Below are 136,658 nucleotides of genomic sequence, written 5' to 3' on the forward strand. Positions count from 1 at the left end.
ATGTGGGATAGGGGACCTTAAATACCTTAAAGACTCCCCACTGAGTGGGGCGGGGTGGCGGGGGGGACACTCTGAGGCTGGGCACCCTTTCCCCTCCAGGGCCCTTCCGGTGCTGGCGTCCGTGTGCTCCTCTGGTGTGGCAGGTGAGTTGGGTCAGGGTTCAAGTTGGGAAGCAGCTGCACATGGGCCTCAGCAAGGACACCCTGGGTGCCATGTACCTCTCTAAGGGGCTGGGGCATGGGGAAAGGGTGGGGCCTCAGACAGAGGTGCCCTGGGTGGACACACCCTGCCATATCTGCTCTGCCTCACTTGAGAGCCTTCAGGACAGCTTCTTGGCCAGGGCCCTCACTCGGAGTCACAGGCTGAATCCCCCCAAAACTCCCATGGCCTTCCTCCATGTCCTCCCCCCACCACCCTGTGGTCCCCGGTCATCAGCCCCTGCTGCCCTCACCTAGGCTGTTATTTATTTACATCCTGCTGGTCTTTGTGCCTCTGTCTGATCGTGCTCCGTGGGCCCCTCCCCCGGCCCTGTACCCCCCCAACCCAGATTCCACGCCCCCCCGTACTCATCCCCCTCCAGGTGCTCCCCACACCCCTCAGAGTCACCTCTCAGGCCCCTACATGCTCAGGATCCCTCCACTGTGGCCACCCCATGTATTTGTTTCCCCCACACCTGAGCTGGGGGGCAGGGACCAGGTGTGTCCGTTTCAGGGTGGGGCGACTGGTGTGAACCCCGGTTTCCCAGCTCCAAGCTGTGCGCCCTGAAGCTGGGCACTCGGGGTGCTTATGCACCCACCTCCCAGAACACAGCAGACATCATGAGGCGCAGGACTGAAGCACTCTGTCCCACGGGCCTGGCAGAGACCCCCGCTCCGGGGCCTGAGGAGTTTGGGACCTTGTCTAGGAGGGTTGCCTGGATCACAGGGGTTGGAGGTGGGGGGGTTAGGAGCTGGGGGGGTTAGGATGTGGGCTCAGGATCCCTTGGCCACTCTGCCTACAGAACCTCCTAGCCCCTCATCCTAAGGCTCTGAGGCATCTATGCCTGTGGCCCACAGAGGACCACTGTGGGAGGTGCCAGGGGCATCCAGCGCCACCTGACCAGCTCCCCTTCTGGAGGACGACTCTGGAAGATGCTCCCACTGGTCTGCAGGAGTTTCTGAAGGACCTGCTGTCCTGCACCTGGCCACTAGGGGGCAACACCAAGCTGGAGCAACTGCCAGCCATTGGCTGAGGTGCATGTGAGAAAGTTCCACCTGCCCAGCAAGATGGGTGGTGGGTGCGCCCCACTGGGCAGGCTCAGGCCCCACGCCCAAGGCATACCCCCTCCCAGCTCAGCCCCCTGGGGCTCCTGCGTGGTGGGACAGGGGCACCCCGGGCTTCAGGGCCCACCTTCTTCCCGTCTCCTCCTCAGAGAAGCCTCAAGATGGGGGGTGCAAACACTTGTAGCACTGCCTGTGCCCCCACCCCAGCAAGGTGGCCCCAGGGCTGTGGGATAGGTCAGGAGGACTCAGGCTTGGGTGGGTCAGGCTCTGGGCTCACTTTGATGGCCCCTTCCCCAGAGGCCCCCCAACTCCATTCTCCCAGGACCTGTGACCCTGCACGGCAGGTGGGAACCCCAGGAGTCAGGGGAGACCCTCCAGCCCCTGCCTCCCCCCAGGCCCAGGCGGCGTACACCTCAGCCAGGAGGCCTGAGAAGGTGCCGGTGCTGCAGCCAGCCCACTTATGCCCCAACCTGGCCACAGGGAAGCCCCACTCCTGGGCACCCTGCTGAGCACCCTGCTGAGCACCGAGGACCGTCTGGACTAGACCTGCGTTCACATCATGCCCAGGAGTCAGGGAACACAGTGTCAACACCACCAGTGCGAGGAAGACACAGGAGCCAGTGGGACCTGACCCTCAAGGTGGGCCAGGTGGAGAAGCTAACGGTGTCTGCCATCCTTTAACCTGAGGAAATCCCCAGGACGTCACCAGGCCTGGAGAGTGTATCCTGGAACCCAGAGTGCCCCCAGGGGCCTGCGCCCAGGCTGCCCTCTCCCCCACAAGGACCAGCTGACCTTGCCTGGTCCACACACCCAGGACCAGGGGCCTACAGGGGCAGCTGCAACCCCCAGGCACAGGGATCCTGTCCTTCAAACCCCCAACTGAACCAAAGCTAAGGAGTGTCAGCGTGGGGCTCTCCGCAGAGTCCACCCCCACACGGGAGGTTGGGAGGCCGGGCCTGGCCAGCTCTCAGGATGTACCACGGCCGCTGAGACAGAAGTCTCTCCTGGCCTTAGGGTGCACCGCGAGGCCACCACCAGCCACTCCCCAACACCAGGGGTTCTGACCCAGAACACAGGGCACTCCCTCCCTTCATCAGCTCTGGCCATCCCAGGGCCTCACAGCAGACCTGCCCCTGTGCCCTGGCTCCAAGTCTGCCCACGCCCATGCCCACTCAGGACAGAGGCAGGGCCCAGTACATCCCTGCACTGCGGCTCCTGCAACAGACCCCTCAAAGGGCAGAGACACACAGCCTCACATACCCTGCCACCTCTGTCCACGGGGAAGCTGGACACACGGGAACCACTGGAAGGGAGGGCAGGCACAGGGCTCCCACAGCCCACTGGCAGCAGGACGCCCTGCCCCTCACGCTGGCCCCTCACACAAACCCCTGACCCACAGGGTCCCTGTGCACTGGGAGGGGAGAAGTACCTTGGGCCCCAGAGCCAGGATGAGGACAAAAAGGACGGAGCCTCAGTGGCCCTGGCCAGTTCCAGAGTTTGGCCCAAGACAAGCTGACCCTGTCAGAGCAAAGCGTGGCTACCCCTGTCTGCCAGTGCCCAGAAAACCAGGTCCGTGACCTGAGGCAGGTGTCAGGGTGACAGGCTACCGTACCGAGCACGAACGGCTGGAGCAGGTGGCCTGGCCAGTCAAACTACAGACACAGGGCAGGGATGGCTGGTGCCGGGCATCTAATCCACAACTGCGTCTGGGCCTGGTGGCCAGAGCGCACACTAATGATGGGGTGCTGGGTACCCTGTCTCCAAGCGGTGTTGTTCCACGATCAGGGGATGGAAAATGGCTGGGTAGGCGTGGGGCTGTGGGGGCCGGGTCCCCAGCTCAGCTGTCCTCAGCAACTTCCTTTCACAGTCTGAAAACTCAGAAACAGGGCCCCACCCTGAGCAACAGACCCTCATGTCCACCCTGATTTGGTTCCAGTGTTCCCCAGTAAGGCCCCTGCTGGGGTGGGAAGGGCCATAAAGCATCCACGCTCCCTCAGCTGGTCCTTGCAGCTCCTGCAGCTCTGTAGAAGGCTCCAGATGCCCCATGCTGGCAGAGGGCCCCTGGGCCACCTGGCCGGGCCTCCCAGCTGCCCCCACCATGCAGGGGCCACAGCAGCAGCAGGCAGGTGCCTGGGCAGAGCCCAAGGCTCCCAAGGTGCCTCATGTGAGGCCAACACACCCTCAGCCTCCCGACCCCAAGGCCAACTCCAGATCAACACCATCCAATAATTTACTGCGATTCCACCTGCACCCAGGGGCAGGGGAGAGGTGGAGGGCGCGGAGCCGACGGCATCTGGGACAGTTCGTGACAGTCTGTGCAAAGCGTCCGTGGGAGGTCTGAGGTCACCTCTGTCCACTGTTCTGGGCTGGCCGGGCCCCGGTGGCACTTCCTTCCTTCCTTCCGTGTGCCCTTCCAGCTGCGCCACCTCCCGCATCCTGCACCTCCACGCCTGCGCCTGTGCTGGGCAGTCGACAAAGGAAGCTGCTGAGGACCGACACAGGGCTAGCACCTGCACGGCACCCACACGGCCTAGAGCCTCACCTTAGCTCGCTGCCATGGTGTCAGGAAAGCACACACTTGCAGTTCATGCAGCCAGCGCCGCCCTCGTCCGGGGGGTTCAGCTTCCGCAGCTTGTGCTGCCGGATCTCGCGGACCAGTGTGTAGAAGGCGTCCTCCACGCCCTAGGGAAGGGCCCGGCTCAGCGGGGCGGCCTCAGGCCTGCCGCCCGGGGCTGCAGGGGGTGGGCTCCCCACCTCAGGCTCCAGCAGATCTGTCTGGAGCCTGAGGCTCTGGCCAGCCCCCTAAACACCCCCACACTCACGCCCTCCAGGGGCCAAGCTACCGCCCTCCCCCTGCACAGGCTCCCCCCTCCTCAGCTGTTCCGCCATGGGTCAGGGTACCCGGGAACCCCAGGCCCTGGTCTGGCTCGAGGCCTGACCATCTTGCGCCCAGCTCCTGTCCGAGCTACGGCCTGAGTCTGTGGCAGCCCCGCTATGGGCTCAGACTGCCAGGGGCCCTTGGGGCGCCCTGCAGGGCAGGGGATTGGGCCCCCAGGGCCACCGCTCTGGCCTGGCTCAGGGCAGCTCTCTCCAGGGACCCCCACCTCCCCAAGGGCTGTGTCAGCCAGGCTGCAGGGCTGGGAGCCCCGCCTTGGCCCTTGCCACCCCCTGCCCTGCCGCCTGGGGGACTTACAGCTCGAGGGGCCGCTGGGGCCGCTGGGTCACACGGGTCCCAGGGGGTCCCGGGGGGTCCCGGAGCTGGAGCCAGAGCCAGAGCGGCTGCCCTGCATGGAGGGAAAGGTGGCGGTGAGCATGTCCCCGGGGCGTGTCCCTGCACTAGCTCTAGGTAGCGGAGAGGCTCACCTGGCGGGTCTTGGCTGAGGTCTCAATGTAGGGAAGGCCGTAGCTGTGGGCGAGGTCCTGGGCCTGCCGTGACTCCACGGTGCGAGCAGGCAGGTCACACTTGTTCCCCACCAGTACCATGGGCACATCATCTGAGTCCTTCACCCGCTTGATCTGCTCCCTATAGGGAGAGGAGGAGTGAGCCACAGCGTACCTCAGGCAAGGCTGGATCTGGGTGCATGGCGGCAGCAGACAGCAGCAGGCGGCACTCACCTGTACTGGTGAACGTCCTCAAAGGACTTGGTGTTGTTGATGGCGAACACGCAAAGGAAGCCCTCGCCCGTGCGCATGTACTGGTCCCGCATGGCGCTGTACTCCTCCTGCCCTGCTGTGTCCAGGATGTCCAGCAGGCATGTCTCCCCATCGATGACCACCTGCTTCCGGTACGAGTCCTGCAGGGGCACACAGCTCAGGGACTTGGCTGGCCCGCTCCCCTCTGGGATGGAGCCTTTGTACCCTCAACCCCTTCCTTGCACCTCTTGGGTCACCCCCCATGACCCCCTCCCTCCCCCCCGCCAGGTCCTAAACTATGGATTTCCTCCTGAGGAGCAGATAGGAGGCAACCCAGGCTACAGCGCAGAGCTTTGGAAAGGAGTGGGCTGGGCCCAATTTGTGGATGATTGGGGCTGAGAGGACCCATCCTCGGTCTGCTGGCCATGTCTGCCCAGGGGCCTGTGTGCACACTTCCCAGCCAGGTGCACCTCCCAGGTGTGCGCGCCTCCCAGCCAGGTGCACCTCCCAGGTGGGTGCACATCTCAGGTGTGCATGCCTTCCAAGTCAGTATGCGGCAGCAGCAGCGGGCAGCCCAGCTCACCTCAATGGTGGGGTCGTACTCATCCACAAAGTGGTTCTGGATGAGCTGAATGGTCAGGGCACTTTTCCCCACGCCACCTGCGCCCACTACCACCAGCTTGTATTCCGTCATCGCTCCTCAAGGGGCTGCCGCACAGGCCACGGTTATGGTAGTTCCTGCCCCACCTGCCAAAGAAGGCTGAGCTTAGCCCCAAATGCAGGTGGGGCAGCCTGAAGGGGACACTCTGGCTGAGCTCCTGGGCCAGTCCGCCCAGGCTGGGCCTGACTCCTAAGCCCTGACATTTCGGTGGCAGGGGACCCAGGACAGTGGTCAGCTGCTCACCTGTGGCACCTCTGGCCCAGGAGGTGGCAGAGGGGCCCCACCTCCACCTGCACTTACTGAGTGAGGAAGCCAAGAGGCTGTCCCCCAAAGGCAAGGGAAACAGCTGAAAGCATCTACCAACCACGCACCCAAATTAGAAGCTGTTGGGTAGGCAGAAACCCTAAGCTGGCAGCGCCCGCGGGATGAGGTTACCCCCCCACCCAGAACAGGTCTTGCCATGGCTGGGTGCTCCAAAGCGAGTCCGGGCAGGCAGACACAAGTCAGGTGTGTCCACAGGCTTTGACGCATTTACTGAGTGCCTACTTTGTGCCAGGCACCATTCAGACAGAGAGTGACCCTGTGAGCTCCACCTGTGCTCTAAGGATCAGCCTGGCAGTCGTTAAAGTCGAAGACACCTAGGGTGTCCTCTAAGAACTTTGGGGAAAACAAGGCAGGTGCGGCAGCCAGGGTGGAAGGCAGGAGCCGCAGGGAAGTTCCCACTGTTGCAAAGACCCAAAGGAAGAAGGAAGGACCAGGGGAAAAAGGAAACAGCCCTGGGACTGGAGGCCCCAGCTTGGGTACCCGGGATTTGTCACATCCAATAAGCGGTGGCCCTTGTGGGGGGGGGTGGACAGCCACTTCCTTCGCCCCAGGCCGGCTTGAAGTGTGTAACGTCCACTGCGGGAGGGGGAGGGGCGCAGCTTCGGAAGGTCCCGGGGCCCCCGCGAGTGGGGAGACCTGCCCAGCGCCAGGGACACAGGCGGGGGTCCGGCGCAGGGGCCACACAGCCTGAGGACATTTGGAGGGCCCCACAACAGGGACAGGCTGGCTCGACGGGGGCACTCGCAGCCCCCGTCCCCACCCGCGCGGTGCAGCCCAGAGCGCGCAGCGCAGCGCCCCGCCCGGCCCGCGGGCTCACCTGCACCCCCTTCCGGCCGCCGCAGCCTCCAGGCCGATGACAAGCAAGTCGGCCCTCCAAGGCGGGGCGCGGCGGTCCCCGCCAGCCCCCCACCCACAGGCGCGCGCCCGACGCCCAGCCACCGCCCCCAGCGCCGCAGCCCGAGCAGGGTCGCCTCGGCTCGGGGGTCGGGGAGGGACCCCGGCCCGCCGCGCCCGGACCCTCGGGCCCCGCCCGCACTCACCGCTCACTGGCGCGACTGCCCCCCAGGCCGGGGCCGGGCGGGGGCCGGGGCGGGGGCTGGGGCCGGGGTGCGGCCGGGCCGGCGCATGGGGTGCGCGGGTGCGGCTGGCCTGCGGTGTGGGGCGCGGGCGGCGGCGAAGGCTCGGCCGGGCCCGCGCACGCCCCGCCCCGCCGCCCGTCCGTCAGCCCGGCGCGGCCCGCCATTGGCCGCGGCCCGTCGGCCCCGCCCCGCCCCGCCCGCGCTCCGGTTGGCCGAGCGGCCCGCCAGTCAGGGGCCGCGGCCGGGCGGGGCTTCCGGGAGGGGCGCGGAGGGTGGTGCCGGCCCCGCGGCCCCGGGGCGCCGAGTGCGGAGCCGGGTTCCGGCCCGGGTGGAGCGCGGGGAGCCGGGGCCGAGGGCCGGGCCCTGCCGGTAGCGGGAGGACCCCGCGGGGTCGCCCGAGCCCGCCCGGCGCCCCGCCCCGCCCCGTGCCCTCGGGGCAAAAGGTCACGCCGACCCTGGGGGCGGGGCCGAGCCTCGGGGCGGAGCCAGCGCCGCGGGCCCCGGCGGTTCAGGGCCAAGGTTCGGCCCCCGGAGCAGGACGGGCCGGGGCCCTGCCCGCAGCCCGGAGACCCCGGTCCCTCGGCGGCGCGCGGTCCCTCCCTTCCAGGTGGCCGGGGGGCCGGGCCGACCTGCCGCCGGAGGAGCAGGGGCGCACCCCCGGCCCGACCCCGCAGGGACCCCGGGCGGCGCACACGGCCGTGCGCCCCGGGTCGGGGCTGCAGGGGGCGCCTCCTGGGCTCTCGCCGAGCGCCCCGCCCCGCCCAGGCCCACGCGGAGACCGCCCTGACACCCGACCCCGCCGGCACCCTGCTCCCCGGCCACCCAACGCGCCCCAACCCGGAGGCTGCGGCGCTGCGAGGCTGACACGCGGCGTGGCCGATTAGCTCTGCGTGTCTGAGCCTCAGAGCCGACGAGGCCCCCCCGCCCCCCAAGACGCTGCATGTTTTTAAATTATTGGAATTTCAAGTAATGCATGAATGAAACAAAAAATACACCCTCCTTATTTCAAAACAAAAATTGACTCAAGACGGATAAGGCTGTTTTCCCACTGTGGGCAGCACCCCCTCCCCTCCCTGCGCCTCGCCCACTTGCCAGTGTGACCCCGGGGCCACAGCGCGTGCACGGCACCCCTTCCTTCCTTCGGGCCGAACGCTCCCACGCCGGCCCCCGGCTGTTCGCGCAGGGCGAGCTCACCCCTCCGGGACTTTGACCCCTGCGGGCCTCTCCCGGGGCCTCCCCACCCTGCCGTTTTCTCCACGACCGCGCTCGACCCCAAGCCCCGTCGTGGTGGCTGGTTTGCTGGAGGGGCTGGCGGCGGGGTCTGGGGGACAGAGAAAAGGTCGGGTCGAGTGAGAACAGGGGCAGCGGTCGTCTGGAGGCGCGGGCACCTCGGATCCTCTCCAGGCGTCCGGTCTGGATCTTCGTTCTGAGACCCTTTCTCACTGCTCCTCCCTGTGTCCCTGCGCGGGTCAGATTTCCCGGTAGAGGCAAGTCCCGCAAGGCCGGGGCTCAGGGGCAACCCTCACACGTGGGAAAAGCGGGCGTGCGCGTCTCCAGCCACAGGAGGCCTTGGATAGGCCCCGTGCCAGCGATGGGGCGCGCCCCACGACCCTACAGCACGCAGGCCGCAAGAGGGGGGCTGACACCTGGCCAGTCTCCCCTCTGCCCAGCTCCCCAGCGGCATCCCCCTGTCAGAGCAGCGAAGTGCGCCCACGCGCCTGGGCCATCGCATCACGGAGCCCCCACCCCGCGAGGCCTCGCCGCGCGCCGGGTCTCCCCCCGCCCAGTTCCTAGCAACCATTGCTGGGGGGTGGGTAGCTCGACCCCGCGGGACTGCCCGGACCTGAGAGATTCCCGCGGGTCATGAATATTTGAGTATTCAAATAAGGCCCCGCCCCCGTTGCCATGGCGCTCGGTGCCCACAACCCGCGGCCGGAAGAACAGCCTAGAGTCTGGGCGAGCGCCGGCGGCGGAGTGCGCCCAGGGCCGAGCCCCCTGGGCTGGGGCACCTGGGCCTAGCCCCCAGGTGAGAGCCAATATGTCCACGGCCGGCGCCGCAGGCCTGGCTACCCCTGTTACCCCACCGTGCCAGCGGGAGAAACTGAGGCCAACAGGCAGGCGCAAATAGGAAGCGGTGGAACCAGTGGGAAACTCAGAGACAGCCCCAGGTGTCAGTTCTAGGATCCCAGGGATCCTGCCCACAGCTCCTCACGGCACTCTTGGCGGGGTGGGTGGGGGGTGGGGGCGGGGGGTGGGGGGTGGGGGTGGGGGGTGGGGGGTGGGGGGTGGGAGTGGGAGGGTGGGGGGTGGGGGGTGGGGGGTGGGAGTGGGAGGGTGGGGGGGCGGAAGGGGCCCCAGCCCTGTCCCTGGGTGGAGAGAGAAGCAAGGAACACAGACTCTGCTCTGGGGGAGTTTCCATGGTGGGGACTCTGAAAAGAGGAACCAGGCCTTGCCCAGCCCCCTCCCCACTGGGAGACACAGGAGGGGAGCAGGCCCTGCCCTCAGAGCCCCGAAGGTGAAGGGGCTAGTGGAAGGGCTTTGCAGTGGCCAGGTGACTGCATGGGAGATGGGGTACAGAGATGAGAGCTGCCCAGACTTAGGGAAAGGGTAAAGGAGGATCCCCTGGGTTCCACCCTGAGGGGTGGGGGATCGCAGAGTGACAGGGGAAGGAGCTTGTGGAGTGGGAAGCTCACGGAGTGCAGAGTGTCTGGGATGGGAGTCATAATGGGGGCTTCAGAGGCGATGGCCTCAAGCCCAGTCCTGACCTCTGGCCCAAGGCCTTTGCGTTCAGACAGGGCCTCAGGTCAGCTGCTCTTTGGGCAGGAAGGAGGGGAGAGGGCAGCAGCTTGGCCCTCAGGGCCACCCATGCTGGGCCTCTCCTTGTCCAGGTGCTCTCCTCCCAGGGGAGCCTGGGGGCTGGCAGGCCTGTGGCGGGCGGTCGGGGGGGGGAGAATGACAGCATCTCCCCAGTGGGATGTACCAGTGGGGGTCATAGTACGGCCTTGCACGAGCTGGAGAAAGTCAGACAGCAGGCAGAACTCTGGAAGGAGTTCCTGGCCAGAACCTACATGGCTCTCCTTGGGCTTCCCTAGAATGATGGAAGTTTCCTTTCTCCCTGGGGGTACTAGGCTGGTCTGTCCATCCTCCCTCCCCTGTCCTTGCAAAGCCGTGCCAACCACTCATGTGGCCTGAGGCCTGCCCTCCCCAGAAGCTCTGAGGATGTGAGGTGGAGAACGCATCTTGAATGTCCACAGAGGTTTAATCAAGGTGTGGCTAGAATTCTCTAAGCAGCTAACATTCGTATTTGCCCCTGATATCACTCACCCCTTTGGTGACCATTTTGGCGCCCCTTTTCTGAGCACTGTGGACACAGCAGGAAGCCTCCCCCTGCCCACAAGGAGCCAGCATTCTAGGGGGGAGGTCCCAGTCAATCCAATAAAGAGTAAAACACACCAGCTTGAGGAAGGGGTCTGTGGTATCCAGGAAAATACAGCCAGAAAGGGCAGAAGGGAGTGCAGCATTTGGGGTCAGCGGTCGCCCCGTGGGGAGGTGTCAAGACAGGGCGAGGTGAGTTGGGAAGATATGGAACATTCTTGCAGACTTCTGGCTCTACCCACAGAGGTCCTGAGTACAGGGTCTGAGGCTAGGCCCAGGCACCTGTATCTTTAAGGAGCAACAGACTAGGTGAGCCTGGCGCAGGTGGCTGGTTTAACCTCCCCCCACCCCCAGGCCTCCAGGCTCAGAGCCCTTCACCATGGGAGCGGTGGGGACTGAACAGGTAAACACCCAGAGGGCCAGAGCAGACCCCTGGGGCCAAGCTGCATCATGGACCTTGCAGTGGACATGGCTTCTCCCAGGCCACATCAGACTCTGGCCTGTTTGCTGTGGAGGATTAAGTACCAGGGGCATTTGGCCACACTGAGACTTGAGGTCCCTAGGCCTCTGTTGCTCTGGGGCCAGCCTTGCCTCCGTCCAGGGCTGGGGGAGCCATGCACTCCCTGCCCGCTCCAGCCACCTGCCTCCCTCCCTCCGGACCTGCTGTCATCTGCCAGCTTCATGCCAGCCTGCTTCTTTAGAGACACTGCCCCGTGTCCTCCGATGGGGCTGGGGCTGCTCTGGCTTTCTTTGCTGGCTGCCAGGCCTCGGACACCTTCCTTCCTGAGGCTTCTGACAGGACCAAGGAACAGCGGGCGGGTGCTGTCTGGGGCTTTCTTCAGCAGGTGGGTTGGCAGGTTCTACAGCTGGGAGGCCAGGAGATTCCATAATACCTGACAAAGCTTCAAAGGTACGAACACCTCATCGGCCACCAGTTCAGCTCTCAGACTTGATTTTAAGGAAATAACAGGCTGTTGTAGCTACAGAGATGTTCATCACAGTGTCATTATGGGACGTATCCCTGAAGTTCTATCAGTAGGGAAACAGGTAAATGTATTCGGAGACACCCATTCTCTGGGATACTGTGCGGCTGTAAAAAGGGGGATTTTGTTCATTCATAAACATTTGTGGCGCGCCTGCAGCATTCTACATAAGGGCTGGAACCTACAAATGAGCAAGGCAAACATTCTTTTCCCCATCCAGTTTGGTGGGGGCAGGGGTGGGGATGGTACCTCACTGCTAAGTAGAAACCCTGTGTGTGACTTGACTAGTGACAGCGACACTCTCTCACAAACATGTTTCAAAAGCTGGACAGAAAGCCCCAGGTGGCAGCCTGGCCGGGTATCAAGAGTCCTTCTGTGCTGTATGTGGTGGCTCTCATGCAAGTTCAAGTCGGCAGCCTGGCCGGGTGAGGCCTGAAGCACTCAGAGAAGGGTGGCCAGGCAGTGTTGCCGAAGGGGGCTCCAGCTATGACCCAGCACCCCCTCAGTCCTCACCCCCACCCTCAGCTGACCTGGCCCTGACGGGGGTGGACATGCTCTGTTCACAGTGCTGACCCCAAGCCCTAGGGATCCCAGCTTCTCTGTGGGTTCTCCTAGCCCATGCTTCCTTCCTTCATCCCTTAATCATTCATTCATCCACCCAATAAGCATGTGGGCATTGAGGACCAGGAGCGCGGTGTTGGAACAAGGCCCACGTGGCAGCTGGCTGCCTTCACCGGCTCACAGTTGTTCAATTCCACCAACAATAGACCAGGAGCAGATCATGAGTGTGTCATTAAGACAAGTCTCTGAGGGAAAGAAGCAGTGTGCAAGGAGGGTCACCCTAGGGTGGCCCACGTGGTCCAGGCATGCGCGAGACCTCCTTGGGTTCTTAGGAGGAGTCAGAGTGGGGGGGGGATGCTGGGAGGTCCAGGGTCTGGAGCACAGGGACCCAGTGGCCGAGGGTGGAGCAGGCTGGGGCTGGCAATGAGCTGGGCCTCCAGGCCTCAGGGAAGTCTGGAAAGTGGCCCATAGGCAGCCTCACCCCCAGGAGTCAGTACAAATCGGGTAGACACAGGGCTCCTTTTGTGGAGAGGGCAAGGGGAGGGGACATTCACTTTGGGGAGCCCAGAGGGACCCCAGCATTGGCCACCTGCCTCTCTGCCCCAGCCGCTTATATCTGTCCAGATGAGTGAAGGTAGGTGAGGGGTGGGGGCTTGTCCAGCTGGCCTAGCCCTCAGGTGCAGTGAGCATGGCCAGGAGGCTGATCTGACTTTCTTGCAGGTGCCACCTGGGGCCACATGCCACCCACATGCCCAGATGTGTGACTACAGCTGGAGACAGTGGCTGCCTGCTGGTGAGGGGCCCGGCCGGGCTGGGGGCCTGCTCCAAGACCCTGGTCCTGGCTCCAGGCCCAGAGACCATTGAGTGGGAAGCAGAGCCCGAGCTGGCCTGGGAGCCCATTGGCAGTGGCTTGCTGCTAGTCACCTGGCAGCTGAGCAAACTGAGGCCTGCCTCCAGCCCCAGACTCAGGGCCCCACATGGGACTTGAAAGGGTTGAGGACCCTGGAGCCAACACCCCTCACGTGGGCCCTGAAAGATGGGCAGAGACTCAGGGGGTGCATCCCAGGCAGGGGCTGTGGGAGCTAAGGCTGGGGGGATGTGAGGCCCCCCAGGCAGCAGAGGGTATGGCCAGCCCATGGTACAGGTGGTGGGAGCTGCAGGGGGCAGACTGAGCGGGCGAGGGTGTGGCAGGGCCAGGCCAGGATGGCTTGCTTTGTTGTGTGAGGGGACATGGCAAGGGCTGGGCCAGGGTCTGAGTGGGCTGCAAGACAAGTGGGTGAGATTCCAAGGGCCCTGAGAGGCCAGTGCGTCCATAGGAGGCTGACAGCCCTTGGCTGGGGATTTCAGCTGGGTTGGATGACGTGACAATGGTACCGTCAGAAGAAGGGGAAGGGGGTAATGTGGGCTTCAGGCACAGCTGGATCTAGGCGCTCTAGGATGCCATCGGCTCTGCCCTCCAGCTCTCTGCTCCCCACATCTGGCTGGCTTCCTTCTCATCTACCCTTCCAGGAGCAGCCCAACCACAGGCCCTTCCCTGAATGTTCCTGGTCTCTGAGTGCCCAGGCCTGGGTCTTGTACCACCCTCAGCAGCAGAGGGGGGTGGCTAGCCCACCTTAATGATCACTGGCACTGAGGAGTGTGACTTTCCAGACAAGAGTTGAGCCATCATGGCGAGAGGCAGCAGGAAGCAGAGAGACCCATCCTGTGTCATGTGCGGGTCCAGCCTGGGCAGGGTCAGGGTCCCCAGTCCTATCACATTCAGGAGCAAGAGGTCCCAGTGATGTCATTTGGCTTCTAGAGCAAGTGAAGCCTGGTTTAGGGGCGGTGCGAGAAGTCTTCCCCAACCCAGGCCTGCCACCCCCAAGAAACTCACCCTCTAGCACCTGCAGCCCACACACCTGGGGGAGAGTTTGCAATGCCCACTGAGGTGTGTGGGCTGCAGGTGCCTCACCCTTGCTGCCTGGGCTCGTGGCTTGGCTTGCCCAGGGCACTCAGCAGATGTCTGCCACAAAAAGGGCAGAATGTGCCAGGCAGGTCAGGAGACCCCTATCAGGGACCCCAGTTAGGACCTCAGTTGGGGGACTTCAGTCAGGGACCCCAGTCAGGGGACCCTAATCAGGATACCCTAGTCAGGAGACCCCAGTTGAGAGATGGGGCTTCAACTGTGGGGCCTTGACCTGAGCCCTGAGAGAATGGGGGTTGTGGCTGTGCCCACCCCAGGGCCCTGTAAAGACCAATGGGGGTGTAGGCACCCAGCACCTAGCCCACAGTGGGTACTCCACAATGCACGGCAGGACAGTTTCTGAGACCGAGTGCTGGCTGGTCAGTGAAGAGCCAGCTCTGTGGGCCCAGAAAGTAGTGGGCAGAGCCAGGGTCTAAACCTCTGTCCAGCTGAACAGTGGGTCAGTCCTGGGCAGGAGGTGAAGGACGGCCTGGGCCCAAACCGGCAGGAGGCTGGGCAGTGCAGGGTTGGTGTGGGGGGCCAGTGCAGCCTCTGAGCCTGGGCACTTCTGTGGGTGGGATCCTGGCTGGACCCCTGTGGCCAGGGCTCCATGGTCAGGCGCCATGGCTGGGCTGTGGGATAGGGTTCATGGATCACTCCACTTCGCTCCCTGTCTTTCCCCACAGGTTGGACGTCAATGGATCCAGCCAGGGTTGGAGCCCAGGTGCCTCGGCCCAGCATAGCCAGTGTCCAGGTGCAGGAGCTGAGCTGGCCCGGCCTGCACAACCCCTGCCCACAGGGCAAGGGCACAGGCAGCCATGGGGGCGGTGTCCGTGAGCGGCTGATGGAGGAGTACCTGTCCCCCGCCCGACTGGTAAGTGGAGGGCATTTGGGGCATAAGGGGCAGCGCCTGGCCAGATTCCGGTGTTTGTGTGCCAGGCTCCAGGGACCCTCTGGAACTAGAGAGAGACCCCTCCACCCATGCCACTGACGTGGGAGACAGGGTGACAGCCCACCAGTGCATGGCTGTGGGGTAAGGGATGGGTGGGGGTACAGTTTTAAACACGGTGACTGGGGAGTCCTCATTCAGAAGGCCAGAGCGCAAGGAAGTGGCGGCAGTTTGTCCCGTCGATACCTGGGAAGAGTGTCTGCGCATAGTGAGCACCATGCAAAGGCCCTGGGGCAGAAGACACTGCACAGCCAGAAAGTCTCAGGAAGGAGGGCAGCAGGTGAGACATGGATGGCGGGTACCCCAGGAAGGCACTGGCTTCGCTCTGGGACGTGGCTCCAATGGGGCAGCGAGGGGAGGCCTCATGCTCCAGTGTGTCACCAGGACGTTGGACAAATGCAACAAGGAATGTGACAGGTCCGGCTGCCCCAAGTCGCCAGCCTGAGCGTCACTGTCACCTAGTGGTGGGCAGCACTTCTGTCCTCCGTCCCAGCTACCACCTCCGTCCAGTGAAGCCCCTTCTAACAGGCCTATGGGGCTGTCCTCAGGACAGGTCTCCTCACACTGCTGGAGTCCATCTCATCAATTCCACGGCAATCTCTGCACCCTTGGGGGTTTTCTCAGATGCCAGGGGCTCAGAGTGTCTTGGTTTCAGTCAGCTGTGGCCACCTAGGGCCAAGGAAGAGGCCGCCCAAGCTCAATGGCCTCCCAGGATGAGCACCATTCTCAGGACATGGCTCTGCAGGCTGCTCTGCTCCGGGACCCAGGCCTGCCCTGCACTGGTGGACATCTGGACATGAGGAGAAAGGCACACCCTCACTCACTTTCTCCCGCTAACACTCCAGGCCAAGCAAGGCTGGTGGGCAATCCCAACATCTATGGCACCCCTTGCGCCCCTGAAGGTGCAGCGCATGACCCTCACTGGCAAGAGAGCCGACACATAGTCCTGGCTCCAGGAGGGAGGAGAGTCGAGAGGAACGACCAGCCCCCCTGTAAACACAGCTCAGACGTAGCCCAGGGTTCCGTGAGACGACGTTTGCAAACCACAAGTCTGGCCACATGAAGGACATTTCCAGGAGAACCAGGGAAATAAAAAGACCAGTTATCTCGTGCACCCAGCTACAGCAGCAGGCAGGACCTCAGCATGAAATGGGAGGGGGGGGTGCCAGGCAGCCACTGCCCCACGGGCTGACACTCCTGGGCAGCATTCCTTGATGAGACCCTCTCTCAGTCTCCTGGGGTGGCCATAACAAACTACCACACACTGGGGGGCTTGTAAGAGTACAAATTCATTCTGCCAGTTCTGGAGGCCAGGAGTCCGAGATAAGGGTGTTGGCCATGTTGATTCCTCTGAGGCTCTGAGGGAGAATCTGGTCATGCCTCTCTCCTGGCTTCTGGTGACCCCGGCGTTCCCTGGCTGCAGCTGCAGGGTCACATGGTGCCCTTCCTCTGTCTTCCCATCTCTGTGTCCCTTCTTCTCTTTTATAAGGACACCACTCAGGTGAGACTAGGACCCACCCTACTCGTGTATGACCTCACGCTAACCTAACTGATCACATCTGCAAAGACCCTATTTCCAAAAAGGTCACGTTCACGGTCATGTTTCGCAGGTACCAAATGCTTCACCCTCGCGTAACTGGTCTCCATCTTTCCAGCTCTGATGATGGTCACATCACACCCCACCACCCAGTTTCAAATGCACACACACACACACACACACACACACAGAGCACATATGCACATACACACATGTACATATATGTGCATCCACATGCATGCATGTACCCACACATATACACACATCTACATACATGCACGTGTACACAGATGTGCACAATACTGATATGTACGTACACATGTACATACACACATATGCATGTAGTTTAGGTTTTGTCATGGTAGCTATTGGCAGCACACCGGGGTCCTGCCTTTTATATGAGTCAGCTGTTGCTGCAATGATGCTGAATAACAAACGCCCCCAGCACATGGGGGCTTACGGCACAAGTATGTTCTCATCGTGGGGCGGAAGGTAGCTGTGACCCGGCAGAGGGCAGCAGCACTGGGCTTTGGGCTAAGGCTGTGCTGGGCTGCTCTGTGTGTCTCCTTTGGACCATGGCAGCTCTCAAGTCATGGTCTTCTCTGGTGACAGCCCCACCAGCCGAGCACATTCACAACCTCTACTCACGCCACGTCCATTCCTATTCCACTGGCCAATGTACCCCTACAGCTGAGCTCAGCAGGGGAGGAAGGGAGATGTACCCTGTGTGCACCAAGGGCGCCCACCGAGCACACAGCCCAGGCCTGGGTGTAGCTGGAAGGGGCGGATGGCCGGGACCCCAGCCAGTGCCCCAGCTGACTGCCCATTGGTTTCTGCAGCAGGCCCTGGCCCAGGTGGATGACCTCCGCATGGTCAGCGTGCTGGAGATGTGTGTGGACACCCGAAAGAACAGCCTGGGGAACTTTGGTAAGAGGCTCCCCATCACCCCTGCCTGTCACGACCACCCTCCTCTGTGAGAAAAGGCACTGTTCTGGTTACAGGCAGAGCTGCTGTGCGTCATGGACATACTTGTCCACGCTCTTAGCATCGAGCTCAGAGCCAAGGTCTCTGTGCAAGGCTCAGACCTCTGCAGCCCAGAGCTCCAAACCACTCCCCTGCAAGGACACAGTGTTCGGTACCCACCGGCACTGCACAGTACAGTGCCAAGTAAAAGCGACACCTCGTTGTCACATGCTTTTGAAACTTCTTTAGCAATAGGTTTGAACTTACAGAGAAGTTGCAAGGTAGTATAAAGCCCTCTTGTATAACCTTTATCAGGTCACCATTGTTCACATTATGACTCATCTGCTTTGTCATTCTCTCCCACTCTCGTGTATGCACACACTCACACACACACACATGCACACATGTACACATATGCTTACACATACGCAGGTGCACCTGTGTCCACACAATGCCCACGTGTGCACTCTCACACACATGCACACACATGCTTACACACATGCACACATCCACACACATGCCCACAGGTGTGCATTCTCACAGAGCAAACATATGCTTAGACCCGTGTCCACACAATGCACACATGCACACTTTCATACAATGCTTACACATACACGTGCACACATGTCCACACATGCACACATGTGTACTCTTACACATATGAACACATGCTTACACATGCACGTGTCCACACAGTGCACACATGTGTACTCTCACAGATATGCACACGTGCTTACACATACACACTCACAGGTGTTCACATTCATGCACACACATGTGTGCTCTCACACACACGCACTCATACACACACACTCACAATGAGGCAATTGTTACTTCCCCAGAACTTGTTCATTGCACACACAGCGCTCTCATTCCTGCTCAGAGTCTGTTTCCTGAGAATGAGGACCCTCTGCCCACACTCACAGCAAGGGCCCATCAGGACCTTTCTGAAGGACCACGGGCTGTTCGGGTCCCGTCAGGACCTTTCTGAAGGACCACGGGCTGTTCGGGTCCCGTCAGGACCTTTCTGAAGGACCACGGGCTGTTCGGGTCCCGTCAGGACCTTTCTGAAGGACCACGGGCTGTTCGGGTCCCGTCAGGACCTTTCTGAAGGACCACGGGCTGTTCGGGTCCCGTCAGGACCTTTCTGAAGGACCACGGGCTGTTCGGGTCCCGTCAGGACCTTTCTGAAGGACCACGGGCTGTTCGGGTCCCGTCAGGACCTTTCTGAAGGACCACGGGCTGTTCGGGTCCCGTCAGGACCTTTCTGAAGGACCATGGGCTGTTCGGCTCACAGTGGCATTCGCATTCCTGATGGAGGCGGTAGTCTGGGCACTCAGGGTGCCCAGGGACAGGCATGGAGGGGGCTCAGGCGTGGTGGCCATGTGGCCTTGTCGGCCAGGGTGTGCCTTCATTCTGGCTAGACTGCGGAGGTGGGAGTGTGGCCCTGAGGGCACCAGGACCCAAGGCAGCCAGAGGAGCCCACAGCCCTGGGAGCAGCTCCAAAGTGCCTCCCAGTCCCCTGCAGTGGTTTACCGGACCCCTCCTCAGCCAGCCCAGGTGGTGTCCCCGGGGAACAGGGCATGAACAAGAGTGCAGAGGGGCCAGGGAGATGGGGCCCATGAGTCCCGCCACCAACCCCTTCTTCCTGTGGCTCCCAGGGGTGCACCTGCCCAACCTGAGCCAACTGAAGTTGAACGGCAGCCGCCTGGCCTCCGTGAGGTGAGTGTCCTGCCTAGGGGTCTCTGGGTAGGGGGTCCTGCAGGGGTAGTAAGGTGAGTGCTCAGTGGGGGGCAGGGGAGGGGCTGGGATGAGAGGCCCCCTGCTGGCCTCCCCAAGAGTCCTCTGCACTTGTCTCCCATCTTGCTGCCTTCCCTGATCCTGAGTGATGACCACTTCCTGGGCAGCGTGTGGAGGCAGGATCTGTCCTGGGTGGTCCTTACTGCAGGGACGAGGACTGAAACTTGGGCTGACCTGCCGCCTCTGGCTCCTGGGCTGATGTTCAGGGGGGGCTCTGGGGCCCTAATGCTACTTGTCATTCCTCTTGAGGAATTTTTCGAGTCTGACTGGCACACAGAGCCCTCGTCTTGTCCCCCAGATCAGTCAGAGCCACCCCTGTCACCCCAGAGCTAAAGGTCAGGGCCACCCCTGTCACCCCAGATCCAGAGGTCAGGGTCACCCGTGTCACCCCAGAGCTCAAGGTCAGGGAAGCCACAGGAGGTCTCCAAAGACCCACCCTGGAGGCCCAAAAGGCTCTTCTTGACCTCCAGGCAAAGGTGGCCACCTCAGCAAGGAGCCCTTAGGGGTCTGTCTGGTTCATCTCTAGACTAACCAAGGCTTCAGTAGGTTACCTGGGTCCCCATGGCCACAGGGTAACCTGGGCTGGGAGCTGGAGAAGAGGGGCAGCACAGTACACCCCACCCTCTGTGCCCAGCAAGAAGAGCAGAAGAACAAAGGAGGACACTGCCTGCCGGGGCTCTTGCCTGCTGAGCCCGGACCCAGAGCCGGAACCTTCCTGCTGAACAGAGGCCAGACCTCAGACTCCAGGGAAAGCATGTGTCTCCTGGAAGAGGAAAATGATGCTTGACAAGGCCCCAGAGCCTTTGCACTAGAACATTTTAATTAGTAACTTAAAATACAAAATTCAAAGCTAAAGACAGTTTAATTGTTCATGCCATCTCATCAGGCTGGAAAGAACACCCAGACTTTCCTGTCAGTGTTTGAGCAAAGCAGGCATCCTAGAAACACTACGGGGCTACACAGCCATGCCGGGGCAGGGAGATTCCAGTCAAAATTCTAGAAAGTTCTCCCAATGTTTTAACTGGGCTCTAAGTCAAACTATGTTCAGTTATTTCCAAGTGAGACGATAAAGATATCTATTGCATAATCTCTCTTTAAATATTATATTAATTTATGTTTATCAAATAAACATCAGAAAGAATTTAATAGAACCTAGGAAGATCTGGAAATGGGAATAAAGAAAATTGGGCCTCACTGGGCAGCCTCAGAGCTAGAGACAAAGAGCAGTTTGGAAATCCCACCAAACCTCCAACAGGCTCTCAAGTGGAAACTGAACTGCAGATATATCAAGATTTGGAAAACGAACTTTCTGGGGAAACACACCTTTAATAGATGGTCACATGCTACTTTAACAGAGGCGTTCATACTGTCTTTAACCTAAAGAAGGAACGTTTCCTTTGTTGAGGCTGACAATATAGCTCAAAGAACAATAAAAGCATTTGTGATTACAAAATTAAATAAAGGATGAAAACTATGACAGAGAAATGCAAGGCATTATAAAATTAAGAAATTTGACATACCATTTGAAGCAAAAGTATACAACTCATTAATTCCAAGAGAAATTATTAGGCCATAAATTACATCTTTGTTCTTCGACATCAACAGTGAGAAATGCAGTGAAATCTACAAGTCCTTTCCAACACGGGACCCTGAAACTTGGCCAGATGGTGTCTGCAAACCTACACAGACTGAAGGAGAACAAAATGAGTAAACAGAAACTATCTCATGAAGTATGACAGACCAATAAGCTTGTATGGTAATTTAGCTGATTATAATAGAGATATTTAATGTATTATGATTTCAGACAGTATTGTAAGAGCTGGAAAATAATTTTTTTCTTTTTCTTAAATTGCTCTTTAAGTGAAAGTTTACAGCTCAAGTTAGTTTCTCATACAAAAATTTATGCACACATTGTTATGTGACCCTAGTTGCTATCCCTATAATATGTTAGCACACTCCTCCTTTCCACCCTGGATTTCCCATCTCCATTCAACCAGCTTCTGTCCCTTTCTGCATTCTCATCTCCCCTCTGGACAGGAGCTGACCATTTGATTTCACGCATCTACTTCTAAGAGGCACACTCTTCACGAGTATTATTTTATATCTTATAGTCCAGTCTAATCTTTGTCTGAAGGGTTGGCTTCAGGAATGGTTTTGGTTCTAGGTTAACAGAGAGTCCAGAGGCCATATCTTCTGGGGTTCCTCCAGTCTCAGTCAGGCCATTAAGTCTGATCTTTTTACTAGAATTTGAGTTCTGCACCCCACTTTTCTTCTGTTCCTTCAGAGACTTTCTGTTGTGTTCCCTGTCAGGGCAGTCATTAGTGGTAGCTGGGCACCATCTAGTTCTTCTGGGCTCCATCTAGTTCTCCTGGGCTCAGGCCCATGGAGTCTCTGGTTTAAGTGGCCCTTCCTGCCTCCTGGGCTAAGACTTTCCTTTTGACTTTGGTGTTCTTCTCCTTTGCTCCAGGGGCGTTGGGACTAATTGATGCATCTTAGACGGCTGCTCACTAGCTTTTAAGACTCCAGATGCCACCCACCAAAGTGGGATGGAGACCATTATCTTAATAAACTTTGTCTTGCCAGTTGACCTAGATGTTCCCTGAAACTGTGATCCCCAGACCCCCGCCCCTGCTGCTCTGTCCGTCAAAGTGTTTGGTTGTATTCAGGAAACTTCTTAGCTTTTGGTTTAGTCTGGTGGTGCTGATTTCCCCTGTATTGTGTTCTCCTTCCCTTCACCTAAATTAATTCTTGTCTACTATCTAGTTAGTGAATACCCGTCTCCCTCCTTCCCCACCCTCATAACCATCAAAGAATGTTTTCTTCTGTGTTTAAGCCTTTACTTGAGTTCTTATACTAGGGTCTCACACAATATTGGTCCTTTTGCGACTAATTTCCTGAGCATAATGCCTTCCAGATTCATCCATGTTGTGAGATGTTTCACGGATTCATCATTGTTCTTTATCATTGCCTAGTATTCCACTGTGTGAATATACCATGATTTGTTTATCCATTCCTTCACTCATTGATGGGCACCTAGGTTGTTTCCATCTTTTTGCTATTGTAAACAGTGCTGCAATGAACATGGGTGTGCATATATCTGTTCGTGTAAAGGCTCTTATTTCTCTAGGATATATTCCAAGGAGTGGGATTGCTGGATCATATGGCAGTTCTATTTCTAGCTTTTTAAGGAAGTGCCAAATCAATTTCCAAAGTGGTTGTACCATTTTACATTCCCACCAGCAGTGTATAAGTGTTCCAGTCTCTCTACAACCTTTCCAAGGTTTATAATTTTGTGTTTTGTGGGCTAATGCTATGAGGTGGAATCAACTCAATGGCAACAGGTTTGGGCTTTTTTTTTTTTTTGGTTGTTGGGTGAGATGGAATCTCATTGTAGTTTTGATTTGCATTTCTCTAATGGCTAATGATCATGAGCATTTCCTCATGTATCCATTAGCCACCTGAATGTCTTCTTTGGTGAAGTGCCTGTTCATATCCTTTGCCCATTTTTTAATTGGATTATTTGTCTTTTTGTTGTTAAAGTTTTGCAGTATCTTGTAGATTTTAGAGATTAGACCTTGATCAGATATGTCATAGCCAAAAATTTTTTTCCCAGTTTGTAGGTTGCCTTTTCACTCTTTTGGTGAAATCTGTTGAAGAGCATAAGTGTCTGATTTTTAGGAGCTCCCAGTTACCTAAAAAAACACCCTTGCCGTCGAGTCGATTCCGACTCACAGTGACCCTACTGGACAGAGTAGAACTGCCACTTAGAGTTTCCAAGGAGCACCTGGTGGATTTGAACTGCTGACCTTTTGTTTAGCAGCCACAGCTCTTAATCACTAGAACACCAGGAGCTGGACTATATGAAGAAGAATAGGGCATCAGGATTGGAGGAAGACTCATTAACCTTGCTTGCTGAAAGTGAAGAGGACTTGAAGCACTTACTAACGAAGATCAAAGACCACAGCCTTCAGTATGGATTACACCTCAACATAAAGAAAACAAAAATCCTCACAACTGGACCAATGAGCAACATCATGATAAACGGAGAAAAGACTGAAGTTGTCAAAGATTTCATTTTACTTGGATCCACAATCAGCAGCCGTAGAAGCAGCAGTCAAGACATCAAAAGACGCATTGCGTTGGGTAAATCTGCTGCAAAGGACCTCTTTAAAGTGTTGAAGAGCAAAGATGTCACCTTGAACACTAAGGTGCGCCTGACCCAAGCCATGGTATTTTCAATCGCATCATATGTATGTGAAAGCTGGACAATGAATAAGGAAGACAGAAGAAGAATTGATGCCTTTGAATTGTGGTGTTGGCAAAGAATATTGAATATACCATGGCCTGCCAAAAGAACGAACAAATCTGTCTTAAGAAGTACTACCAGAATACTCCTCAGAAGCAAGGATGGTGAGACTGCATCTTACATACTTTGGACGTGTTGTCAGGAGGGATCAGTCCCTGGAGAAGGACATCATGCTTGGCAGAGTACAGGGTCAGCGGAAAAGAGGAAGACCCTCAACGAGGTGGATTGACACAGTGGCTGCAACAATGAGCTCAAGCATAACAACGATTGTAAGGATGGCGCAGGACCGGGCAGTGTTTCTTTCTGTTGTGCATAGGGTCGCTATGAGTCGGAACCAACTCTACGGCACCTAACAACAACAACCCAGTTATCTAGTTTCTCTTCTGGTGTTTGCGCATTGTTAATTATGTTTTGTATTCTGTTTATGCCGTGTATTAGGGCTCCTAGCTTGTCCCTACTTTTTCTTCCATGATCTTCATCATTTTAGATTTTATATTTAGGCCTTTGATCCATTTTGAGTTGTGTTTTTGTGCATGGTGTGAGGTATGGGTCTTGTTTCATTTCTTTTTGCAGCTGGAGATCCAGTTGTGCCAGCACCATTTATTAAAGAGACTGCCTTTTCCCCAATTAACAGACTTCGGGCCTTTGTCAAATGTCACCTGCTCATATGTGGATGGATTTATGTCTGGATTCTCAATTCTGTTCCATTGGCCTATGTATCTGTTGTACCAGTACCAGGCTGTTTTGACTACCGTGGTGGTATAATAGGTTCTAAAATTAGGTAGAGTGAGGCCTCTCATTTTGTTCTTCTTCAGTAACACTTTACTTATCCAGGGCCTCTTCCCTTTCCATGTGAAGCTGGTGATTTGTTTCATCCATCTCATTAAAAAATGTCGTTGGAATTTGGATCGGGAGTGCATTGTATCTATAGATTGCTTTGAGCAGAACAGACATTTTCACAATGTTGAGTCTTCCTATCCATGAGCAAGTCGTTGTCCCACTCTTGCAGGTCTCTTTTGGTTTCTTGCAGTAGTGTCTTGTAGTTTTCTTTGTATAGGTCTTTTACATCTCTGGTTAGATTTATTCCTAAGTATTTTATCTTCTTGGAGGCTACTGTAAATGGTATTGATTTGGTGATTTCCTCTTCAAAGTTCTCTTTTTTGGTGTAGACAAATCCAACTGATTTTTTTATGTTTATCTTATATCCTGATGCCTTGCTGAAATCTTTTATTAGTTCCAGTAGTTTTCTTGAGGATTCCTTGGGGTTTTCTGTGTATAAGATCATGTCAATTGCAAACAGGAATGCTTTTACTTCTTCCTTACCAACCTGGATGTCCTTTAGTTCTTTATCTTCCCTAAATGCTCTGGCTAGGACCTCCAGCACAATGTTGAATAAGAGTGGTGATAAAGGGCATCCTTGTCTGTTTCCTGTTCTCAAAGGGAAATGCTTTCAGACTCTCCATTTTGGATGATGCTGGCTGTTGGCTTTGTATAAATGCCCTGTATAATGTTTAGGAAAATTCCTTCTATTCCCATTTTGCTGAGAGTTTTTATCATGAATGTGTGTTGAACTTTGTCAGATGCCTTTTCTGCATCAATTGATAATATCATGTGGTTCTTGTCTTTTGTTTTATTTATATGATGGATTACATTGATTGTTTTTCTAATGTTGAACCATCCCTGCATACCTGGTATGAATACCACTGGGTCATGGTGAATTGTTTTTTTCGATATGTTGTTGAATTCTATTGGCTAGAATTTTGTTGAGGATTTTTGCGTCTATGTTCATGAGAGATATTGGTCTGTAACGGAAAATAATTTTCATGTAATGGCTGTAAGTTCATCAGAAGCTGAGAGAGAATTCATGAAAATAGCATTGTGTGAAGACAAATGTTCTATATTAACAGGATGAGTGACTGGCCACTGACTTATGGAAAATCTCACTGGACAAGCCGGCAGTGGATCTTCACCTCAGTCAGGGGTCTGGCAAGGGCAGTGCTTACTTAGTACTAGTATGGGGGGAAAGAAATCACACTGACAATTTCTAAAACTCAACCAATAATTTGGGATTCATGAGAATAATCTGATGGGCAAGTTTCACTACAGCTTAATCGCTTGCGTTCTCTCATTACCAGGGAGGTTGAGCCTCTCTTTATAGGTCTGTCCACTATTTGTGTTTTCTCTGTACTCATTTTTCAGGTCCTTCAGTATTCTCAGTGCATTTTAGATGGCAAGATTCTCCATCCAGTCTCTTCCTGTTAACTTTGTCCTCAGTGTCTTTCACTTGAACAGAAATCTTTTGTTTTGATTTGATCAAATCCATGGATTCTGTTTGTCCTTTGGGTGTTGTTAAAGAAGTCCATCCACACCCCCAAGGTCAAAGAGATATCCTACTTTTTTTTCTATTCACTTATGGTCTCATGTGTCACTTTCATGTTTTTAATCCAACTCATCTTCAAGGTCACTTTCGATGGTGGTACAAAGTTGAGACCCAGTTTTACTTTTTGCCACATAATGAGTCAGTTTTCCCAACATCACCTACCAAATAATCTGTCACTTCCATACCGATTATAGTACCATCTTCATCCTTGACCAGGTTCACATTCCTATGTTAATAAGCTTATGAGCTCTGTTTCATCTGTTGTCTATTCTTTTTTATTTGTATGGCTTTGTAATATCTATTGATATCTGATAGAACAATATCCTCATCTTTGCTTTCCTTTTTCCAAGTTGACTTAGCTATTTATGAACATTTATTCTTGCATTTGGATTTTATAAGAAATTTGTTGCGTTGCACACACACACACATCTTCCTGGAATTTTTATTGGCAGTAAAAAATAGTTACATACTAATTTGGGTTTACCTGTTAAATTGTATACATCCATGAATCTGGCATATCTCTTCATTCATACGTCCTTTCATGTAATAGAGTTCTTAAATTTCCTCTGTAAAGTTTGTATCAATTAGAATGCTTTCAGTTTCAAGTAACAGAAACGCATATCAAAATGACCTAAAGAATGAAAAATTACTTATTCCTTCAATGCGGGTGATGGGCCGAAACCTGTTCTAAGCATAGGGAATACAACAGTGAAGATAACAGACAAGGATTCCTGACAAGAAGCTCAACATTGGCTCTTGCAGGATGAGTTAGATCAGCAGTAAAGTCTTGTAACCATAGGCCCAAGTTCTTGCCCACAGTATCTGATCATTTGTCCTCATGCTTGTTCCCTTGTGGTGCATCCTTAACACTGGATGGCTGGGAGAGGGAATGTGCCCTCCTGTCCCATTAGAACAAGTAAAACATTTCCAACATTCTTCCCCTCGTGTTTCCTGGCTAGAACTGAATCATGTATACACCCTCCACACCAGTCACTGGCAAGAGGATAGAATTATGATGGGCTTAGACTATCCAGGATGCCCTCCACCTCATCGCCACTTGGGACAGGGTAGGACACCAGCCTCTTCTGAAGCACATGGCTCCCTGATACCAGAACTAAGTTAATTCCCAAATATCATATAGTATTTTCACAGTCATGAATGAAGTCTTATTTCTGTTGCTTTTTCCAGTTGATTACTGCAAATAGAGAAATGCTGTTGATTTATATAAAGTGGTTTATTGTATCTACCAATACTGCTGAACTGTCATACTAGTTCAAATAATTAATTTTAGTTGGGGTTTCTATATTGATGATCCCATCGTCAGCAAATAATGACAGTGTTGTCTCTTCACTTCCCATCCTTACACTTCTCATTTCTTTTTCTTGTCTTATAGCATTGGCCAGGACCTCTAGTGCCATGTTAAATAGTACCAGTGATAGCATCAGGCATCCTTGTTTTGTTCCTGATCTCAATGGGTATGTGTCTAAGCTTCTCCACCAAGAAAGAAGTGTGCTGTGAGATGATATTTCTCCTTTAGTCTACTAATGTATTCAACTCCATTGATAATTTTATGTTGGTAATTCATTCTTGCATTCCTGCACTAAATGTTACTTGATCGTGATGCGTTACTTTAAAATCACCGTAACATTAAAATAATATTTACCCAGCAGTTTTCACATCTGTTTAATCAGTGAAATGGTCTTTTAATTTTCTGGTACTCTCCTTATCTAATTCTGGAATCAAACATCTACTCTTAAGATGTCTCCCTTTTAAGTTTTTTCATTTTTTCAATTCCCTTCTTTAAATTTCTGAAACTTCTTGTATAGTGTCAGAAATTATTATAGAAAATATCTACTCCATGATAAAAAAACAAAAAACCCAAACCCATTGCCATTGAGTTGATTTCGACTCATAGAGACCCTATAGGACAGAGAAGAACTGCCCCATACGGTTGACAAGGAGTGCCTGGTGGATTTGAACTGCCAACCCTTTGGTTAGCAGCCTTAGCTCTTAACCACTACACCACCAGGGTTTCTACTCCAGGATAATTAATTAAAACTCAGTTGTAAAACAGGTTCGGATCTTTGAATTTGGAGAGTAGAGAGAGTCTTCGATCACCGTTTTAATTTCTCTAGTGATTATTAGTCTGATCAAGTGTTCTGTTTCTTTTGTTGCCGTATAGTTTGTTCGTGCGTTTTTTATTGTTTTCACATCTCTGCCATGCCTATGATTTTTTGTCTGAACTCGGCACATTTGCATTGTCTCTCAGCTAGAACAGTCTTGTTAGAGGGTTGTCTGTTCATCTTTTTAAAGAATCAGCTCTGGGCTCTGTTAATCGTCTCTATTATTTTTCTGGTTGTTACTGGTTTTGTCCTTATCTTTATTATGTCCTTCACCCTTATATCTTTTGTTATTTGTTTTTCTTTTTCTAGCTTCTTGGACTGAACGCTTCATTCAATCATTCTGATCTTTCTAGTTTTTTGATAAATATAAAGATTTAGAGTTCTCTTTATGTATAACTTTAAGGAGGATCCTATAAACGTTTATATGCTTTTTTTTTTGTCATTAGTTCTAAGTATTCTGTAATTTTCCTATTAATTTCCTCTTTAATCCAAGATGTGGCAAGATCTACTCGTGGTTCTTCTTAATTTTTCTAAGTAATAGGATTCCCCATTTTTAGCTGGGCATGTGACCACCCAAAATAAACACAAGATTTCCCAGCCTCCCTTGCAGCTAGGTGGCCATGTGACTCAGTTCTGAATCAGTGGAAGAATGTGTGCTAACTCAGAAAAAAAGTGGAATAAAATAATAATATCATCACAGAAATGATGACAAAATTTGAAACAATACTGCAGGAAACCCAATAGGGATTATGGAGATGGGAATGATAAAAATGAGAAAAAAAATTACCAATGAATAGAGTTTTAAAACGACAAATACAGAAGGCAGATAGAGGTATAACACGTGCACTGCTAGAATCTTCACAGAAGTTACTGAAGTAATAGAACAAGACAGACATTTAAAGATTAAAGAAAATTTGTCAGAAATAAAATTTTATCTATAGATTGAAAGCATATGCCATACCTCAGAAAAAAAATTGACACCAAATTGCCAACACTGAAACATATCCTGAAACAGTTACTGGGCTTGAACATAAAGATATAATTTTTTGGGCAACCAGGGAAAGAGAGATCAAGTCAGCTTTTAAGGAGAAAAAGAAGTGGGCCTTTCTTTAGACTTCTGCACAGAAACACCCAAAGCCAAAAGACAGTAGAATAATGCCTACCAAAACCCAATGAAAAGAAAGTACGAACCAAGAATTTTATACCCTCCCAGATGGTTGTACAGCACTTATTTGTGAATGAGTTGGAGATTAAAGAAAATAGTTTCCATTAGCCCTCTTAAAACGCAAATTTCAGCCAATCAAGACATGGTTGGGAAAGCCATGTAAGGCAATAAGCAGTGAATCCATGTAACTAAATAACAAAGACTAAAGCAAATGTGGAGATTAGGGTGACAATAAAGCCTAAAAACTCAATGGATAGGTTAAACAGTGGATGAGACATAACTAAAAAAGGGGGAATTAGTGAACTGGAAGAGAGATCTGAAGAAATTACCCAGCCATGCAGAAATCTGAGGTTAGTCAAGGAAAGCCTAAATGGTAAGGGGACATTTTGACGTGGATGAAGTGAGGAAACAAGCCTTGCAGCATCTGGAGAAACAGTGCTCCGAGGAGGGAGAAGAGCAAGAACAAGAGCAAGTCTTTAAGAGTGAAAATGCACGGTGTATTTCCGGAACACAAGGAAGCCAGTGCAGCTAGAGCAGGGGGATGGATAGGCATAGATGGCAGTGGGCCCAGTGGAAAACAGTATGTGTACACAGGGAGTGATGCTGCCCAGGTCCATGGCCACCTCCAGTGACTGGTCTCCACCCAACAAGCTGGCTCACCACTTTACTGCCCTACAGAGAAGCCTCCTCTCCTATCAGTTCCCCCAATGGCTCAGGGCTTCCAGGCGCATTTCAGAGCCTCACTTCCAAATCTGAATGCCCAAGAAGCTATAACCAGAAACACGATGCTTGCATCATGAAAGGAAAAGGACCCCAGAAAAGACAGACGGTGCAGGGGGAGAGGGCTTCCAAGGAACCTTCACTTAGTATTCTCAGAGACGTGGAAGAAGATACTGTTTCCATAAAACAAGAACGGCATTCTATGAAAAATGATCAGAGAACAATGATGAGCTCTTGGAAATTAAAACTATGATAGCCAATATAGAAGTATTAATAGTAAGGCTGGAAGACACAGGTGAGGAAATATCCCAAAAAGCCAAAGAAAAGGCACAGAGATGGAAAAAGAGAGGAGGTAAGACGATGTGGATCAGCCTCAGAGGACCAACATCTGAGTAGCAGGACCTCTCTGAGAACAGAAAAAATGAAGGAGAAAGACTACAAAAGAAATAAGATACAAAAATACCCCCAAAATGAGGACCATTGGTGGGCTGATTGGAAGGACATGCAACAGTGGCCCATGCCCAGATCAGGAGATGTGGGATAGCCAGGTCGAGAGGATCCTGATGGGCAGAGGTGGAGACCCCCAGCCCTCCATCTTCAGGAAGGAGCTGGCAGAGGGAGGGGCAGAGATGAGTTCCCAGAGAGGGAGAATGGAGGGAGGACGGGCTCACCTCCCTGAGCAAACCCCACTGGGGAAGTAACCTACTCACCCGACCCCAGTGCAGTGGGCAGCACTAGGGCTGGGCCAACCCACCCAGCACAAGTGCAGCTCCCCACGGACAGGCCCAGGTCCTCCAGGGGTCAGAGAGAGTGGAGGGCACCCTACTGCTTCAGTCTTTAGAACCCTGCCCAGGCCCACACCAGGAGGCTGCAGCACAGATGGAAAGGCAGGGTCCCCGGGGCTCTAGAATCCCTTCCTTGGTCTGAAGGCCTCTACAGCCACAGTCACAACTGCCCCTGCACCTGGAGATAGCCAGGTGTGGGTAGTGGCTGGGTGCAGGGCATGGCGCAGGGCCTCCCCTGCACCCGAGAACTGCACTGACCACCCTACCCTGCCTTCTGCAGAGACCTGGGCACGTCTCTGGGCCACCTGCAGGTGCTCTGGCTGGCTCGCTGCGGCCTGCCTGACCTGGACGGCATTGGCTCCTTCCCAGCCCTGAAGGTGGGTGTGTGATGCCCAGGGCTGGGGGAGGGGCGCAGGGCCAGCCCTGACTGAGTCCCCCTACCTCCCCTGGCTGCCCAGGAGCTCTATGTGTCCTACAACAATGTCTCAGACTTGAGCCCGCTGTGCCTGCTCGAGCAGCTGGAGGTGCTGGACCTGGAAGGCAACAGTGTAGAGGATCTGGGGCAGGTGCGCTACTTGCAGCTGTGCCCACGGCTGGCCACACTCACCCTGGAGGGCAACCTGGTGTGCCTGCGGCCGGGCCCTGGCCCATCCAACAAGGTGTGTGGGACAGGGAGTCATCCATGGCTCTAGCTCCTCAGCCTTCTCACAGTCTGGGGACCTCTCCACCCACCTGAACTCTACCAAGCCTCTTCCAGCTCAAGGACCTGCCAGGAGGCAGGGAGCCTCCCCAGGGCACAGCCCACCTGCTGCCCTGTGGGTTGTTTACCTCTCAGTTCTTCTCTTCTGTCTCAGCAGCACCAATGCATCTTCTAGCCCCAGCCCAATGACCCGACACTGCCACGTGCACACACCACCCCCCAGGTGTGCAGGCACCCCCTTGAGGCCCATGCACACACCACACGGGACCCTGCATCTCTGCCCAAGCCCTGCACGCAATAGTGTACACACAGACACAAAACCACCCATGCCCTGGGAAGCCCCTGCTCACAGCACATGGGGACACGAAGGCCCCTTGTAACCAGACCTCACATCCTTCATCCCCCGACCCCAGGTGGCTGATGCTCAATGAAACTGTCCACTGGGAGCTCTGGCTGGGGTCCACCCAGGGCACGTGGCCACCCAGCAAGGCTAGAACCCTGAGCTCGGGGCAGCTCCATGGGCCAGAGGGCACCACTGTCCCTTGGCTGGGTAAGGCCACATATACCTAGTGGCTGAGAGCCTAGAGCCTAGGGTCCTCGCAGTCCCCAGTATCTGAGAGTGACCGCAGGCCAGCCTGGCAAGGGGACAGCATCCCAAAACTGGCTCCCCTGCCTGCCCTGCCCCATCTGGGTCTGGGGGAGGGAACCAGTACCCAGGCCTGCCTCCCACCCCTGCAGGTGCCCCAGGACTACAACTACCGGGCAGAGGTGCAGCGTCTCATCCCTCAGCTGCAGGTCCTGGATGAGGCCCCGGCCGCACAGACGGGCCTGCCAGCCGCCCAGACACTAATCCAGGACTGGCTCATGGTGAAGGAGGCCATCAGGAAGGGCAGCATCCTAGATGGCCTACTGCCCAGCCTGGGTATGGAGCCACACATCCCCCTCCTTGCCTGAGGCCTAGCCACCCTGCCTCCAAGGAGAGGTCTCCACACCCGGCCCTCCCAGGAGGAGAGGTCTCACACCCAGCCCCCCCAGGAGGAGAGGTCTCACACCCAGCCCCCCACAGAGGTCTCCACACCCCCCCAGGATGAGAGGTTTGCACACTCAGCTCCCCCCAGGAGGAGAGGTCTCCATACCCAGCCCCCCAGGAGGAGAGGCCTCCATACCCAGCCCCCCAGGAGGAGAGGTCTCCACACCCTACCCCCCCAGGAGGAGAGGTCTCCACACCCAGCCCCCCAGGAGGAGAGATCTCCACACCCAGCCCCCACAGGAAGAGAGGTCTCCACACCCAGCCCCCCAGGAGGAGAGATCTCCACACCCAGCCCCTACAGGAAGAGAGGTCTCCACACCCAGCCCCCCAGGAGGAGAGGTCTCCACACCCAGCCCCCCTCACCAGGATGAGCGGTCTCCACACCCTGGTCCTCCCCCAGAAGAGGTCTCCACACCCAGCCCCCCAATAAGAGGAGGTCTCCATACACTTCCAGGCCTCTCAGGGGCCACATGTTACCCTCACTCCCCTGCTCTGGCCCCAGACCCCTGCACACCTGCCCTGGGCCACACCCTCCCTCTCAGGCAGCACCCATGGGGGTCTGGTCTTATCTGGGCCTCCCACCCCTTGGCCGAAGGAGAGGGGTCTGAGACTGAGAATGTCTGGAAGCATACAGAACCTCAGAGGCCAAAGCGACCCTGTGGTGGGGGGGCCTCAGGACACACAGCTTCAGGGGGTGCCTAGTCTGCAGTCTGTAATGGGCTCTTGGGCGGTCTGGCTGTCTGGCCTTGGTGACCTCCGACTCTGACCTCGACAGATCAACCCCAGAGAGCCTCCGTGAGGCGACTGGGCCCCACACTGTCCCTGCCTGAGGTTCAGCCCCGGACTTCCAGCCCCTGGTCTCTCTCCTCACTGGTTCCTGGGGACCCCCTGCCAGAAGGCCTGCTCCCTGAGGACCCAGCCTCAGACGACGATGCCAGCAACCTCACCCATGGTAACTGACTTGTCTTGGCCCAAAGCTGACCCTGCAGCCCTTGGGCCCTGTACTGGGCCCAGCCACACCTTCTTCTGCAGGCGCTGGCCACGTCCTCTGTGGGAATCCCACCAAAGGCCTAAGGGAGCGGAGACACCAGTGCCAGGTACAACCCACTTCCCATGGCAGGGTCCAGGGCCCCAGTCCCACTGTGGATTAGGGCCCAGGGTTTTGCCCCCCTCCCCCACCATGGACCAGTTTTCAGGGCCACAGCCAAGGTTGTGGACCCAGGTTGAGGTCCAGGGCATCTGTCCTGACAGTACCACGCCCTATAGCTGTTCTGGGGCTGGGGCCTCAGCTCTCCAATCCCCATCCCAGCTGAGCGAGTCCTTCTATTTCCAGGCTACATTCCCACCCCACCCTCCCAACCCCACCTCCTCCCCAGTCACAGGTGGTTGACCCTCAAACCAGCCCTATCCCTCCCCAGGCCTGGGTGCCCCTGGAGCAGCTGCCCCACCACAGGCCAGCTGATTTCTCTGCCAGCACCTCTGCCCCAGGGCTGGACCCTGCAGACAGTCCTGACCTCCTTCCCTTGGCCAAGCTCGGGACCTGGAGAAGGCTATGCCTACGGTGGGTGCCCCTTCCCTGCCAAGCCCTGATGATAACTGAAGGAGCCAGTCTTGGGAGCCAGAGGAGACAGAGAACAGGGCTACAGTCTCTTTCCCTCCCTCCACTCCAGCCCCCTCCCCTGTAGGCACCTGGAGTCCCCGAAGGAAGGGACAGCAGCCCCCCGGGGTCCATGGAGGTGCCCTGAACAGCAAGAGGATGAGGCTGGGCCGGAGGCTGCCCCGGGGCCCCCCAGCTCAGCCCCAGGTACTGAGCCTTCCCCTCTCCAGGGCCCAAAAGTGACCCCAACACCCTCCTGGGGATAGGGCCCCTCCTTCCTCAGCTGGGCCGAGAAGGGCTATGACAGGGAGGTCTTATACTGGGGGTAGGGGCCCAGCACTAAGGAAGGGGCTGCATTGAGAAGTGTAATCAATCCCAAGTCCTCCCTCCCACAGCCTCCTTTTCTTCCACACTCCCACCCCCCCGACCCCCCGCCCCGCAAAACAGTCCACACGACCTGGAGGCCACAAAGGCTGGTGGATCCCAGAAAAGGAATTCCAGAAAAGGGTGGTATGAGCAGAGCCAGGGCCAGACTCGGGGATGTAGGATCAAGGCAGGTAGCACCTCCCTGAGGGCCAGGGGCTTCTGAGTGACCTCAGGGGTGGAGTAAAGGCAGGGGCAGCAAGGCAGAGGCCCCTCACCCAGCGGGGTCCACTCCCCAGAGAAAGCTTTCCTGGACCACAGGCAGCAGAGACTCAAGCTCTCAGGGTTGGACAAATGTCCCTTGTCTGTGGGTCAGGGAGCAGGGCAGGCTGACTACCCTCCTGGGGTCTGCAGCCCATGCTGGCTGGTGACTGGGCGGGGTGGGGGGCGGGGGACGTTGGAGAGAGAGTTGGGCCCTGAGGCCAGGAGGACAAGAGAAGTGGACAGGGATCATAGGAGTGGATGGAGGGCAGGCAGGGCCAGGAGGAGGAGGCAGCTAGAGATGGGAAGAGGCAGGGGTGGAGGGGGCTCAGGGAAAAATGGTTCAGGGCCTCTAGCTCCAGGGGCACTTGGTAACGTAACCACGACCACACGGCCCAGCCGGCTGAGAGTGGCTGCAGCGGCCTTGCTCTGTGGAAGTGCCTTAGGAGCTGGCCCCAGACCAGCAGCCTGGAACTGGCCCTGTGGGGGCAAGGCCCAGGCATTAAGGGCTCCCTGCCTGCCCCCAGAAGCTGGTCTGACCCAAGAGCCGGTCAAAGGTGGATGAACACTGATGCGGACAGGGGGGTCACAGCTTCCGTGTGGTACACAGGAGGTGGGAAGGAGGCCCTGGGGCTGCCCGGGAAGCTGCCTATCTGGCCACACTGGACACTCCTACCCCTCGCCCCCCCATTCTTTCAGCCACCTCCTGGCACCTATGACCCCTTTCACCAGCCTCAGGGCTAACTGCTTCAGGTGCAGGGCTCTGGGTGGGCCTGGGTCTGGGCCTGGGCTGAAAGTCGCCTGCTTCCTTGTTTTTCAGAGCTCGTGGTGGCCTCAGTCTGTAAACTGATCCCTTCCCCCCCCAAGTATCCCACACCACCCGACTCCGGAACCAGCTCCTGGGGTTCCACAAAGCAGCCCTTCAGGGGGCGTCGGCTCAGGAGCCTGGGGCAGGGACTGGCAGCTGTGACTGCCCTGAGAACCCTGGAGATGGTCTCCACCCCACAGCCAGCCTCGGATGCCACAACCAGACCTCCAGGCTTCCAGTGCACGCGTGCCCTGGAGCCCATCACCCCAGCCCAATCCCGCCCGTAGTGTAAGCCCCCATCCACTGCTGAGCTTGCCTGGATGGTCACAAGGGGTGCCTGTATGGCCATGTGGCCTGGACTCTAGTGTGTGTAGGGGTGGGGGTGCGCCTGGCTTCTGGAGAGGCCCCTTGATGGTGGGAGGCAGGGGGTGGGAATGAGCCAGTGGGTGGCAGAGCAAGGGCCAAGGCTGGCCTCGGTAGGCACAGCCCAGCTCCTTGCCACTACCCAGCTGCCTGCCCCTTGCACAGGCTTGGCCTTCAGGAGAGGAATGGTCAGAGGCACAGTTGGCTGCAGCTGGGGCGGGTGTAGGGTGAGTCTTGCCAGGAGGGCTTCAAGCCTCCCCCCAACAGCTGACCTAGCTGCCCGCCCCAGTCTGCCCCACCCTCATTGGCCACTCTGATCAGCCCCTCTGACTAACCTCGGGCTCTGCGCCCTGAGTCACCCCACTACTGCTGTGTCCAGTCCCAGGTGCTCAACCCAGGTGGCCACAGCGTGGCCGGACCTCCCGTCCCAGTCGGTTTCTCCGTGCGTGGAGGGGGGCAGTCACATCCCTCCTCTTAGGTCTTGGGGCGGGACGCCCTGAAGACCAAAGGAATCATTTCCAACTCTCAGGTGTACAGAAATAGGGTTTGCCTTGTGGACAACGTTGGTTCAATAAATTATGCAGCGGGCACCGCCTGCCTCCTATGCCTTCCTCCCTACTGCGGGGCTGCCCGAACAACCCCGTCACCCCGGGCCCCCACCTCCCCTCTCTCCGCCGTGGCGCGCACCGTTGCACTCCCCCATTCCCACCCCCACAATCACCGAGACTGCGGGGTGAACGCAGGCGAATGTATTGCCCGCCAGCCCGTCGATCCATCGATCCCCGCGCGCGGGCGCTCACACCCGCCCACACGCGTCCACGGTGATGGGCGGGCAGCTCAGGAAGCGGAAACCGTATCTGCTCTCCGCGGTGGTCTGCACCGACAAGGCCACCATGGGGCAATTCCGGTCCACGCCTTTCCGGCACACCTGGGGAGGGGTTGGACCCCGTGAGGCGGGGCGCGGATGGTGCGGGCGCGCAGCGGGCAGCGGCCCCGACACCCCGCACGCACTCGGCGCATTCTCACCTGGACTGTGTGCTTCTTCTTGGCCTGGTTGTCGAAGCCCGGCCTGGTCTCTGTGCGGGACAAGAATGGAAGGGGTCAGGCCGGCCGCGTCCTCCCTGCCCTGCCCCGCCTCTGGGCCCGCGCGCACTCACCGGGGATTGCGGGCAGGGGCTCCAGGGCCTCGGCCTCGGCCCCCTCCAGCCGCCCCGGCCCCTCCCGCCGGTGGAAGAGCTTGTTGGAGCTCAGAAGCGGCAAGAAGACCCGCGTCCTGGTGGGGCAAGTGGGTCCTGAGAGCCGGAGCCGGCACGGCGGGGGCGGGGCCTGGAGAGGTGTGGGCTTGTGGGGAGCACTAGGGAAGAGAGACCTGGGGCGGGGTCTAGGGAGGTGGAGGGGCGGTCCTTGAAGAGAGTCTGGATCCTGAGGGTGTTACTAGCGAGAGCAGGGGAGAAAGGAGTTCCTGGCAGGTGCCCGGCCTGGACTGCATGGGGCAGGGCCTAGGGGAGGCGCGGGGTCTCTGGGAGGCCGGAGAGGAGGCGCAGACCAGCAGAACTCACCGTCCCCACCTCTGCCTCCCGCGGTCTGCCCTGGACCCTCGCGCCCGGCCCTTGCAGGGGGACCGAGACCCGCGCTGCAGCTCGCCGGTGTCGGAGCCCGGCGGGGCCTCCGAGAGCGGGAAGCGGTCGATGGATAAATCGCTGTTGTCGGAGAAGTTCCTCGAGACTGGAGTCACACAGTGTGGCGCCTGGTACTCGCTGAGGACCTGCGGCGCGGGGTGGGGATGGGCGGGACGGTCACTCCAGCCTTGAGGCCTGTCCCCCAGGCCCGGGCCCACACTGACCTCGCCCTTGGGGTTCAGGAGGAGGGTCACGTAGCCAAGGCTGGAGTGGAAGTTAACAGACTCCCGGCCTAAAGACGCGGGCGGGTGCTTCTTGGTGCGGCTGGTCCCTTCGCCCCACACCTGCGGGAACAGAGGAGCCGGGTGAGGACCCGAGTGGGCGGCGGCAGGGTGGGGCATGGCGGCGGTCAGGGCAGGGGGGCGACAAGGGCCGGGTGAGAGGGCAGCCGGGAGGTGGCGCACCGTGATATGGTGGCGCGGCTCCAGCAGCGTGCCGGACGGGAAGCGGTACATGCACACCGGGAAGCCGCGCACAAACTGCTGCAGCACGAAGCCGCCCAAGTAGGCCGTCTCCTCCAACGACTGATTAAGAACGCGGACGAACTTCTCGCGGCGGCTCACGGCCACGATCTTCAGGCAGGAGCCTGTCAGTCTGCGGGAGGGGGCACTGTGACGAGACGCAAGCCCAGCCCGGCCCAACAGCCGCCCAGGACTGCCCAGCCCGCTCCTGCGGGGCTGCGTAGCCCCTCACCTCGAGCGGTACCTGTGAGGCTGGTGACTGGAGTCTTCGCTGGCCTTGGGCAGCAGGACGGTCTGCTCGGGTTCCTCTGCAAGGGTTTTCCGGAGATCTAGGGAGAGGAGGCCTGTCTGCCAGGGGAACCCTATATGAAGCGGCCACTGAGAATGTGCCTGGGAGCCAGCACCTGGTTTGCAGCACCCTGAGGGGCCGCAGGAGAGGGGGTGGCACCAGGAATGGCACTGGGAGGTGAGGAGGCTTAAGAGGCACCCTCTAGTATTTGTGGGCAGGGGGCAGTGCTAGGCCAAACATGGAAAAGGAGTTTCTTCGTAGACCACAGCTTCTGGTTCACAATGCTGAGCCCTACGGGCAGAGCTTGGAGAGGAAGTGGGGCCTTGCCCTGCGCTGCCACCTCGGTCAGTCTTGGGTTCTGGTCAGGGCCCACAGCTGCCTGCGCAGGAGGGCAACGCCGGGTGGTGGTAGCCAGGGAAACCTGCCTGCTGCACCTACAAGTACCGCCTGTCTATCTGCGCTGAGGGTCTTCTCCTGTCCCTTGGTCGGTTGGAAGGAGAAGCAGCTTGACTCCCCAGGCGGGTGCCCTGTCACCTTCTGCACACGGGAGGGAATGGACAGCTGGGAGCTTCTGGTGTCAGAGTCTGTGGCCCCTGAGCTGCTGGAGCCAAAGGGCAAGATGCTCCATTCGACGCTCTTGGTGTGACCGTCCGTGCGCTCTGGGCGGGATTCAGAGTCCCATTCGTTCAGCGGTGGCTGTGGTGGGGGCCGTGGCTGCCTGCAGGCCATGCTCTGCTCACTGGACGCCAGCTTTGGCGCTGGACACCCAGCCCTGTCCCACCCACCTCCTCAGGCAGGCAGGGGCATACCAGTTTGTGTCTGGGTACCTGGGACCCAGCTTCAAAGGAAGGATGCAGGGCAAGAGCCCTTTGGATGGTCGGTCCAGAGACCCCCACCTTGCCCCATTTTACAGATCAGAGAACTGAGACTGGGAGGGTTTAAATGACACATTATCAACATAGGGTAGAGCAGGGACTCTGAGGCCCTCCCAGCCCCTAGGGACCTGTGGCCCAGCTCGTTACTTGTGCTCCAACAGGACGGCTTCCGTGAACAGGTTGGGGTACCGCTGGGCAACACTGTTCCAGTCCACATCCTTCAACTGGAAACCCTGGCCAGGAAGCAACAGGCACGTGGCTTTCGCCTCCCAGTCCCACTGGTCTCAGAGCCCTGGCTGCAGGCAGGGGACTCACTCACCTCCCCAGCGGGGACCAGCTCATTCTCGGAGGAGTCACTAGGATCCATCAGCGTCTCTGCTGTCACCACCTACAAGTGGGGCCCAGAGTCCAGGGTACGGAGAGGTGCACCCCTCCACCACACAGCACCTCTTGCCCTTGACTTCACCAAGGCCCTCAGCACACACTTGCTGAACAGCAGGTGGGCCCGACCACAAGGCACATGGTCCCTGCCCGAGGCCACAGACTAGGACGCCCAGCAGAGGCGCTGGTCTAGAGGAGGCATGCTGGCTGTCCGAGGGAAGTCTAAGGGCAGGAGAGGGGGACCTGGTGGCATGGGCTCACCTCCACACTGCCAGTCTGAGACCGCAGTATGCGGCCCACCCAGGAGGAGCGGGCTAGCTGCAGGAGGCAGGACTTCTGGAAGGTCTGCAGCTCCACCTCCAGCTGCCGCACCGTTTCCAAGGTCTGCAGCAGCTGCTGCTCCAGTTGCTCTTTCTCCTGCTCGTGGGGCAGGGTGGGTGGCCGGGGCCACCACCCAGCCTGCCCTTCTCCAGACCCTGCCCATGTGGGCCAGCCCCTGTCTGGCCTCTGAAACCAGCTCTGCGCACCTTCATCCAGACCGGGTGCTGGCCCTGATCCCAGCCTGGTCCCTGCCCCCCCTGCCCAGTCCCTCATTGTGACTGCCCCTCACCAGCCGGGCTTGTTTCTTCTGCTCCTTCAGCTCCAGGGTCAGCTTCTGCACCTGGTTCTGCAGGAACTTTTCCTGACTTTGGTAGCTTTTGGGAGAAAGGCCTGATCTTAGCAGCCCCCGCCTCTGCACAGCAGCCAAGAGGGGAGCAGGAAGAGCCCTCTCTTCGCTGCCACCAGAGCCCAAGAACTAGGGTGCAGCTGGGCTCCTTGGCTGAAGGGCTGGGGCCAGGCCAGGTCTGGCTCTGACAGGTCAAGTCTGGGTAGGTTCCAGGTGGGGGGCAGGGATTGGGCTAGCTCTGGGCTGGGGCCCAGGTTGGGTTCAGCCCCTACTGACATGCCCAGCGTTAGGGTCTGGATCAGGTTCTTAGCTTACTAACTTGTCCGAGATTAGGGTGGGGATCAGGGCCAAGCAATGACTAGGACTAAGGACAAAGATCAGAGTCAGGGTTGGAGCTCCTGTTGGAGTCCTGATTGAGGTCAGACAGAAACCAGGAATTGGGGCCAGAACAAGGACCAGGTTAGGGCTGGAACAGAGAACCAGTTCAGGCTGAGGGGCTGGTGCTTCACTCCTGACCTCTCTGGGGGGAGCCCAGCCACCTCCTGCAGGATGCGGTAGTACCGACCATCCCGGCTGCCCTGGACAGCCCACCGCAGGGCCTGGATCTCCAGCTCCCTCTGTCCCCACAGCAGCCGCAGGGTGCGGGGATCCAAGGACTCAGGGGCTGCCCTGTAAGGCCAGCACCCCCTGTCTTCATCAGGCCCTGCCCTCTGGCTGGCCTGCCCAAAGGCTGACCACCCTTTCCCACACCCCCCGCTTCCTTACCTCAAGTTGACGGGGAAGATTTGTGAGGACTGGGGCTTGGTGCCCTGCTGGCCTGTGGGAGCCACGGGATTTACCACTGCTCCGGCTGGAGACCCCAGGCCACCATGGACTTGCTCTCTGTCCACCAGAGATGACAGCATCTCTTCCTCAGCCTCCTCAGCGTCCTGATGGAACTTGGGAGCCATTCTGGATTTTCTTGGGGAGCTAGGAGGAGTGGTGAGGCCAAATCTGCCCTGAGCTTTCCAGGGTGTCACTCTCTGATGAGGCCATGTGTGTGTCTACCCAACAGGACACCAGACGGCTCGTCATGTGGGTTTCCACACCTGTGTCAGCATATTCCCTGCTGTCTCTGTTCCCCGTCATACTCACCCCAAGGACCTGAGGTCCTGGCCCTCAGCCTACAGCAAGGGTTCTCAGAGAGCGTGCTGGCCCTTTGCTGTGACTCCTCTATCCCCCTCCAGACCCAGGCCCCCACCCCCAACACTCACCTAAGGCCTGAGCTCCAAGCAAGCCTGGGGAGGGAGGGGCTCTATCTGTTGTCATGGATACTAGCACCCATAAAGGGAGGGGCTGTTTGTTACCAGGAGCTTCCAGGGAGATCCCAGCCCAACCTAAGAAGAAACTGTGAGAGGCTAAGCTGCTGCCCAGCTAACCTGAGCAGGCTAAGGGGACCAGAGTGACCAGCAGGGCCTGCCATGGCCTCCCACTCAGCCCTACTCTGGGAGAGCCTCCCACAGCCCCTTCCCAGCCTGACTTGGGGATCAATGGATATTGGGGGCATTGCTGCCCTGCGAGGGTGCACTGAGTGTGGGGTGTGTCCACAGGTCGGCAGCACAGCACTTCTGGGAATGTGGACCTAGCATGGTGGACTGGGGGGGGCAGGGGGAAGCTGGGGTAGGGACTGTGCTGAACCCTAACCAGCAGAGGTACCCTTCTGAGCCTTCCTACAGGCTCTTTACCCTCAGTGGCTGATGTTCACCTCTGGGAAGCCTCACCTTCCCCCCAGCCCATCTCCACACCTTCTTGCCCACCACCTGGGCCACCTTGTGGAGCCACGAAGACATTCCCCTAACAACGACGATTGTTCCCAAAGCCCCCAGGATAAAAATGAGGCCCTAGACCTAACCCACAAGACCTGGCCCTCCAGCCTTTGCTCCCCACCCCATCTGTATTTTTTCCATCATTCATTCAGACCTTCAACTCTTGTTCAGGTAGGGCCTTCTTGCTCCCAGCGAGTGGAGGGGCACCTGCCCCCCAGCCCCATGGCTGTGTGGCTGGGGCAGAACAGGCTCAGAGCACTGCTGACCCACACAGCCCGCCCTGAGCCTTCGATGGGCCATGGCTGCCCGCGTGGCCGGGTTCTACCGGCTGGGACAGCAGGAGGCCAAAAGAGCTGGAGAGTGGAGGGCAAACTGAAGCTTGGAATCCCACTGCACCGCTGGCGGGAGGCGGGGGCCGCCGGGCTCCAGGGCAGACCTGAGGGCGGAGGAAGGGCGGGGGAAGGAGCTCGGACAGAGAGCCCAGGGCTTTGTCCCGGGGAGCCTCGGGCAGGCCAGACCCCTCCCCACCGGGGCAGTCGGCCTGGCTGGAGCCGAGGGGCCACCTCTCCCGCGGGCCCGGGAGCGCCCTGCGGACACTCTCCGACCCCTCTGCGTCCCGGGTTCGCCGCCAAGGGCCCTGATGGAGCAGGGTCGGCAGGGACCTGCCCTCGGGGGTCCACCAGCGACCCCGCGGCCTGGCCGGGCTGACCCTCCTGCCTTCCGTGCACAGGCCAGGGCTGCGGGGTCCCAAGCCGACGCCGCCTCCGCGGCCCGGAGACCCGTCAGACCGGGCCGCCCCACAGAAGCCGAGCCGGGCGCGGGGCCAGACACCTGCGCCGACGCCCCGCCCGCTGGCCGCCGGGCTGCAGCCGCGCTTCCGCGTTGTTCGCGGGCTTTCGGGAGCGTGGAGCCGGCCGCCCCGCCCCCCGGGCCCGAGGCCCCGCCCACACCTGGGCGCCGCTGGGCGGGGCGGGCGGAGGGCCAATGGGGAGGGGCGGAGCGGGGAGGCGGCAGCCAATGGGCGCGGGGCTGGGGCGGGCTGTAGGCGCCGGGAAACGAATGGGGGCCCGACGGGGCGGGGCGTGCGGGCTGCGGGCCAATGGGGTGCCGGCCGGGCGCGCCCGCGGGCTGGAGGCGGCAGGTTGCGGCGGTGCCCGGGGCGCCCCGAGAAGGGCCGGGTCTGTGCCCGGGTCCCTGAGGCCCGCGAGCGCCCAGGTGAGCCGTGCGGGCCCCTGCGCCTTCCAAGTGCGGGGCGCGGCGGCCGGGCGGCGGGAGGCGGCTCGGGCGGCGGAACGTGTTCCGCGGGGCCGGAGGGGAGGGGAGGCCCGGCACCGGTGGGTGGTCGCACCTGCGCCCTACAGGCCGGGACGCCCGCGGTGGGGGCGGGGCGGGGCGGGGGGGCCTGGAGCGGGGTGGGGCCTGGCCGGGGTTCGGGTTGCGGCCGGCGGGCTCGCCTGCCTGCGTGTTGAACTGCCCGAGCGCGGGCTGGCGGAGGGGTGGCTCGGGGCTGGGGCTCGGTCGGCCCTGGGGAGTCGGTCGGCCCTGGGGCTCCGTCGGCCCTGGGGCTCGGTCGGCCCTGGGGGTCGGTCCGCCCTGGGGAGTCGGTCGGCCCTGGAGGGTCGAGGTCTGGGTCGCGACTCTCCAGAGCCCCAAGGGCTGGAGAAGGTCTCGGGGGGCGTTCCCATGGCAGCGGAGGAAGTAATTTTTCGTGCGGGCGCCCTTGGGCACCTGGGGACGGCAGCCCTCGGTGCCGCCTCACGGGAAGGGCAGTGCCCCTGAGCCAGGTGACTAGGGGGAGGTGGGAGCAGGAAATCCTGGATCTGGTTAATGATTTGCCTTGTTCCGGGATTGGGGGCGGGGCAGGAGCAGGCTGGTGAATGGGAAGCCTCAAAGTGCCTCACTGGGAGGGGCAGCCTAGTGCCCCCTCTGGGGCTGCACTTGACTGATCCCCACCCCAGGAATGTGGGCCTGCGGGTCGGGCTGGGCACAGGAGGGCGGGGCTCAAGTGGAGGGCCAGCAGCCCTGAAATGGGGGGGGGCAGGCAGGAGGAGCAGAAGAGAGCCACCTGTGGTGGGACCCTGCAGACCTAACCTGTGTCCTGCGGTCTTTCCCCAGGACCGGGATGCTCTTGGGGCTGGCCACTATGGAGCTGAAGGTGTGGGTAGATGGCATCCAACGTGTAGTCTGTGGGGTCTCGGAGCAGACTACCTGCCAGGAAGTGGTCATTGCACTGGCCCAAGCAATAGGTGAGTCCATGTGAGGGACAGACAGGCCAAACAGGTAGAGCTGGGGATGGAGTCCCAGGTCTGGTTTCCTCTTCCCCCAAGGAGGGTGGGCTAGTCACTGACTGCTCTTACCCTCCCCCAACTCCTTGAGCCCAATAGAGAGTGGAGGTGGCTGGCTGCCCACTCCTGTCCCTCCAGCCGTCAGCAAGACAGACAGTGGGGCACACAGACTGACCCTTCCCCCTTCTCCAGGCCAGACTGGCCGCTTTGTTCTCGTGCAGCGTCTGAGGGAGAAGGAGAGGCAGATGCTGCCCCAGGAGTGTCCAGTGGGTGCCCAGGCCACCTGCGGCCAGTTTGCCAGTGATGTCCAGTTTGTTCTGAGGCGGACAGGGCCCAGCCTGGCTGGGCGGCCCTCCTCTGACAATTGCCCACCTCCTGAGCGCTGCCCAGTTCGTGCCAGCCTTCCGCCGAAGCCACGGCCAGTGCTGGGCCGGGAGCCTGGCAAAACACTGACCTTCAGCCTGGGGCTCCCTGAACTGGCCCCACACCACACACCCCCCAATCTTGCGGCCACTGTAGTAGTGCCCACGCCAGGCTGCTGCACAGACCTGCAGGGCCTGGAGCAGAGGGTGCAGAGGAATGCGGTGGAGCTGGGCCAGGAGGCCTTCTGGGAGCAGGAGCTGCGGCGGGAACAGGCTCGGGAGCGTGAGGGCCAGGCCCGTCTACAGGCACTGAGTGCAGCCACCTCAGAACACGTCGCCCGGCTGCAGGCCCTGGATGCCCAGGCCCGTGCCCTGGAGGCTGAACTTCGGCTGGCAGAAGAGGCCCATGGGCCCCCCTCGCCCACAGCATCGGCAGCTGAGCGGCTGCGCCAGGACCTGGCCTCCCAGGAGCGGCAGAGTATGGAGATGCAGGGCAGCCTGGCCCTGGTGAGCCGGGCTCTAGAGGCTGCGGAGCAGGCCCTGCAGGTGAGTCCACGGGACCTGTCCCCTGCAATGTCTCGGCCTGCCCATGGTCCTATCCCAGGACACAGATGCTGGGTGGTCTCAGGTCTTACTGGGGAGGGCCACGAAGGCCTATCACCATGCCCCCTGAGGGTCTCCTGTGCCCCAGGCCCAGGCCCAGGAGCTCGAAGAGCTGAACCGCGAGCTCCGCCAGTGTAACCTGCAGCAGTTCATCCAGCAGGCGGGGGCTGCACTGCCGCCAGCCCCACGGCCTGAGAGGGCCCCCGCTGGCACACAGGTCAGAGCCACTCTGGAGGAGGGGGGGACGATGGGGTTCCAGCTCAGCTCCAAGCTGACCTGCTTTCCCCACAGGACCTTTCGCCTCCAGCCAGAGAAGTACCACTTCTGGGAGCTCCCCGGAATCCCATCCTAGTGCCCAGCCTGAGCCCCGAGGGTATGTCTGCACCCCCTGCACCGTCTGGGTGGGGTCCTCCCATAGCACCCAGCCTGCTCAGCCATGTCCTCCCCACAGTGGCCCCCACGAGGCAGAACTCCTGGAGGTAGCAGCTCCTGCCCTGAGCAGTGTCCACTGCCAGCCTGCCCAGCTCCAGGCTCTGGTGACAGCGAGACCAGCCTTGCCGGATGACAGAAGGGGACTTAGCAGCCACAGTGGGATTCTTTTGTCACACAGCAAGAAGGCTCGCACCCTGGGACTAAAACAGAACATAATGGAGGGGACTTACCCCAGTCCTTGCCAAGTCTGCCAAGTGTCCCAAAGTAATATGGGGCATGGCCAGCTCAGGACTCTCCAGGCCCCAAGGGCTGTGCTCCTTGTTGGGGACAAGGGACACATGGACGGTGTATGACCTGCGGGGTGTGTGTGTGTGCGTGCATGTGTGTATGTGTGCATACCTGTGTGCGTATGTGTGTATTACCTCCCCTTCCCCAACACTAAGACCTCAATAAACTGCCTGAAGCAGCCTGAGGCTGTGCTGAGTAGGGTCTGTGGGGTCTGGAACTTGAGGCTCCATGCTATGATCACTGGGGAGTACTGGGGAGTACCTGGGCCGCTTGGCGCCTAGCTGTGGCTGGGTCTTTGGCAGGGATATCCTGAGGGACCAGCAGTCAGTAGTGTCCAAGGCTGAGTCTCCTGGGGCCCCACATTCAGGCTCCTCTGCTCTGCCTATCCTGGTGTACTTGGCTCAGCCTGAGTTGCAGCCTCCTCCCCTCTGAGCCTGATGTTGGACATCCTGCGCCTGGGGCCTGGCCTCCAACCTGCCCTGGGTTCCTGTCAGGACCCCTGTGCCTCTGCTCTGCACCCCACCAGCAGGAGAAACTAGGGCCGCTTTGGGGTGGCTCGTGGAGTGAGGATGCCGTGGACAGACCTGCCTGTCTGGTTTATTGAGTCTTCCTGTTAGTCTGTGGGGGCGGATCCTGAATGCTTGTCCCTCATCCCCAGTGGAGCTTCACAGGCTCCTGTAGGTGTGGCCATGGGAGCTGGGGTATGCAGGGACTGCCCTGCCTTCTGTCCCCACCCCTACTCCCCGCCTCAGCTGTTTCCGCAGTGGGCATGAATGCTGCTGCCACCCAAAGTGTGGAATTTAGGGCAGGGCAGCGCAACGCAGGTGGGACCAAGGACAGTGTCCACATCCCAGTCACTGCCTGGCCTCCCTGCCAGCCATCACCTCAGTGCCTCATCTCTAGGGTGGGCTGGACTTCTCAGCTGTAGGAGTTATGGCTGGGACTGCAGAAGAGATCTCAGTTAAGAGAACCTGGGGGACTGTGATGCCAGGGTGCAGCCATGGGTGATACTGGGGACTGGATAGGGCATTCTAGATCACAGGGGTCTTTGTGCTGGGTTTGAGGGGTGGGCAGGTGTGGAAGGACTCTGCCTTCTGGGGTGGCCCCTAAGCCTGGTCTCTCATCCTTTGGGGCAGATGTCTGTACCTCTGCCGTGGGAGGACATAGAGGGCCTGAGCCTGAGTTGGCAGGAAGGGCTTCTGGGGGCAAGACCCAGAGGGGAGTAACCTGTGGCTGGGTACTTCCTGCCTGAGGCGCAGAGCAGGGAACAGGGAGTGGCTACACAGGCCAAGTGGTGGAGGTGGAGGAAGGCTGATCGTGGGGTCAACAGGCCAGAACACAGACTTACTCCCAAGAAGCCCACAGCTCCACTCTGTATGGCCACTGACATCTCGTGGCTGCTCTGCACCCAGAAGCCTGCCCTGGGAGGTCCCTGAGGGCAGGGAACTGGCCTGGCCAGCTGGGGCACCAATGAGGGCAGAATGCAGGTCACATGGGGCACAGTTGGGGTGCAGAGACCTGATCTGGGCTGGACCTTGGGTGGAAGGGCTAACGGGGTGTGCAGTAGCTACAGGGCCAAGGGACTCATCAGGACCCTTTGGCCCTCTGAGGAGCCTGTTCCCTCCAGCAGCAGCGCCACCTCCAAAGCCAAAGAGGGTTGGATGTGCCTCTGGGCGCTAGCTCCAAGCCCTTCCCCAGCATGTTCCCTAGGCCCCCTCCCCAAAGTGAAGCCACCTTGGAGCCAGCAGCACTCACACAGCTGAAGTGTTAGAGAAACACCTGTTCCTTCCGAAGGCCCCTGCCCAGGACCACGTCTCTAGTCTGCTGACTGCAGAAGCTAAAGAGCCTCTTCCCCACTGAGCTGCAGAGGAAGGGTCCCCACACAGCTGCTGCCCTCGTGGGGTGGGACCTTCCATCTCTGTGGCTAGTCCACGCGAACAAAATCCCCCACCTGGAGGAGCTGCCAGAAGGGCTTCAGATCACTGAGCAAACTTTTTAGCTGCAGAGTTTACTTTTGAGTTTTAAACTGTACTTTGAAAACAATGGTGTGAGCTGTGCTGAGGGGAGGGGCTGGGCTCCCCAAAATGCACAGTCCATGGCAGGGTGGGACCAAGCCAAGCCCCCTTTCTAGGCTGGGGGTAGGGGAAGAAGAGGGAGGTGCTTGAGGCAGCGGTGCAGCTGGTGTAAGCATGGGGCAGACAGGCACTGTCCCTTTTACTCCAGCCTGGAGGGTTCCGTAGGGGCCGGGCTGGTGACCCCATGACCTTAGGGTTCCTACCCACCCCCAGCACAGAAGTGCTCTCTAGGGCTGGCTGAGCATACCCGGGTTCCCTGAGGGGTGCCCCATAGTCAGTTGCTTCCCAGGAAGCAATCAGTGCCCCTGGTTCTCTCTCCAAAGGCTGTCCACAGCCACCGCCTCCCCTGCAGACCCTGGACCTTGCCAAGCCTGCTGGGGGTGATGCTTAAGCTCTGTGGTAACATAGTGACCCATTAGGTCTGGGTCCTTCCACCTGCTTCAGCGTCCACTCCCACTGGCCGGCAAGGGGAACAGCTCCTGCCTCCAGGTGTCCGAAGACACCCCCTGGGATCCAGCACATCTTGGCGGAGGAACTGGAGACCTCCCCAGCAGAGAAGGCAGGCTGGGCGGGCAGGCAGGCCTAGGGGTGCGGCTAGAGGCGCTCACGTTAGCAGGCCACCAGGGTCCTGGTCTCGCAGAACGTCCTTTGAAGAAGGGATTCAAATGGACAGAAGAGCGAATCAAATGTCAAGTTTTCCTGTGGAAAGCCTCCAGAGGTGGCCTTGGGAGGCTGCTCCTGGAAGCTCCAGTCCGGCTGATGAGGCCCTGACAGCGTTACCCAGCGCTGCCCTCAGCGTGGTGGCGTCGGACGGCCGTCCCAGAGCCTCTGCACAGCCCCCTGGGGTACACAAGGAAGAGAAAGTTCCCTCCACGAGGGCGTCTGCCCAGCCTGAGCGCCACACGCGGACGGCGGCGAAGCCCCCCGAGCTGCCCCTTTCCCAGCCTGTGTCCTCCCACCCCACCCCGCTCTGAAGTGGCGACAGGCGGGTCCTGTCCATCGGGGCGCCCCCCGGCCGCCCACTGTCCTTGCCTCTCCTGGCCCCGCGCGTGCCCTCCTCCCCGTGTGGCCGCCCGCCCGCCCGCCGCCGGGTCACAGGGAGGCCAGGGCGGTCGCGCAGCCCAGGGGCAGATCAGCCGCTGTCACACGCACAGTGGGTCCGGAGCAGCGCAGTGTGCGGTGGGCAGGGGCTGCCCTGCGCCCGGAGGGGCTGCCCTGCGCCCGGAGCGGCTGCCCTGCGCCCGGAGCGGCTGCCCGGCGCCCGGAGGGGCTGCCCTGCGCCCGGAGGGGCCTCCCGGGCCGAGGGGCCGCCCGCACCCTCCCCGGTCCCGGACCTGCGCCCGAGCCACGCCGACCCTGCCGGCCCGACCCCGGGGCTCCCCGGGGAGGCGGCCTCGGGGCGCACCGCGCGTCACCTGCGACCCGGCGCTCAGCCCAACTTCGGCGGCCACGGCCCCCCTCCCGCCCGGGCCGCCCCGGCCCCAGCCCCGCAGCCACGCCCGCGCCCGGCCCGCATGCAAATAGCCCTGGCGCCGCAGCCAATGGCCGGCCGGGCCGGGCCCGCCCCGTAGCGCCGCAGCCAGTGGGCGGCGGGGGTGGGCGGGGCCTGGAGGGCCGTCCCCCCGGCCGCGGCACCGCCCTCCGCAGGCGAGCCCGGCGCGTTCCTTTCCGCACGTCGGCCCCGGGGAGGCGGCCGCCACCTGCCGGGAGGGGTCGGGCGCCGGCTGGGGCGCGGCTGGGCGCGGGCTCCCCGTCCCGGGCGCGTGGTGCGGGCCTCGCCAGGTCGCGTCCTCGCCAGCCGCGGCCCGAGGCGGCTCGCCCCGCCTGCGCTCCTCGGGTTGGGGTCGGGGCGGGGTCCCCCCAGCGCGCGGCGGGTCCTGGCGCGAGGCGCCCCCCGGCGCCGTGGTATGACCCGGCCGACCCTGCCTCCCGGCCCCGCGAGCGGCCCGCCCCTTCCTGACGGCTCTCGGCGCACGTAGCCCGGGCCGGACCCGGGAGGGGCCTGGACGCGCCTGGACGCTGCGCCCTGGGGACGCACGTACCGCCAGCACCGCCCTGCGCGCCCCGGCTGACCTGGGGGTCCCCAGGGACGTCCGAGTCAGCGGACGGGCGGGCGGGGTGGCCTTGAAGGGGGACTGCTGGAGGACTAGTGCGTCCCGCGTGGGCCCCACGCGCGCCTCGAACTTGTACGGCACTGCCTGGGCGAGGCGGGAGCAAGGCGCAGGACTCCAGGTGTCCAGCTGGCGTGCCCACGTCCTTTGCGGAGCCAGGGGGAGACCACCAGGTCCGGGCACTTAAGACTCTTCCACCCTCACAGGGACTCACAGGACCAGATTCTTTTGTAGAATTATGGGACTCCTGGGCCGTCCAAGTCCAAGGTGCCAGCTGGGGGAGATTTGGCCCAGGGTCCCCCTTCTGTGCACAACCCTCTCCCCACCTCCATGGCCAGGGCAGAATCATGAGGCATCCTGGCCCCTAGTCGGACAGGAAGATGCCTGCTCCCTTTTGTTCCTGAGAGGGGGCCCCCATAAGCCCTCTGTCCCCCTTCCTCCGCCCCACCCCCCCACCCCCAGGGTTAACAGGAGCCTCCCCTTTCTCCCCACTCCTCAACCAGAGTCAAGGACACCTTCCTCAGAGCCTGGCCGTCCCTGGATGACCCCAGTCTCCCACCCACACAACTGATCTGTGTCATTCCCTACCCCCCCCAACCCATGTAAGCCTTGGCCAGAGGCCACCCTTAGCCACAAACCCAACCTTCCTGCCTCCACCCTTCCCACCATCGTTGGTTGTGTCTTCATTTGGAACTATTGCCTGGGTGGCTCAGTGCTGGGGCTCAGGGAGGCACCGACTTTTCTCGGAACTTCAGGAACTTGAAGCCTGGAGACAGAAAGAGAGTCCAGGGTGTTACCGGGGCATAGCTACGTGTGGGTGAGGAAAAGGCAGAGAAGCACAAAGCCCCCCTGGTCTCCTAGGGTGTCAGAAGTTGAGGGTCAGCAAGGCCTGTAGGGAGCCCCAGGAATCTGCAGGACTCTGAGGAGGCCCACGCTGTTGGGGCAGGGCATGACCAGAGACTATGGAGAGGCAGGACAACGTGACTCCAAGTTCCTAACATGGCCCCCTACCTGCATGACCCCCAATTGTGCCCCCCAGGCCTGCCAGTTCCAAATGCACCCCCATTGTCACCCTTTGTAGTGGGCTGAATGGTGGGCCCCCTAAAAAGATATGTCATGTTCTAATATCCAGACCCTGGGAATGTGACCTTACTTGGAAAACATTTGCAGATGTAATTAAGGATAAGATCCGTAGAAGAGACAGAAAAGGAGACACAGACACACAGAGAGTAGGCCATGTAACCATGGAGGCAGAGGTTGGAGTGATGCTGCCACAGCTCACCAGAAGCTGGAAGAAGGAAAAAAATGAGTCTCCCCTAGAGCTTCCAGGGGGGAGCGCAGCCATGCTGACACCTCGATTTCAGACGGCTGGACTCCAGAACTGAGAATTAGTGTCTGCTGTTTTAAGCCCCCAACGTGTGGTACTTTGTTATGGCAGCCACAGGACACTTATACACCCTCTTTCCCTCATCCAAGAACATAGCCTGCCTGTCCCCTCCCTTGTTCTCACATGGTCACCCCTCTACCTGCCCCATCCCAGCATCCCTTAGGCATCCACAAGGCTTGGGAGCTGGGTGCTCCCCCAGCCCTGTGAGTGTGTGTCAGGCCTGATGGTAGAGGAGGGGGTAGGGAGCCTCCAGCCTAGCTCCACCCTCGAGTGCACACCATGTCTGTGTGTCTGCGCCTTCGAAGGGCAGGGCAGCATTGTGCCAAGGACCCAGCAGGGCTCAGGGTGCAGGTCTGTGTGGGGAGTTAAATGAATATTTTATAAGGATCAGCACAAAGCTGGTTCCTATGAAGTGGAGGTTAAAGATGTCCCAAATGCCCAACTTTTCCAAACTGCTGTCCCACTCCAGCATCTCCCCATCCCCTCAGGACTCTCCCTCCCATCATTGGGTTCAGGAACTTGCTGCGTTAAGTGGTTCATTAGGTAAGTGTCTTAGTCATCTAATTCTATAACAGAACTACCACAAGCGGATTGCTTTAACAAAGAGAAATTTATACTCTTACAGAATAGTAGGCTACAAGTCCAAATTCAGGGCGTCGGCTCCAGGGGAAGGCTTTCTCTCTCTGTTGGCTCTGGAGGAAAGTCCTTGTCGTCAGTCTTCCCTTGGTCTGGGAGCGTCTCAGTTCAAAGGACAAGCTCTGCTCCTGGCGCTGCTTTCTTGGTAGTGTGAAGGCCCCCATGTTTCTCAGCTCACTTCTCTCTTTTACGTCTCAAAAGAGATTGGCTTAAGACACTACCTAATCTAATCTTGTGGTGTTGTTGTCAGGTGCTCTAGAGTCGGTTAGACTCGTAGCGACCCTGTGCACAACAGAATGAAACACTGCCCGGTCCTGCGCCATCCTTACAATCGTTGTTATCCTTGAGCTCATTGTTGCAGCCACTGTGTCAATCCACCTCGCTGAGGGTCTTCCTCTTTTCTGCTAACCCTGTACTTAGCCAAGCATGATGTCCTTCTCCAGGGACTGATCCCTCCTGACAACACGTCCAAAGTATGTAAGATGCAGTCTCACCATCCTTGCTTTTAAGGAGCATCCTGGATGTATTTCTTCCAAGTCAGATTTATTCGTTCTTCTGGCAGTCCATGGTATATTCAATATTCTTCGCAACACCACAATTCAAAGGCATCAATTCTTCTTCAGTCTTCCTTATTCATTGTCCAGCTTTCACATGCATATGATGCGACTGAAAATACCATGGCTTGGGTCAGGTGCACCTTAGTCTTCAAGGTGACATCTTTGCTTTTCAACACTCTAAAAAGGTCCTTTGCAGCAAATTTACCCAATGCAATGCATCTTTCGATTTCTTGACTGCTGCTTCCATGGCTGTTGATTGTGGATCCAAATAAAATAAAATCCTTGACAACTTGAATCTTTTCTCCGTTTATCATGATGTTTATTGCTCCAGTTGTAAGGATTTTTGCTTTCTTTATGCTGAGGTGCAATCCACACTGCAGGCTGTGGTCTTTGATCTTCATCAGTAAGTGCTTCAAGTCCTCCTCACTTTCAGCAAGCAAGGTTGTGTCCTCTGCATAACGCAGGTGGTTAACGAGTCTTCCTCCAGTCCTGATGCCTCGTTCTGTTCCTCTGATCTTGTAGATCTCATCAGTGTAACTGCCACCAATCCATCTTATTACGTCGTAATGATAGGATTTATAACACACAGGGAAGTCACATCAGAAGATAAAATGGCAGACAATCATACAAGGGAATCATGACCTAGCCAGGTTAACATATATTCTGGGGCGACGCAATTCAATCCATGACAGGAAATAATGGGGTACAACTTGAGATCAGGATCAACTTGGAAGTAACAGTTCCTTGATCAAGGCAGCGTCTCACCCTCTGTCGCTGGCCCTGCTGGTCTCCTGGTTCTGCCACCTCTTGCTACTGCTGAACGCTATGCCAAGCACTGTCCCTGCACTCACAATGACCTAAGTAGTGGGTATTATTATCCACTTCCCTGTATTACAGCCACATAAACCAAGGCACAGAGAGGCTAAAGAATGTGACCCGGCCGTTGAAGCCCAGGTGGCCATCCTCAGGCCCCTGCCCAGGTGATCTCCAAGAAGCACTGTGATGCTCCCCCCTCCCCTGTCCAGATGCTGCCCCACTGCCCACCTAAGGAATCCCTCCATCCCCCATCTCCTGGCACCACTCATTTTTCCTTTCTGCAGGGTCGTTCCCAGGAGCCTGTGAGCAAGCAACTATCTCTTCCACTGTAAACAACACAACTGCCTTCTGACACCCTTCCTTCTCCAGCTACTGCCCCGCTTTCTTCCTCCCCTTTGAAGCAGGACTTCGAACTGGAACTGGTTTGGTCTGGTTCAAACACTGCTGAGAATTTGCTTTTTTTTTTTTTCTGTCCATTCGTCCGGTTTTCCTGTCCCTTCCTACCTTCTCGTGTTTGCTTTTAGGCTGGTGCGCCCATTAGTCTCTATACCTAGTTGAACTATGAAGCATGTCCCTCATATGTTATTGTTGTCCCTATAGACTTGTCTAATCTTTGGCTGCTTTCTTCATGTAGGATGTCCTTGATGTCATTCCACAACTTGTCTGGTCATTAGAGTTCAATGCATCAAGTTTATCCTTGAGTTGCGTCTCTAAATTCGAGTGAGATATACTTTTGAAGAAAGCAAGAGGTCACTCAACTGGCATAATATAGTTTATAAAGAAAATGTTCTACATTCTACTTTGGTGAATAGCCTCTGGGGTCTTAAAAACCTGTGAGAGATACTTCACTTGCCTCACCCCTTTGGGAGCAAGGAATAATGAAGAAAACTAAAGATACAAGGGAAAGATTAGTCCAAAGGACTAGTGGACCACAACTACCACGGCCTCCACGAAACGGAGTCCAGTACAACGAGATGGTGCCCGGCTACCACCACTGACTGCTCTGACAGGGATCACAACAGAGGGTTCTGGACAGAGCTGGAGAAAAATGCAGAACGAAATTCTAACTCACAAAAAAAGACTAGACTTACTGGCCTGAAAGAGACTAGAGAAAACCTGAGAGTATGGCTCCCAAACACGTTTTTACCTCAGTAACGAAGTCACTCCGGAGGTTTACCCTTCAGCCAAAGATTAAACAGGCCCACAAAACAAAACAAGACTAAAGGGGCACACCAGCCCAGGGCCAAGGACTAGAAGGAAGGAGGGCACAGGAAAGCTGGTAAGAGGAAACCCAAGGTCAAGAAGAGAGAATGTTGACATGTTGTGGGGTTGTTAAGCAACGTCATAAAAAAGTATGTGTACTAACTGCTTAATGAGAAACTAGTTTGCTCTGTAAATCTTCATCTAAAGTACAGTTAAAAAAAAAAAAAAGAGGTCATTAAAAAGGAAAGAAAGACCAAAATGGATGTCAGAAGAGACTCTGAAACTTGCTCTTGAAGGCTAAGTAGCTAAAACAAATGGAAGAAATGATCCCTTAAAAGAGCTGAACAGAAGATTTCAAAGGGCCGCTTGTTAGGACAAAGCAAAATATTATAGTGACATATGCAAAGACCTGGAGTTAGAAAACCAAAAGGGAAGAACACGGCATTTCTCAAGCTGAAAGAGCTGAAGAAAAAATTCAAGCCTGGAGTTGCAATAGTTAAGGATTCTATGAGTAAAATACTGAATGACACAGGAAACATCAAAAGAAGATGGAAGAAATACACTGAGTCACTGTACCCAAAAGAATTGGTTGACATTCAATCACTTCAGGAGGTAACATATGATCAAGAACCGATGATAATGAAGGAAGAAGTCCAAGCTGCACTGAAGGCATTGGCGAAAAACAAGTCTCCAGGAACTGACCAAATACCAAGTGAGGTGTTTCTACAAAGGAATGCAGCACTGGAGGCGCTCACTTGTCTATGCCAAGAAACGTGGAAGATGGCTGCCTGGTCAACTAACTGGAAGAGATCTGTATTTTTGCCTATTCCAAAGAAAGGTGATCCAACCGAATGCGAAAAGTATTGAACGATATCATTAGTATTCCATGCAAGTAAAATTTTCCTGAAAATCATTCAAAAGTGGTCACAGCAATACATCACAGGGAACAGCCAGAAATTCAAACCGGATTCAGAAGAGGATGTGGAACCACGGATATCACTGTTGATGTCAGTTGGATCCTGACTGAAAGCAGAATACCAGAAAGATGTTTGCCTCTATTTTGTTGACTATGCAAAGGCATTTGACTGTGTGGAGCATAACAAACTATGGATAACATTGTGAAGAATGGGAATTTCAGACCACTTAATTGTGCTCATGAGGAACCTGTACATGGATCAAGAGGCAGTTGTTCGAACAGATCAAGGGGATACTGGGTGGTTTAAAGTCAGGAAAAGTGTGTGTCAGGGTTGTATCCTTTCACCATACCTACTCAATCTGTATGCTGAGCAAATAATCCAAGAAGCTGAACTCTGTGAAGAAGAACAGGGCATCAGGATTGCAGGGAGACTCAATCACAACCTGTGTTATGCAGATGACACACCTGATTGCTGAAAGTGAAAAAGACTTGAAACACTTAGTGATGAAGATCAAAGACCACAGCCTTCAGTATGGATTACACCTCAACATAAAGAAAACAAAAATCCTCCCAGCTGGACCAATGAGCAACATCATGATAAACGGAGAAAAGATTGAGGTTGTCAAGGATTTCATTTTGCTTGGATCCACAACCGACATCCATGGAAACAGCAGAAGAGAAATCAAAAGACGCGTTGCATTGGGCAAATCTGCTGCAAAAGACCTCTTTAAAGTTTTAAAAAGCAAAGATGTCATCTTAAGGACTAAGGCGTGCCTACCAAAGCCATGGTGTTTTCAATTTGCATATGAAAGCTGGACAATGAAAAAGGAAGACTGAAGAAGAATTGATGTCTTTGAGTTGTGGTGTTGGCAAAGAATACTGAATACACCATGGACTGCCAAAAAAAACAAATGAATCTATCTTAGAAGAAGTACAGCCAGAATGCTCCTTAAAAGTGAGAATGAGGAGACTTTGTCTCATATATTTTGGACATGTTATCAGGAGGGACCAGTCCCTGGAGAAGGACATTCTCATGGATTGAATTATGTCCTCCCAAAAATGTGTGGAAACCCTGATGGCGTAGTGGTTAAGGACTAAGGCTGCTAGCCAAAAGGTCGACAGATAAAAAATGTGTATATTAACTTGGTTAGGCCATGATTTCCAGTATTGTGTGGTTGTCCTCCATTTTGTGATTTTAACTTTATGTTGAAAGGATTAGGGTGGGATTGTAACATCACCCTCACTCAGGTCACCTCCCTGATCCAATGTAAAGATAGTTTCCCTGGGGTGTGGCCTGCACCACCTTTTGTCTCTCAAGAGATATAAGGAAAGGGAAGCAGTCAGGGAGTTGGGAACCTCATACCACCAAGAAAGCAGCACCAGGAGCAGAGAATGTCCTTTGGACACCAGGTCCCTGTGCCTGAGAAACTCCTTAACCATGGGAAGATTGAGGACAAGGACCTTCCTCCAGAGCCTACAGAGAAAGAAAGCCTTCCCTTGGAGTCAACACCCTGAATTTGGACTTGTAACGTACTGGATTTTGAGAGAATAAATTTCTCTTTGTTAAAGCCACCCACTTGTGGTATTTCTGTTACAGCAGCACTAGATGACTAACACAGACATCATGCTTGGTAAAATAGAGGCTCAGCGAAAAAGAGGAAGACCCTCAATAACATGGATTGACACAGTGGCTGCAACAGTGGGCTCATGCGTAACAGCGGTTGTGAGGACGGCGCGGGACCCGGCAGTGCTTCGTTCTGTTATACTTAGGGTTGGCACCCAACAACAACAACAATCTTTGGCTGAAGGGTGAACTTCAGGAGTGACTTCAGTACTGAGTTAAAACAGTGCTGGGGGCCGTACATGGGGTTTCCCCCGTCTCTGTCAGACCAGCAAGCCTGGTCTTTTTTTGTGTGTAAGTGAATTTTGTTCCACTTTTTTCTCCCGCTCTGTCCTGGACCCTCTATTGTGATCCCTGCCAGAGCAGTCTGTGATGGTAATCAGGCATCACCTAGTCGTTGTTCTGGGCTCAGTCTGGTGGAGGATGCAGTAGTTGTGGTTCATCAGTCCTTTGGCCTGACCCTTCCCTTGTGTCTTTGGTTTTCATTCTCCTTTGCTCCAGCCAGGATGGGACCAGTAGATGTATCTTACATGGCCACTCACAGGCTTTTAAGACCGCAGATGATACTCACCACGGTTGGATGTAGAATATTTTCTTTGCAGACTATGTTAAGCCATTTGAGCTAGATGTCCCCCCGACCATGGTCCCCAGCCCTCAGCCCAGTAGCTTGGTCTCTCAGGGCATTCGGATGTGTCTGTGAAGCTTCCATGACCTTGGCCTAGTCAAGCTGTGCTGACTTCTCCAGTGTTGTGCTCTGTCTTACCTTTCACCAAAGTTACCACATAATCTAGTTAGTGTTTTTCCCTAGCCATCCTTCCCCCACTTTGTGACTCTCAAAGACTGTTTCTTTCTGCGTGGAAACATTTTCATGTGCTTTTATAATAATGGTCTCATATAGTATTTGTCCTTTTGTGATTGACTTATTTCATTCAGCATAATGCCCTCCAGATTCATCCATGCTATGAAATGTTTTGCAGATTCATCATTGTTCTTTACTATCGGGTAGTATTCCACTGTGTGTATGTACCATAGTTTGTTTATCCATTCATGTGTTGATGGACACTTAGGTTGTTTCCATCTTTTTTCTATTGTGAATAATGCTGCGATCAACATGTGTGTGCATATGTCTATTCGTGTGAGGAATTGATGAAGTAAAAGAACTGAACAGAAGACTTCAAAGGGCAGCTTGAAAAGACAAAGTATTATACTGACATGTGCAAAGAGCTGGAGATGGAAAACCAAAGGGGAAGAACACGCTCGGCATTTCTCAAGCTGAAAGAACTGAAGAAAAAATTCAAGCCTCGAGTTGCAATAGTGAAGGATTGTATGGGGAAAATATTAAACTACACAGGAAGCATCAAAAGAAGATGAAAGGAACATACAGAGTCATTATGCCAAAAAGAACTAGTCGATGTTCAACCATTTCAAGAGGTGGCATATGATCAGGAAGCAATGATACCGAAGGAAGAAGTCCAAGCTGCTCTGAAGGCATTGGTGAAAAACAAGGCTCCAGGAAGTGATGGAATATCAATTGAGATGTTTCAACAAACAGATGCAGCGCTGGAGGTGCTCACTCGTCTATGCCAAGAAATATGGAAGACAGCTTCCTGGCCAACTGACTGGAAGAGATTATTTATGCCTATTCCCAAGAAAGGTGGTCCAACTGAATGTGGAAATTATAGAACAATATCATTAATATCAGACACAAGCAAAATTTTGCTGAAGATCATTCAAAAATGGCTGCAGCAGTATATCAACAGGAAACTGCCAGAAATTCAGGCTGGTTTCAGAAGAGGACATGGAGCCAGAGATATCACTGCTGATGTCAGATGGGTCCTGGCTGAAAGCAGAGAATACCAGAAGGATGTTTACCTGTGTTTTATTGACCATGCAAAGGCTTTCGACTGTGTGAACATAACAAATTATGGATAACATTGCAAAGATTGAGAATTCCAGAACACTTAATTGTGCCCATGAGGAACCTTTATATAGATTAAGAGGCAGTTGTTCAGACAGAACAAGGGGATACTGATTGGTTTAAAGTTAGGAAGGGTGTGCATCAGGGTTGTATCCTTTCACCATACCTATTCAATCTGTATGCTGAGCAAATAATCCGAGAAGCTGGACTATATGAAGATCGGGGCATCAGGATTGGAGGAAGACTCATTAACAACCTGCGTTATGGAGATGACACAACCTTGCTTGCTGAAAGTGAAGAGGACTTGAAGCACTTACTAATGAAGACCAAAGACCACAGCCTTCAGTATGGATTGCACCTCAACATAAAAGAAAAGAAAAATCCTCACAACTGGACCAGTGAGCAACATTATGATAAACGGAGAAAAGACTGAAGTTGTCAAGGATTTCATTTTACTTGGATCCACAATCAATAGCCATGGGAGCAGCAGTCAAGAAATCGAAAGATGCATTGCATTGGGTAAATCTGCTGCAAAGGACCTCTTTAAAGTGTTGAAGAGCAAAGATGTCACCTTGAAGACTAAGGTGCACCTGACCCAAGCCATGGTATTTTCAATCACATCATATGCATGTGAAAGCGGGACAATGAATAAGGAAGACTGAAGAATTGATGCCTTTGAATTGTGGTGTTGGCGAAGAATATTGAATATACCATGGACTGCCAAAAGAACAAACAAATCTGTCTTGGAAGAAGTATAACCAGAAGGTTCCTTAGAAGCAAGGATGGCGAGACTGCGTCTTATATACTTTGGACATGTTGTCAGGAGGGATCAGTCCCTGGAGAAGGACATCATGCTTGGCAGAGTACAGGGTCAGCGGAAAAGAGGAAGACCCTCAGCGAGGTGGATTGACACAGTGGCTGCAACAATGAGTTCAAGCATAACAACGATTGTAACGATGGCGCAGGACCAGGCAGTGTTTTGTTCTGTTGTACATAGGTCACTATGAGTTGGAACCCAATGGTCGGCACCTAACAAGAACAACATATTCTTAGGAGATTGCTGGATTATGTGGTGTTTCTGTTTCTAGCTTTCTAAGGAGGTGCCATATTGTTTTCCAAAATGCGTGTACAGTTTTGCATTCCCACCAGCAGTGCCTAAGGGTTCCAACCTCCCTGCAGCCCCTCAAACCTTTGTTATTTTTTTTTCTTTTTGATTCATGCCAGTAATAACCGGATGAGAGAGTATCTCATTGTAGTTTTGATTTGCATTGCTAGTAATTAAGGGCATTTCCTAATGTGTCTGCTGGTCACCTGAACGTCTTTGGTGAAGTGTGTGTTCATATCCTTTGCCCATTTCTTAACAGGATTATTTGTGTTTTTATTGCAGAGGTGTTAGATTTTCCTACAGATTTTAGAGATTAGACCTTTGTCACATGTCATTTTTTTTTCCCAGTCTGGAGTTTCTTTTTTTACTCTTTTTGTGAAGTCTTTTGATGAGCCTAAGTGTTTAATTTTTATGAGATCCCATTTATCTAGCTTATCTTCTGGTATTTGTGTATTGTTAATTATGGGTTGTATGCTTATACTGTTTATGGGGTATATTAGGGCCCCTAGTGTTGACCCTATTTTTTCTTCTCTGAGTTTATAAGTTTTGGTTTTATATTCAGACCTTTGATCCAGTTTTAATTAGTTTTGTGCACAGTGTGAGGTATGGACCCTGTTTCATTTTTTTACAGATGGGCATCCAGTTTTGCCAGCACTGGAATCTGCCTTTTTTACAAGTTCCCAGGCATGCCGGCGTGGCCGGTTAGAGACCAGTTCTGAGAATCACTAGCGTAGCAGCGGTACTTGAAATTCATTATTTATAAGAATCGCCTGGGGATCTTGCAAAAAGGTAAGTTCTGATTCAGTGTATCTGGACTGGAAATGCAAGTTATCAGCTGGGGTTCAAACCCAAAGGAACCAGTTCGGAGCCCTGCTTTGAAGGAAGACAACTGCAGAGTTATTGGTGGCCGCAGTCTTCATCTCTCCTCCATTCAGGCCTGGTCCTCTAGCCCACGCTTCCCACTCGCGCCCTTCCCGGACTTGCTATCCTCCCCTGGCTTCCCGGAGCCGGGTTCTTGTCTCTCTTCCTGGCCCTCCGCCGCTCCTTCTCCGGCCACTTTCCCTCCTGAGGCCGGGGCCTTCGGGACTCAGGCCTGGGTTCTCCCTTTGCTCTCCCCACTCCCTGGGAGGCCTCATTCAGTCTCGGGGTCCACGTCCGGGGTGCTCGCCTAGGTCTCCCCCAGAGGGGCCCCGCGCCCAGCCTGTCTTCGGGACGCTCCCTCTCTTTAGCTCCCGCAGTCTTCCTGTGCTGCTCTTCCTCTCGCTCCTCACAGGGGCGACCCCTCCGCAGGTTCTCCCAGCTCTCCGCTGTCCCCCACGCCCAGGGGCGTCCTCCCCGCGCAGGGATGGCTGCGGCCGCCTCCTGTCCGCTCCCCGCGGCCTCCGTCCAGCAGCCCCCGGCCCCCGCGACCCCACAGCCGTCCTGACACCGCCCCCGGCAGCAAGCGCCCCGGCCCCGGCCCCGGCCGGCTCTCGAGAGGCCGTCGGTCGCCCCGCTGTCGTCGGCCAGGCCTGGCGGGCTCCCGACTCCCCCGACCCTCAGCTGTCTCTCCTTCCCCACAGCCCGCCCGTCGCTGCCCACGCTGCTCTCCCCGCGCCGAGGGCGACACCGCGAGGGCGGCGGCAGGGTCCGTTCGCTGCGGCGCCCGGGGCCTGAGGAGCCCGCACACATCGGTTAGCGGACGGAGGAGCAAAGCTGCCGGTCGCAAGGGGAGCCCGGAAGCCGTTCCTCCTTCTCCGCTTCTCCAGCTGCCGCCCTGGGGCCTTGAACGCCGCGGCCGGCAAGCAGCGCTCAGGGCAGGGATCCTCGGTGGGGATGGGGCTTTAAACGTGCGAGGGGGGCTTCCGGCGGGAGGCGGGGCTTCCGGTGGGGGAGGCGGGACTCCGACGTGCGAGACGGGGCTTCCGGCGGGGAGGCGGGGCTACCAACTGTGAGGCGGGGCTCCCGGGGTGCCAGGGGGGCTTTCGACTGCGAGGCGGAGCTCCCGGGGCGCGACGGGGGCTCCCGGCGTGCGAGGCGGGGCTTCCGACTCGGAGGCGGGGCTCCCGGAGGGGAGGCGGGGCTCCCGGGGGAGGCGGGACTCCCGGCGTGCGAGTGGGGGCTTCCGGCGGGGGAGGCGGGACTCCCGGGGTGCGAGGCGGGGCTTCCGCCTGCTAGGCGGGGCTCGGGAGTGCTCCCGGCGTGAGAGGCGGGGCTCCCGGGGCGCGAAGGAGGGCTCCTGGCGTGCGAGGCGGGACTTCCGACGTGAGAGGCGGGGCTTCCAGCTTGTGAGGCGGGGCTCCAGGAGGTCTGGGCAGGCTCTCTGCTTTGCTCTGGGCGGCAGGCGGAAAGTTGAGCTGTACCAGCCGCCCGGCGGGGGAAGGCCGGCCCGGACCATCCCACTTGCGGGGGGCTTAGACACCACAAGCTCTTCTAGGACGCGGGTTTCCTCGGTCCGTAGTCTAGCATTCCATTGTTTCCAAGGGAGGAGGGCTGTCCCGACGATTTCGAGACCCCTGACCAAGCGGAGTGGAGCGTTCGCTCGCCGCCTGGTCCCAGTGGAGCCCGCCAACGGGCGGGGCGGGAGGGGCCCCGGAAGCCGGCTCGTGCACTTCCGGGTCGGGGAGCGCGCGGCGGCGGCGGTAGCCGGGCCTAGTGGTGACTCTCGTTCGGGCGGCGACGGCGAGCGCCCGGAGCGGCCGGCGGGGCGCGAGGTTCCGGGTACGTGCGGGGTTGCGTCGGCCTCAGGGCCCCTGCCCCGCCCGGGCCGCCGGGCCGCCTCCGCGCACCGCGCGCTTTGTCTGCGGCCCGCCCGCCGCGGTGAGAGGCCTGCGCCGGGCGGGCGGGCGGTGGAGCGGGCGGGCGGGCGGGCGGTGGAGCGGGCGGGCGGGCGGGCGGTGGAGCGGGCGGGCGGGCGGGCCGGCAGGGCGCCGGGAGGCCTCGCGGGAGGCCGGGCGGGCGCGGGGACGCGGGCGGCCCCCTGGCCGGCGGGCGGGCGGGCTGCCGGGCTGGCGGGGGACGCGGCGATCCCCGTGCCTCGTCCCGTGCCGCCCTCAGCCCCGCTGCGCGCCCCGGCCGTCGCCGGGCAGGGTGTGTCCCCGCTGACTTGTTTCCAGCCTCTGGTCGTCATTGCTTCCGCCGGCCTCGTCAGCGTTTCCGCGGGCCCGCGGCTGACGGGGGGTTTTCGCGTTCCCTGGGTCGTGTGATCTGCACAGCAGCCGCTCGGGAGGAGGTGCTGTAGGGCCGCTGCTGGAGATGAGCGGATTGGCGCCCAGAGAGGTTGCCGGAAGTCAGCAGGGTCACACAGCCCCGAGCGGCGGCGCCGAGCCAGGGCCCCGCGCCCTCGGACGCCTACGCCCTGCCTATTTAGCGGGCCTCTTTCTACAGTATTATTCGTGTGAAGGTTTTGCTCCTTATTTCTACAAGAGCGAAGTGGTAATCTGGTCGGCAAACTACAAATTGGGCGACGCCTGATCTCTGGTCACCTGGACGGATCTTGAGGCTGCAGTGATGTTTCACTTGGGACTCGGTACACCTTTCCTCTGCCCTGGGTCGCTCATTTTTGTTTTTGATAGGAAGCATTTTGAGTAAAATAACAGCAGCTGGCATCTTTTCAGCAGGCACTTTCACCAGGCTCGTGGTAAGGCCCCAACACAGCCCACCTGGTTTTCATCTTCCCGGTAGCCCTCCCCTCCAGTGTGGACTCTTGGTGTCTGCTGCTCAGCCCTCCAAAGACCTTTGTGAACCCCTAGTAGTTGTTTTATTTCCACAGTCATTTACATTGTGGTCGGTTGTGTGCTAGTTGGTGAATAAAGTAACAAAAGGTGACAGCTAAACTGCCTGCAGGCTTGTTCCCAGCCAGGTGAGGGCATGCAGGTTCTGGTCCCAGCACGACCGCTGGTTACCACACATCACAGCTTTCAGGCCCCAGCACAACTGCCAGATACCACACATCACAGCTTTGAGCTCTTTGATGATGGTTGGAATTGCAAGTGCTTTGGGTGTCCTGAATTTGAAAAGAGAAGGGGGATAGGCTTTCTGGTGTTTTCTTTTCCTTTAATTCCCCAAAATCTGGAGACGAAGCAGAGTCTCCATCCATCCCACAGCTGCGTGAATGGCTGTGGCTTTCCTACAGAAATGGCTTGCTGGCCCTTTGGTAGGGGTGGGGGTGGTGAGCCAGAGAGGGCAGGTGTGTGTGAGCTGGGGCTGTGGGTGGGTCCCTGTTCACCTCGTGTTCTGACCGCTGAGTTCCTGGCAGGGGATGGAGGTGGCTGGTCATCCCAAGTTTCAGCCTCTTCCTTGGCGTCTGCGCAGAGGTGTTTGCTCTGGAATGCTCCGACAGAGGCTGCCTGGGTTCTTCCTTCTGCCCTGGCGAGAAGGCCCTTCTTGCTTCTGGCAGCAGCGATTTTCTGACGTTCCGGGAGGGGTGTGCTGCTGGACAGAGGGGCGTCAAGGGAGGCGGAGGCGACATGGGGCTTCCCTGGTGTTTTTGTGGCCTCACCCCTCCTGGCAGCCCTGAGGCAGGCCCTGCCGCTGCCCCCTTTACAGGTGGAGGAACTGGCCAGGTCACAGTGCATCAGGGAGAAGCCAGGAGCTGTGTGTGTGTGTTTTTGAGCTCGTGCATATGAAACGTTATCAGTGAGGATTTGCACTTGCAGTCAGACCCTAAGACTCCTCTCAGCTCCGTGGCCCCTCGGTGGCCTCAGAGGTGATGTTTCCTGTGCCTCGAAGCATTTCCTGAAGGTTCGTGTGCGTGAGAATTTCCCTGTGTTTCTCTAGGGCAGGGAGTGTGTGCTCTTTGCTCTCGGCCTTTGCGCCCAGTGAGGGCAGGGTAGATGCTGGAGCTGGTGACCCTTAGTGGGGTTCCTCGTGGGAGTGGTCACAGCTGTGCCAGAGAGTTAGAACGTTTACTTACCTGAAAGCTGTGGCCACTGCTTGGCCTCTTTGAACGTGCCCTACAGAGAGGTGTAACCAGAGTCAGCGTCTCCAGTGGGCATCACATGGAGATGCCAGGGAGCCATGCACCTGCTTCTTGAACACCTTTGTCACCAGCGTGTTTGATCACCTCTCCATGGGGCCAGCAGGTGGCTGGCAGGGTGTGCAGTATTTCCCTATGGGAGGTGGTGGGGCCGGCTGGGGCCCTGTCTGGGAGTGTGTCTGTGCCCTTCGACCTACTGAGTCCTCTGTGGGATGAGGAAGTCCAGTGTCAGCCATTCAGAACGATGCAGGCCCTGTGCCCTCTGATAAAGAGGTGCTGGCACTCCAGAAATGCATGGTCAGTAGGCCTGACAATGTGCCACCCACCAGCCTGGACCTTATGACCAATGGCTCTTGGGACACACCTGGCCTTCCTGCAGAGTGCACCTGCTGTTTGTGGCAGGGAGGATGGCTGCGCTCCACTTTCCATATTCACCCACCTTCTCAGAGATCCCTGATCCCAAGCTGCGGGGAGCCCTGGGGCTCCGTTGCATCTGGACTCTGGGGAGCAGGTTTGGATTTCTCCGAGTAGAGAACAGATAAGGAGTGTGACATAGGCTGCACGCCTTCGACAGACCAGTGGCCAGTGTTCAGCCGCTGTGCACTCAGCCCCTGGCACGAGGCACAGGTCTTCCTGTCTGCACCCTCCTGGAGGCCGGAGCCAGCTTTGCTGTGACAGCAGGGCACCAGGGTAAGGGAACAGAGCGGCAGCAGCCAGGGGCTCAGTGGCCTTGGCGTGGCCCGAGTTCCTGGCTCTTGTTGTGCCATCCTCTGCCCTGGGGTCCTCCCTGCTGGCCACGGACCTGGTCTTAATGGGGAGCATATGCTGTTGAGGGTCCATGCTATGCCTTGCTGGATCTCTGGTGACGCCTGTGAGCGGTGGTTCCTTTGAGGACTGCTTATGGAACAGAGGGTTGTGTCTGATGAGAGAGGAACCGTGCGTGCTGATTCGTCCTTATTGGGGGACCGAAGCTTGAGGACCTGGCATGGAAAGCGTGGTATTGAGGGATGGGAGGAGGATTGTTTCGAGCTACATCTGTGATGCCATTTGTGTAAGTCTCCACGTTATTCTCCCAGTGGTCTTGCAGAGGGGGCAGGACAGACCCACAGTGGAGTTTCACCGAGAGGGGGGCTGGCGTCCCGCTTCTCAACCCTGGGCGTCACAGGGACTCTGGGTGTCTGGCATGGGCTTGGCAGAGCTTCACTGTGGGCGGTGGCCAGGTGAGCAGAGGCAGGGCCTGGCCCACGTTGGCTGGAAGCGGCATGCTGCGGTTGTGAGGGAGGTTGTGCTTGGCCTCTGGGCCCCTGGTGACCCCTTGTTGGAAAAGTTCTTCTGTGACTCCACTCATGGTGCTTTATCCGTTTCGTTAATGCCTGACACGGGTTCGTGATGCATGTTGAGGTGCCCTAGGTGCCTGCTCAGACACAAAGGCATTTCTAGTCACAGGCCGAGTTAGGTTTGTCATAACTCAGGGGCCTGGCCAAGTTGTTGCCTGCTATGGATATGGCTTTGTAGATAGGAACCAGTGTCTTTGTGTTTATGCACAACTCTGTGGTACGCATCACATCTCATTGGCTTTGCTTCTTTGCTCTACAGGAGGGGACGGAATGCCACCAGGGACCTGATTCGTAGGGAGCCTTGTAGCTCGGGAACAGTTTGGAAATTGCTGTGATCTGGTTTTCTTCCAGAGCTGAGCTCCGATGCCCAGCCATGGACGACGACAGCCTGGACGAGCTCACAGAGCGGAGCACAGGGCCAGGTGGACGCCTGTGGCCCAGCCCTACTGCCCTGGCCAGTGATCCTGGTGAGTATGGGGTGGGGGCCGTGGCATATCTGTCCCAGGATGGCAGTGTCACCTCCTCTTTTCTCTGGGGGTGGGTCTTGGTCTTAGCTTGGGAGAAGCAGAGTTCCTTTGTAGCGGTGTCTGCACATCTAGATTTTCAAGTTTCAGCCTTTTAAAAAATTTACTTTTTGATTTTAACTTTTGGAAGTAGCGCTTCCTTTTATTTTTAACATGAATTATAAAGTGCAAATAGAGTAGAAAGACACATTTCCCGACTCCTTTCCCTGCTCGGTCCAGCATTACTGTGCCCAGGCAGCGCAGGGGCCTTGGCACCTGGCCGTGCTCTTGCAGACAGTCCATGACCTCTGTTGACGCTGCCCTGGGCCTGTGTTCTCACTCCTTTTGGTCTAGGAGACAGCAGTAATGGGAATGATGGGGACTCTGATGATGACACAGGCAGCCAGCAGAGGGACAGCACAGGAGAGGACGAAGAGGGGATGTCCGAAGACGAGGATCTGGAAGACAGTTCTGGTAAGGGAGCAGATGTTCTCGGTGAACTCGAGGCCTGACTGGAGGGGTGAGGAGTAGGGAGACCCTCTGTGTGCCGGCCTCATGCCAGGGGGCCCCCATCCCTACAGGGACATGCGGCAGGGATGGCCGCCCCGCTTTTATTGTAGTCTCTGTTTCAAAGTTGGGTTTGATGACAGGTCAGCAGGTGTCTTCCCGGTGAGGGCTGGACGTCACAGCATCTAGGGCCATTGAACGGCTCGGGCAGCAGCTCTGCCTAGTGTCAGGTGACCTAGCGACCAGGTCTCTGAGCGCTGACCCTAGTGGCCTGTCATGGTGGGCCTCCATGGCAGCACGTCTCCTTGTGCCTTAGCTTTTTGTCTCCTCGCCCGCGGCCCCCATTGTGCCTCGGTGTCAGGGCGGGCTCTTTGATAACGTCTCTGTTTTCTTTTTTTGGAGCTCCTGTTTCTCAGCCACTGTTCTGGGGACGGCCTTAGGGGATGTGGGTCTGATTGTTCAGGGTGGTAGCAGCACCTTTAGTCTGCTGGCAGTCATGATGTTCCTCCCTACTTTTCTGGAGAGAGACCCTGAAGTCTTTTGCTGGGCAGGGAGGGGCAGGTGTCTGGGCCAGGGCTCTGAGGGCCTCACTGCTCTGTCCCACGGCCAGTCCCTCTTTTCAGTTCTTTGCCGCAGTCCTGAGCCTCCCGGAAGTCCACAGAAAGAATCAGGCCGTCTGGTTTCCACCTGCTCCAGCTCCCTTGGCACGGGGCTGAGCAGGCACCCCCATTGACCATCCTCCTGAGTCTTGTGGATGCCTCTTTATTAATTTTTTTTGCGATGAAACAACCGCTGCAAATTTAGTGGCTCAAAACAATGTGCTTATTGTCTTACAGTGTCTGTGGGCCAAGAGTCTGGTGTGGGCCAGCTGGGTCCTCTGCTCAGTTCTCACGAGGCTGTGCCTGAGGTGTCAGCCAGGCTTCATCCCTGTCTGGGGTCGGGGGCTCCAGATGCGTGGTGCTGGGGCTGCTGAACGTGTTCCTCCTCTGGCAGCTGCTGCAGCAAGGGTGTCAGACAGGGTTGCCAGCAGCGGTCATAGCGGTAGGGCTGCAGGGAGGGTCTTTGTTGGGTACTGCTCCTGCTGGTGAGTGGGGCCACTGCTTGACTCTGTCCCTTGATGGTGAGCGTATGTGCTGGCCAGCGTGGGTGTCCTCTGTACGCTGGCCAGGCTGGCGCCCCTCACATGGAAATAGGCCTTCCTGAGAGCACAGCTGGGGTTGGGACACCTGGTCCTCCCCACACTGGGCAGCTTTTCCTCTGTTTATCCACTAAGATGCCAACGTTCTGTCCTTTTCAGGTTCTGAGGACTCTGAGGAAGAGGATGTGGAGGCCTTGGTGGCCGCAGCTGATACTCAGAAGAGGAAGCTGGAAGCAGACGGAACACTCAGCTCTGACAGTGAAGCTGAGAGCTGCCCAATTTGTCTCAATGTGTTTCGAGACCAGGCTGTGGGCACCCCGGAGACCTGCGCCCACTACTTCTGCCTGGACTGCATTGTGGAGTGGTCCAAGGTGAGCAGCCCTGCGGCCTCCTTTGCTGCAGCTTCCAGTGTGTACAGGTGACCAGACTGTGCCACCCACTTGCTGGGCCTGCTTCTCAGCTTGGAGGCCTGGGTCAGAGCCATAGGGTCCTAGAGGGCCCACCCCATTCCCCCGCTGGTTGCGGGGCCACGGGGAAGCCTCTGTGAGGTGCTCTCTGTTTGTCTGCTCTCTGGGCTGTGGGGAGCCCTCTGTGGGGTGCTTTCTCATGCACTGGGTGTGGAGGTATGGGAGGAAGGCAGTTGGCGGGCTCACATTGGGGGCTTGGCTACAGAGATTCTATAGGAGCCACAAGCAGTTTGAGGCAGGTGTGTCTCCTAAGACAGTTACGTGGTGCCCAGGTAGGCCCCCCTGGGGTGCAGGGTATGGTGATACTAGGATTACTTCCTGCCTTAGTTTCTGACCATCTTGGAAGGTGCAGAGAGCACATGAGCTGTCATCTAGCACGTCACGCTGGTGGCTAGCAATGAAGGCCTGTTTTTAAACATAAGGGACTGACAAGAAACGTGTGTGTTTCCCATTTCATGAATACTCCTCAGGAGCAGTCCCCTAGTCTTATTTTTAAAATGTTTATTGTGGAAAATTTCAGAGGAATAGAACAGTACCAGGGTGCGTGGGGCGTGACCCAGGGACTGGTCGCCCAGCTTCACAGCACATCCACCTCTGCCTCCTCGTTTCTTCCCCTCCCATCCCTCGCTTGGAGATGCATGAACTCGGGCAGTACGTGTAGCAGATCAGAGCCCTCTGCTGTCCACCCCCAGCAGCTCTGACAACAGGGTTGTGTCCTCTGGCACATAGGCCCATCCAGGTCCATTTTGCCACATAGTTCAGAAACGATGGTGTGTCTGGCTGCTAGGGTTAGGCCTGGTCTGTTGGCTGACGGTCTATAGTGGCCTCTGAAGTGCTCTTCTGTCTCTCACGTTTCCTGTTCATTTGGGGTAGATCTAGAGCCCAGATTAGATTCAGGTTCAGCTTTTTTTGGCAAGTGAAGCCTTCCCTTTAAAGTGAGAAAACGCAAGGGTGTTCACCGTGTATTTTCTAGTCTGCGTTATTCTGGGTTACCATAAGGAAAAAATAGCAGTGTAAGTATTAGGTGGGAAAAGACAGTATTTGCATATAGTGAGCTTATTCAAGTGAATTACTGGAATGTCAAGTTCAGCAGGATTGCTGGACACAAGGTTAATGAAGGTGAAAAATTATAACGTACCTAGAAATGAACCTAAGAGAGACTTGTAAGAAGTTCGAAGAGCTTGTCCAAAAACCATTGAGAGAGTGAAGGAGGGCAGTGCTCACGGGAGGGAAGTCTCATTGTACAGGCAGCAGTTTGGATGTAGGTTCCATCAGCGTCAGACAGGACCTTCAGAGCACCTGACGGGGGCCGTAGAATTTGCCCAGGAGGGTGAGACAGCACCAGGAATCACCAAGATGATTTTGAAAAAGGAAGACATCACCAAATTGGACATAATATCTATAAAGGAGTAGTGATGGAAAACGTCGTCAGTAGAGGAATGGAAACGTGGGATGTGCCTGAGGGCCTGATGTCAGCTGGACACCCAGTGCAGTGTGAACGTCGTCCAGACTTGGTGCGTAGGGCTCTGGCGCAGTGGCGTCAGTGGATAGATCAGCTGACACTGTGCACATACACACCCACGATGCCAGACGGAGCCGAGGGTAAAGTCAGAAAGGAAGACTCTGAAGGGGGCTCCTTTGTGAGGATGGGAGGGTTTCTTTTTTTTTTTTTTTAACTTTTATTGTGTTTTAAGTGAAAGTTTACAAGTCAGTATCTCGCCCAAAAACTTATATACACCTTGCTACATACTCCCAACTGGTCCCCCCATAATGAGACAGCCCGCTCCCTCCCTCCACTCTCTCTTTTCATGTCCATTTCACCAGTTTCTAACCCCCTCTAACTTCTCATCTCCCCTGGGAGGTGGGGGATGGTTTCTTAAAGATGCTGCCTTCACACAGCATGAGAAGAGAAGACAGAATAGGCAAGGAGTACCTGAGAGTGCTCAGTGTCAGGTAACAGGGAGGGGCAGCCCCCACCTTGCTGCAATGGCCCAGGCACCAACTGACTACGTTGAGAGGGCGGGAGGTACCGACTCACAGGTGGCTGAGGGGTCAGTTACACAGCCACAGAGCTTTGTACGCACCTCATGAAGACTTGTCTGCAAATGAGCCACAGTCCCTTCTAACTTCCAGCCCGGTCAGTGCCGTCGTGACTGGCCACTGTGCCTGTGGCGGGTTGGAGGTTACCCTCGGCACAGCGCTATGCTGTCCTGGGGGAAGGTATTTCTGTGCTCCACTCTGGGCAAAGGAGCCAGACAGCTGGCGCCACGGGCTTCCAGGCGCAGGAAGTGCCAGGAGACGTGCCCAGCTGCAGTGACACCAAGCAGGTTGGAATGGGCCGGGAACTTGGGGTGATGGAGACGCTCTGTAGCGTGGTGGCGGTGGCTGTGTGGGGCGCACGTTTCTCAGGATGCTTTGACATGAATACTTAACTGAGGATTGCGAAGCTAAAAGCTTCGTGTCAACACCTGTCAGTAGAGGCAAGGAGTAAACGTTTGCGATACAGGTATGGTTGGTGTCTATGGTACGAGAAGAAATCCTAAAAATTGACTAGGGAACGTCAAACAATATCATGGAAAAGGTGGCAGAGGCTTAGAACAGAGGCTCACGAGGAAGGGCCTGGCCTAGCCACTTAGTCCAGGTGGTCCTGGCTGAAATGACGGCCCAGCCACCCTCCTCTTTATGTTATTTTTGTCTGCGCTTGTCACTGATGTGCCGTGCGCACACACGTGTATGTAGTATTTCTTTTTTTTCTTCCTTTATCTCCCCCTGGGATGTCAGCTCAGAGAGGGCAGGTTACATCTGCTTTGTTCACTGCCGTCTGCATCTCCGGCAACCTGGCCTGGGCTTGGCACGTGGTGGGGACTCAGTAGATAATTTTCCGTGTAAGAGGGATCTTTGACCTTTAAATGAATTCTTCATTTTGAACGTGGTCTTGATGGGGAGGACTGCTCTATAGGACTGGGATGTCATTCTTGTTTCTTACAGAATGCCAACTCCTGCCCAGTGGACCGGACTGTCTTTAAGTGCGTTTGTGTCCGAGCCCGGTTTGGTGGGAAAATCTTAAGAAAGGTAAGTGCTGGTGCTGTGTTTCAGGTTTGTCACGTTGGTGCCTGTCTCGTGGGGAATAGCATGCTTTAAAACGCTGATTTCAGGAAGTGAGTGTTGATTAAAAGTGCTTTAGGGGTCAGTTAAAATACCCTGGCCGTGAACTTGAAGCCTGAATGATGAGATTGGCACTTGAGCTGCCGTGCTCTCTCCTGGTCCTGTGGCACCCCAGTGGGCTGGGTGGGTGTAGACACCGGCAGCTTCTCGAACCTCCTCTTGACAGAACTCTCATCCCCTTTGTAATTCAGCTTCCCCCTGGCCTGCCCCCTTGAGCTGTGGCAGCTTCAGAGAGAGGGAAGGTCGGAGCCCAGGCTCAGGTGGGGGCAGCCTCCTTTGGATCATGGTCATTTACACTTAGGGCTGGAAATAGGGTGGTGGTATGTCTCCCGTTGTTGATAACTGCATCAGGAAGACCCTTTAGGGTATGCTTTCGGTCTTCTGGATACTGGGGAAGGCCACGGGGTGATTCTGCAGCTAAGCACCTGCTTTTTTTGTTTGCAAAGTCCATGGAGCCTTCTGAGCGCAGATAGTAGGCTCGGGCCATGGCACGCCCAGTTTTTACAGGGCTGCTTCCGTGGGGTTGGACCCTCATGGGCATGGCCGCAGGTTCTGTGGCTCTGGGTTATGCTGGAAGAGGCAGCCATGTTTATGCTTCTGGTTCAGCGCTCACCTCTCTGTAGATCCCAGTGGAGAACACCAGAGCCCCTGAGGCTGAGGAGGAAGACCCCACCTTCTGTGAGGTGTGTGGTCGCAGTGACCGGGAGGACCGCCTCTTGCTCTGTGACGGCTGTGATGCCGGGTAAGTGGGACATCCTCGGGGGCTGCAGCTCACTGGGCAGTGAGAGCGTGTTGGGATCGGGGTCCCCTGTTCTGCACTGTGAAGGGGTGGGCGCTAGTCGTGAATTGGTGAGTCCAGCCCTGGAGAGGATTTTTAGAGGTACCTGTTAGGAGCCTCCACCACGGCTGCCTCTTCTGTTTCATGTTTGTAACCATGGGCTGCCTACTGTACACCCCGAGCATGGTACAGCCTAGCTCGGCACCACTTGGGTAGCTGGGGTGGCGGCAGGCATCTGCAGGTTCCGTCTCTTACCTTGAGGGCATCTCCACTTTTCTCCAGAAAGTAGTTGGAGGCTCTGCAGAGTTGCTGGGGCTGGAGCTTGCCTCCTGGGCCTCACCCTCATCCCTCGATCCTTGCTTGGCCTCTCTGGTTTCTGTCAGACCCTCCTCACTTGTTTAAACCCCCTACCTGTAACTTCCTGTGGGTGTTACTGCTGTACACGTAAGAGTGTTTTTCTGTTGTAAAATTGTGGTAAGAAGATTGTGAAAAACTTCTCCTTTGGGATATGGGTCCCCAAAAGCTATTGAAAGAAATCATTGGGGCTGGTAAATCGGAAACTTTCTCTTGGGCAGAAAACGACAGTTTCAAGAGGGGTGCTGTGCAACAGCCAGAGGCAGGAGGCCTGAGCCATTGTGGGGGGCGGGGGGGCAGCCTGTGCTCCTATTCCCGCCCCCATGGCTGCTGTAGTTGGCAGGTTCTCCTGGTCCCCCATACCACCCACGTGCTCACTGTGGTCTGCGTGGGCAGTGGCCGGGAGCCAGTCATGGCGGGAGACGTTGCTTGGGACCTTAGCAGCAGCCGCTGACAGTCATGAAGCTCCATGAGGGAGCCCTGGGTGAACCGTGTTAGATTTGTGGAATCCTTCCAAAGAGGGGGTGACTTTTTCTTGTTTTTGTTTTTTTGAGTGGAAAGAAAGATTTTGTTAGAATGAAGGTCCCCGGAGTTTTTCAGGACTCTGTCCGCGTGAGCATGAGCACCTATTTCCCTGTGAGGACCCCTCCTCCCTCTCTACCTGCCCATCTTCCGCTTTTCTTGCATGGAGTCCCAGGGCCTGGGTCCTGGCGGGGCCACAGCATACAGCGCCTCGTAGATGGGGATCTGCGGGCACAGGCTTGTCCCTTGCTGGCCTTGCATCCCGCTCCGTGATCTGTGTTTGTTCAGTTGATTGAGTTAAGGCTGTAGTTTTCAGGGACATTTTAGTTTGGCTTTCTTTCCTTGTTGATTTTTGCCTAACGTCAGCAAGGGCTTCGTGGGGTGTCTTCTGGTCCACAGCCTTCTTTGGGGTGAGTTTGGGCACAGCTGGCCTGGACCTTGAGTTGGGCTGCGTGGAAGGGCAGCAAACAGGGTGGCACTGGGAGCTGTTCCTTCCAGTGACTTTCTTTGGAGATTTGATAGGAGCAGTTGAAAAACATGCCATGGTTAGGTAATGCTACAGTTTCCTTTTGGCAGACAAAAACTTAATTTTTTTTTAGTTACTCAAATAGGAGCTGTGGGGGTGTGAGCTGCCACCGGTGGAAACTTCTCGGGGACATATTGTGGGCCACAGTGGGGTGGGAGGTGTGGACGCTGCCAGAGATGAGCACCTCCGGTAGAAGCTGAGGCTGAGGTGGTTCCTGCTATGGTCTGTCCTAAACGCCCAGAGCACAAACTTGCAAAAAGTCTGTTCGCTCGCCTGGCCCTGCTCAGAGGAGTCAGTGCCCCAGGCCTGAGGGGATTTGCGCAGGTGTATCTGTACCTGGTGTGCTCCTGGGTAACGACCCCGTAGGAGGGCAGTGACCCTGCAGGAGGGCCAGGCCAGGCAGCCTAGGCAGAAGAGGGGAAGAAAGGGTGGTGTTCAGCCACCTCGGATGGTGTTTCGAACGTGTGGCACAGGGGCCTTAGGAGAGGACATGGCCTCTGCTGACATGTTCTGGGTAGGGTGCCTTGCAGATTTGGGGAGAACCTGGATACTTTGCAGCTCTCTCAGTTGCAGGTGTTGGGAGTGCAGCTGTTTGTTTGCTTGAGGCACCCCCACGCTCTATGTCCTCTGCCCCTGCAGGTACCACATGGAGTGCCTAGACCCCCCACTCCAGGAGGTGCCGGTGGACGAGTGGTTCTGTCCAGAGTGTGCTGCACTGGGTGCCGGCCATGGTCCTGGTGAGACGAGCGGCAGTCCCCGAGGGGCCTCTGGGCAGATTTGCCACCTGTCGCCCCTGCTGGTGGGGCTGGAGGAGCACGACCATGTACCGCTGAGTATCCCTGCTCCTGATGGTGTCGTGGGGCCGGGCAGGCTTCCTGGCTGGCCTCTCCGTGGAGGCAGAGCCCTGTGAATGTGCGGGAGGATGTGGTGTGCAGGTGCTGTGGCATGTAAGCCCCTGTTCTTCCTTCTTTAGACCCGGGCCATGTGAGTGAGGAGGAGGTCACTCTGCTCTTGGCCGATGTGGTGCCCACCACCAGCAGGCTCCGGCCCAGTACGGGCCGGACGCGGGCCATCGCCAGGACACGGCAGAGCGAGCGAGTGAGGGCCACCGTGAACCGGAACCGCATCACCACCGCCAGGAGAATCCAGGTGGGTGCTCTGGTACTGATTTCCTCGGCACCATGCCCTACCTGGGCCCTGCTCCGAGCCAGGCCTGTACGAGTGCCCCAATATGGGAAGGGGGCAGAGTGGGTGATGGGATATCCCATCCTAACCAGTGTGCAGGGGAAGAAACAGGCCAGGGCAGGGCACCTCTGAGAAAGCGTGGGGCTGGTGGGTTGGGCAGGAACGCAGAACAAACCGAAGCCCAAGGTTGCGTGCCATAGCCTGTAGCTCCATCCCCGGTGCGGCAAGCAGTCACAGGCGCCCTGATCAGGCTGGGGGCTGCACCTTGACTGAGCCGGGGCGATGCTCTGATGGGCCACTTGGCTCTGGACCTGCCTGCCATGTTTGTCTATGGGAAGTGAGAGGAGGGGTGCAGTCCGGGCCTGTTGCTCCACAGTGAACTTCGGAGGGGGTGTGTGCAGGGCTCCAGCAACGGATCTGAGGTGGCGACGTCTCTCCCTGGTGTGGCTCTGCTCTAGAGTCCTCACGTGGGTAAAGGCGTGTGGTACAGCAGCCATTGTTGTGTGTGTCCGGACTGGTCCCCATGTGCCTTTGCCATGGCCCTCGCTGTCAGGGAGTGCTGCTGCCAGTTCTCACTGGTTTTCTCTGACCCAGCCTCGAGCTCTCAGGTGGTTCTGCCCGGGTGGGTCCCGGTTGGAGTGTGGAGGAGGTGGGCTGCCCTGCTGATGGCACCGTCTCCTTTGCCATGTAGCATGTCCCGAGGTACCTGATGTCTTCTCTGCTTGATGAGACAATTGAAGCTGTCGCCTCTGGTCTGAGTACTGCTGTGTATCAGCGACCTATGACTCCGAGAGCCCCTGTGAAACGGAAAAGAAAGTCAGGTAAGACTGGGTCTGGCAACTCCTGGTTGAATCACCTTGTGTGTGTGTCTGGGCTTGACACTGGCGGACTTGCCACCCACCTGCAGCACTGCGTGCTGATTTTCAGTTTCCTCCTTTCTCCAAGTTTTCTCATTCAACCAAGAATATCACACTAGAGGCCCCCCCAGGCCCATAGGGCGGTCTGGTTTATTTCTGTAAATACTCACCTTAGGTAACACACGTCTTGCAGTAAGTACCCCTTCCCAGGGGCACTTGGGCGCCACAGCTTCTGTCAGTAACTGTTCTTGCACGTGTATCCTCACACCCTGGTGCTTCTGTTGCTATCAGATAGAATCTAGAAACGGTGCTGGGGAGGCCAGAAGGTGTGGAGATATGTGTGTGTGTTTAATTTGAATAGCTATTGCTCGGTTGGAAACCTTGGTGGCGTAGTGGTTAAGAGTTATGGCTGCCAACCAAAAGATCAGCAGTTCGAATCCACCAGGTGCTCCTTGGAAACTCTGTGGCGCAGTTCTGCCCTGTCCCATAGGGTCACTGTGAGTCAGAATCGACTTGATGGCAGTGGGTTAATTACTCGGTTATTTTTCAGCAAGGTTGTGACAGTTCACAGTTCCACCAGTCTTTGTGTGCACAAGTGCCTCCTTTGCCACACTGCCCTCAGAAGCAGAGAGTTCACATGACTCTCTGTGCAGCCGGGTGTGTGTCCCGCAGTTGCAAGCGCAGTTCTCTGAGTTTGTGGGTCAAGCTCCCCACGTTCCGTGTCCTCACAGGGTCTCTGTTTGCTCTCTCAGTTCCTCGGAGCTCTGTGGAGACTCCCCTTGCATCTGGGGTGGTTGTCCTTCCTGGCCGTGTGCTCTGGTTGCTCTGGTGTTCCTCTTATGCAGGCGGTTTTCCTGATAGCTTTTACGTGCTAATGTTACTTTATGTCAAGTGCGTCATCATCTCCTTTTAAGTAGATGGGAAGCTGAGACGGAGAAGAGGTAGCATGGCCTTGTCTCCCAGCTGGGGGTGTGGCTGTTCAGTGGCCTTCTGCCTTCCTCAGGTGAGCCGCCCCGCCGTGACCGTCACAGCGCTGCAGACGGGACTCTACAGCCCTCTCTCCCTCACTGAGCCAGTTCAGAAATCACCTCCTGTATCACTCTGGGTGACTTGGGCTTGGGGCTGAGACTGAAATCTTGCTGAGTGAGAAGAACCATCCTCAGCTACCATTATCTAATATCAAATGGCTTTGAAGATTATCTTTTGCTGCAGGCTTGTTAATAAATTCAGTCCAAAGTTAAAAGGCAAAACAGCACTTATACGGGAAACTTATACTGTTGCTGTTAGGTGCCATCAAGTTGGTTCTGACCCTGCATACAACAGAACGAAACGCTGCCTGTTCCCGCACCATCCTCACAATCGTATGCTTAGGCCCATTGTTGCAGCCACTGTCAGTCTGTCTCGCTGAGGGTCTTCCTCTTTGTTGCTGACCCTCTACTTTATCAAGTATGATGCCCTTCTCCAGGGACTGATCCCTCCTGACAACATGTCCAAAGTAAGTGAGACGTGGTCTCGCCATCCTTGCTTCTAAGGAGCATTCTGATTGTACGTCTTCCAAGACAGGTTTGTTCTTTCTTTTGGCAGTCCACGGTATATTCAGTATTCTTCTCCAGCACCACAGTTCAAAGGTGTCAGTTCTTCAGTCTTCATTATTCATCGTCCAGCTTTCGGATGCATAGGAGGCCACTGCGTCAGGGAATCTTAGTCTCCAAGGTGACGTGTTTGCTTTTCAGCTTACACTGTGGTAAGGTCTTTCCAAATGGCCAGTCACAGTGCGGTAAGGTCATTCCAAGTGACCAGTCACACCGTGGTAAGGTCATTCCAAATGATCAGTTACACTGTGGTAAGGTCATTCCAAATGGCCAGTCACACTGTGGTAAGGTCATTCCAAGTGACCAGTCACAGCGCAGTAAGGTCATTCCAAATGACCAGTCACACTGTGGTAAGGTCATTCCAAATGACCAGTCACAGTGCAGTAAGGTCATTCCAAATGACCAGTCACAGTGCAGTAAGGTCATTCCAAATGACCAGTCACACCGTGGTAAGGTCATTCCAAATGATCAGTTACACTGTGGTAAGGTCATTCCAAATGGCCAGTCACACTGTGGTAAGGTCATTCCAAGTGACCAGTCACAGTGCAGTAAGGTCATTCCAAATGACCAGTCACACTGTGGTAAGGTCATTCCAAATGACCAGTCACACTGTGGTAAGGTCATTCCAAATGACCAGTCACACTGTGGTAAGGTCATTCCAAATGACCAGTCACACTGTGGTAAGGTCATTCCAAATGACCAGTCACACCGTGGTAAAATCATTCCAAGTGACCAGTCACACCGTGGTAAGGTCGTTCCAAATGACCAGTCACGCCGTGGTAAGGTCATTCCAAATGACCAGTCACACCGTGGTAAGGTCATTCCAAATGACCAGTCACACTGTGGTAAGGTCATTCCAAATGACCAGTCACACCGTGGTAAAATCATTCCAAGTGACCAGTCACACCGTGGTAAGGTCATTCCAAATGACCAGTCACACTGTGGTAAGGTCATTCCAAGTGACCAGTCACGCCGTGGTAAGGTCATTCCAAATGACCAGTCACACCATGGTAAAATCATTCCAAGTGACCAGTCACACCGTGGTAAGGTCGTTCCAAATGACCAGTCACACCGTGGTAAAATCATTCCAAGTGACCAGTCACACCGTGGTAAGGTCGTTCCAAATGACCAGTCACGCCGTGGTAAAATCATTCCAAATGACCAGTCACACTGTGGTAAGGTCATTCCAAATGATCAGTTACACTGTGGTAAGGTTATTCCAAATGACCAGTCACACTGTGGTAAGGTCATTCCAAGTGACCAGTCACAGTGCAGTAAGGTCATTCCAAATGACCAGTCACACCGTGGTAAGGTCATTCCAAATGATCAGTTACACTGTGGTAAGGTTATTCCAAGTGACCGGTCACACTGTGGTAAGGTCATTCCAAGTGACCAGTCACACTGTGGTAAGGTCATTCCAAATGATCAGTCACATTGTGGTAAGGTCATTCTAAGTGACCAGTCACACTGTGGTAAGGTCGTTCCAAATGACCAGTCACGCTGTGGTAAGGTCATTCCAAATGATCAGTCACACTTGGTAAAGTCATTCCAAATGACCAGTCACACTGTGGTAAGGTTATTCCAAATGACCAGTCACACTGTGGTAAGGTCATTCCAAGTGACCAGTCACACTGTGGTAAGTAAGGTCTTTCCAAATGACCAGTCACAGTGCAGTAAGGTCATTCCAAGTGACCAGTCACACCGTGGTAAGGTCATTCCAAATGATCAGTTACACTTGGTAAAATCATTCCAAATGACCAGTCACACTGTGGTAAGGTCATTCCAAATGACCAGTCACACCGTGGTAAAATCATTCCAAGTGACCAGTCACACCGTGGTAAGGTCGTTCCAAATGACCAGTCACGCCGTGGTAAAATCATTCCAAATGACCAGTCACACTGTGGTAAGATCATTCCAAATGATCAGTTACACTGTGGTAAGGTTATTCCAAGTGACCAGTCACACTGTGGTAAGGTCTTTCCAAATGACCAGTCACACCGTGGTAAAATCATTCCAAATGAGCAGTCACACTGTGGTAAGGTCATTCCAAATGATCAGTCACATTGTGGTAAGGTTATTCTAAGTGACCAGTCACACTGTGGTAAGGTCGTTCCAAATGACCAGTCACGCCGTGGTAAGGTCATTCCAAATGATCAGTCACACTTGGTAAAGTCATTCCAAATGACCAGTCACACTGTGGTAAGGTTATTCCAAATGACCAGTCACAGTCACACTGTGGTAAGGTCATTCCAAATGACCAGTCACACAGTGGTAAAATCATTCCAAGTGACCAGTCACACCGTGGTAAGGTCGTTCCAAGTGACCAGTCACGCCGTGGTGAGGTCGTTCCAAGTGACCAGTCGCGCCGTGGTGAGGTCGTTCCAAGTGACCAGTCGCGCCGTGGTGAGGTCGTTCCAAGTGACCAGTCGCGCCGTGGTGAGGTCGTTCCAAGTGACCAGTCGCGCCGTGGTGAGGTCGTTCCAAGTGGCCAGTCGCGCCGTGGTGAGGTCGTTCCAAGTGGCCAGTCGCGCCGTGGTGAGGTCGTTCCAAGTGGCCAGTCGCGCCGTGGTGAGGTCGTTCCAAGTGGCCAGTCGCGCCGTGGTGAGGTCGTTCCAAGTGGCCAGTCGCGCCGTGGTGAGGTCGTTCCAAGTGGCCAGTCGCGCCGTGGTGAGGTCGTTCCAAGTGGCCAGTCGCGCCGTGGTGAGGTCGTTCCAAGTGGCCAGTCGCGCCGTGGTGAGGTCGTTCCAAGTGGCCAGTCGCGCCGTGGTGAGGTCGTTCCAAGTGGCCAGTCGCGCCGTGGTGAGGTCGTTCCAAGTGGCCAGTCGCGCCGTGGTGAGGTCGTTCCAAGTGGCCAGTCGCGCCGTGGTGAGGTCGTTCCAAGTGGCCAGTCGCGCCGTGGTGAGGTCGTTCCAAGTGGCCAGTCGCGCCGTGGTGAGGTCGTTCCAAGTGGCCAGTCGCGCCGTGGTGAGGTCGTTCCAAGTGGCCAGTCGCGCCGTGGTGAGGTCGTTCCAAGTGGCCAGTCGCGCCGTGGTGAGGTCGTTCCAAGTGGCCAGTCGCGCCGTGGTGAGGTCGTTCCAAGTGGCCAGTCGCGCCGTGGTGAGGTCGTTCCAAGTGGCCAGTCGCGCCGTGGTGAGGTCGTTCCAAGTGGTCAGTCGCGCCGTGGTGAGGTCGTTCCAAGTGACCAGTCGCGCCGTGGTGAGGTCGTTCCAAATGACCAGTCACACTGTGGTAAAGTCTTTACAAAGGACCAGCCGCACTGAACATTTTTGATGTGTTTATTTGCCGTTTGTAAACCTTAGTGAAATGTATACTCAAATCTTTTGCCTAGTTTTTAATTGGGTTGTCTTCCCACTGAGTTGTTCGTAGGAGTGCTTTGTGTATTCTGGACGCAAGCCCAGTATCACATATATATGACTTGCAGATATTTTCTCTAGTCCCTAGCTTGTCTTTTCATTGTCTTCATGGTATCTTTAGAAGAGGCAAAAAATTGTTAATGTTGTTGAAGTTCACTTTCTCATTTTTTTCTTGTATGGATCGTGTGTTGGGTGTCATATCTAAGAACTCTTTGCCTGGCTTAAGATCTTGAAGATTTTCTCCTGAAGATTTTATAGTTATGACTATTACGTTTAGGCCTATGATCCATTTTGATGTAATTTTTATGTACGTTATGAGCTGTTGTTAGGTGCCGTCGAGTCGGTTCTGACTCCTAACGACTCTCTATAAAATAACCAAACACTGCTGGGTTCTGCACCACCCATGCCATGCGCTAAGGGTCTGAATTTGTTGTTTTCTTGTGGCGATCCAGTCTTAGCACCATTTGTTAAAAAACTATGCTTTCCTCACTGCCTTGGCAGGTTTGTCAAAAACCAATTTTCCCTAACTGTAAAGGTGTGTTTGTGAAGCATTAATTCTGTTCATCGATCTGTATGCCTCCTTGTGCCAGCACCACATTGTCATTATTGGAGCTTTATAAAATTTTGAAATTGAGAAGTGTGAGTACTTCAACCTTGTTCTTTTTTTATCAGAATTGTTTTTGACTAGTCTGGATTGTTCGGATGTCCGTGTAAACTTCAGGACCAGCCTGCTGGGATTTTGATAGGGATTGCATTGAATCTGGAGTCCTGGTGGTGCAGTGGTTAAGTGTTTGGCTGCTAATCAAAAGGTCAGTGGTTTGAATCCATCAGCTGCGCCTTGGAAACCCCATGGGGCAGTTCTTATAGGGTTGCTGTGAAGCAGAATCAACTCAATGGCAGCGAGTTTGATTGCGTTGAGTCTGTGCATCAGTGTGGGGAGAATTGTCATCTTCACAGTTATCGAATGTTCCAGTGCACAGACACAGACTGCTTCAAATTACCTAGATCTTTAATTTATCTCAGCAGTCTTTTGTAGTTTCTAGAGTGCGTGCTATACTTCTTTTGTTAAATTTATTCAAAGATATTCTATTCTTTTTAATGCTGTTATACACGGAATTATTACCTTAATTTTGTTTGGAATTGTTTCACAGCTAGTGTATAAAAGTATAATGGATTTTTATAAGTCTATTTTATATCTTGGTACCTTGTTGAACTAGTTTATTAAAAAAAATTATTAGTTCTAGTAATTTCTTTGTGAGTTTCTTAGAATTTTGCACATAACAGAATCATGTCATCTGTGAAAAAAATTTTTTTTTATTTCTTTTCCAGCCTGGATCTCTCTTTTTTTTTTTTTTTTGGTCTTATTGCACTAGCTAGGACTCCCAGGACAATGTTGGACAGAGATCGCAGTGAGAGTGAACATCCTTGTCTTGTTCTTGATCTTTAGGGGAAAGCACTCAGCCTGTCACCATTAAGTGTGATGTTAGCTGTGGGTATTTTATGGATGCCTTTTTCCAGCTTGAAGTAGTTCCTTTCTGTTCCTAGTTTGTCCAGACTTTTTATTGCGAATGCGTGTTGGATCTTGTCACATGTTTTTTCTGTATCTGTTGAGATGATTACGCAGCTCTTGTCCCCGTTCTGTTACTACGGTGCATTACATAGTTGACTTTCAGGTGTTAAACCAACGTTGCATTCCTGAAAATTATCCTTCTTGGTTGTGGTGTATAACCCTTTTTATGTATTTCTGGATTCAGTTTGCTAAAAGTTTGTTGAGAATTTTTGCATTTCTATTCACGAGGGATATTTGTCCATAGTGGTAACTTTGTCTGGTGTTGGTATCAGGGTAACACAGGCCTCCCAGGAAGGGCCAGTGAGCGCCTTCTCTCCGCCTCTAGTCTGAAGACTTTGCAGAAGGGTTGTTGGCTTTCCTCTAAGTGAAGCCCTCTGGGAAGAGTTTAAGTTACTAATCCACTCTTCGTTTAATTCCGTTCTGGTTTTCTAACCCTTTATTTGTGTCAGTTTTGGTGATTTTTCACATTTAGGAATTTGTCTGTTTCATCTATTTTATTTGTTGGCGTAAAGTTGTTGGTAGTATTCCCTCATAAATCCTTCTATTTTCTGTAACACGTGTAATGATTTTCCCCCTTTCATTCCTGAGTTTGGTAACCTGTCTTTTCTCTTTCCTTCTTGGTTAGTCCACCTAAAAGTTTGTTCAGACCTTCTCAAAGAACCAGCTTTTGTTTGATCTTAACACTGTCTACTTCAGATTAATATTGCCTCTGGTAACGTTTGGGAACTGCTCCAGCGTAGCTCTGTTCTCTGTATCCCACATCCTTTGGGCTGTGCCATACAGATGACATCTTTATATGTTATAAGCCAAACAGGACAGTTTTTATACTGTCTTTTCCATTCGTATATAAGATAACTTTTACCGTGCTCTTTATTTCTTCATGTGGACTCTTTGTGTGGCCATTTTTCCCCTTCGCCTGATGGACTTTTCTAGCCTTTCTCGTAAGGCAGATCTGCTAACGGTGAATTTGCTCAGTCTTTGTTTATTTGGGAAAGTTTTTATTTTACTGCCAGCTTTGAAGGGTGGTTTTACTGAGTGTGGGACTCTTGTTTGACGTTTTTCTTCCAGCGCTTTGAATGTACCACCTGCTGCTTCTGCCCTCCATTGTTTCTGATCAGAAGTCAGCTGTCAGTCTTCCTGTGGTTTCCCTGATTTTTTTCTGGCTACTCAGGATCTTCTCCTTGCTGTGGGTTCTCAGCAATTTGGCTAGAACTAGCCTTCAGTTCCTGCCCTGCTCACCACAGGTGCACACTCCCTGCTCTCACTCTTTTCTGTCTGTGGATTCTCTTTTTTTCTTTTTGTTGTTTGAAAAAAACCAAGTCATTTACTACTTAGGGTTCCCAAATCCCTGTGATTTCTGCTGTTTTTATCCCGTGTCGTGTTGAGCTATCCCTCTGTCCTCGTCTTTTCTACAGGGCAGGAGTGGATCCCAGAAGCTTGCTCAGACCCCTGATGGCTGGATACAAGCCGGTTCTCACTGCGGTGATGCTGCTGGTCTGGGCAGGACCCTCAGGAAGCCTCCACCGTGGTTTTGTGACCCTGGCAGATGTTTGTGATTCTTACCTAGAACCAGTAGTTCACTGGGGTTGCAGAAGAGCAGCCCTTGTGTCTGTCACCCCTTACTTGTCAGCCGTGGCACTTACAGGAGAGCAGCGTGGACCCTTGAGGCTTGCTTTGCTCACCAGTTTGCAGATGATGCATTGGCTCTCTGCCGGTCTCCAGAGGTGAACGGTGGTGGACTTGGTGTCCTCGTGAGTCAGGAGGCACCTGTGTACCACCCACGGTGGCCTGGACAGGAGCACGACTCCTGAGTCCTTCAGATGGCTGTGCTGGTTAAAGATAATATCATTCAGTATCCAATGTTCAGGTGTCCCAGAGGGTCCGAAATGTTTTTTTGACTGTTAAGTTACCCAGGAACTAACTGGTGTCCTGTGTTATGAATGGTTGGTGATTCTCAGTTGTTTGGTTCTCTTCCATCTTTTTTTCCTAGCAATTGATTTATTGAAGAAAGAGCATCGTTCGTCTTGTACACCTTCCTGCTGTCTGGAGTTTATTGATTATATCCCTGTAGTATCTTTTTTAAAATGCTTTTATTTTTAATCTTTAAATACTTTCATGTTTTCTAAGAATGTGGACATTCTCACTGTTCAGTTATTAGAGTCAGGAAATGTAACTTTGAAAAAGCGCTGTCGTCCAAGCCACAGTCCAGGTTCGGCTGTGTCCTCTAGTCTAGGATTCTCTTCCGGCTTACGCGCTGCATTTAGCTGTCCTGTCTCTCTAGCCCCCTTTCATCTGCGGTAGTATTTCCTGTGGCCTGTCTTTGTGCTCTGTGGGACTTTTGTGCTGTAGGATGTCCCTTAACTTGGGTCTGTCTGGAGTTTCTTAAATTCAGGCAGGAGCACCCCTAAGGTGCCCTGTCCTCAGAACATCCTATCCGGTGGCTCTTTTTCACAAGATTGGTAGTTTCTACTTTGACCACATGATTCCCCACTGCAAAGCTGCTCTTCTTTCCTTGTAACTAACAAGTACTTGTAAGTATACAGGTAACTAGGGAGGTGCGAGGGCTGAGACTGAGTATGTCCGGTTCTTCACCACACTCCCCTTGGTTTTAACCTCCTCAGGTGATAGGATCTGTCACTTCTCTGTTTTTCAGTTGGCATTTTGCTCTGAGAAAGAGCTTCCCCTCTCCCCCACGATCATTTATTTTGAAATTTTTACTCTTTTTGTTGTTGTTGAGAATACACACAGCCAAACATAAACCAAATTAACAGTTTCTGCGTGTCTAATTCAGTGACGCTGGTTACATTCTTTGAGTTGTGCAGCCATTCTCACCCTCCTTTTCTGAGTTGTTCCTCTGCCATTAACATAAACTCACTGGCCCCTAAGGTTCCTGTCTAATTTTATGCATTGCTGTTGTCACCTTGGTCCCGTATGGATAGTTCCTAAAAGAGGACAGTGCTCAAGGCAGACACTCTTTACCAGTCAAGGAAACTAGTTGGTTTTAAGAAGACTTCAGGAGATATTTTTGGTTTAAGGTTTCAAGATTATCTCAAGGCAATAGCTTAGGGGGTTCAGAAAGTCTGGAGTCCATGAGAATTTGGAATTTTGCTCTGGATTTTCTTCCTTTTGATCAGGATTCTTTGATCAAAATGTTCAGTAACGGCAGCTGGGCAGCATCCATTCTTTTGGTCTCACGGCAGAGGCGACGGCTGTTCGCGGAGGCAGTTGGCCACACATTGCGTTTCCTCCTGCTCTTTCTGACTCTCCGGCAGAGGCGACGGCTGTCCATGGAGGCAGTTGGCCACACATTGCGTTTCCTCCTGCTCTTTCTGACTCTCCTTCCACCTGCGTTTCCTCCTCCTCTTTCTGACTCTCTGGCAGAGGCGACGGCTGTCCGTGGAGGCAGTTGGCCACACATCGCGTTTCCTCCTGCTCTTTCTGACTCTCCTTCCACCTGCGTTTCCTCCTCCTCTTTCTGACTCTCTGGCAGAGGCGACGGCTGTCCGTGGAGGCAGTTGGCCACACATTGCGTTCCCTCCTGCTCTTTCTGACTCTTCCGGCAGAGGCAACGGCTGTCCTTGGAGGCAGTTGGCCACACATTGCGTTTCTTCCTCCTCTTTCTGACTCTCCTTCCTCCTGCGTTTCCTCCTCCTCTTTCTGACTCTCCGGCAGAGGCGACGGCTGTCCGTGGAGGCAGTTGGCCACGCATTGCATTTCCTCCTCCTCTTTCTGACTCTCCTCCCTCCGTTGCTCCAGGCGAATAGAGACCCGTTGTTGTGCCTTGGGTTCCCCTGTGGTTATTTACTTGAAGCATGTGGACTCATGGATTCTTAGTTTGTTCAGTGGGTTTTACAAAAATCAGTTTTACTAAGTTACAACTTATGTACAATAAGAAGTGCACTGGTTCAAAGCGTGTACTTCAGGAATTGAAAAATGTATACGCACTTCTGATAAATGTAACTACCAGCCACCCAGTGTATAGAACGCTTAGCTCACCCTGAGAAGCCCCTCCTGCCCTCCGCGCTCGGCCCCGCCACCAGGCTGACGCCACCGATGTAGGCTACCCTTACACGTTAGCCTTGGCCGTTCTCAGCCTCCACGTAACGAGGTCGATAAGGTCCTGACGTGTGTGCTGTGTTTTCTGTGCAGCGCAGTGTTTTTGGACTCTCTCTCTGCAGCTGCGTGCCTGTAGTTAACTTCTTTCCCTTGTGTGGTGGTTCCTTTACCTGCTGATGGACATTTGGGTTATTTTCAGTTTGGTGCCTTGAAGAATCCAGCTGCTGTGAACATTACACAGGTGCTTTTATGGACAGATGTTTTCAGTCTCTTGGGCAAGTGCAGAGGAGTAGAAGCTCTAGATCAGAGGATCAGTGTAAGCTTCACTTTATGAGAAGCTGCCAGACCATTTTCCAAGGTTGTTACACCTTTTTCTGCTCCCACTAGCAGGCTGCAAGAGCTCCAGTGACCCCACACCCTCACCAGCACATGGAGTCGTCAGGCCGTTATATGTTCACTGTACTAGTGGCGTGTAGTGGTGTCTTGTGGCTGTAGCATCTTTTTAATGCGTTCCTCTGCCCCCTATGTCTCCTGAAAATGGGTAGCTTTCTTGCTCTTTGGTGTGAGGCGATGTTCCAGGCTGTCTTCATGCCTCACAGGAGTCTCTAATGTGGAGTTGGCCGTTTCTACTAGGATCCCTCGCTCTCTGGTGAGAAATCCTATGTAGAGACCAGTCTCTGCTCACTGCTGATGGCCTTTCAGTGGGCAGAGCCAGGACATACTTTTTTTTTTTTTTTAATTAAAATACATTATAGGGTCATACTGATACTTGTAGTTAAAACTCAGGACTTTAGGGCTCTACTTAACTTTGTATCTTGAATCTGATGTCCTTCATTTCCTGTCAGAAATCCCAGTTCTCAGCACTGATTAATATAATCACACATTTGTCTCATCCCAGTTACAGAGACAGCTTCTCAGAACAGCACTGATGTGACTAGAGATAGGATTTAGGATCGTTTCCGTTTGTCTCTAGATTATATCCATCCCCTGGGGATGGGAGTCAAATTGCTTGTTGCCAGGTAACTTGAAATACTTCCTTTGTGTTTGCCTAGGCCTCATTGGTTTTACCTAGCTTGAGGTTTTTCTTTTTTTGCTTTGTTTTGCCTTTTTTGTAAATTTTACACTTTTTAAACACATGCGGCATTTCTGGTAGACGTGTTGCGCTCCTGGTAGAGACCCCGCACGTAGGTAGAAGAGCCTTGTGACCCAGTTGTCCAGCACATCACCCAGCTCTGGCAACTTGCAGCCCATTGCTCTTCTTCCTGCCTCCTCCCTCCTGTGTTACTCCGGAGCAGATCCTTTACGTCATCATTCCGTGGGTAAATATTTTGAAACACCCCTGAAAGATGAGGGAGTCTTTTTTAAAACAGCTCCCATACCGTTGTTACGTATGCCTGAGAAATGGACAGTGAGTCCTAAATATTGTGAAGTAGTGTTGATGGTACTAATTATATATCATAAATGTGATAAAATTTTTTAAAAAGTTTATTTCAGTCAAGACCTGAACAAGACCCACACTTCCCTGGGCAGCCTGTCTGCTGCTTCGGATGTGCAGGCTCTCTCAGTGCCCTTCCTCCCTGCACTTCCTCTGTGGCAGGATCCAGGCCGCGTGTCCCTCTGCCCTTTGCTGATTTCTGTATGTGGGCACTTGGAGCTCAGAAGCTTGCTCGAGTTTGGGTGAGAGTTTGTTCTTGCCTCTAGGATGCTCTGTTGGGACAGTGTGTGCTGCCCGGGAGCGTGGTGTCTGATGGCCTGTCCGTGAGGACAGCAGTGAGGCTGTTGTTCAGTCAGGATGCCCTGCCATTGCCACTTTCGTTAGCTGGGAAACACCTGTGAAGAGGACCTTGCCCTCATTGCTGTGTGCTCACAGATACGCAGTCTGTGGGCAGAGCAAGTGGTAGGGCCACTGGTTGCATCTCGGTAGAGGTCAGTTATGGTGTTGACGTGGGCGGGGATTGGGGGCTGAAGTCCTTGGTGTCTTTTAATGGCGGCAAGCATTGTAAGTTCTAATCTCCTGTCTTAGCTGGTAGCTCTTGTCTTCCACGCAGGGATCCCTGTGTCTGGGGCGCGGGGGGATTACTGTCATGTGCCCTGGCCTCCACCAGCCCACACAGCACCACCTTGGCAGCTGGTCGGGATGAGACACAGAGGGTTTGCAGTGTTTTTTTTTAGTGTTTAGGGTCTATTTTACTAGAAACCGCTTGCTTTAAAGTCTTTCTGGCAATTCCTTCCCTGTGTGGCTCCACCACCAGCTTGCTTCATAATTTTGTAAAGTGTTCCGTGGTCCAAAATTGAAATCTGCAAAACAAAGTGTACAGAACACAGAGTCACAATCAGGCTCCACCCTATGCACATGTGAACACACAAGTCAGTACATGCGTGCATGAGCTTATGTCCCCTGGGCAGCACTACATGCACGCATGAATCCCCTTCCCCCCAGCACCTGTACATGCATGCATGAGCTCCCTCCCCCCTGCATCTGCACCTACACCCACGAGTCCCCGTCCCCTCCCCCACCCCCTTGGGCACTGTTACGTGCACGTGTGAGCCTGTATTCCTCCCCCCTCCCCCCACTACATGCAAACGTGAGCCCTCATTCCCCTAGGCACCAGTGTATGCATGTGAGAGCCCCCCAGGCACCAGCCCTGAGCTCCATCCCCCTCCTGGGCACTCGTGCACACGATGAAGCAGGGCTTCTCCATGTCCTCTTTAGGAAGACGGAAGAGAGTGCTGGGGAGGAAGAGAGCCTCCTCCAGGTCCTCAGCGTCGCGAGCTAAGAGGCGCCTGAAGAGGAGGAAAGGGAAGAAGCTGAAGGTAACGTGTGGCGGTGGTCCTCCAGCCTCCCCACTCCTAAGCCCTTGGTGTTGCTGAGAGCTGGGCGTCAGAGTAAAGCCCTCTTTCCTGTGTTTACTCAGCTGTCTGCTGATAAAATGAACGTCCAACAGCACAGAATGAAGATGGGCTGAGGCAAGAGGCTCTCAGGGCCCTTGGAGCTGGGCGTGTGGGTGGAGGGCTGGGGCTGAACATGATCCTCCTTGAAGCTGCTGGGACCCCGTTGGGCAGGAGGGGCGGTGCGGGTACGAGATCCGCTCCACGGGGCAGTCGGGGGCACGCTGACAGGTACATGGATCCGGGAGCCAGGTGTGGGATTGCTCTCAAGAGAAATGCCCATGGCAGAGGCCCTCCAAGGCGGAGTGTCCACTGCGGGTAAAACTGGATCTTTGAGGCAAGTTTGTTCCTGGCAGCAGTGATCAGCCTGGGATTTGACTGTCAGCCCAGCCTGGTTCAGGCCCTCCCGCTTCTCCAGCTCGTGGCCAGAGCCCGTCTGCGTGCTCATCCTCCACGTGTGCCTGTGGCCGTTTGTTACCAGGCTCTTTTCTGAAGTGTTTTATCCACACTTGGAGTTCTAGCTGGGCATTGAAGTGCTTTTACACATTAAAGTATAAAAAGCTGGGTGACAGCTTTTGTTTGAGGGTTTGCTGCGTGGAGTGTATACACAAGAGATTATTGCCAGCTCCCTGGCTATTCAGACAAAATTCCTGAAGTGAATAGAAGCGAAAGCTCTGCCCATGTGTGGGAGTCCATCCCTCCATTCGTTTGTCCCTGCTGACTCCCCGTCCTGTGGCTTCAGGGCTCACTTCCCTGGGAGCTGCCTCTGGGAGCTCCATCTCACACCATCTGTGCACTCTGCCAGAAAGTTCTGGGCACCGTCCTGAGGCGCCCATCTTCTGTCTGGCTGGAGTTACAGATTTCTGCAGTTCCCTCCTCTGGCTGCTCCCTCGTTGCTTTCCAGGAGACGTGGGGAGACCTGTAGGCATCGTATGGTGTGCTTCTTGGAGTGACAGCTCCAGCTGAGGAGCCGGTGTCTAGGAGGGGGCCGTGGGGAGATGCTCTCCTTCACACCTAGAGTCAGAGTGGAAGCAACTCCTAAACCTTTTATGATTTTTAGTAATTTAGGGGTGATGACCACTAAGATGTTTGCATCCTGTGTGTCTACTCTTCGAGTAATTTTAAAAATACAAAACTGTTAGTCGATCCCAAATTAGATTTCTTGTTTCCCACATTATGAGTGTTTGCTGAAAACAAAATGCTACCTGAAGATAGTCTCAGTTCACCCTGGTAGTTGGTTTTGTAGTCGTGGGTCATAGGTGTTTGAGGTTATTCGTTAGCATTTCGCAGTTAAGTAAAACCTCTAAAACTTTACGATTGGAATGTTCAGAGCCCTTGGCCTGATACTTGGTGCTGCTAATTAGTGCTGTAACTGGCATTGCAGAACCTTCTGGCTCTATTCTCTGCCATCTCTCTCTCCCTGTCGCTTAGGTCAGAGACGAGGTCACAGCACGTGTCCGCATCGCCAGGACACTGGGCCTCCGGAAGCCTGTCCATGGTGCCTCCTTCCCATCTGTGTACAAGCCCTCCGACCCCTCCCTGAGCCTGATGCGGGCAGACATTGGAGCTGCATCTCTGTCCCTGTTTGGAGACCCTGATGAGCTGGACCCCTTCGACAGGTGACTGCCCCACAGGTGCAGCGTCCTGCTCGGCTTTTCCAGCTTGGCTGCCGTGTGCTCCTGAGCCCTGTAGCCTCAGGTTCAGTTAGGTGTGTGCAGGACAAGCTCTGGTGCCCGTGTCCTAAGGTAGAGCGAGGCTGAGTCCACAGTCAGCAGGTAACCTCAGGGGTGTTTAGAGCCAGCACCCCGGCCAGTCTCGCATGAGGACACGCGGGTGCAGAGCACTGCCCCGTGTTCTAGGTGCTGAGGCGGGGCTGCCGCCCTGCTCTTGGCTCTCGGCCCATCCGTGCTCAGTGCTGTTGAGGCTTTGGAAGCCAGAGGCTTTCCCTGGGCCTTGGGGTATGGAACATGAGGTCACCTGTTCCCCTTGGCCTGTGTCCCCCTCAGCAGCGAAGAACTCTCTGCAAACCCTGCTTCCCCTCTGAGCGCCAAGAGGAGAGTTCTGTCCCAGTCGGCGCTGCTGTCACACCAGCCTGTGGCCAGGCCTGTCTCCATGACACTTGCCAGGTGCGTGAAAGTGGGAAGGTCCTGAGGTGGAGCCCCTGGGGGACACCGGGGTTGTAGGCCCCAGGGCACTGTTGGTGGCCGATGGACTGGACTCTGTCCTTGTGCGCCAGCATCCGCCCTTGCCTTTGACGGAGGTTCAGTCTTCCTGGTTCACACACACCCAACCCTGGGAATAAGGAAGTGGGTACAGCTGGTCCTGAGTCTGGGACCTCAGCAGAGGCAGCTGCAGGCTGCAGCCCGTCTAGGGCTGAGCGTGGCCAAGAGTCATGGTGCTGGGGGGCCCCTGGGCAGGAGTAGTCTGGGTTGTGCTCATGAAGGAGGCCGTGTCTGCTGTCATCTGCAGCCCACGCACATGCCGGGTCTTTCCTTCTGTCTGCTTTCTCACGAGGAAGCACACAGAGTGGACTGAGCCAGCAGAGCGGGCGGAGGTGCTCGAGGCATCTGCCCAGTCTGCCGGCGGCCAGGGCTGCAGGGTGCAGAGGTCATGTCCCCCCAACCCCTCCCATCTCCTGGTCCCAAGCCGTAGGCCGGGCTTCCTGCTCTCGCTTCTTGGCCTGCACTTGCCCTGGGAGGGCACCTGGCCTGGGCCGGCCCTCCCGGTCTTCTGAGCACAGTATGGGTCTGCGGCGAGCACGGATGGTGATGGCAGTCCCGCTCTTGTCTCTGTGCAGGAGGGGCGTTCCTGCGGCCACCACGCCGGAACCGGAAGTGGAGGCGGCCCCCGTCCCGGACCTGCTGGGCAGCATCCTGTGCAGCCAGAGCCTCTTGATGATGAGCAGCGCCGATGTCGTCATCCACCGTGACGGCTCCCTCAGCGCCAAGAGGGCAGGTGAGGGCCTGCGGGGGGTGGGCCCCTCTCCCACACAGGACCTCGGGCCGCTCTCCACTGCCATTGGGCAGTTGTGCCATGGAAGGTGCTGCTCCTCTTTCGCAGCTATGGAAACTGAAGCATGTTTCCACTGAGACAATGCTGTGCCCCCGGCCTCCCCCTTTGCTTCTGTGGCAGTGAATTCTGTGGGTCTTGGCAGGCGTTGAGGGGGAGGGTGCAGGGGCACCTCCATCTGGGGAGGGTGGGCAGGACCCACCTGCAGCACCCCCTTTCCTTGGGTTCTTTCTGATCCGCACGTGTCATTACCACTCACGGAGAGAGAGGAAGCATCCAGAGCCCCCAGGCCACTGGGACCCGGGGCCTCGAATCAGGAGGGTCTGCTCTTAAGTACCTGCCATTCACTCTCTCGTTTCAGCTCCGGCTCCTTTCCAGCAGAACTCCCTCAGGGTGTCCAGTGGGGCCTGGGACTGCAGGCCTGACTGCCGGCAGCCCACAACGCTGCCCTCAGGGAGTCCAGCAGGCGGCCTCACTGGGAGCGGGCTCCAGAGCTCAGCCATGACCTTCCACAGCAGGCCCACCCCAGCCCCAGCCTCCTGGGTTCCCGCGTACACAGCGAGGCCAGCAGTGAGATTGGGCCCTTCTGCGGCCCCGCAGGCTGGGGCTGTCCAGGCTCAGAACTTGGCTAACAGCACACTTGGTTCACACAGAGGTGCCCAGCGCCAGTTTAACAGAGATAGCAAGCATGCTTCACCTGCGAGTTCCATGTCCCCCAAGACCCCCAGTAGTGACTTGCACTCACTATCCAGACGCCCAGTGCTGGGGCATCCGGTGAAGCCAGCTCCCAGGAGAAGGGACGTTTCTGAGCTGCCCAGGATACCAAAGATCAAGAGAGACGCTGGCGGTGGTCGTGTGGACTCAGCCCCGGCCCGTGGACCCAGTGTTGAGATCCCCAGCTCCTGCATCAGCCGGCTGACAGGCAGGGAGGGCACCACACAGCCAGGCCGTGGGGCGCAGGCAGAAGGCCAGCCCAGCGGCCGGGCCCCACAGGAGCCCGGCGCACCCCCAGGAGGGCCCCAACCCACAGCTCCCGGTTCCCACAGCAGCCTGGCTGCCATTGGAGCCACAAGGGGGAAGGGCACGGGGTCAACCTTTGAGAGCTTTAGGATTAATATTCCCGGAAACACAGCCCACTCCAGCCGGCTCCCCAGCCCCGGGTTCTGTAACACATTCCGGCCTGTCGACAACAAGGTCCAAAGGAAAGAGAACCCGTCGCCCCTCTTCTCCCTCAAAAAGACCAAACAGCTCAAGAGCGAGATCTACGACCCGTTCGACCCCACAGGCTCAGACTCCAGCTCCGCCGGCAGCAGTCCTGAGAGGCTGGGCTCTAGCCTCCTGCCCTCCGAGATCACACGGACCATCTCCATCCGTAGCCCCAAGGCCCCAGCCTGCCAGACAGTGCGCTGCGTCACCACTTACACCGTAGAGGATGCTTTCGGGGCAGGGCCGGAGCCCTCTCAGAGGCCCGCCTCCAGCGTGCTCAGGCTCCAGGATGGGGCGGCCTACGGGTCAGCCTCGGACCTGGAGCCAGAGGGGCTGGGGGCACCCGAGGAAGTTGAGGGTGAGGATGAGGACGTGCCTCGGCACAGCACCTTCTTCGGCTCCAAGGCACGCACGGTCACCTGTGTGACGGTCACGGAGCCAGACACCCCACCAAGCCCGGACACGCTGCCGCCCACCACCCATCGCATTGTGGAGCTGCGCTCGCCATCCCCTGCCCACTCCGACGACAGCTTCTGCGGTCAGAAGGGAGTCAAGAAGGGAAAGGCCTCCGCCAGCGAGCCAAGGAGGACACGGTCCCGCAGCCACTCCGCGTCCCGCTCCAGGGAGAGGAGCTCGCGATCAGCCTCCCCGTCAGCCGGTGAGCCCCACATCAGGAAGCACCGGCCCAAGGCCAGGGCCCGGCGGTCCTCCAGCGAGGGTTCCAGCAGCCGTGACAGGGCCAAGAGAAAGAAGGCCAAGGACAAGGGCCGTGAGAAGAAGCGGGGCTCTTGGGGCCGCGCACGCAGGTCCCGCTCCCGGTCTGCCAGCCCCAGCAGCTCCTCCCACGAGCACCACGAGGGCAGGAAGAAGAAGGCGCAGCGCTCGCCGTCCAGGTCCCGAGGGCGTGAGTGCTCCCCACCCAGCAGCCTGGAGCGTTCCCGGAGGCACAAGCGCAGGCGTGAGCGGAGTCGTGAGCGGACCAACAGGAAGGAGGGTGTGTCTCGGCCACGAGGGCGGCGGCACTCACGAGAGAGGAGGGTGTGGAGGTCCCGGTCTCCGAGCATGGAGCAGCGGGCCCGGGAGCAGCGGCGGCCCCGCTCCCACGAGAGGCAGCCTGGGACACGCTCCTGCTCCCCGTACAGGAAGCCACCTGCAAAGGAGCCGTCCCCTCCCCCTACACACGATGTGCCTGGGCAGGATGGAAGTCCCACGACCAGGCCACCTGCCCTGGCACAGGTGGAGGTGCCTGCGGCTGGGGTAGAGGAGGCCCCCACAGAGGCGCCCCCCGTGCCCGAGGTGCCGGCTGAGAGTGTCCCCGACGACCTGGACTATGGCGACTCTGTGGAGGCGGGCCACGTCTTTGAGGATTTCTCCAGTGAGGCCGTCTTCATCCAGCTGGATGACATGAGCTCCCCACCCTCCCCCGAGAGCACGGACTCTTCCCCAGAGCGTGCCCCGCTTGGTCTCCTCCCGCCTGTGCCAGGCCGTGCCTGTGATGTGGGCCTGGACACTGGCCGGGCCCTGGCTGCCATCCAGAGGGAGGTGTCCCTGATCCACAGTGACGACCCACAGCCCTCACCTCTAGCAGAGCGCCCCCCTGAGAGGGTCCCCCTGGAGCAGGACGCCACAGGGGCGAGTCAGGCTGTGGGGACACTGGGAGTAGGGAGGGAGGTGGGGCCTCAGGCAGGTGAGGGGGCCAAGCCCGAGGAAGCCACCCCTCAGACACCTCTGCTGCGGTTGAAGGCTCCAGTGAAGAGGGTCACCTGGAACCTTCAGGAGGAGGAGGACAGCACCCTGGCTGAGGACCGAGCACCGCGTGAGTCTGGGTCTCTGGCCCTGGCGGCCCCTAGCACTCACCCTACAGGGTTTGACTTCCAGAGGCTGAGTATCCAGTCCCTGTGGGGGTGGGGTGGGCACTGGGCCTGTGGGACTTCCCGGTCAGGAGTGTCCATGGAGCACCCGCCCCTGCTTCTCTGCTTCAGGAGTGCTACTGCACAGGCCACTGAAACCCAGGGACACAGCCTGGGACGCAGAGGACTCGGGCCCAGCCACCTTCCGCCAGGAGCTGCCGTTCTCTGAGCCGCCGCCTCCCAGCCAGGCACTTCCCGAGCCTGTGTTCCCCGACGTAGATGCCTCTCAGGTGGGTGTGTGGGCTGGAGCACATGTGTGATTTTGTGTGTGATGTCATGCTAGGAGCCAGCCCTTGGGCCAGTGCTGTGTGTGCCACGCCCAGGGCTAGGGGAGCAGCCCCCCATCTCAGCCACTTCTACTTCCTTTCTGCTAAGCCCTCTTGTGTTTCCAGAGCAGGGGCTCCCAGTATCTGGGCAGGACGAGTGGGGGGCTGGGCTTTTTGCCCAGCTGAGCAAGGTGTCCTCTTGCCAGGTTTACAGCCCAGCCCTGCCTGTGCCCCTGGCTCTGCCCTCGAGTGGCCCACCCTATGCACCGATCAGCCAGCCTGCAGTCCAGTTTCTTCTGCAGGGCAGCCTCCCCCTGGTGGGCTGTGGAGGTGCCCAGGGCTTGATCCCAGCGCCCACTGCCCTGACCACAGCCTCAGAGCCAGCCATCCCAGCCCCCATGACCAACGACATGGAGGAGAAAACCACTGTTTCAAAACCCTCCGGGGAGAAAGCCAAGAATGAGGAGGTGAGTCCTGCCCCTGGCCCAGCCACCTGTCCATTTTGGAGGGGCTGGGATGGGTGAGGATGGGTGCAGGCACGCACGTGTCGTGGACGTGGCCCCTCTCACTGTGCGGTGCCAGGCGTCACCCCCGTCCTTGCTCCTAGTACTTGAAGAAGCTGCACATGCAAGAGCGGGCGGTGGAGGAGGTGAAGCTGGCCATCAAGCCCTTCTATCAGAAGAGGGAGATCACCAAGGAGGAGTACAAGGACATCCTGCGCAAGGCTGTGCAGAAGGTGGGGGGCCTGCGGGGGTGGGGGGCGGACCAGCAGCCTGCACGTTCGTGCTTTGAGGACCAGTCAGGTGTCAGTTGTCACCTGGGTGAGGTGTCCAGACCTGTGTCCACGGTGCTTTTCAGGTATTATCCTAGATGCTGGCTGTCTGGGCCGCTGCTTCTCTGAGTCAAGGCAGCTCCTTGGGGTTGGCAGCCAGCCCCAGAGTCAGCTCTGCCCCTTACTGGTTGAGCGACCTTGGCCTGGAAGAATGGGGAGGGGGGTAGAGGGGACAGCATTTTGGGCACCTGAGGAGTGTCTGCCGTGCCGATTAAAGACCAGAGAGGACGTTAGATGCTCCAGCCACCTTGCCCCACAGATGGGAGAATTAGCAGGCTTGTGTGTGGGGGCAGGTCTCCCGACCATTGCACCCTTGGTCCTGAAGCCTCCAGGGCCCCATGAGCAGGCGGAGTGTGTCACTGGACACGAGGGCCCTGACGGGTCGCAGCGAGCTGTCCCCTTAGACCCCAGCAAAGAGGAGGCACAGACAAGGACTCCTGGGTCCAGGCTGTGGGAAGGGTACTCGTACAGCAACAAGGCTGTCTGTCATCGTTCCTCTTCCCCCAGATCTGCCATAGCAAAAGTGGAGAAATCAACCCCATGAAGGTGGCGAACCTGGTGAAGGCCTACGTGGAGAAGTACAGGCACATGCGGAGGTACAAGAAGGTGGACCCAGAGGAGGGACTGCCCCCCCAGGAGGCCGAGGGCTGAGACAGCCTGCAGCGGGGGCACCGCCAGGGCGGAGGGTCTGCCCTGGAGGGGCTGGCGCAGGGTTCCTGTGATCACGTGGTCTGAGCGCCTGGCTTGCTCGCAGTTAACTGGACTTTTTATATGTATATTATAGAGGTACACTGTTTCCATTGTGTTCTAATTTATCAAACACGGACTATCTTTAGAAACTTCTTGACTGACTCGATATTTGAAAGGGTGGCGTCCGGTGATAAAGCCGGCAGCAGGCCCCCCTGCCGGCAGCAGGCCGGCAGCTCTGTGGAGGGGTTTGTTACTTAGGGACTTGCTGTGTCACGACTGTTGCCCTCTTGTAAAATTGCTCGCATTTTCCGCAGGCAGAGCAGCATTGGCAGGGCCTGGGGCCTGCTGGCAGAGATGCTCCCCCGTCCCTGAGGACCCTTTTCCTTGGTGCCTCGGACTGAGCAGTGCCTCCTCCTGGTTGTCTCCTGCCTTAAAAACATTGTTTTCTGAGTAGTTTTTTTTTGGTGCTACAAATACCTGCGGCCTGAATTTCTTAATTGTGAAGATGCAGGGGGTGGTGCCCGCCTCCCTTCCGCAGCCCCATGAAGCTCAGGCCTGGCCATCCCAGGCCGCCCTCCAGCCATCCTGGCCTGACAGCTCTGTGCCCTCCTCAGACCCAGCCCCTCAGCAGAATGCCACCACCGATGCTTGGGATGGTTTTTATTCAGTTGGGGACGGGGGGGCTAGGCAGGCTGCCCCAGCTCCATGAGGAAGTGGTTGATGTCATCGTACAGGCTGTTGGAGCTGGACAGGCAGAGGCCGAGGCTGCTGCTGTCCAGGGAGGACGTGCCCTCACGCTGCGCGCCTTCATGATACGCCCTGCAGAGCCATGGCTCCAGCTGTGGGAGGGGGCAGGACAGTTAGCCTGGCATGGCCATGGAGCAGGCGCCGGGACAGCCCAGCAGGGTGGCAGCCCTCACCTTCACCAGGACCAGGCTCTTCTCCTTCGGCCTCCCAGCAGACAGGTCCTGCCCAAAGCCCAGGTAGATGGTATAGTGCGGGGAGCCCTGGCGCCGCCGTTCCCGGAATTCCACCAGCTCTGCAGACAAGGCTCCGGTGAGCTAGGGGGCAGGTGCCCTGGGCTCAGGAGCAGCCCCCTGGGCGGGTGCACCACTGACCCCTGAAGAAGACTCCGAAGTCGAAGATGGGAGTGTCGAAGTTCCTATGCAGCAGGCAGGCGTGGCTGGAGGGGCTGGCAGAGCCCAGGGGGCCGCCCACCTCCCAGTACACCTTACATTTGCCCAGGCGCCGCGCCCACAGGCTGCCTCCGCGCAGCTCCAGCTGCAGCCCCGGATCCACGTGTCGCAGCAGCTCCTCCGTGTAGCGAAGCTGCTTCTGGTCGGGGAGCTCGGCTGGGCTGGGGAAGGCCACCAGCTGCACGTCTGTGGCCTCGGCAGCGGGGCCAGGGGGCTGGTACAGGAGCACGCAGCTCGTGCGGCCCACTACTTCCTGCAGCACCAGGCGGCCCTTGTACAGGATGGTCACCTCCAAGACCGCCAGGCCAGGTTCTGCACAGATAAACCCATGAGCCGCTGGCTGGGGCAAGGGCCCTGGCTGGCCTTTGCCCCACCCCCAGCTGCTGACCTGCCAGTGGGGTACAGGTGAGGAGAGAGGGCGCAGGCCCCACCTCCTGCGTGGGCTCTGAGGCGGGAGTCTGGCAGGCATCTGAGGAAGAAGGGCCTGAGCTGAGCTGATACCTGATAGACCAGCCCTTCTCTCCCTCACTGTTCCCAGCCCCTCTCCTACCTGTCATCAGGGCCTGGTCGGGGGGCTGTGGTGGGGGGTTGGGGGCCGCCTCCACTGCCCACGGCAAGTATAGCTCCTCACAAGCCAGCACTGGGCCTGAGGGGGGAGGAAGACGGTGGGCCCACCAAATCTGGCAACCGCCCCCCCCCCCCATTGCCATCCTGTAGTCCTGTGCCCCTGGGGCTGGCAGCTACTATTCCTCACCCACACCCCTACCCCCCTCACCCTTAGGGCTCCTGGCATGGGACCCTGGAGGGCAGAGAGTCTACCCCTTGCTCCTCCAACACATGCCTGCCCAGGGCTGCCCTTGGGTCAATCTGGTGGTGACCCCTGCCCCTCCTGTCTGTGTCTGTCCTACTTGCCTCACCTGCCCCTCCTCCCTCCTGTCTCTTACCGGAAGGCTGCTGGGGGGCCGGATCCATCCTCCATGCTGCTTCCAGCAAATCGTCTCCAAGGTGGCTCTGCTGCAGAGCCTGGTGCAGAAGGTCCCTGGTGTCACCAGCCCGGGCGGGAAGAGGGTTTGAGGTACAGGGCTCAGGGCTCTGCCTAGTTGCTGAAGCCCAATCCAATGCAGGTGTGGGCCTCTCACCAGCTTCTCCTCCCAGGAATGGCCCAGGAGGCTCACCCTGCAGGAAGACAGGGCCAGCAAAAGTAGTCCCCAGCCTGGCAGGAGGTGGGACCCAATGCGCAGGGGGAGAGAGGCAGGCAGGGGGCACCTTACCCTCATGGGCCAGCCATCTGCAGGGGCCTCTTCTGTTCTGTCGCTGCCTGGGCCTTGGGGGAGGGGGCATTGGGACCTGAGACTCGGGGCGGTGAGACCTGGGGGTGAACTCCTGAGTAGCATTCTTTGAGGGGAGTGGGGAGCATGCCCTAGGGTTCACTACTCCAAAAACTCCCCGTCAGCTTCCCTTCAGTGACCCCCATCACCTGGGAGCTGGCACCACACCAGCCCAGGGCGATGGCCTTAGGGAGAGGGAGAAGGGACTCTCATCCAGTTTTTAAAATCACAGATGGGACCCCAAAGTCGCCACGCCCTCTGCCTTTGCTGCTTTTTCGCTTGGACCGTCCCTCCCACGGGCAGACAGCAGCCCTCCTCCGCGGGGCGCTCTCACCTCTTCTTCCCGGCGCGGGGCTGACCGCAAACACCTTGTGCGGATCCGCGGGGTCTCCCGAGTTGTCCTGCAGCATCACGAAGCGCCGCGTGCTGTGCAGGGCGCAGCGGAAGTTAGTTTTCCAGCCGGCGCGCTCTGGTGCCTCGGGGGGCGGCTGGGTGCCCGCGCAGTTGCTGGGTGGCCACCTGCCGCGGGCCACAGCCCACGCCTGCAGGGAAGGACAAGAGTGTGGGCCCACAGTGTTTCAGGCCAAGCTCCCCCCTGGGGGCCGGAGTCCCACCTTGAAGATGTGCGCGTCAGCCTCTTCCAGATCCTTGCGTGCGAAGTGTTTCCAGGGCACGCGGAAGCGCGTACGGGCCGCATCCAGCCACCGCAGCCCCTCGTAGCGGCCGCTGCTGATCTCGTGCAGAAGCCACTCTCCGAACAGCACGCGTGGGGTCCCTCTGTGGGTGGAACGGCCACGCGAGTCAGGGCCGGGCATGAGACCCTCTGGCGGACACCCCGGGGGCGGGCCAGGCGCTCACCTCTCAGAAGCCAAGGCCATCGCTCCCACCCACTGCAGGAAAGGGACAGGGACTGAGACAGGCCGGGTGAAGGGCTTTGGTCACAGATGGCCGTCAGGTGTCACCGCAGGTGAGAGATTTTTTCCTGTCCCACCACAGGTGGTCGAGTTGTGACCACAGGTGTTGGGTCAGGTATCACAGGTGTGACTCAGGTGTTAGAAGTGTGGGGTGGTCCCGGATGTAGATGGGGGCCTGTGGCCACAGACGACGCCTGGGTGTGGATTTCTTGGCAAAGGTGGTTGTGGTTGTGACTACAGATGTAGCTGGTGGTGGAAACACGTGAAGTCACAGGTGTTGAGCCAGCATCCAGGCCTGGACGGCGTCTCAGGCTGGACCCTGCAGAGACAAGGCCGGAGTGGCCACCTGGAGGGGCGGGCCAGAGGCTCCAGAAAAGCGAAACCGCGAGGCCGCCGGAAAACGAAACCTAAGCCGCGGCGGGGCGCCCGGTCCTCTCCGCCCCCTGCCGGGGTCTTGGCACCCAGCCCGACCCCACCTGGTCCTCACCGCGACCGCACCTCCGACCCTCAGCCCCGACGCAGCACCCAGCACCCAGCCCTCAGCCCCGACCCCACCTCCGGCCCCTCGGCGCCCCTTCCTCGCCCCCTGAGCCCACCTCCGACCCTCAGCCCCGACTCATCTGTCAGCACCTGGTCTTCGACCCCGACCCCACCTCCGGTCCTCGGTCCCCGATCCCCACCCTCCAGGTCTCAACTCCGGACCCCCCGTCTCGTGTCCCCCCGCTCCCCGGCGCCCCCGCCCCTCTAACCAGGGGCTCCCCGCTCCTTTTCCGAGTGGGTCAGGGGTCCAGAGTACCTGGGTGCCGGAACCGCCGGGTCGGGAAACTGCCTCACACAGGCGGGCGGAGCGCGCACATTTTATGGTGACGGGGCCGGGGCGGGGCCGGGACCAGGACCGGGGCGGGGCCGGGGGCCTCCAGACGCCGCAGAGGAAGTCGTGTGTTCTGGAGGGCGGTTCCCTCACGCCCCTGCGTCGGGTCTCCGATCGGGGCAGCTGACCCCGGGCCGGGGCAGCGCCGAGGAGGGGGCTCGGGCCTGGGGCGGCAGGAGTGGCCTGCGAGGCTCAGCTCTGCGCCCCCAGTAGCTTCTGCCCCTCGCGGAGCTCCTCTTGCTGCTGGCGGGGCTCGCGGACTCGGGCAGTAACGGGGGACGGGGCAGTGGGATAAACCTGGGACACCACAGGGACACCAAGCCAGACCCAAACAAACCCAGGCAATTTTCTCTGCGCCTAAAATGGGTCATGGGCTCGGGGGTGGGGGGAAGGATGAACTTCACCTGAACGTTTGGATTCTTAATGGAAATTGTCCTTGAAAGGAATACCTGGTGCCTTCTCGGCAGAGAAAATTCTGATGACCCACGAGGTCCTCTCCGGGTGGCCCTCAGTCGCGAGCGGAGGGGCTCTGTCCCCCACCCCACCTTGCTCTAATCCATCCCCCCTCACCCCAGCCTCGAGCCCATGCGCCAGACCTCAGGCCTCAGAGTCCCCGCTGACTTGCCAACGCCTCTCCCCTTCCCAGCACTACAAGTCGCAGTCCTGTCCCTGGGCCCGGTCTTTCCGCGCAGCCCCCCAGGGAGTTCACTGCCCCTCTGTGCCCCACATTCACATGGCGGGAGGGGGCTGTGACCGCAGGAAGGTCTCCAAGATCACCCCACAGAAGCAAACCTTCTTTGGGGGACTTACAGTGGCTCCTCAGCCCCCCTACCCCTGCGAAGAGCCTCCGTGAGGGTCGGAAGGGGAGACCAAAGCTGGGGGGGCGTGCCTGAGAGTCCCGCGCGGGGCACTCCGCTATCCTGGAGCTGTGGTTAGGCCTGGAGAGGAACTTCTTGCTGGCCCAGCTGGCTCAGGCCTCGGGAAGCCCTGCTAGACCCGCAGCAGGTGGTTTACGGGAAGCGGCGCCAGTGCTCTCGGGTCTGGGGGGGCCGCCCGGCGCGAGCCCCTTCCTGCCTCTTGTCCGCTGTCCCCCAGTGCCCCTCCGGGACTGGCCCCCAAGCGCCTCAGCAGGAACTGTTGGGGGTTCCAAAGTTTCACTTTATTCTGCCAATACCGGGGGGGGATGCAGACCCTCGGGGGCCCAGCCCCGGTGAGCGGCGGGGTCGCACTAGATGTAGGTGGCGTTGGCGTCTGGCTCGTCGAGGGGACCCCCGGCCCGGCCTGGGTCAGCGTCCTCGTTGCCGCTGCCCTCACTGCCCAAGTCGCCGGCGCCGTCCGCGGTGGGCTCGTTGAGGACGACCACATCCGCCTCGGCCCCGATGTCCTCGCCGAACCACACAGCCTTGTAACCCCCCTCGGGCCGCCGCTCCTTGGTCAGGATGGACCTCACGGCCGTGGGACTGCCCTCGGCCCGGGCGGCCACGGGGGAGACCGGGCTGGGGGGCGCTTTGTCTGGGGGAGCGGGGGTCTCGTCCTTCGGGGCCGGGGGCGGGCCTTCGGCCGGAGCGGGGCTGGGGGCGGGCGCCCAGTTGGCCTCGTCGTTGGCTGCAAAGGTCTGGTTTTCGAAGCCGCCCGGCTGGGATTCCTGGGGGGCGAGGGCGTCGACCAGGCGCCGGTCAACCAGCGCGTTCACGAGCTGGGCCGGGCTGACTCCCCGCCTGGGCCCTCCTGAGAGACTCAGGTCCTTTTCCCTTGTCTCTGCTTCTCTCCTCTGCGTCTGTCTTTCTGACTCTGGTGCCTATATCCCAGCTCTCTTTCCCCCATCTCTCCATCTCCCCGTCTCCCCACCCTGACCCCCCCCCCCATCTAGCCATCTCCTTGTCCCACTCATCCCTCTGGTCTCTGTCCCAGTTCTCCCATCTGGCTCCTTTTCTTTCTCCCCCTCTGCCTCTCTCTCTCTCCATTTCCCCTCATCTCTGTCTCCTCCTCTGTCTCTCCTCTGCCCGCCCACTGCTCCCCTCACCAGAGTTTTGCCAGAGCAGCACTTGAGTCTGTGGCCATGGTGCTTGTAGACGAGGACTGTGAGGGCCAGCAGGGCCAGCAGCAGGAGGGCGCCCAGCACCCCACCCAGAGCTGCCATCTCTGCCACTGAGAAGCGCTTGTCTTCAACGAGGCCACCACCTGGAGCAGTGCCTCCTGCAGAGCTGCCTCCCTCTCCCCCAGGTGCCCCTGCCAACAACACGGTCACCCACTGTTATGCACTGATTTGTGTGCCCCCCCAAGTACCCCCCCCAAAAAAACCCCGAAACCTACTGCCATCGAGTTGATTCCGACTCATAGCAACCCTATAGGACAGAGTAGAACTGCCCCATAGAATTTCCAAGGAGCGCCTGGCAGATTCGAACTCCTGATCTCTTGGTTAGCAGCCATAGCACTTAACCCCCTGCCAGATATATGTTGTAAATCCTGGCTTCTATGCCTGTAGTTATAATACCATTTGGAAATGGGTTGTCTTTGTTATGCCAGTAAGATAGGATTAGTGTAAGGTGTGTTTTGAGCCTGTCTCTTCTAAGACATAAAAGATATTAAACAAGCAAGCTAGCAAGCAGTAATGGGGGAAGATTAATGCCAAGCCACATGGAGATCTCCAAAGAGCCAGGAAACAAGCTGAGGACACAAGGACCTTCCTCCAGAGCCGACAGAGAGAGGAAGACTTCTCCTAGAGCCAGCACCCTGAATATCAACTTCTAGTCTCCTAAAATGTGAGAAAATAAATTTCTGTCTGTTAAAGCCACCCATTTGTGGTATTTCTGTTATAGCAGCACTAGATAACTAAGAATTTGGTACCAAAAGAGTGAGGTACTGCTTAACAAATAACCTAAAATGTGGAAGTGGTCTTGGAATTGAGTAATGGGTAGAGGCTGGAAGAGTTTTAAGGTGACTAATAGTAAAAGCCTAGACTGCCTTTGAGTTGCTATGAGTCGGAATCGACTCGACGGCAATGGGTATTATAATGGGTAGATTGCCTTGAAAAGACTGTTGGTAGAATTATGGACGTCAAAGGTAATTATGGTGAGGCCTCAGAAGGAAGTGAGGAGAGCTATACAGAAAGTCTCTGTCACCTTAGAGAATACATATGGCACCAACAACAGTGTTGCTAGAAACGTGGACCTTAAATGTGCTTCTGGTGAGGCTTTAAAAGAAAAGGATGAACGTGGCTGGACAATGGAGGAAGAGTGATATTTTACGCAGTGGCAGAGAACTTGTCTGAATTATGTTCAAAAGTTTGGTGGAAGGTAGAACGTGTAAGTGAGAAACTTGGATATGTGGCAGAGGAGATTTCTAAGCAAGATCTTAAAGGGGCTGCATGGTTTCTCCTTGCCACTCATAGTAAAATGAGAGAGGAAAGAGATGGACTTAAAAATGAACTACGCAAAATGAAAACAGAACTTAAAGATTGGGAAAATTCTGTTGTACAAACTAAGGACATGTGTCCTAGAATGTTCACCAAGGATGTGGCTACACAATCTTTTGTTAAAGAGATTAAGCCTGTGACTGATGGATCTAACCAACTCCACAGCAGGGAAAACGCATCAGCTTAGACTGAAGGGGACAGAGAAAGAATGAAAGGAAAGAAGTTGTCTGCCTCTTGGAATTCTACAGGCAGGAAACAGGACAAAGGAGCTACATCTGTTTTCTTCCAAGAAAAGAAAAGGACTATCCCTGGAGCAGCTTGGAGATCAGCAGCATTGTTGGAAGGAGCACAGGAAGCGGGGTCTTTTTTATTCAAAGGGTGGGGCGACAGCCTTCTGGACCTCAAAGTGTGGAGCCACAGCCTCCTAGATTTCAAAGAGTCAGATCTTTGCCAACTCAGTTCCAGAGTGTGAGTCTACAGTTAAAGTGTGTGCCAAAGGGTTAGGGCCACTGCCCAAAGCTGAAGAGGCAGGGCTGCCATGCCCAAGGGGCAGAAGACTGGGGCCTTCGGGGGCCAAGGGAATGGGGTTGCCACTCAGGGGGACTAGGAGAATGGGGTCACCCAAAGCCAAGAGAGCAGAGGTACTGCTCCAATGGGTTTGGAAGGCAGAGCTGAAGCCTAGGGCCAAGGGGCCTCCAACTAGAATCCAGAGTCTGGAGAGTGGGGCCATGGCCTAGATGGTCTCAGAGAAAAGAGGATTATTTTCAAACTTTGAGAGCTAATATAAATTGTTCTGCTGGGTTGTGGACTAATTTGGTGCCTGTTATCCCTTCTTTGCCTCCAATTTCTCCCATTTGAAATGGAAATGCCTATCTTGTGTCTGATCCATCATAGTACTTTGGAAGGAGATAGCTCGTATTCTATATTTCACATCTGGATTTTAGATGAAGAGGAATTTTGCTCCAGGATGGAATACGCCTGAGGTCTCACCCATATTTGACTTAGATGATTCAGAAGATGAGATTTTGAACTTGGAGTTGATTTAAGACTTTTGGGAAGATATGATGGGGCGAATGTATTTTGCGTGTGGCAAGGACATGAATTTTTGGGGCCTAACCAAAAGGTCACCCCACCTGTCTGTCAGTTTGTCCTACTGCGGGGGCTTGCATGTTGCTGTGATGCTGGAAGCTATGCCACCGGTATTCAAATACCAGCAGGGTCACCCATGGAGGACAGGTTTCAGCTGAGCTTCCAGACTAAGACAGACTAGGAAGAAGGACCCGGAAGTCTACTTCTGAAAAGCATTAGCCAGTGAAAACCTTATGAATAGCAGTGGAACATTGTCTGATATAGTGCTGGAAGATGAGACCCCCAAGTTGGAAGGCACTCAAAAGACAACTAACTGGAGAAGAGCTGCCTTGTCAAGGTAGAGCCGACCTTAATGACATGGATGGAGTCAAGCTTTCAGGACCTTCATTTGCTTATGTGGCATGACTCAAAATGAGAAGAAACAGCTGCAAACATCCGTTAATAATCAGAACCTGGAATGTGCGAAGTATGAATCTAGGAAACTGGAAATCATCAAAAATGAAATGTAATCAACCCTTAGAGAAATGAAAACCAAAACTACAATGAGATTCCATGTCACTCCAACAAGGATGGCATTAATCCAAAAAACACAAAATAATAAATGTCGGAGAGGTTGTGGAGAGATTGGAACACCAAAACACTGCTGGTGGGAATGTAAAATGATACAACCACTTTGGAAATCGATTTGGTATATCCTTAAAAAACTAGAAATGGAACTACCATACAATAAACCAATCCCATCCTTGGAATATACCCCAGAGAAATAAGAGCCTTTACATGAACAGATATCTGCACACCCATGTTATAACATTGCAACACTGTTCACAATAGCAAAAAGCTGGAGGCAACCAAGACGCCTATCGACAGATGAATGGATAAATAAATTATGGTATATTCACATGATGGAATACTACGCATTGATAAAGAACAATGATGAATCCGTGAAACATTTCATAACATGGAGGAATCTGGAAGGCATTATGCTGAGTGAAATTAGTTGCAAAAGGACAAATATTGTAAAAGACCACTATTGTAAAAACTCAAGAAATAGTTTAAACAGAGAAGAAAATATTCTTTAATGGTTACGTGAGTGGGGAGGGAGGGAAGGAGGGAGGGAGAGGGGTATCCACTAATTAGATAGACAAGAACTATTTTAGGTGGAGGGAAAGACAACACACAATACAGGAAATGTCAGCACAACTGGACTTAACCAAAAGCAAAGAAGTTTCCTGAATAAACCAATTTCTTTGAAGGCCAGGCTAGCAGGGCTGTGGGTTTGGGGACTATGCTTTCAGGGGACATCTAAGTCAATTGGCATAATAAAATCTATTAAGAAAACATTCTGCATCCTACTTTGTAGAGTGGCGTCTGGAATCTTAAATGCTAGCAAGGGGCCATCTAAGGTGTATCAACTGGTCTCAACCCACCTGGAGCAAAAGAAAATGAAGAACGCCAAAGACACAAGGTAATTATGAGCCCCAGAGACAGAAAGGGCCACATAAATCAGAGACTACATCAGCTTGAGACCAGAAGAACTAGATGGTGCCCAGCTACAACTGATGACTGCCTTGACAGGGAACACAACAGAGAATCCCTGGTGGAGCCAGAGAACAGTGGGATGCAGACTTCAAATTCTCATAAAAAGACCATACTTAATGGTCTGACTGAGACTTGAAGGACCCCGGAGGTCATGGTCCCCAGACCTTCTGTTAGCCCAAGACTGGAACCACTCCCAAAGCCAATTCTTCAAACAGGGATTAGACTGGACTATAAGATAGAAAATGATACTGGTGAGGAATGAGCTTCTTGGCTCAAGTGGACACATGCGACTATGTGGGCAGCTCCTGTCTGGAGCGGAGATGAGAAGGCAGAGGGGGACATAAGCTGGCTGAATGGACATGGGAATACAGGGTGGAAAGAAGGAGTGTGCTGTCTCATTATGGGGGAGAGCAACTAGGAGTATATAGCAAGGTGTATATAAATTATTGTATGAGAGACTGACTTGATTTGTAAACTTTCATTTAAAGCACACAAAAATTTTTTTTTAATGAAATGCAATGCATAAAGATCGATATCCTAGGCATTAGTGGGCTGAAATGGACTGGTATTGGTCATTTTGAATCCAGCAATCATATGGTGTACTATGCTGGGATTAACAACTTGAAGAGGAAGGGCCTTGCATTCACCATCAAAAAGAACATTTCAAGATCTATCCTGAAGTACAACGCTGTCAGTGATAATATCCATATGCCTACAAGGAAGACCAGTTAATATGACTATTATTCAAATTTACTCAGCAAGCACTAAGGCCAAAGATGAAGAAATTAAAGATTTGTACCAACTTCTGCAGCCTGAAATTGATCGAACATGCAATCAGGATGCACTGATACTTACTGGTGATTGGAATGCTGAAGTTGGAAACAAAGAAGAAGGATCAGTAGTTGGAAAATACGGCCTTGGTGATAGAAAAAATGCTGGAGACAGCAGGAGAGAATTTTGCAAGACTAATGACTTCTTCATCGCAAATACATTTTTTCACCAACATAAGTGGTGACTATACACATGGAGCTCGCCAGATGGAATAAATAGGAATCAAATAGACTACATCTGTGGAAAGGGACGATGGAAAAGCTCAATATCATCAGCCAGAACAAGGCCAGGGGCCAACTGTGGATCAGACCATCAATTACGCATACACAAGTTCAAGATGAAACTGAAGAAAATTAGAAGAAGTTCACGAGAGCCAAAGTAAGACCTTGAGTGTATCCCACCTGAATTTAGAAACCATCTCTAGAATAGATTTGACGTGTTGAACACTAATAACTGAAGACCAGACGAGTTGTGGAATGACATCAAGGATGTCAAATATGAAGAAAGCAAGAAGTCATTAAAAAGACAAGAGAGAAAGAATAGATCTAAATGGATGTCAGAAGAGACGCCAAAACTTGCTCTTGAACATCGAGTAGCTAAAGCAAAAGGAAAAAATGATGAAGTAAAAGAGCTGAACAGAAGATTTCAAAGGGCGGTTTGAGAAGACAAAGTATTACGATGACGTGTGCAAAGAACTGGAGATAGAAAACCGAAAGGGTAGAACATGCTCAGCATTTCTCACACTGAAAGAGCTGAAGAAAAAATTCCAGCCTCGAGTTTCAATACTGAAGGATTCTACAGGGAAAATATTAAACAATGCAGGAAGCATCAAAAGAAAATGGAAGGAATACACAGAGTTACTGTACCAAAAGAATTGGCTGACATTCAACCATTTCAGGACGTAACATATGATCAGGAACTGATGCTACTGAAGGAAGAAATCCAAGCTGCTCTGAAGGCATTGACCCAAAACAAGGCTCCAAGAATTGACAGAACACCAAGTGAGATGTTTCAACAAACGGATGCGGTGCTGGAAGTGCTCACTTGTCTATGCTAAGAAATTTGGAAGACAGCTATCTGGCCAACCGACTGGAAGAGATCCATATTTATGACTATTCCCAAGAAAGGTGATCCAACTGAATGCAGAAATTATCTAATACCATTAATATCACATGCAAGCCAAACTTTGCTGAAAATCATTCAAAAGCGGCTGCAGCAGTAAACTGACAGAGAACTGTCAGAAATTCAAGCCAGATTTAGAAGAGGACGTGGAACTGAGGATATCATTGCTGATGTCAGATGAATCCTGGCTGAAAGCAGAGAATACCAGAAAGATGTTGTCATGGATTGAGTTATGTCCCTCCAAAAATGTGTGTATCAACTTGGTTAGGCCATGCTTCCCAGTATTGAGTGGTTGTCCTCCATTTTGTGATTGTAATTTTATACTAAAGAGGATTAGAGTGGGATTGTAACACCACCCTCACTCAGGTCACCTCCCTGATCCAAGGTAAAGGGAGTTTCCCTGGGGTGCGGCTTGCACCACCTTTTATCGCTCAAGAGATAAAAGGAAAGGGAAGCAAGCAGAGAGTTGGGGACCTCACACCACCAAGAGAGCAGCACAAGGAACAGAGTGTGTCCTTTGGACATGGAGTCCCTGAGCCTGAGAAGCTCCTCGACCAGGGAAAGACTAAGGACAAGGACCTTCCTCCAGGGCTGATAGAGAGAGAAACCCTTTCCCTGGAGCGGACACCCTGAATTTGGACTTGTAACCTACTAGACTGTGAGAAAATAAATTTCTCTTTGTTAAAGCCATCCACGTGTGGTATTTCTGTTATGGCAGCGCTAGACGACTAAGACAGATGTTTACCTGTGTTTTATTGACTATGGAAAGGTTCGACTGTGTGGATCATAACAAATTATGGGTAACACGGTGGAGAATGGGAATTCTAGAACACTTCATTGTGTTCATGAGGAATCTGTGCATGGATCAAGAGGCAGTCGTTCGAACAGAACGAGGGGATACCATATGGTTTAAAGTCAGGAAAGGTGCGCGTCAGGGTTGTGTCCTTTCACCATACGTATTCAATCTGCATGCTGAACAAATAATCCGAGAAGCTGGACTGTATGAAGAAGAACGGGGCATCAGGATTGGAGGAAGACTCATTGACAACCTGCATTATGCAGATGACACAACCTTGCTTGCTGAAAGTGAAGAGGACTTGAAGCACTTACTGATGAAGATCAAAGACCAAAAACTTTGGTATGAACTACACTCTGTCCTGCAGGGTTGCTATGAATAGGAATCGATTCGAGGGCAACAGGTTTGGTTTGGTTTGTTTTAGAGTAGAAAGTTATAGACTCAATCGCGTCCCCCCAAAATAAATCCTAACCTCTATGCTTGTGGTTATAATACCATTTGGGAATGAGTTGCTTTTGTTGTTAACTAGACAGGTTTAGTGTGGGGTATGTCTTGAGTCAATATTTTTTGAGACATAAAAGAGATTAAACAAGCAGACTAACAAGCAGAGGTGGGGAAAGATTGATTCCAAGCCACATGGAGATCTCCAGGGAACCAGGAGACAAGATGAAGAGACAAGGTACCTTCCTCCAGAGCCCACAGAAAAAGAAAGCCTTCCTCAAGAGCAGAGACCCTGCTGGCGTAGTGGTTAAGTGCTATGGCTGCTAACCAAAAGGTCAGCAGTTCAAATCCACCAGGTGCTCCCTGGAAACTCTATGGGGCAGTTCTACTCTGTCCTGTAGGGTCACTCTGAGTAAGGATTGACTTGATGACACTAGGTTTTTTTTTTTCCTCAAGAGCTAGCACCCTGAATTTGGATTTCTAGTCTCTGTGAGAAAATAAATTTCTGTTTGTTAAAGCCATCTATCTGTGGTATTTCTGTTACAGCAGCAGTAGATAACTAAGGTACACACCTAGTTAGAGCAGCCAGCATTTCCCACGCCGGCCTGTGCCGGGCTCCAGGACACACCTCCTGGGCTGCAGCTGGGGAGCAGGCACTAGCGACTGCCCCCCCCCCGCCCCCGCCCAGGTCTGCGTGTTCACAGTGTGGCTGTGGAGCCCAGGGAGGCCAATGCTCATCAGCTCCAGGTGGCGTTAGGAGCCCCAAATGCTACAGGAAGGGTCATTCAGGGAGCACTGGAGGCCAGTGGAGTGGCTGGCCCTTGTGAATTGTGGGGCTCACTGGACCCCAAATCTGGTCTCTGCCCCATCTTCCACACACCATCCTCATTGGAACCCCACATGTCCAGACCAGAATAGAGCCCCCCTAGCCCTGCCCAGAACCCGGTGCAGGCCCACCGTGGCATAGCCAGGATGGGAAGCCAGGGTTAGGCTTTGCCCTACAGCAACTCCAGGACAACTCTGGAGCAAATGGGGTAGGTGGGAGGCTACCTGAGGACCAGGAGGTCCTCGTGGACCCCTGGGATGTCAGCTGAGAGATTCCTGGCTCCACGGTTGGCGCTGAGCCCCCGCTGCTGGGTGCAGCTGGTGAGGGGGAGGTGCTGGTGCCCATGCTGGAGGGCCCCCCAGGCGTGGGCAAGGCAGGTGTCCTCAGAGTCATGTCCGAGGGTGGGTGTGGGCCAGTGCCGCCCCCAGAGCTGGTCGTGGAGGGTCCCTGAGAGGGCCCGGGGGGCCTGGTGCCTTCCGAAGGGGCACTGCTTGAGGGTCCAGTTGTGCTTCCAGCCTCTGAGGGTGGGGAGGACCCAGGGGGGCCTGGGGGTTGGGGACAGGGTTTGGGCTTGCCTCAGTCCCCAGATGCCTGTCCCTGGGCAGGATTCACACTGCCTGAGACAAGAAGTCCCTCCCTGAGCCATCATCTGGGTGTTGACTGGGGTTCACTCGGGGGCTCACCTGTGGGAAGGGGTTCCTGTTCCCTAACTTGTATCTCGACGACTGTGGTCACTGTGGCAGAGGTCACTGTGTTCTTGGCCTCGACCTAGGTGGGAAGGTAGCTCGTCCTCCTTATACCCCTCGTTACCCCTAGCCCCCTAGACCAGCCCACCCGCCCCTCACCTCTGCATAGAAGACTGCCACGTGGTCCAGCGCGACCGCGGTCAGCACAACCTCCCCTTCCATTCTGAAGTATGAGTGGTTGGTGATTCTGTATGTGATGGCTGAGTTGATGTCCTGGATATGCAGAGCCGAAGGAGTCCTGGTCCAGGAGCCATCAGGGCCCTGACTGCCCCCAAACACATACACACAAGCACACGGACACGCATGCACACACATGTGCACACATGTACACAGCACATGCACACAGGCAGGCCCCAGGGCCTCGCAAAGCCTTGGAATTCCTGGGCAGGCAGGAGGGACCCCCGCTGGAGCTGAGTACCTGCAGGCATGCTACGTACCGGGAAATCTGGGTCCTGAGCCTGGACCCTCAGAGACTGAGAGGGGGTGGCTGCGTCTTTGATGACTGTACCAACACCTGAACCGAGGGCCACGGTGCCCCGGTACAGGCTCTGGGAGAAGCTTGGTGGGCTCCCAGACGTTGCACGGGCCTCCACCGAGACCTGGGTCACCGAGTAGCGGGCTAAGTCGGCCTGCTCACCCTGGGGGGTGGGGTACAGCGCTGAGCAGCGAGTCTGGGCTCCTGCTGGAGAAGGCCATGGAGACCTGGCCAGACCCCCACCTGCAGCCCTATGCTAGCACACACCTTGACCAGCAGCATGAAGTTGGTGGGGCTGAGGACATCCTTGATCATGGTGAGGTTGCCTGAGGACTCATTGATGGAGAATACGCCACCCTGGTTTCCTGGCGGGAGGTCGGCACTCAGCCCCGGTCCCCGCGCCTGAGGTCCAGGGGCTCCCAGGGTTCCCTCTGCCCTCAGTGGGTCTGGAATGGGGTCGGGGTGCTGTGTGGAGAGAGCAGCTGGGGGCAGGGCCAGGCTAGGAACTCACTCACCATCCACGAAGCTGTAGATGATGGGTTGGTTGATGCCTCGGTCTCCGTCCACAGCATAGATGGGCCCTGGACTCAGTGTGAGCGGATCTGGCTGTGGGGATGTGGGGGGGAGGATGACACGAGCTGGTGCTGGTGCCCAGCAAGGCCCTCCCGCTCCCCTCGAGGAGCTCTGAAACAAGGTACCTGGGACCACCTGGGGCAGGGTCCGAGGGGCAGAGGAGGGGGAGGGGGCCTAGTAGGGGCCACGTGTACAACCTACTGGGATAGCCCCAGCTGTGTCTCAGCAGGGTTATCACTGGACCCTTTGCTCCTTACTAAGGAGTCCATGTGCTCAGAGACATTTGAGTCAGCCTGAACTTGTGCACTCACTTATAAGGTGGGGACTTTCACGAGGGGCTCTCCTTTCCTGGCCCCTTGCCCAGGCCCCCCACTTGCCCATGTATACCATCTGCACAGGGGGGCTGAGCTGCTGAGCTGCCCCCTCAGGAAAACCAGCATGGCCCCTCCAGGTCCCCCAACAGCTCAGTGCCGCCTGGGACAGCCGGAGGGTGTATCTGCTGCCACCACCACCGCGTGGTGGGAAGAGATTGGTTACCGGAAGAAAGTCAGCATTTGCTTGATAATTACAACTGAGATTGGCCCGACAGCACAGTCCGGGAGACCCAGGCCCCATTGCCTACCCACCCTCAGGGTTTCCTTGACTCCAATCTCAGCCCTGCCCTTGACCTCAACTCTCCTTGACATACCCAGACCCTGACCCCTAATCCAAGCTACATAGAAAAGCCCCCAGCCATGCCCTGGTGAGTTGTCCCCTCGTTACCAGTCTGTGTCCTGTGGGGATAGCCCCTTGGTACTGGGCTTGGATGCAGACGTAAGAGTCTGAGTAGACGCAGGGCAGGAACCAGGGGGGGCGCAGGTCAGCTGGCAGGATATTCAGGGTCAACGTGGCCGTGGCTGTGTGGCTGGGCTTCGCATCCTCCTGCTCTGTGTCCTGTAACAGCCATCCAGCACTGGGTCAGGCCAGGGCTGGGGTGGGGGCAGCGCCAATGGGGACCTGAGTGTCTGGGACTCTGGGTGGCAGGGTGGTTTGCTCACTCGCACCAGCAGCTGGAAGGTCATGCTTTGACACCTGTCGAAGTCCAGTAGCTTGTCCAGCCTCAGGGCAGGACGATTTGTGCCCACCAAGGAGAAGGAGCCATCGGTACCCTGGCAAGGGGGGAGCATAGCCTGAGACTCTGGGAGGAGGTGGAGAGGATGGGTCATCAGAGCGAGGGTTAGTGTTGGGGCAAGGGGCAGGGGGCACGGACTGGGGTGACTTCCTGGAGGGTGTAGAACAACATGTCATCTTTGTCATCATCCTGTGCTTCCAGGTCTGTCTCCGGGATGACAATGGAGTTCACCTTGGTGTCCTGGGGGACAAAGAGGGGGCTTTGTTCCTGCCACATTCATGCCCCCATGGACCAAGCCCTGTTGTCAAGGCCCAGCCTCCCACCTGGACTCCCAGTGCCCCCGGCCCAGTCCACCTGGCACCCAGTCCACCTGGCACCCAGCGCCTGGCTCCACTCAAGCCCACCTCGCTCACGTTCACGACTTTGGTGGTAAAGGGAAAGATGGGGGGGTTGTCATTGACATCCAGTACAGATACGAACACCCTCAGCTGAGTCACCTGGGGATGGCAAGGAGGGTCATCAGCCATCTCCCCATGGATGCCTACCCCGGACATGGAGGTGTGCTCTGGGGCCCCCTCATCTATCCCTCCCTCCTTTCTTCTATCCCTCCCACCCTCCCCATCCATCCACCCTTCCCTCCCTCCCTCCCTCCCTCCTGCCATCCATCCATCCCCCATCATCCTTCCCTTCCTCCCTCCCTCCATCCATCCATCTGTCCGTCCATCCGTCCATCCATCCAACAACTATTAACTGAGGGCCAGCTGGGGGGCAGGTACTGTTCTAGGTCCTGGGACACTGTGATCAAAGGAGACAGCCCTCTTCCCTGTTTCAGCTTTTGTGCAAGGGACTCAGATGGGAAAGTGCTTTATAAAGTAGAAGGTGGTCAGTGCTCAGGAGAGTAAAGGAAGGCAACAGGCAGGATCTCAAAAGAAGAAACCAAGTTCCTTCAAAAAGAAATTGCAAAGACAGAAAAGGGACCCTGTATAAAGGTCTCACCTAGAACAACTGAACCCTGGCATTATAGGGACCTCAGATGTGAAAAGGGCCTTCTGAGATGACTGAGAAGCGTGAACCTTCCTGGGTGGCAGAGGGTGTGAAGGAGTGACTGCTTTTCTTAGATGTGATAGTGGTATCGTGGTTACATTTAAAAAGGAGAGGCTTGTCTTCTGCAGACACACTGAGCTATTCGAGGATGAAATGACATGACATTGGGTGAAGGGACCGGGCCCCAGGAAACAATATGGCCGTGCATGGTGGTGCTCACAGAGGGAGCGGGCTCAGTGGACTGTGCTCTCTATTGTGTATGTTTGGAATTGTGGGTGGTGAGAGGGTGAGGGTTGCGGTGTAGATAGAGTGGTGAGGGGTTGAGGCATGAGGGGGTGAGGGGCGAGGGGTGGTGAGGGGTGGTGAGGGGGTGGGGGTGGTGAGGGATGGTAAGAGGATGAAGGGTGGTGAGGGGTGGTGAGGGGGTGAGGGGTGGTGAGGATTGAGGGGGTGAGGGGTGTTGAAGGGGTGAGGGGTGGTGAGGGGTGGTGGCTGGAGTGGAGTATATAGCCTGGAGTGCCCAGCTGTGGTAGGGTGGGCATCATCCGCATTGAAAATGTGCCCCTGGGAGGTCACCTGGGAAAGACCCTGGACAGAGCCAAGGAGGGAGGGAGGAGGGCTGAGTGTGGGGGTGCTCACCACTGTGTCCCCCCGCCTGCACTCCAGGTGTGCCTGCAGCAAGGGTTCACTCTGTGGACACAGATGAGATGTCAGAATTACCTGCTCAGCTGGCCAAAGCCCATGGTGCCCATTTCACAAATGGGGAGATTGAGGCTGAGGGGGCCCAATGCTCCCCTGTGCAATTGTCAGCGGCGGTAAGTCCAGAGGTCACCTGGGGCCCAGGTACCTCCACCCCAAGTTGCTCCTGCCCCCTCAGGACCCACGGGGAAAGCAGAACCCAGGCTCCCTGGACAGCCCTTCCCTGTGGAGGGGCTGGGTGCCAGCACAGGCCCCAGAGGCCCAGCGCTCCCAGCCGCCCCCACGGGCGCCCCCTCCCCCGGCCTGTACCTCGTAGTCAGGGATCACGCTGAGGAATAGCTGGTTGTTCTGAATCTGAAAGGTGGACGGGGTGGACGAGGACCCGAGGGTCACCTGCTGGCCCTCAGGGACATAAATGTCTACCAGGGGCTCGGTGAGATTCTTGTTCTCCTCGATTTCAAAGAATGTCTTGTTCACGGAGCAGGCTGCATGGTGGAGGTGGGGTTGGTGCTTCTCGGCCCCCAGTCCCAGCCCCCAGCTCCCCACCTCTGTTACCCCCGCCTCTGTCCCCAGCTCCTGGTCCCCCGCCCCTATACCTCGGGGTAGGCCTGCCACTTCTGCTGCCCTCGCCCCGCCTACCCTGGGCCTGGGTGCCTGGGACTTGGCCCAGCAGCCCCACAAGAAGCAGCGGCAGCAGCAGGGGTGGCTGCAGCCGGGTTCTGGCTCCCATCCTGGTGGCTTAGGCCTTTTTCCAGGCTCTGGGCGTCAGGACCCTTTGGACAGCTTGCCAGCACAGGCGCAGTTCCTGCCTCATGACCTTCGCCCCTGCCAGGCACCGCCCCACTTTATGATCCTTTACGACCGGCCTCCTCCAGGGGGACTCCCGCCAGCCGGTCAGCTAGGCCACCAAACAGAGGACATGGGTGGGGTGGGCACTGTCCCGAGCTGGGGCTTTGGAGACATCCACTCACAGATGCTGGGAGTGCTGCTTTGGGGGCCCCCTGGGCCTGGGAGGGGACTGGAGGGGTGCTGGAGCAAGGACTGGGACATAGGGGTGCTGGGGTGGGGACAGGTGGAGGGGGGCTGGGAAAGGGTCTGGGGCCAGGAAGGGGACTACTGGGCAGGGGCCGGGCTGGGGCTGGGTCAGGAGCCAAGTACAGGGGCAGGGGCCAGGACGTCGGAGGGGGAAGGGGCTGGAGTAGGGGCAGGGGCTTGGGGGGGCGGTTACCAGAAAGGGGCAGGGGCCAGGACAGGCTCTGGGGCCAGGAGGGGGGTTATCAGGCCAGGGCAGGAGTTGGGCTAGGCCATTGGTCTCTGAGTTTGTTGTGTTCCCTTTCTACCACCCTCTCCCACCCCGCCCCAGGCTGCCCCACCCTCCCACCTCGTGCACATTTCTAGTCTTATTTCCTAGAACCTCCTTGGGGCAAAGTTCCTAAGGTGACCCATGAGGCCCTGTTCCTGCGAGGTCCAGACCCTGGTTCTGTGCTCTGGCCATCCTTCCCTTTGCACCAGCCCTCCGGTCAGAAGGAAAAGGCTCTTTTGCATGTCCCTGGCACACCCTTGTCTGTTCCTAAACACAAGTCAGCTTCCTCCAGGTGGGGCTGGGCAGGGCCCAAGAGATGGAGATAGAGGTGTTTATGGGGCAGCTCAGTGGAGACTCCTCCCACAGGCCTGGATTAAATTGGGTCCTCCAAGAATCTGTACTGTAAATCCTAGGCTCTGTGCCTGTGGTTGTAACTGTGTTTGGGAGAGGGTTGTCTTTGTTATGTTAATGAGGCAGGATTAGTTTAGGGTGTATTTTGAGTCAATCTCTTTTGAGATATAAAAGAGATTAAACAAGCAAGCGAGTGAAGCAGAGATGGAGGAAGAGAGATGCCAAGCCACATGAAGATTGCCCAGGAGCAGAAGCTCAGAGAGCCAAGGACCTTCCTCCAGAGTTGACAGAGAGAGAGAGCCTTCCCCTAGAGCCAGCACCTTGAATTCAGACTTCTAGCACCTTGAATTCAGACTTCTAGCATCCTAAACTGTGAGAAAGAAACCCTGGTGGCGTAGTGGTTAACTGCTAAGGCATCAAAAGGTCAGCAGTTCGAATCCACCAGGTGCTCCTTGGAAACTCTATGGGGGCAGTTCTACTCTGTCCTATAGGGTCTCTATGAGTCAGCATTGACTTAACCGCAATGGTAATGGGGAAACTATGAGAAAATAAATTTCTGTTTGCTAAAACCACCCCCATGTTGTATTTCTGTGATAGCAGCATGAGATAACTGAGACAGTGGGGTCATGGTGAGGCCCTGGCCCCAGCCCCCCTGCCCTACCACTGTGGGGGCTCACTGTCCCCGGCCCCTCCTGTCCTACATGTATCTTTCCTTGGCCTCCCAAGCCCTCTTCCCACCCCCCAGTCCAGGAACACTTGGCAGAGGCACCTGGGTAGGGTGTGGAGGGGGAGGGGCTGTTGTAATGGGGGGTGGAGCCCCCCCACTCCTGCCCTTACACCTCTTCTGTCCAAGGCAGAAACACCCTCTCCTAGCCCACACCTCTCTGCCATTTCCTGGCCCTCCATCTGCTGCTCACGCCCACGCTATTATCTGGGGGTGCATCCAAGTCCCTACTTCGTAGGTGTAGTGTGGCCCAGCCTCTGGCCCAAGACCATGCAGCCTGGCCAATGAGAGCCCTCTCACTCTAGAGCCAGGCTCTGGTCCTCCTGGGTAACACTCCCTGCTGTCCTGAGCCTCCTTACCCCCTTCCGGACCCCCAACCTCTTGCTGCAAACACACTGACCACTTAGTTCCTGGGGAGGAATGTTAGCTGAGTGGATGGACACGGGTCCGGGCAGGACACCACCCCACCAGCTGGACTGATGGACAGGAGGTGGCACCGATGCCAAGATAAAGAAATACTAAGGAGAGGCACTGAATGGCCAGCTCGGTCCCAAGTTTAAAGGGCAGCCTGGCATGCCAGGCATGGCCACAGTCCTTGAAGTGGTGGACCTGGGGGCATCCTTCCACCTGACAGCTGCCCCCTCCTCTCCTGCAGGGGGCTGCCTCAATGGACTGAGACGGTGCATACAGTGGGCTCATGGGGCCAGGGTCTGAATTTCTCCTTTATTAGTGCCAAGTATGTCCCCGCCCCCCCACCCCTCCCTCAGGCTCTGGCTCCAGGTCCAGGTCAGTGGAAAGACGCCTTCCTCCTCCAGCTTCATCTAGGCTGCCAGGACCCTTCAGCTCCCAGGGTGTCTGGCTCCCAAATCCTGACTCCAGACCCGGGCGGGGAAGGCAGCCCAGCTTGAGCCCTTGCTGGATCACCCGGCATCCTGCAGAAAGGAGCCAAGTGAGCAGGGGGCTGGACACCCCCTACTGGGTGAAACTAGGGCTCCTCTGGTCTGTGTCATGCCACCCCCACTGCCAACTCCAGCTCCTGCATCTGGGGGCCGCTGGGGAGGCAGGGGGGGGGTCAGGCAGGTGCTGGGGCGCGCTGTGCTCACCAGGCCTGCAGGGCGCCTGGGTCGGACCACAGCAGGCAGAGTCGGCCCTCCAAGGTCTGGACCTGGGCGGTGCTGTTCTCTGTGTCCTGCTCACTGACCCCGCCCCCCAATCAGAATTAGTCCTGGAGTTGGGGGGATCAGACACTGCTGAAGTGGGGCAGGGGTGAGAGGGGCGTGCCCCACATGGGGTACCCGCTGCCTCCCGGGCTCAGGGGTGCCCCCGCCTGCCTCCTCCTCGTCTCTGGGATGCTGCCGCCAGCCCCCCTCCTCGGACCTGGGGCCTCCGCCAGACCACTTCCCCGGTTCTGGGATGGCCTCCTGGTCTCCCTCACCCTCTGTGCGGTGCCCCTGCCGGCCCTCCGCGCTCACCTGCGCTTTCCCACCAGGTCCTGGAGCAGCCGCTGCAGCCGCGCGCTGTCCCGCAGGCGGCTCAGCTCGCTTGTGAACGTCCCATCCGAGTGTCTCAGAGCCCTTGGGGGGTCGCAGGGCCGGGTCAGGACGCCAGGGGCTCCCCAGGGGCCGTGCAACTCCGGGCAGGGAGGAGGCTGTGGGACGGCGCGGGCTCGGGCGGCGGGCTCGTCTGGGGGGCGCGGGCTCACCTGGGGGGCGCGGGCTCACCTGGGGGGCGCGGGCTCACCTGGGTGGCGCGGGGCGCGCGGCGGAGGCCCGGAGCAGCGGCAGCAGCAGGAGCAGCAGCAGCGCGGCGGGCGGCGGGGAGGCCATGGCGGGCTCGGGGCTGTGCTGAGCGCTCACGTCGGCGTCCGGAGTCCTGCTCCACCCCTTTATAGCCCCCAGGGCCGGGCTTGGGGTGGGGGGGCCCGGAGGGGCTTCCGCCCCGGCTCCAAGCTGCCGGGGCCTCATTGATCGTTCCGGAAGGTCAGGGCCACCCCCCAGCTGTCGACTGGCGACCGCCTGTGCTCCCCGCCAAGTTGGCGCTCCTAGGCGGGCTGGCGGCGGGGGGCGTTCATGGGGGCGCAGACAGGAGGGCTGCGGGGGCCGGGGGCGCCTCCACTGGCGGGTTCAGGAGGGTCTGGGAGGGAGGAGGGTGTCCGGCTGCGAGTTCGCCCCGGGTGGGCCAGGCTATGGGAACAGCAAGTGCAAAGCCTCTGCGCTGCGACCCTGTGCACTAAGGCTGCAGGAGCAGAGCCCAGCGTGGGGGCCCCGAAGGGGGCAGCTGGGCCGGCGGAGGCGCTGGGGGCCTGGAGGTGGGCCCCGGGGAGGAATGGTGAACAACTGAAGGTGCCCAGGGGCAGCTGGGGTCAGGGCTGGGACGGAGAGGGCGAAGCAACAGGATCCCGCGGGTGGCCCCCGGGAGGCCCCGGCAGGAGGATGGGCGCGGCGGCCAGGGGAGGAAGGAGTTGGCGCAGGCGGTGACTTCGTGATCTGGCTGCCAGGCGCTGTGCAGGGGCTGGGATGTGAGCACTGGGAGGGCGAGGGGCCGGGTGACAGGAGGGATGCGGAGAATTACACCGCTTCACGGGGCTTTACGTTTCATTTGTGCAGGTGGGAGGGACCCGCACCTATGGAAGGCCGGGCCTGGGGATGGAGATATCACAGATGGGGGAGGAAAGGCTGGGGGTGGGGGCGACTGCGGTGTCACTCATGCTTTAGTCGATGCAGTATTCACTCCAGTTCAACCCCTAACAGCTTGTTCCCATGAAGCACTTCAACATAATTTACAAATCTAGGAAAATCAAGCATAAAACTAGCGGCTCTTGTGTTAAACTTTACAGGCTTTCTTAAGCAGCTTCTGCCGCTTGTTCTGTCCCCAAACTGGCTGATTAGAACCCTCAACACTGTAATTAACTACAGAGGGAATAATTACCTTCACCTTTATGTAAGTATTGGAAATGTCTAACGAACTCCAATTTTATCTACTTCCACAGCACCTCAAATCTTAAGTAACCAGGCAGTCCTTGATAAGAAACATTTTATGCAAACATCCATTAATAATCAGAATGTGGAATGCACAAAGTATGAATCTAGGAAAAACAGAAGCTGTCAAATTTGAAACGGAATGCATAAAGATTGATATCAAAGGCATTAGTGGGCTGAAATGGACTAGTATTGCCCATTTTGAATCAGACAACCACATGGCCTACCATGCCAGGGATGACAAATTGAAGGCGAACAGCATCACATTCATCGTCAAAAAGAACATTTCAAGATCTATCCTGAAGTACAACGCTGTCAGTGATAGGATAATGTCAACAGACCTACGAGGAAGACCTGTTAATATTAATATGATTATTATTCAAATTTACGCACCAACCACTAAGGCCAAAGATGAAGAAACTGAAGATTTGTACTAACTTTTGCAGTCTGAAAGTCATCAAACATGCAATCAAAGTGCATTGATAATTACTGACGATTGGAATGGGAAAGCTAGAAACAAAGAAGGATTGACAGTTGGAAAATATGGCCTTGGTGATAGAAATGATGCCGGAGAGCCCATGATAGAATTTTGCAAGACCAATGACTTTTTCATTTCAAGTACCTTTTTTCAACAACATAAATGGCAACTATACATACCAACCTCACCAGGTGGAAAACACAGGAATCAAATCAACTACATCTGTGGAAAGAGAAGATGGAAAAGCTCAATATCATCAGTCAGAACAAGGCCAGGGGCCGACTGCGGAAAAACACACCATCAATTGCTCATATGCAAGTTCAAGTTGAAGCTAAAGAAGATTAAAACAAGTCCACGAGAGCCAAAACATGGCCCTGAGCATATCCCGCCTGAATTAAGAGACCACCTCAAGAATAGATTTCAAGCACTGAACACTAATGACCAAAGACCAGATGAGTTGTTGTAAGACATCAAGGACGTCATACATGAAGAAAGCAAAAGTTCGTTAAAAAGACAGAAAAGAAATAAAAGACCAAAATGGATGTCCGAAGAGACTCTGAAACTTGCTCTTGAACATAGAGTAGCTAATGGGAATGAAGAAATGATGAAGTAAAAGAGCTGAACGGAAGATTTCAAAGAGCTACTTGAGAAGACAAAGTAAAATATTATAAGGAAATGTTCAAAGACCTGGAGTTAGAAAACCAAAAGGGAAGAACACACTTGGCATTTCTCAAACTGAAAGAACCGAAGAAAAAAATTCAAGCCTCAAGTTGCAATTTGGAAAGATTCTATGGGCAAAATATTCAGGGATTCAGGAAGCATCAAAAGAAGATGAAAGGAACGCAGAGTCACAGTACCAAAAAGAATTGGTTGACGTTCAACCATTTCAGGAGATAGCATATGATCAAGAACCAATAGTGTTGAAGGAAGAAGTTCAAGCTGCGCTGAAGGCATTGTCAAAAAACAAGGCTCCAGGAATTGATAGAATACCAACTGAGATGTTTCAAAAAAGGGATGCAATGCTGGAGGTGCTCATTCATCTATGTCAAGAAATTTGGAAGTCAGCTCTCTGGCCAACCAACTGGAAGAGGTCCGTATTTGTGCCCTTTCCAAAGAAAGGTGATCCAACAGAATGTGGAAATTATCTAACAATAGCATTAACATGACACGCAAGTAAAATTTTGCTTAAGATCATGCAAAAGCAGTTGCAGCAGTACATCAACAGGGAACTGCCAGAAACTCAAGCCAGATTCAAAAGAGGACATGGAACAAGGGATATCAACTGCTGATGTCAAATGGATCTTGGCTGAAAGCAGAGAATACCGGAAAGATGTTCACCTGTGTTTTATTGACTATGCACAGAAATTTGGCTGTGTGGATCACAAGAAATTACAGATAACATTGCAAAGAATGGAGATTTCGGAACACTTAATTGTGCTCATGAAGAACCTGTACTTAGACCAAGAGGCAGTGGTTTGAACAGAACAAAAGGATACTGTGTGGTTTAAAGTCAGGAAAGGTGTGCGTCAGGGTTCTATCCTTTCACCATACTTATTCAATCTGTGTGCTGGGCAAATAATCCAAGAAGCTGAGCTATATGAGCAAGAATGTGGCATCAGGATTAGGGGAAGACTCATTAAAAACTTGTGATATGCAGATGACACAGGCTTGCTTGCTGAAAGCAAAGAGGACTTGAAGCACTTACTGAAGAAGATCAAAGACTATAGCCTTCAATATGGATTACACCTTAACATGAAGAAAACAAAAATCCTCACAACTGGACCAATAAGCAACATCATGATAAACGGAGAAAATATTGAAGTTGTCAAGGATTTCATTTTACTTGGATCCACCAACAACACCCATGGAAGCAGCAGTCAAGAAATCAAATGACGTATTACATTGGGCAAATCTGCTGCAAAAGACCTCTTTAAAGTGTTGGAAAGCAAACATGTCACTTGAAGGACTAAGGTATACCTCATATGCATGTGAAAGCTGGACAATGAATAAAGAAGACCAAAGAAGAATTAATGCCTTTGAATTATGATGTTGTCAAAGAATGTTGAATCTACCATGGACTGCCAGAAGAAGGAATAAGTCTGTCTTGGAAGAAATACAGCCAGAGTGCTCCTTTGAAATGAGGATACCCAGACTTTGTCTGATGTACTTTTGACATGTTATCAGGAGGGACAAGTCCCTGGAGAAGGACTTCATGCTTGGTAAATAGAAGGTCAGTGAAAAAGAAGAAGACCCACAAGGAGATGGACTGATACAGTGGCTGTAACAATGTGGTCAAGCACAACAATTATGAGGATGGTGCAGGACTGTAAGTGTTTTGTTCTGTGGTAGACAGGGTCCTTATGAGTTGGAATTGACTCAAGGGCACCTAACAACAACAACATAGAATAAAACTGCCTCTCTTTTTTTTGGATGTATTTAACCATGTATTTCCGGTAAAACACGATCAGGACACAGAACAGCTTGTCGCCCCAATCCTTCTGCTACCCCTTTGGCATCAAAGTCTGGTACCTGCTGGTCTGTTCTCCAGCCCTAAGATTTATGTCTCTGAGACTGTCATATGAATGGACTCACACTGTACAAATTTCTATCTCTGTGTAACAAATTATCACAATCTATGGCTTAAAACAACACACATCTATAGTCTCTCAGTTTCTGTGGGTCAGGAGTCCAGGTACAGTTTAGCTGGGCTCTCTGCTCGTGATCTCACAGGCTGAATCAAGGTATTAGCTCAGGCTGGGGTCTCTTCCGAGTCTCTGGGTCCTCTTCCAAGCTCATGCAGTGGTTGTCAGAAGCCTTTTCTTGTAGTGGTAGAACTTGTGATGACTCGCTTCTTCCAGGCCAGCAGGAGAGAGTCTCTGATCTCAAGGAATGCCTAAGCCCTGTTTTAAGAGGCTCACCTGCTTGGGTCAGACTCACCAAGGATAATCTTCCTTTGACTAATTTAAAGAGATTGATCAGGGACTGTCTTGGTTACTAGTGCTGCTATAACAGAAATACCACAAGTGCATGGCTTTAACGAACAGAAATTTATTTTCTCAGAGTTTAAACAAACAAAAAAACAAAAATCTGTTGCCAAAGTCAATTCTGACTCATAGCGACCCTGCCTCTCAGTTTAGGAGGCTGAAATTCAAGGCGGCAGCTCTAGGGAAGGCACTCTCTGTCCACTCTGGGAGAAAACTCTACTCTCAGCGTCTCTTGTGTTCTTCTCAGCGATCTTTGGAGATCTCCATGTGGCATCTATCTTTCCCCCATTTGTCCTTGCTTCTGTGTGCTAATCTGCTCTTTTTATATCTCAAAAGTAAGTAGGTTTAAGACATATCTTACACAATGGTCTCATTTACATAGCAAAGAAAACCCTATTCCCAAATGGAATCGTATCCACAAGAATAAAAAGGTACTAGGATTTCAACACATTTTTTGGAGACACAATTCAATCCATAACAGGAACTTTAATTACGTCTGCAAAATCAAGTTTCACATAAGATGTGACGTCAGACCAGGAGTGACACCTCTTCTCTTCATAGGCCCCACCCACGCTCACTGGGTGTGTATTGTTGGGGGTTGCCTTAGGCTGGGTTCTCTAGAGAAGGAAAACCAGTAAAGTGTACAAGTATATATATAGAGAGAGGTTTATATCAAAGAAATGGCCCACACAACTGTAGAGGCTGGAACGTCCCAAGTCCATGGATTAGTATAGAGGCTTCTCCCCATTCACGGTAGCCGCAGAGGCTGGCAAACCCAAGATTGGCAGGTTGAAAAGCAGGGCTCTCGCTCACAGGCTGTGAAGATTGATGAATCCTAAGATCAGCAGATAAGCTGATAGCTCAAGTCCCAAGAACAGGAGGTCAGATGAACAGGCGGCAGCTGCAGGATCCAGAGCGAGCAAAAAGCCAGAATGTCTGCTAGTATTCAGATGCAGGCCACACCCCCAAGGAAACTCCTTTTCAACTGATTGGCTACTCACAGCTGATCCCATCACAGGAGTGATCACACATAAACACTGAGAATCATGGCCCAGCCAAGTTGACACACAATCTTAACCATCACAGGGGTCATCTTAGAATCTGGCCAACCATACACACTGTGGGCCCTTTGGGGACTGATTTCTGTCACTCAGTGGAATACCCTTGCGGTTCATCTGAGTTACTGTGTATACCTCTGGTCTGCTCTTTGTTATTGCTGAGTGGGATTCGTGGTAGGGGCTTACTACAGTTCTCCACTCACCTGTTGAAGGACGTTTGAGTTGTTTCCAGATTTTGGCAATTATGAAGACCGAAGAAGAATTGACACCTTTGAATTGTGGTGTTGGTGAAGAATACTGAATATACCATGGACTGCCAAAAGAATGAACAAATCTGTCTTGGAAAAAGTACAACCAGGATGCTCCTTAGAAGCAAAGATAGTGAGACTATGTCTCACTTATTTGGACATGTTGTCAGGAGGGATCAGTCCCTGGAGAAGGACATCATGCTTGGTAAAGTAGAGGGTCAGTGAAAAAGAGGAAGACCCTCACCGAGATGGATTGATACAATGGGCTCAAGCATAACAACAATTGTGAAGGTGGTGCAGGACTGGAGAGTGTTTCGTTCTGTTGTGCATAGGGTCGCTGCAAGTCGAAACTCACTCAAGGGCACCTAACATCAACAACAATGAGGAAAGAGTAGTAGAACCATTTCACAAATAAGGACTCTTAACAGGTCAAATTCCAGAGATGGGATTTAAACCCAATCTAGTCTGACTCTGAACCTCACGCTCCTCTTCATTTCAAAATATTTTCTAATAACCCTTGAGACTTCTTTGACCCATGGATGACTTAGAAGAATGTTATTTGATTTTCAAATGTTTGGATATTTTCTTATTATCTTTCTGTTATTAATTTCTAGTTTAATTTCATTTTGGCCAGAGAGAGTACTTTGCATGATTTCCTTTTTTTTTTTTTTTTCACTTTGTTGAAATTTGCTTTATGATCTGATATATAATCTGTCTTGGTGAATGTTCTATATCCATGTAGGAAGGATATTCTTCTGTTGTTGGGCAGAGTGTTCTATAAATGTCAAACGTATTTGTTGTTTGATGGCTTGCTCAGGTTCTTCTCTACCTTTGCTGATATTCTATGTGTTCTATGGATTAATAAGATTTCTTAAACTTTTGAACAACTCTAGAAAACCAAGTAAATGGCATTCTTTTAAATGTTTCAAGCATCCCACGAAACTCTGCAGCAAATGGTGACACAACAGATTTCGGCACCTGCACAAGCGCAGGTCTCAGTTCTGCTGCTCCTGCTTCTGTCCTTATTCTTGAGGGTCACAGACAAGCTTGCTGGCCCAGGGGGATAGAGTGCCCCCCACCCCTGCACAGCCTTGGAGACCCCACATTTCAGCTCTCACTGACCTGAGATTCCGGACATGATTGTGATAGATTTCCTCCTCCAGGATGACCCATCCAGCCCAGACCCATCCATAACGTTAAATGTATAGGCCCCTGTTCTGGATTGATTTGTGTCCCCCAAAAAGATCTGTTGAAGTTCTAACCCCTGCACTAGTGAATGTGACCTTGTTTGGGGAAATAGGGTCTTTCTTAGCAGATGTTATCAGTTAAGTTAATAAAGTCATGCCAGGGTAGGATGGATCAGGGACATAGCGAGGCAGCCTGGGGGAGCACATGTCCCTGGGCGCAAGTCCAAGGGGCGCCAGACGAGGTATGGAATGACCTGACTGAAGCAGCTCGACAAGAGGGGGAAGGTGTTTCTGCTGGTGAGTCACTGTCATCAATATCTATTCATCTTGAAATTGGGGGGGGGGGGCATAATTTAGAAATTGTCCCTGGGTGCTTGAACTGGAGGAAGGTGCAATTCAGAGTTTGTCCCTGGGCACTCGTTACCCTCCATAGGCCCCTGGGATGGATCCTAACACTAATCCCCTCTGAGCGGTGTTTTATGAAAGAGAAGGACATGCACAGAAACGGAGTCACACACAGGGAAGACAGACCCTACGTGATGATGGAGACAATGTATCTACAAGCACCAAAGGACACCACAGGTGCCAGCAGCCGCCAGGAATTAGGAGAGAAGCAGGAAATGGTTCCGCTCTCCAAGGCCACAGAAAGAATTGGCACAGGGGAGACCCTAACTTGGACTTTTTGCCTTCTGAACTGTGAGAAAATAAATTTCTGTTCTTTAAAGCCACTCATTTGTGGTATTTTGTTACGGCAGCCCAGCAAACTAAAACATCGCCTTCCAACATCTCTTCAAGTACGAAAAGCAACAACTGATAGAGCTGAAAGGAGAACTGGAAATCCACACGTAGAGCTAGAGAAGTCAACACTTCTTCCTCAGTAATCAATAGCACAGACAGGAAATGAGCAAGGCTATCGACGATCTTAACAAGGCCATGTCATCTCGCTGACATTACAGAACCCTCCAGCCAAAAGAAGCTGAATACACATTCTTTTCAAGTGAACTTGGGACATTTACCAAGATAGACAACCTGCTGGGTCATAAAATAAACTTTGACAAATTTAAAACAAATGAGACCATGCAGAGCATTTCTCTGACCTTAATAGGATGAAATTATAATTTTTTTTGGCATAATAACTTTCTTTTCTATTGTGGTAAAAAAAAAAATCATCAAAACATTTGCCATTGGAGGCGGCGCCAAGATGGCAGAATAGCCAGAAGCTTCCTGCTAACCTTTGTTGGGAATAGGCATAAATATGGATCTCTTCCAGTCAGTTGGCCAGGAAGCTGTCTTCCATATTTCTTGGCATAGACGAGTGAGCACCTCCAGCGCTGCATCTGTTTGTTGAAACATCTCAATTGATATTCCATCAATTCCTGGAGCCTTGTTTTTCACCAATGCCTTCAGAGCAGCTTGGACTTCTTCCTTCAGTACCATCGGTTCCTGATCTTATGCCACCTCTTGAAATGGTTGAACATCGGCTAATTCTTTTTAGTATAATGACACTGTGTATTTCTTCCATCTTCTTTTGATGCTTCCTGCGTCGTTTAATATTTTCCCCATGGAATCCTTCAGTATTGCAACTCAAGGCTTGAATTTTTTCTTCAGCTCTTTCAGCTTGAGAAACGCCGAGCGTGTTCTTCCCTTTTGGTTTTCCATCTCCAGCTCTTTGCACATGTGATTATAATACTTTATTTTGTCTTCTCGACAGGCCCTTTGAAATCTTCTGTTCAGTTCTTTTACTTCATCAATTCTTCCTTTTGCTTTAGCTGCTCGACGGTCAAGAGCAAGTTTCAGAGTCTCCTGTGACATCCATCTTGGTCTTTTCTTTCTTTCCTGTCTTTTCAGTGACTTCTTGCTTTCTTGATGTATGATGTCCTTGATGTCATTCCACAACTCATCCGGTCTTCGGTCACTAGTGTTCAGTGCGTCAAATCTATTCTTCAGATGGTCTCTAAATTCAGGTGGGATATACTCAAGGTCGTATTTTGGCTCTTGTGGACTTGCTCCGATTTTCTTCAGTTTCACCTTGAACTTCCATATGAGCAATTGATGGTCTGTTCCACAGTTGGCCCCTGGCCTTGTTCTGACTGATGATATTGAGCTTTTCCACCGTCTCTTTCCACAGATGTAGTCAATTTGATTTCTGCGTGTTTCATCCGGCGAGGTCCATGTGTATAGTCGCTGTTTATGTTGGTGAAAGAAGGTATTTGCGATGAAGAAGTCATTGGTCTTGCAAAATTCTATCATTCGATCTCTGGCATTGTTTCTATCACCAAGGCCATATTTTCCAACTACTGATCCTTCTTCTCTGTTTCCAACTTTTGCATTCCAATCACCAGTAATTATCAATGCATCTTGATTGCATGTCTGATCAATTTCAGACTGAAGCAGCTGATAAACATCTTCTATTTCTTCATCTTTGGCCCTAGTGGTTGGTGCGTAAATTTGAATAATAGTCATATTAACTGGTCTTCCTTGTAGGCATATGGATATTATCCTATCACTGACAGCGTTGTACTTCAGGATAGATCTTGAAATGTTCTTTTTGACGATGAATGAAACACCATTCCTCTTCGAGTTGTCATTCCCAGCATAGTAGACTATATGATTGTCCGATTCAAAATGGCCAATACCAGTCCGTTTCAGCTCACTAATGCCTAGGATATCGATGTTTATGCATTCCATTTCATTTTTGACAATTTCCAGTTTTCCTAGATTCATAGTTCCCACATGCCAGGTTCCGATCATTAATGGATGTTTGCAGCTGTTTCTTCTCATTTTGAGTCACGCCACATTAGCAAATGAAGGTCCCAAAAGCTTTACTCCATTCACGTCATTAAGGTCGACTCTACTTCGAGGAGGCAGCTCTTCCCCAGTCATCTTTTGAGTGCCTTCCAACCTGGGGGGCTCATCTTCCAGCCACTTTATCAGACAATGTTCTGCTGCTGTTCATAAGGTTTTCACTGGCTAATGCTTTTCAGAAGTAGACTTCCGGGTCCTTCTTCCTAGTCTGTCTTAGTCTGGAAGCTCAGCTGAAACCTGTCCTCCATGGGTGACCCTGCTGATATCTGAATACCAGTGGCATAGCTTCCAGAATCACAGCAACACACAACCCCCCACATTACGACAAACTGACAGACACGTGAGATTATAGAACAATATCATTAATATCACACGCAAGCAAAATTCTGCTGAAGATCATTCAAAAACGGCTGCAGCAGCTTATCGACAGGGAACTGCCAGAAATTCAGGCCAGTTTCAGAAGAGGACATGGAACCAGGGATATCATTGCTGATGTCAGATGGATCCTGGCTGAAAGCAGAGAATACCAGAAGGATGTTTACCTGTGTTTTATTGACTAACAAAGGCATTCGACTGGGTGGATCATAACAAACTATGGATAACATTGTGAAGAATGAGAATTCCAGAACACTTAATTGTGCTCATGAGGAACTTTTACATGGATCAAGAGGCAGTTGTTCAGACAGAACAAAGCGATACTGACTGGTTTAAAGTCAGGAAAGGCGTGCGTCAGGGTTGTGTCCTTTCACCATACATAATCAATCTGTATGCTGAACAAATAATACGAGAAGCTGGACTATATGAAGAATAATCGGGCATCAGGATTGGAGGAAGACTCGTTAACAGCCTGCGTTATGCAGATGACACAACCTTGCTTGCTGAAAGTGAAGAGGACTTGAAGCACTTACTAATGAAGATCAAAGACCACAGCCTTCAGTATGAATTGCACCTCAACATAAAGCAAACAAAAATCCTCACAACTGGACCAATAAGCAACATCATGATAAATGGACAAAAGATTGAAGTTGTCAAGGATTTCATTTTACTTGGATCCACAATCAACAGCCGTGGAAGTAGCGGTCAAGAAATCAAAAGACGTATTGCATTGGGCAAATCTGCTGCAAAGGACCTCTTCAAAGTGTTGGAGAGCAAAGATGTTACCTTGAAGACTAAGGTGTGCCTGACCCAAGCCATGGTATTTTCAATCACATCACAGGCATGTGAAAGCTGGACAGTGAATAAGGAAGACAGAAGAAGAGTTGACGCCTTTGAATTGTGGTGTTGGTGAAGAATATTGAATATACCATGGAGTGCCAAAAGAACAAACAAATCTGTCTTAGAAGAAGTACAACCAGAATACTCCTTAGAAGCAAGGATGGTGAGACTCTGTCTTACATACTTTGGACATGTTGTCAGGAGGGATGAGTCCCTGGAGAAGGAAATCATGCTTGGCGGAGTACAGGGTCAGGAGAAAAGAGGAATACCCTCAATGAGGTGGATCAACACAGTAGCTGCAATGATGGGCTCAAGCATAACAACGGTTGTGAGGATGGAGCAGGATAGGGCAGTGTTTCCTTCTGTTGTGCATAGGGTCGCTATGAGTCAGAACTGACTCGACGGCACCTAACAACAACAACAACATCCTGCTAACCCCATTACAACAAAGACCTGAAAAAACAAGTGAAACAATTATATTTATGACAACCTAGGAGCACTGAACATCAAAGGGAAAGTTAGAAAACAGACTGAGCAGCAGGGGGAGAGAGAGGAGGTTCAGAAATGGAGAGGAATTAATGGATCTGAATCACTGGGATGCCTCAGGTACTATTCCCGGGAGCAGCAGTGGTGGGCTGGTACTAGCGTTCAGGTGCAGTTTCCTCAGGAAGAAGCAGCCAGCCACACAACCTACTCACACCTCTGGAACCAGAGAATAACGGCGCTCTCAGGAAAAGCTAAGTACTTGCATATATTTTACCACACACCCCCAAACCCCTAGCTGGCTTCAGTGGCTGTTGATTTCCCTGGGCCTGAGATAGGCCCTGCTGAGCACCTGGAGCCATCCTCCCAGCCTTGGAGGAGGAATAATTTTGCAATTGGAGGAAAAGATAATTTTCCAGCTCCACTAACCTGGGGAGCTCAGGACAGAAGGGGCTCTTGTCCAGACATAAATGGTCCGTGGACTTTGAATACCTTTTCCCACTGCATGGACCTGTGTGGGCCTATTTCAGGAGAATAGGCCCTTGTTGGCAGACTACAGATTTTCAGCTGTGTGGTGGAGAAGTGGGTGTTTGATATTTGACATTGCTTTGCCTGTTAAACAGGGTCCTCAGCTATCCACCTGAGGGGCCTAAGGACTGGTGGCTCCACTTGGGTCACTCAGCTACCCAAGACAGGGGTCCAAGGATAAGTGGTACCTCCCAGTCCTTAGAACCAAAAACTTAGGGTGCCTGTGGTCTGTCTGCAGAACCCACCCACCTGTACACTCTAGGGAACAGGGACACACTTTCCTCAGAGACACTTGGGGTACAATTCTACACCCCCTGCCTTGTTCAGAGCATGACCCCCTGCTGCAACCAGATATCAGTACCTACACCCACCACCCCTGCCCCTCTAAGACTGTAGGACAGAGCCTGTACCACACACTTGATGATCAGTTACCTGGACACCTGAGCTGAATTCATACAAGAAAGGTGAATAGAATCCCAGACTGATACACCTGATAACAGCTCTAGCCATCTGGGGACAGAATGTCAAAGCTCCAAAGGCAAAAATAATCAAGCTAGCTCACTTAAGCAACCCATCTGGGCATATCAAAACAAAACAAAGCAAGAAGCTATGACACAGTAAGCAAACATAAAATAAACTAATACAATAACTTATAGATGGCTTGGAGACAACAGTCAATATCAAGTCACATAAAGAAACAGGCCATGATCACCTCAACAGGCTCTCAAAACACGGAATCAAGGAATCTTCTAGATTAAAGTGCCTTTCTGGAATTACTGAAGGCAGGATACAAAAGTTTAATATACAGAACCCTTCAAGACATCAGGAAGGAAATGAGGCAATACGCAGAACAAGCCAAGTAACACACAGATAAAGCAGTTGAAGAAATTAAAAAGGTTATTCAGGAACATAATGAAAATTTTAATAAGCTGGAAAAATCCATAGACAGACAGCAATCAGAAATTCAGAAGATTAACAATAAAATTACAGGATTAGACAACTCAATAGAAAGTCAGAGCAGCAAAATTGAGCAATTGGAAGGCAGAATTTGTGAACTTGAAGAGAAAGCACTTGGCACTAATATATTTGAAGAAAATCAGACAAAGCAATTTTTAAACATAAAGAAAACTTACGAATCATGTGGGACTCTATCAAGAGAAATAACCTACGAGTGATTGGAGTACCAGAACAGGGAGGGATAACAGAAAATACAGAGAGAATTGTTCAAGATTTGTTAGCAGAAACCTTCCCTGATATTATGAAAGATAAGAGGATATCTATCCAAGATGCTCATCGAACTCCACATAAGGTAGATGTTAAAAGTCACCAAGACATATTATCATTAAATTTGCCAAAACCAAAGATAAAGAGAGAATTTTAAGAGCAGCTAGGGATAAATGAAAAGTCACCTACAAAGGAGAGTCAATAAGAATAAGCTCGGGCTACTTGGTAGAAACTATGCAGGTAAGAAGGCAATGGGATGGCTTATATAGTTTTGAAGGAAAAAAATTCCCAGCCGAGAATCATATATCCAGCAAAACTGTCTCTCAAATATGAAGGTGAAATTAGGATATTTCCAGGAAAACAGAACTTTAGGAAATTTGTAAAAACCAAACCAAAACTACAAGAAATACTAAAGGGGAGTTCTTTGGTTAGAAAAATCAATATCAGGTATCAACCCAAGACTAGAACACCGGGCAGAGAAATCAGATATCAACCCAGACAGGGAAATCTCAAAAATAAACCAAGATAAAAAAACGCTTCAAACAGGGAAACAATGATGTTATCATGTAAAAGAAGACAACTTTAAAACAATAAAGAGGGACTAAGAAATGTAGTAATAGATCTTCCGTATGGAGAGGAAGACAAGGCGATACAAAGAAATAAAAGTTAGGTTTAAATTTAGAAAAACAGGGGTAAATAATAAGGTAACCACAAAGGAGACAAACTATCCTTCACATCAAAATAAAAGAAAAAATAGAGACTCAGCAGAAACAAAATCAACAACAACGAATATGAGGAAAAGACAATATATAAAGATTATCTACTCAGCACAAAAAATAAGTGGGAAAAGGAAACTGTCCACAACACACAAAAAAAGACATCAAAATGACAGCGCTAAATTCATACCTATCCATAATTACACTGAATGTAATAGGACTAAATGTACCAATAAAGAGACAGAGTGGCAGAATGGATTAAAAAAAAAACATGATCTGTCTATATGCTGCCAACAAGAGACACACCTTAGACTTAGAGACACAAACAAACTAAAACTCAAAGGATGGAAAACAATATACCAAGCAAACAACAACCAAAAAAAGAGCAGGAGTGGCAATGTTAATTTCTGACAAAATAGACTTTAAAGTTAAATCCATCAGAAAGGATAAGGAAGGACACTATATAATGATTAAAGGGACAATACACCAAGAAGATATAACCATATTAAATATTTATGCACCCAATGACCAGGCTGCAGGATACATAAAACAAACTCTATTGGCATTGAAAAGTGAGATAGACAGCTCCACAGTAATAGTAGGAGACTTCAACACACCACTTTCGGTGAAGGACAGGACATCCAGAAAGAAGCTCAATAAAGACACAGAAGATCTAAACGCCACAAGCAACAAACTTGACCTCGTAGACATATATAAAACACTTCACCCAACAGCAGCCAAGTATACTTTCTTTTCTAGTGCACATGGAACATTCTTTAGAATAGACCACATATTAGGTCATAAAGCAAGCCTTAGCAGAATCCAAAACCTTGAAATATTACAAAACATCTTCCCTGGCCAAAAGGCCATAAAAGTAGAAATCAATAACAGAAAAAGCAGGGAAAAGAAATCAAACACTTGGAAACTGAACAATACCCTGCTCAAAAAAGACTGGATTATAGAAAACATTAAGGATGGAATAAAGAAATTCATAGAATCCAATGAGAATGAAAACACTTCCTATCAGAACCTTTGGGACACAGTGAAAGCAGTGCTCAGAGGTCAATTTATATCAATAAATGCACACATCCAAAAAGAAGAAAGGGCCAAAATCTAAGAATTATCCCTACAACTTGAACAAGTAGAAAGAGAGCAACAAAAGAAACCCTCAGGCACTAGAAAAAAGCAAATAATAAAAATTAGAGCAGAACTAAATGAAATAGAAAACAGGAAAATAATTTAACAAGATCAAAAGTTGGTTCTTTGAAAAAACGAACAAAATTTACAAACCACTGGACAAACTGACAAAAGAAAAACAGGAGAGGAAGCAAATAGTCTGAATAAGAAATGAGATAGGCGATATTACAACAGACTGAACTGAAATTTAAAGAATCATATCAGATTACTATGAAAAATTGTACTCTAACAAATTTGAAAACCTAGAAGAAATGGATGAATTCCTAGAAACACACTACCTACCTAAACTAACACAAACAGAGGTAGAACAACTAAATAGACCCATAACAATAGAAGAGTTTGAAAAGGTAAT

The 136,658-nt window shown here is 54.5% G+C and overlaps 7 protein-coding genes across 23 annotated transcripts; 3 read left to right on the forward strand and 4 right to left on the reverse strand.

Annotated features, from left to right (window-relative positions):
• Positions 1–3,474: 3,474 nt before the first annotated feature.
• On the reverse strand, positions 3,475–7,040 carry HRAS (HRas proto-oncogene, GTPase). Of its 5 annotated transcripts, none has more exons than XM_064287487.1 (6): positions 6,921–7,040; positions 5,479–5,642; positions 4,878–5,056; positions 4,626–4,785; positions 3,805–3,944; positions 3,475–3,718 (listed from the first exon to the last, which is right to left on the reverse strand). In XM_064287487.1, the coding sequence occupies exons 2-5, from the start codon at positions 5,587–5,589 to the stop codon at positions 3,825–3,827; spliced, it is 570 nt and encodes a 189-aa protein (XP_064143557.1). In that variant the 5' UTR covers positions 5,590–5,642; positions 6,921–7,040; the 3' UTR covers positions 3,475–3,718; positions 3,805–3,824. The 5 variants fall into 5 exon arrangements, with proteins under 5 accessions (XP_064143557.1, XP_064143555.1, XP_064143556.1 ...); XM_064287485.1 differs by having other exon boundaries at positions 3,475–3,723; positions 6,921–7,039; XM_064287486.1 differs by lacking the exon at positions 6,921–7,040 and adding an exon at positions 6,698–6,722 and having other exon boundaries at positions 3,475–3,723.
• A 1,794-nt stretch (positions 7,041–8,834) lies between these two features.
• LRRC56 (leucine rich repeat containing 56) lies at positions 8,835–36,266 on the forward strand. 3 transcript variants are annotated; one of them, XM_064287495.1, is made up of 13 exons: positions 8,835–8,985; positions 12,599–12,671; positions 14,507–14,694; positions 17,146–17,233; positions 18,931–18,991; positions 30,829–30,925; positions 31,007–31,207; positions 31,987–32,170; positions 33,054–33,230; positions 33,311–33,375; positions 33,697–33,839; positions 33,949–34,082; positions 35,320–36,266. In XM_064287495.1, the coding sequence occupies exons 2-13, from the start codon at positions 12,635–12,637 to the stop codon at positions 35,592–35,594; spliced, it is 1,650 nt and encodes a 549-aa protein (XP_064143565.1). In that variant the 5' UTR covers positions 8,835–8,985; positions 12,599–12,634; the 3' UTR covers positions 35,595–36,266. The 3 variants fall into 3 exon arrangements, with proteins under 3 accessions (XP_064143565.1, XP_064143566.1, XP_064143568.1); XM_064287496.1 differs by lacking the exon at positions 12,599–12,671; XM_064287498.1 differs by lacking the exon at positions 33,949–34,082 and having other exon boundaries at positions 8,836–8,985; positions 35,320–35,459.
• LMNTD2 (lamin tail domain containing 2) lies at positions 20,224–42,645 on the reverse strand. 4 transcript variants are annotated; one of them, XM_064287494.1, is made up of 14 exons: positions 40,788–42,645; positions 40,527–40,709; positions 39,966–40,041; positions 39,617–39,772; positions 39,294–39,362; positions 39,122–39,207; positions 38,525–38,817; positions 38,043–38,139; positions 37,754–37,943; positions 37,514–37,633; positions 37,230–37,435; positions 36,828–36,943; positions 36,697–36,746; positions 36,398–36,598 (listed from the first exon to the last, which is right to left on the reverse strand). In XM_064287494.1, exons 1-14 carry the CDS (start codon positions 40,970–40,972, stop codon positions 36,467–36,469), a joined length of 1,959 nt encoding a protein of 652 aa, XP_064143564.1. In that variant the 5' UTR covers positions 40,973–42,645; the 3' UTR covers positions 36,398–36,466. The 4 variants fall into 4 exon arrangements, with proteins under 4 accessions (XP_064143563.1, XP_064143564.1, XP_064143562.1 ...); XM_064287493.1 differs by lacking the exon at positions 36,398–36,598 and adding an exon at positions 20,224–20,757 and having other exon boundaries at positions 39,617–40,050; positions 40,588–40,905; XM_064287492.1 differs by having other exon boundaries at positions 38,055–38,139; positions 39,617–40,050; positions 40,588–40,905.
• A 309-nt stretch (positions 42,646–42,954) lies between these two features.
• Positions 42,955–45,673, forward strand: RASSF7 (Ras association domain family member 7). The gene is made up of 6 exons (XM_064287499.1): positions 42,955–43,042; positions 43,943–44,073; positions 44,305–45,020; positions 45,166–45,294; positions 45,369–45,450; positions 45,529–45,673. Exons 2-6 carry the CDS (start codon positions 43,950–43,952, stop codon positions 45,558–45,560), a joined length of 1,083 nt encoding a protein of 360 aa, XP_064143569.1. The 5' UTR covers positions 42,955–43,042; positions 43,943–43,949; the 3' UTR covers positions 45,561–45,673.
• Positions 45,674–62,465: 16,792 nt separating this feature from the next.
• Positions 62,466–97,960, forward strand: PHRF1 (PHD and ring finger domains 1). Of its 4 annotated transcripts, none has more exons than XM_064287501.1 (18): positions 62,466–62,574; positions 66,788–66,903; positions 67,294–67,413; positions 68,744–68,955; positions 72,040–72,123; positions 72,840–72,958; positions 75,036–75,133; positions 75,370–75,545; positions 76,273–76,402; positions 89,723–89,823; positions 91,330–91,517; positions 91,905–92,024; positions 92,696–92,853; positions 93,269–95,929; positions 96,096–96,253; positions 96,496–96,756; positions 96,897–97,025; positions 97,629–97,960. In XM_064287501.1, exons 2-18 carry the CDS (start codon positions 66,810–66,812, stop codon positions 97,770–97,772), a joined length of 4,953 nt encoding a protein of 1,650 aa, XP_064143571.1. In that variant the 5' UTR covers positions 62,466–62,574; positions 66,788–66,809; the 3' UTR covers positions 97,773–97,960. The 4 variants fall into 4 exon arrangements, with proteins under 4 accessions (XP_064143571.1, XP_064143570.1, XP_010600659.1 ...); XM_064287500.1 differs by lacking the exon at positions 62,466–62,574 and adding an exon at positions 62,744–62,842; XM_010602357.3 differs by lacking the exon at positions 62,466–62,574 and adding an exon at positions 62,757–62,842 and having other exon boundaries at positions 66,696–66,903.
• Positions 97,658–102,128, reverse strand: IRF7 (interferon regulatory factor 7). 5 transcript variants are annotated; one of them, XM_064287504.1, is made up of 9 exons: positions 102,046–102,128; positions 100,950–101,568; positions 100,670–100,877; positions 100,279–100,331; positions 99,952–100,183; positions 99,396–99,653; positions 98,930–99,319; positions 98,732–98,850; positions 97,658–98,650 (listed from the first exon to the last, which is right to left on the reverse strand). In XM_064287504.1, exons 2-9 carry the CDS (start codon positions 101,148–101,150, stop codon positions 98,495–98,497), a joined length of 1,617 nt encoding a protein of 538 aa, XP_064143574.1. In that variant the 5' UTR covers positions 101,151–101,568; positions 102,046–102,128; the 3' UTR covers positions 97,658–98,494. The 5 variants fall into 5 exon arrangements, with proteins under 5 accessions (XP_064143574.1, XP_064143576.1, XP_064143577.1 ...); XM_064287506.1 differs by lacking the exon at positions 102,046–102,128 and having other exon boundaries at positions 100,950–101,112; positions 101,194–101,773; XM_064287507.1 differs by lacking the exon at positions 102,046–102,128 and having other exon boundaries at positions 99,396–99,476; positions 99,558–99,653; positions 100,950–101,773.
• Positions 102,129–103,348: 1,220 nt separating this feature from the next.
• On the reverse strand, positions 103,349–121,169 carry CDHR5 (cadherin related family member 5). Its single transcript, XM_064288931.1, has 19 exons — positions 120,946–121,169; positions 120,501–120,888; positions 120,182–120,257; positions 119,962–120,137; positions 117,945–118,083; positions 117,137–117,312; positions 116,768–116,818; positions 115,489–115,581; positions 115,223–115,324; positions 115,011–115,121; positions 114,736–114,906; positions 113,916–114,006; positions 113,668–113,765; positions 113,363–113,563; positions 113,025–113,138; positions 112,863–112,947; positions 112,521–112,697; positions 104,144–104,349; positions 103,349–103,765 (listed from the first exon to the last, which is right to left on the reverse strand). Exons 1-19 carry the CDS (start codon positions 121,167–121,169, stop codon positions 103,349–103,351), a joined length of 3,096 nt encoding a protein of 1,031 aa, XP_064145001.1.
• Between the last annotated feature and the right edge of the window lie 15,489 nt (positions 121,170–136,658).

Source organism: Loxodonta africana, chromosome 7, assembly GCF_030014295.1.
Source record: "Loxodonta africana isolate mLoxAfr1 chromosome 7, mLoxAfr1.hap2, whole genome shotgun sequence".
NCBI classification, from domain to species: domain Eukaryota; kingdom Metazoa; phylum Chordata; class Mammalia; order Proboscidea; family Elephantidae; genus Loxodonta; species Loxodonta africana.

Bases quoted from the DNA above. Each gene is read 5' to 3' on its own strand.
- HRAS (XM_064287487.1), bottom strand. From the start codon at position 5,589: ATGACGGAATACAAGCTGGTGGTAGTGGGCGCAGGTGGCGTGGGGAAA. The intron at 5,057-5,478 runs GTGAGCTGGGCT...GTGCCCCTGCAG, and splicing joins AGTACGACCCCACCATTGAG to GACTCGTACCGGAAGCAGGT. The intron at 4,786-4,877 runs GTGAGTGCCGCC...CTCTCCCTATAG, and splicing joins GAGGACGTTCACCAGTACAG to GGAGCAGATCAAGCGGGTGA.
- LRRC56 (XM_064287495.1), top strand. From the start codon at position 12,635: ATGTGTGACTACAGCTGGAGACAGTGGCTGCCTGCTG. The intron at 18,992-30,828 runs GTGAGTGTCCTG...TGCCTTCTGCAG, and splicing joins AGCCGCCTGGCCTCCGTGAG to AGACCTGGGCACGTCTCTGG. The intron at 33,840-33,948 runs GTGGGTGCCCCT...CCTCCACTCCAG, and splicing joins TGGAGAAGGCTATGCCTACG to CCCCCTCCCCTGTAGGCACC.
- LMNTD2 (XM_064287494.1), bottom strand. From the start codon at position 40,972: ATGGCTCCCAAGTTCCATCAGGACGCTGAGGAGGCTGAGGAAGAGATG. The intron at 39,773-39,965 runs GTGAGGGGCAGT...CCCCACGAGCAG, and splicing joins AGAAGAAACAAGCCCGGCTG to GAGAAAGAGCAACTGGAGCA. The intron at 39,208-39,293 runs GTGAGTGAGTCC...CTTCCTGGCCAG, and splicing joins AGCTGGTCCCCGCTGGGGAG to GGTTTCCAGTTGAAGGATGT.
- RASSF7 (XM_064287499.1), top strand. From the start codon at position 43,950: ATGCTCTTGGGGCTGGCCACTATGGAGCTGAAGGTGTGGGTAGATGGC. The intron at 44,074-44,304 runs GTGAGTCCATGT...CCCCTTCTCCAG, and splicing joins TGCACTGGCCCAAGCAATAG to GCCAGACTGGCCGCTTTGTT. The intron at 45,295-45,368 runs GTCAGAGCCACT...CTTTCCCCACAG, and splicing joins GGGCCCCCGCTGGCACACAG to GACCTTTCGCCTCCAGCCAG.
- PHRF1 (XM_064287501.1), top strand. From the start codon at position 66,810: ATGGACGACGACAGCCTGGACGAGCTCACAGAGCGGAGCACAGGGCCA. The intron at 91,518-91,904 runs GTGACTGCCCCA...TGTCCCCCTCAG, and splicing joins GAGCTGGACCCCTTCGACAG to CAGCGAAGAACTCTCTGCAA. The intron at 92,854-93,268 runs GTGAGGGCCTGC...CTCTCGTTTCAG, and splicing joins CCTCAGCGCCAAGAGGGCAG to CTCCGGCTCCTTTCCAGCAG.
- IRF7 (XM_064287504.1), bottom strand. From the start codon at position 101,150: ATGCCCGGCCCTGACTCGCGTGGCCGTTCCACCCACAGAGGGACCCCA. The intron at 100,878-100,949 runs GTGGGACTCCGG...CCTTCCCTGCAG, and splicing joins CTGACGCGCACATCTTCAAG to GCGTGGGCTGTGGCCCGCGG. The intron at 99,654-99,951 runs GTAAGAGACAGG...CTCCCCCCTCAG, and splicing joins GGCCCCCCAGCAGCCTTCCG to GCCCAGTGCTGGCTTGTGAG.
- CDHR5 (XM_064288931.1), bottom strand. From the start codon at position 121,169: ATGAGGCCCCGGCAGCTTGGAGCCGGGGCGGAAGCCCCTCCGGGCCCC. The intron at 120,889-120,945 runs GTGAGCCCGCGC...CGCGCCCCCCAG, and splicing joins GCGCGCCCCGCGCCACCCAG to ACGAGCCCGCCGCCCGAGCC. The intron at 118,084-119,961 runs GTGGGGGGGCGG...TCCTGGCCCCAG, and splicing joins AGCCAGAGCCTGAGGGAGGG to AGCCTGTCCTGGCCCCTGCC.